Consider the following 140,013-nt stretch of genomic DNA (forward strand, 5'->3'; position numbering starts at 1 on the left):
GGCATATTTCCAAGCCGACAATAGTGACGAAAGGCCTGGCCATACCTTTCAGCTATTTCCACATCATTCCCCTCGCGACTGTAGGTCAGCATGTGCCAAGATTCACTCATGCTGCGCTGAAGCCTGCCGGACCATCGGGACCACTCACTCGGCTCCTCCACTCACAGCCACACTACTGCTCAACCTTAAACACAGCCCGCAAGAAAATACAAGTGAAGGGGTGGGGTAGATAGCACAATGGTGACGCAGAGAGACTCCCCCAGGTTCAACCCCCTGCACCACCATAAACCAGAGCTGAGCAGGGCACTGGTAAAAGGAAGGAAGGAAGGAAGGGGAGTCGGGTGGCGCAAAGCATAAGGACCGGCATCAGGATCCCGATTCGAGCCCCCAGCTCCCCACCCGCAGGGGAGTCGCTTCACAGGCGGTGAAGCAGGTCTGCAGGTGTCTGTCTTTCTCTCCCCTTCTCTGTCTTCCCCTCCCCTCTTCATTTCTCTCTGTCCTATCCAACAACGACGACATCAGTAACAACAACAATAACTACAACAACAACAACAACAAAAAACAAGGCAACAAAAGGGAAAATAAATAAATAAAACTTTAAAAAAAATTTAAAAAAGAAAGGAAGGGAGGGAGAGGAGGAGGAAGGAAGGAAGGAAGGAAGGAAGGAAGGAAGGAAGGAAACCGTAAGTGAAGGGGTCAGGACAGAGCTCACTCAGTGGGACCCATGCCTTTTCACACACAGGCCCTGAGTTCCAGCCCCGATACCACATGGCAGTGCTACAACGTCAGGGAAGGTCCCACGGGAGGTGGGGCAGTGGTGCGGTGCCTCTCTACCACTCCTGGAATCAAAACGGCTTCGAAGAGGCTGGCCTGGGGGTGGTGGGATCGTGCATGTACAGGCTCTCAGGCCTGCAGAAAACCACAAGGGAAAGCAGTCTAGCAGTCACGCAGCGCCAGCAGTACCAGTCAGCACGCGGGATGCCGACGAAATGGAGCACGGGCCCCGGGCCTCCCTTGGGGCCTTTTTATTCCTGGAAAGAAACTGAGACTCAGTAAATTCTTCCATCGTGCACAATACTTACACCAGGGCCGAGGTCTCCTTGCTCTCTGCGTTTGGAGCAGTTTGGGAAGGAGGCTTAACTTCAGCATTTGCGAACATTTGTGGACAGTAACAACTACGCTGGGTTTTCTGCTGAATCAGTGTTTGAATTCCACGTTTTCTGGCTATTCACCAGGATTTTAATGAACAGTCAGGTCTTCTCAGGGACATACTCTGATGAAGCGCTTTAGCTGAAGAGCCCACTCTGGTGCTCTCGGATCTTTCCAGAACAGCTGATCAGGTGCTGGCGTCAGGCTTTTTCTTCATCAGTTTCCGCTTCCGCATGCATACGACACATCCCAGTAACAGGCCCACCAAAAGGCCTCACTCCTCATTGTCTTCGTGGAGTGCTCACTGGCTTGGAAGGCGGCACAGCTCTGCACAGCTGGGTAACAAGACTGATGGCTCCGGCACGTGAGCAGCGGCCCCTGGCACAGAGGGAGCTGGTCGGGGTGTGGGGAGCAGTGTGCTTCCGCGAGTCATGCTCAAAAGTCTCTCGCTGCGAGCACATTTTACTCTACTTTATTTTGTGCCTCCAGGGTTATCGTTGGGGCTTGGTGCCTGCACTATGAGTCCACTGCTCCTGGAGGCCATTTTTCCCCATTGTTGTTGTTGCTGCTGTTATTATTGTCGTTGTTGTTGGATAGGACAGAGAAATGGAGAGAGGAGGGGAAGTCAGAGAGGGGAGAGAAAGACAGACACCTGCAGACCTGCTTCATCACTTCCGAAGCTTCCCCACTGCAGAAGCGGAGTTGGGGCTGGAACCGGGACTCTTACACGGGTCCCTGAGCGTCCCATCATGTGTGTGACCTGGTGCACCACGGCCAGCCTTGCACCAGTACATTTGACACAGGACTTTTCCGGATGCACTGAAAACTATGTCTCAAGACAACTAATTCATACGAACTATCTGATTTGCCTTAGCATGCCACAAAACTGCACTGTCAAAATTAAATTTATTTCTCTCTTTTTTGTTTTTATTTTATTTTATTTTATTTTATTTTGCCTCCAGTGTTACTGCTGAGGCTCAGTACCTGCACTATGAACCCACTGCTCCTGGAGGCCATTTTTCCCATTTTGTTGCCCTTGTTACCCTTGTTGTTGTTATTATTATCGTTGTCATTGCTACTGTTGTTGGATAGGACAGAGAGAAATGGAGAGAGGAGGGGAAGACAGAGAGGGGGAGAGAAAGACAGACACCTGCAGACCTGCTTCACCGCCTGTGAAGCGACTCCCCGGCAGGTGGGGAGCTGGGGGACCGGGATCCTTATGCCGGTCCTTGTGCTTTGCGCCACGTGCGCTTGACCTGCTGTGCTACCGCCCGACCCCCTTCTTTCTTTTTTTAACAAGAGCACTGCTCAGCTCAGCTCTGGATGATGGTGGCTGGTGGGGGATTGAGCAGGGACTTTGGGGCTTCAGGTGTGACAGTCTTGTTTGTTTTTAACTTTTATTTTTTTTAATTACCTTTAGTTATTTATTGGATAGAGAAAGCCAGAAATCAAGAGGGAAGGGGGAGACAGAAAAGAGAGACACATGCAGCCCTGCTTCACTACTTGTGAAGCTTTCCCCCTACAGGTGGGGACTGGGGGCTTGAATCTGGGTCCTTGTGCATTATAACATGTGTGCTTAACCAGGTGTGCCACCACCCAGCCCCAAAAATGTCTTTGCATAACCATTATGCTATCTACCCCCACTTTAAAATTAAATTTAAAAAAATTTTATTTATTAATTTATTTTCCTTTTTGTTGCCCTTGTTTTTTATTGTTGTTGTTATTGATGTCATCATTGTTGGATAGGACAGAGGGAAATGGAGAGAGATGGGAAGACAGAGGGGGAAAGACAGACACCTGCAGACCTTCTTCACCGCCTGTGAAGTGACTCCCCTGCAGGTGGGGAGCGGGGGGGGGGGCTCGAACTGGGATTCTTACACTGGTCCTTGCATTTCAAACCACAAGCGCTTGACCCGCTGTGCTACCGCCCAACTCCCTAAAATTAAATTTCTATGACCCAACAATTCATTTCCTAGGTATAGATAAATATATATACCTGAAAGCGAGGCCAGGTGGTACACCTGGTTGAGAGCACGTTACAGTGCACAAGGACCCAGGTTCCCCCAGTCCTCACCAGCAGGGAGAAAGCTTCACGGGTGGTGAAACAGGACTGCAGGTGTCTCTCTATCTCCCCTACCCTTTTAATTTCTGGCTGTCTCTATCTAATAAATAATAATAATAATAATAATCAACTGAAAGCGAGCCATCAAAGAATTATTCTTAAACATCCACAGTGGTGTTGTAATAATCCAAAGGTGAGAACAGTCCAGGGTCTATCAGCAGATGGAAAAAGTGGAAGAGAAATAAAAAAGAAAAATCCTTTATTTCTAGTGGGTTTTTAAAAAGTATTTTATTTATTTTATTTTTGAGAGAGATGCAGAGAAAGACATAGGACCAGCAGAGCACTGCTCAGCTCTGGCTTATTGTGGTTTGGGGTATTGAACCCGGGACTTCAGAGCCCCAGGCACGCATGTCTCTTTGCATAGCCATTATGCTGTTTACCCCTGCTATTTCTAGTGGGTTTTGATTAGTGGTTGTGAGAATTGACAACAGAATGTTGGCAGATAATTTGGACACTGCTTTGCTTTAAAAAAATCATTTAGTTATTAATTAGAAATATGAGGCGAGGGAGGAAAAAGCCGGCCAGACAGACATCGTGCTGCTGGGACTGAACTTGGGGCCTTGTGCTTGAGTTTCATGCACTTGACTTTCTTCGAATTGAAGTGAGGGATGATGATCTGAAAAAAGTCTCTCCCTGGCATGTCTCCCTCCCCCACATGAAGTCCGAGGTCCCTGCTGTCCGCAGGGGCACGAGGACGCACTAGCGGGCTGGCCACAGAGGTTGGCGGTGCATTTGGCATGGAGACCAAGCACTGCCAGTCTGCTGCTCTTCCCCGGGAGGCTCCTTACACAGTGCCCAGTATCCATGAACAGTGTCTATTTGCCAATATACCAGCAAGTGTGATCTAAGGGACACTGGCTCCAGTGGACAGGCAGCCACCAGAAATGCTCACGTGGCCACGCAGCAGGAAAGGCTCTGTGCTCCGCCGGCCCTGAGAGACTCAGCGTCTGTGTCACGTGAGGGAACACAAGGGTCATCGTAGCAACAACGTGATGAGCTCGGCTCAGTCTCTGATCTCTTGGCAACAGAACCCTTTGCTGTGGAACATCTACTCTGTGGCGATAGGGCCGCTTTGGCTTGGTTCTTGAAGAATCCCATTAGATAAGATCTTAACTTGTCCAGAAAATTGAAGACGAACAGTGTGTGTTAGCTAGAAAGGGAGGGAGTTTGGCCATCTCCTGGCATTGCTCTGGCTTGCCCTTGCCTGGCTGAGTCACCACTCATATTTCATTACAAAATGAACTCGTCAAAATGTTAAACAGTTTTTCTGGTTAAGTGTCTGAGTGATTCTCTGACACTAAAGGATCATTCATAAACATACCAAAAAGGATCTGATTGGATGACTTAGAGAAAATGCAGAGTCCAGAAATCTGGACTAAACTGAAGAGTTGGCTTCTGGACGCTATCTCCTATTCTTCTAACTTTGTTCCTTCTGATTTATTTGGTAATGCCAAAGCAACTTAAAGGCTTCATCAAACAGTTTAGACCACCCAATGGAAAGGCCCCTAACTAGGACTGGTAACTGGCAAATCTAGTTAGACCAGAAACTTCTTGAAACAAAAGGCTCATCAAGCATTCCAGTAACTGTGGGTACTGAGTCATGCTTGTTGCTGCAAGGGGAAACTCTTCTAGACTTCAGTCTCAGAAACGTGTCGTCTTAGCAGATGCTACTCCCTGGTGTACTTCATGCCCTTCCACGCTACCCTGCAATTAACAATGGTCTCAATATATATGATCACCAGTATGTCCAAACGAGAAATTGTTGTTAGGAAGAAAAAACTTTACTGGAGAAATGTATGAAGAATTGAGGAAATTAAAAAATCTGTCTTGTCTTGCATATTTATTTGTTTGACATTATCCCTAAGAATTTGTAAGCATTGTTAAGTGGGTTTACGTGGGTCTCTGAGTCCCCCCCCCCCCCACTACTAGCACAGCACCAACAAAACAAAACAAAACAAAGAGTAAGCCCTGGCTGGGCGTGGGTCAAAGTGCTTTCCGGTTCGCAGCAGCCTCAGGGAGACAGTGACTCAAAGGTAAGAGCCATGAAGATCATTTACTTTTTAATTTCTTTTTGAATAATTATTTATTCACTTTTGTTGCCATTATTGTTTTATTGTTGTAGTTATTATTGTCATTGTTGGATAGGACAGAGAGAAATGGAGAGAGGAGGGGAAGACAGAGAGCCCTGGCAGCGGGGCGTCACAGCGCGCACGGACCCGGGTTCAAGCCCCCAGTCCCCACCTGCCGCGGAGAGCTTCATGAGCCGTGAAGCAGGGCTGCAGGTGTCTGTCTGTCTCTCTGTCTCCCCTCCTCTAGACTTCTGGCTGTCTCTATCCAATAGATAAGTACAGATGATTCGAGACATTTTTACAGACATTCCAGAACGGCTCCATCTCCCTAGAGTCGAGATACTTTTAGTCTCTCTCTTCCTTTCTTCCTTTCTTATTGGACAGAGACAGAGACAGAGACAAGCTGAGGGGTGGCCGTGAAGATGGAGAAGGTGCCCTGCGGGCAAGACGGTGGGAAAGGGTCGGAGGAGGGAGGGAGAGCGGGCGCTGGGGCAGCTTGCTCCCTGCCATGGCGGACTGCAGCTGGCACGGGCTCACACCCACACGCCGCACACACCGTGCACACACCCAGAACTGTGCACACACTCCGCACACACACCCACACGCCGCACACACCCACACGCCGCACACACCGTGCACACACCCAGACACTGTGCACACACTCCGCACACACACCCACACCCAGACACCCAGACACACACCGCGCACACACTCCGCACACACACCCACACCCAGACACACACCGCGCGCACACACACACACGCCGCACACACCGTGCACACACCCAGACACTGTGCACACACTCCGCACACACACCCACACCCAGACACTGTGCACACACTCCGCACACACACCCACACCCAGACACCCACCGCGCACACACTCCGCACACACACCCACACCCAGACACCCACCGCGCACACACTCCGCACACACACCCACACCCAGACGCACACCGCGCGCACACACACACACCGCACACACCCAGACACACACCGCACACACCCAGACACACACCGCACACCCACGCCACACACACTGCACACGCACACACACTCCGCACACACGCCACACACACACCGCACACACACACACACTCCGCACACACACACACACTCCGCACACACCGCACGCACACGCCGCCCACCCGCCCGCCCCACGCGGCTCCGCGCACCTGCGCACCTGCGGGGCGGGGCCGGGGTCACGCTGAGCCCGACCAACCTGCGCGCGGGGCGTGTGCGGCTGCGCGGCGGTGTCGTCACGCTCGGGGCGGGGCCACGGGGCGGGGTCGCCCTCAGGTGGGGGGCGTGCGCGGGGCTGACGCGATGGCGTCATCGCGCTCGGGGCGGGGCCGCGCGGCGGGGCTGGTGCGGCTGCGCGCGCCGGCGCTGACGCGGCGATGTCGTCACGCTCGGGGCGGGGCCGCTTCCGCTTCCGCCGTCACCACCGCCCGCCCGGGCCCGCCGGCTCATGCGCCGTCTCCGCCCGGCGCTGCTCAGGGCCGCTCGCGCCGCTCTGCCGCTGCCGCTGCCGCCCCTTCTCGCGGCCCGGCCCCCGCACGCGCCCCGCAGGCCTCTCAGCGCGCCCGGCCGCGCCCCGACCCGGGTCCCCGCCGCCGCCGCGCCTCGGAACAGCATGGACGGCGCCGGCGTGGAGGAGCTGCTGGCGCCCCTCCGCCTCGCAGTGCGCCAGCAGGTAGCGGCCTCCCCGTCCCTTCTGTCCCTGGGGTGCCGGGTGCCTGGGGTGCCGGGCGCCTGGGGTGCTGGGTGTCTGGGGTGCCGGGTGTCTGGGGTGCCGGGTCTCTGGGGTGCTGCGTCCCTGGGGTGCCGGGTGCCTGGGGTGCCGGGTCTCTGGGGTGCTGCGTCCCTGGGGTGCCGGGTCTCTGGGGTGCTGCGTCCCTGGGGTGCCGGGTGCCTGGGGTGCCGGGTCTCTGGGGTGCTGCGTCCCTGGGGTGCCGGGTCTCTGGGGTGCTGCGTCCCTGGGGTGCCGGGTCTCTGGGGTGCCGGGTGCCTGGGGTGCCGGGCGCCTGGGGTGCCGGGTCTCTGGGGTGCCGGGTGCCTGGGGTGCCGGGCGCCTGGGGTGCCGGGTCTCTGGGGTGCCGGGTCTCTGGGGTGCTGCGTCCCTGGGGTGCCGGGTGCCTGGGGTGCCGGGTCTCTGGGGTGCTGAGTCGTGGTCCCACCCGGCATCCCTTTCCGCACACGCCGGGTCCCCTCTGGTCCCTGGGTGCTGGGTGCTGGGTCCCTGGGTGCTGGGTCACGGTCCCTCCGGGGCGCGGGGTGGAGCGTCCGGGGACTTGGCGCCTGACCCGCGCGCTTCCGAAGGGCCCCGGTGTCTGTCCGTCGGCGCGTCCGTCTTCGCGGGCGCCTGATGCAATCGCGGCCTCGTCGCACCGAGCCCGGCCCCTCCCCTGCCACGTTCGCGCGGCCTGCGGCGCCTGTGCCGGGTGCTCGCGGGGACTCTGCCCGGTGCTCGCGGGGACTCTGCCCGGTGCTCGCGGGGACTCTGCCCGGTGCTCGCGGGGACTGTGCCGGGTGCTCGCGGGGACGCTGCCCGGTGCTCGCGGTGCCTGTGCCCGGTGCTCGCGGGGACTCTGCCCGGTGCTCGCGGGGACTCTGCCCGGTGCTCGCGGGGACTGTGCCCGGTGCTCCGGATGCTCGCGGGGACTCTGCCCGGTGCTCGCGGGGACTCTGCCCGGTGCTCGCGGGGACTCTGCCCGGTGCTCGCGGGGACTCTGCCCGGTGCTCCGGATGCTCGCGGGGACTCTGCCCGGTGCTCGCGGGGACTCTGCCCGGTGCTCCGGATGCTCGCGGCCCAGGCTCTGGCCCCGCGCTGGCAGGCCCTCCCTCCCCGCCTGTTCTTGTTTCCCGCCCCAGCGGCGGGCAGGGGCGCAGGGACCGTCCTCCCCCTCCCCGTCTTAGAGCCGCCTTGGACTTAGTCTCGGCTGTCAGCACTCGCACTTGAGGGCCTGCTCAGCGGGTGGAGTGCACGCCGGCCTCGCCAGGGCCCGGATCGCTGCAGGGCAGCGCTTTGCTCTGCTGAGCTGGAGCGTCTCTGCCTCCCTCTCTCCTGCGGTGCCGAGCAGACGGCCAGCCGGTACCCGGTGCCCCCGTGCGCCTCTCCCCTGTGCCCAGACTGCCGGGCTCTCGCCCCTTAGGATTTATTAATGTGTTGCTGTTATTTTTACCAGAGCACTGCGCCATTCTGGTTTGTGGCGGTGCTGGGGATTGAACCTGGGACCTTACTAAATGAAGCACTATGCTCCGCCCATCAGATGAGAACATTTTAAACACAGTCCAGCTGTCCAGCTAGCTGCTAACTGAGCTGTTCCCCATTCACGTCAATGAAATGCTTTGCACAGGTTGTGATTTAGGGGAAAGCTAAACAGACACAGAAGCAATCTTTCATGGTCTAGTGTCGTCCCTGTTTCTCTCCCTCTTGACTACGTGGGTGGGAATGCCCTGGGATGGCGTCCCACTTGGGAAATGCTGCTCTGGGGTCCTCAGAGTGCCCTGCACACTGACAGCCCCGGGCCGTTTCCATGCCGCCAGCTGGGCTCGCTCGCTCGCTCGCCGGGGTCCTGTGCCGACAGCTGGTGTGGGGCGGACACTGCTTAGACCCGGCCGGCGAGGCCTGCGAGCCCAGCGGTGGTTTCTGTCGCCCGCTAACGGGGCTCCCCCAGGAAGCCTGTGTCCGCCAGCCCCTCGTCCGCTGGGGGAGTCCTGTCGTCGGTGTCCTGCCTCTGATCTTGCTCTTTCTCCGTTTCCCCCAATGCTTTTCTCTTCTGCTGGGCCGCTCCCCCAGTGCACCGTTCACCCTGCGGCCGGCGCTCGGCAGCCCCGCTCGCACACACACCTGCGGGGCTGCCGAGAAGCACGGGCCGGCTCTCTCTCCTCCTGTCCTGACCAGCTGTCTCTGCCGCTAGGGAGACCTGGTGCGGAAGCTGAAGGAAGACCGAGCACCCCAGGCGGATGTGGATAAGGCGGTAGCTGAGCTCAGAGCCCGGAAGAGGACCCTGGAGACCACGGTGAGTCGGGCCGCGCGTGAGCGCAGAGCTGTGCGTCTTCACGGGCGGGCGAAGCCGACCCCAGCCCTGGAGCAGGAGCAGGAGCAAGCGACAGCGGCTGTCTCTGCAGCCCTCTGGGTGCAGGTGTACTCTGCTCCTCTGCGCGAGTGCTCCTCACCCTCTGCAGGTGTACTCTGCTCCTCCGCGCGAGTGCTCCTCACCCTCTGCAGGGTGTACTCTGCTCCTCTGCGCGAGTGCTCCTCACCCTCTGCAGGGTGTACTCTGCTCCTCTGCGCGAGTGCTCCTCACCCTCTGCAGGTGTACTCTGCTCCTCCGCGCGAGTGCTCCTCACCCTCTGCAGGGTGTACTCTGCTCCTCTGCGCGAGTGCTCCTCACCCTCTGCAGGGTGTACTCTGCTCCTCTGTGCGAGTGCTCCTCACCCTCTGCAGGTGTACTCTGCTCCTCTGTGCGAGTGCTCCTCACCCTCTGCAGGGTGTACTCTGCTCCTCTGTGCGAGTGCTCCTCACCCTCTGCAGGTGTACTCTGCTCCTCTGTGCGAGTGCTCCTCACCCTCTGCAGGGGTACTCTGCTCCTCTGCGCGAGTGCTCCTCACCCTCTGCAGGGTGTACTCTGCTCCTCTGTGTGAGTGCTCCTCACCCTCTGCAGGGTGTACTCTGCTCCTCTGTGTGAGTGCTCCTCACCCTCTGCAGGGGTACTCTGCTCCTCTGTGCGAGTGCTCCTCACCCTCTGCAGGGTGTACTCTGCTCCTCTGCGTGAGTGCTCCTCACCCTCTGCAGGGTGTACTCTGCTCCTCTGCGCGAGTGCTCCTCACCCTCTGCAGGTGTACTCTGCTCCTCTGCGCGAGTGCTCCTCACCCTCTGCAGGTGTACTCTGCTCCTCTGTGCGAGTGCTCCTCACCCTCTGCAGGTGTACTCTGCTCCTCTGCGTGAGTGCTCCTCACCCTCTGCAGGTGTACTCTGCTCCTCTGCGTGAGTGCTCCTCACCCTCTGCAGGGTGTACTCTGCTCCTCTGTGCGAGTGCTCCTCACCCTCTGCAGGGTGTACTCTGCTCCTCTGCGTGAGTGCTCCTCACCCTCTGCAGGGTGTACTCTGCTCCTCTGCGTGAGTGCTCCTCACCCTCTGCAGGGTGTACTCTGCTCCTCTGTGTGAGTGCTCCTCACCCTCTGCAGGGTGTACTCTGCTCCTCTGCGCGAGTGCTCCTCACCCTCTGCAGGGTGTACTCTGCTCCTCTGTGTGAGTGCTCCTCACCCTCTGCAGGGTGTACTCTGCTCCTCTGTGCGAGTGCTCCTCACCCTCTGCAGGTGTACTCTGCTCCTCTGCGCGAGTGCTCCTCACCCTCTGCAGGTGTACTCTGCTCCTCTGTGCGAGTGCTCCTCACCCTCTGCAGGGTGTACTCTGCTCCTCTGCGTGAGTGCTCCTCACCCTCTGCAGGTGTACTCTGCTCCTCTGCGTGAGTGCTCCTCACCCTCTGCAGGGTGTACTCTGCTCCTCTGTGCGAGTGCTCCTCACCCTCTGCAGGGTGTACTCTGCTCCTCTGCGTGAGTGCTCCTCACCCTCTGCAGGGTGTACTCTGCTCCTCTGCGTGAGTGCTCCTCACCCTCTGCAGGGTGTACTCTGCTCCTCTGTGTGAGTGCTCCTCACCCTCTGCAGGGTGTACTCTGCTCCTCTGCGCGAGTGCTCCTCACCCTCTGCAGGTGTACTCTGCTCCTCTGTGTGAGTGCTCCTCACCCTCTGCAGGGTGTACTCTGCTCCTCTGTGCGAGTGCTCCTCACCCTCTGCAGGGTGTACTCTGCTCCTCTGCGTGAGTGCTCCTCACCCTCTGCAGGGTGTACTCTGCTCCTCTGTGCGAGTGCTCCTCACCCTCTGCAGGTGTACTCTGCTCCTCTGTGCGAGTGCTCCTCACCCTCTGCAGGGTGTACTCTGCTCCTCTGTGCGAGTGCTCCTCACCCTCTGCAGGTGTACTCTGCTCCTCTGTGCGAGTGCTCCTCACCCTCTGCAGGTGTACTCTGCTCCTCTGTGCGAGTGCTCCTCACCCTCTGCAGGGGTACTCTGCTCCTCTGCGCGAGTGCTCCTCACCCTCTGCAGGTGTACTCTGCTCCTCTGTGTGAGTGCTCCTCACCCTCTGCAGGGGTACTCTGCTCCTCTGTGCGAGTGCTCCTCACCCTCTGCAGGGTGTACTCTGCTCCTCTGCGTGAGTGCTCCTCACCCTCTGCAGGGTGTACTCTGCTCCTCTGCGCGAGTGCTCCTCACCCTCTGCAGGTGTACTCTGCTCCTCTGCGTGAGTGCTCCTCACCCTCTGCAGGTGTACTCTGCTCCTCTGTGCGAGTGCTCCTCACCCTCTGCAGGTGTACTCTGCTCCTCTGCGTGAGTGCTCCTCACCCTCTGCAGGTGTACTCTGCTCCTCTGCGTGAGTGCTCCTCACCCTCTGCAGGGTGTACTCTGCTCCTCTGTGCGAGTGCTCCTCACCCTCTGCAGGGTGTACTCTGCTCCTCTGCGTGAGTGCTCCTCACCCTCTGCAGGGTGTACTCTGCTCCTCTGCGTGAGTGCTCCTCACCCTCTGCAGGGTGTACTCTGCTCCTCTGTGTGAGTGCTCCTCACCCTCTGCAGGGTGTACTCTGCTCCTCTGCGCGAGTGCTCCTCACCCTCTGCAGGGTGTACTCTGCTCCTCTGTGTGAGTGCTCCTCACCCTCTGCAGGGTGTACTCTGCTCCTCTGCGCGAGTGCTCCTCACCCTCTGCAGGTGTACTCTGCTCCTCTGCGCGAGTGCTCCTCACCCTCTGCAGGTGTACTCTGCTCCTCTGCGCGAGTGCTCCTCACCCTCTGCAGGGTGTACTCTGCTCCTCTGCGTGAGTGCTCCTCACCCTCTGCAGGGTGTACTCTGCTCCTCTGCGTGAGTGCTCCTCACCCTCTGCAGGTGTACTCTGCTCCTCTGCGCGAGTGCTCCTCACCCTCTGCAGGTGTACTCTGCTCCTCTGTGCGAGTGCTCCTCACCCTCTGCAGGGTGTACTCTGCTCCTCTGCGTGAGTGCTCCTCACCCTCTGCAGGTGTACTCTGCTCCTCTGCGTGAGTGCTCCTCACCCTCTGCAGGGTGTACTCTGCTCCTCTGTGCGAGTGCTCCTCACCCTCTGCAGGGTGTACTCTGCTCCTCTGCGTGAGTGCTCCTCACCCTCTGCAGGGTGTACTCTGCTCCTCTGCGTGAGTGCTCCTCACCCTCTGCAGGGTGTACTCTGCTCCTCTGTGTGAGTGCTCCTCACCCTCTGCAGGGTGTACTCTGCTCCTCTGCGCGAGTGCTCCTCACCCTCTGCAGGGTGTACTCTGCTCCTCTGCGCGAGTGCTCCTCACCCTCTGCAGGTGTACTCTGCTCCTCTGTGCGAGTGCTCCTCACCCTCTGCAGGGTGTACTCTGCTCCTCTGCGCGAGTGCTCCTCACCCTCTGCAGGGTGTACTCTGCTCCTCTGCGCGAGTGCTCCTCACCCTCTGCAGGGTGTACTCTGCTCCTCTGTGTGTGTGCTCCTCACCCTCTGCAGGGTGTACTCTGCTCCTCTGCGTGAGTGCTCCTCACCCTCTGCAGGGTGTACTCTGCTCCTCTGTGCGAGTGCTCCTCACCCTCTGCAGGTGTACTCTGCTCCTCTGCGTGAGTGCTCCTCACCCTCTGCAGGGTGTACTCTGCTCCTCTGTGTGTGTGCTCCTCACCCTCTGCAGGGGTACTCTGCTCCTCTGTGCGAGTGCTTCTCACCCTCTGCAGGGTATACTCTGCTCCTCTGTGTGAGTGCTCCTCACCCTCTGCAGGTGTACTCTGCTCCTCTGCGTGAGTGCTCCTCACCCTCTGCAGGGTGTACTCTGCTCCTCTGTGCGAGTGCTCCTCACCCTCTGCAGGGGTACTCTGCTCCTCTGCGTGAGTGCTCCTCACCCTCTGCAGGGTGTACTCTGCTCCTCTGTGTGTGTGCTCCTCACCCTCTGCAGGGGTACTCTGCTCCTCTGTGCGAGTGCTTCTCACCCTCTGCAGGGTATACTCTGCTCCTCTGTGTGAGTGCTCCTCACCCTCTGCAGGTGTACTCTGCTCCTCTGCGTGAGTGCTCCTCACCCTCTGCAGGGTGTACTCTGCTCCTCTGTGCGAGTGCTCCTCACCCTCTGCAGGGGTACTCTGCTCCTCTGCGTGAGTGCTCCTCACCCTCTGCAGGGGTACTCTGCTCCTCTGTGCGAGTGCTTCTCACCCTCTGCAGGGTGTACTCTGCTCCTCTGTGTGAGTGCTCCTCACCCTCTGCAGGGTGTACTCTGCTCCTCTGTGTGTGTGCTCCTCACCCTCTGCAGGGTGTACTCTGCTCCTCTGCGCGAGTGCGCTCCTCTCCCTCTGCAGGGCCGACACCAAGGCGCCCCCTTCGGTGCCCCCCTCTGTGTCTCCCTCTGCCCCCCCACCCCTCCTCAGGCTCGTGGCGCCCGGGCATTTCCCCAGGACGCGTCGGTCATCTTGGTGAATCCTGTGCCTGGAAGTAGTGGCTTGGCTTTGTGGTTTTAAAGGATCTTTTACTTTTCTGCAGAAGGGAAAGCTCTACCAGGCTGCTAGGTGCCCCGAGCCTTTCAGAGAGCGGCCCCGTCAGTAACAGCATCGTCGGGGAGCTTTGCGCCCCTGTATGTGCAGCGGCCTCTGAAACCTCGACGCAGCCGTCTGTTTCCTTGGCTGAGCATCGGCCCCTTGCTCGTAATGCCAGGGGCAGGGGAGCCCTCAGCCTTGTCTGTATTGTTGACGCGCCTTACATACGATTGCTGATGACTGAACTGAACTCGGATTCTCACATGGCCCTCTGCTCACCCCTTCTCGCCACGACCCCGCACAGGAGCTGTCGTTACAGCCCAAAGATGACATCGTGGACAGAGCAAAAATGGAAGATACCCTGAAGAGGAGATTTTTCTACGACCAGGCTTTTGCTATTTATGGAGGTAGGGTCAGTGGTAGAGCGTGTGTGGTGTTTGTGACTCTGCCGTCATCTTGCTGAGTGAAACCTAATGCAAAGCAGAGGGGCTATTTGCGCTTTGTTTACGGTAAACCTGCTGGCGCGATTCTTTTTAAATTTTCATCAGTGTCTGTTCTCAGGGACTTCTACTATCGGGATGTAGGAAATCCGGGTGGGGTAGGGTCGGTACTGAATTTTTGGCGTGTCCTGCGCACGTCACATTGGCTCTTGAAATGCAGTGAGCCTCTGGAGCTGTACGCAGCAGACCCTTTCTGAGCACTGGCCGCCGGCTGTCTACACGTGGGCAGTGCTACAGCAGAGCCCTGGGCTGTTCTTCTTGGAAAGACTGACTTATTCATAACTGGATAGAGACAGAGCGAAATTGAGAGGGGAGGGGAGCTAGAGACAGACAGACACCTGCAGCGGTGCTTCACCACTCCTGAAGCTTTCCCCCTGCAGGTGGGGACCAGGGACTTGAACCTGGGTCCTTGTGCACTGTAATGTGAGTGCTTACCCAGGTGTATCCCCACCTGGCCCCCTGCCCTAGACCATTCTTTACGCAACTGCAAGGAAATTTTTTTTCATAGCTACGTAGATAAATTTGTATATATGAAGTTTTGTCAGCAAATATAACTAACTCACTGATGGTCTCTAAAACATTCTGCCCTTTGGATAGTAACAGTGTTTTTCATTGCAACAATACTAAACTTTGCTTTACCACTGAGATCTGAGTGTAGTCTGTCTACTCGTATGCTTTTCTTAATATTTATTTATTCCCTTTGTTTTACTGTTGTAGTTACTAATGTAGTTACTGATGTTGTTGTTGGATAGGACAGAGAGAAATGGAGAGAGGAGGGGAAGACAGAGAGGGGGAGAGAAAGACAGACACCTGCAGACCTGCTGCACCGCCTGTGAAGCGACTCCCCTGCAGGTGGGGAGCCGGGGGCTCGAACCGGGATCCTTTCCCTGGTCCTTGCTCTTTGCGGCCACCTGCACTTAACCCGCTTGCTCCACCCGACTCCTTGTCTACTCGTATTTTTAATTTTTCTTCTGTCCTGACTGGAAGCTAGCTTTCCGTGTGCGGGCTTGGGGTCGCCGCTCTAACACAGTTCTGGCGGGCATGTGAACTGCAGAGGCATCGCTTCCATAGGCCCCCGGCTCTGAAGCGCTTCTTAGAGTAGAAAGGCACAGTGGGCGCCTTCCGCTCAGACTCGTCTCGCTCACGCAGGTGTCAGTGGCCTCTACGACTTTGGGCCCGTCGGCTGTGCTCTGAAGAACAACATCATCCAGCTGTGGAGGCAGCACTTCATCCAAGAAGAGCAGATGCTGGAGATCGACTGCACCGTGCTCACCCCTGCGCCGGTCTTAAAGTAAGACGAGGCTGACAGCAGTCCTCTGAAGGCTTACTCAGTGACCTTTCCTGATCCTGACACGCGCTGTGTTCATTGTAAATACCCCAGACAGAGCTGCGTGGAGCACCGTGCTCACCCCTGAGCCGGTCTTAAAGTAAGAGTAGGCTGAGAACAGCAGTCCTCTGAAGGCTTACTGAATGACCTTTCCTGACCCTGAGAACAGCAGTCCTCTGAAGGCTTACTCAGTGACCTTTCCTGATCCTGACACGCGCTGTGTCCATTGTAAATACTGCAGACAGAGCTGCGTGGAGCATAAGACCACTGCCTGTCGTCGGCCATGTGGAGTTTCTTTCCCAGCAGGGGATTCCTGGGCTGGGTGTTGACACTGTACAAACCCGCCGCTCCCGGTAGCCATTTCTTTCCAATTCCTTCTGTCTTTCTCTCTCAACTTTTCTTTTCTCTGTTTTCTTTCTTATTTTTCTTCCTCTTTATTTTGCTGCAATAGAGAAAGTTGAGGAGAAGGAGACAGGAGAGAGGGAGATAGACAGTAGTAGACGTGCCTGCTTCACCCCTGCAGGTGGGGAGCGGAGCTTGGACCCTGGTGGTTGTGCTTGGTGATGTGAGCTCAGCTGGGTAACTGGGTGTGCCACTGCCTGGCCCCGGCCATGTTACACTCATTGCACTTCTCTTTGCCCTATTCTTCCTTTCTTTTTTTTTTTTTTTTTTTTTTGCCTCCAGGGTTATCACTGGGGCTCGGTGCCTGCACTACAAATCCACTGCTCCTGGAGAACATTTTTCCCCATTTTTGTTTTCCTCATTGTTATTGCTGTTTTTGTTGTTGGATAGGAAAGAGAGAAATGGAGAGGGGAGGGGAAGACAGGGGGAGAGAAAGACAGACACCTGCAGACCTGCTTCACTGCCTGTGAAGCGACTCCCTATTTTTCTAAGTTTTCACGCAACATGTCATTAGATACACGTTTCCAGTGTATTTAAACATTTGTGGGTGATTTTTTTGACAACATGTGGTGTACTGGCTGCTTTATCATCAGGAGAGGAGTGGGGAGGCACACAGGCAGAGAGCCCAGTCCCGGAGCTGCCTTTGGTGCTGTGGCTCTCCACATGGTGCTGGGGTGCAGACCTGGTCTGTGTGCACAGCACGGCGGTGTCCTGCCTGTGAGCCCGTCCTCTGTCCCTGCGGGAATTGTGTTTTTCTAAGTGTGCAGGGTTAAGGCAGTGTCGTAGTCATCACACCGGTATTGATTTGGACTCTCAGCATCTTGATGGGTCGTGTTGGCAAATGTTTCCGATTACTCCCTTGGTACAGCTTGGGGAGAGAGAGAGAGAGAGAGAGCGAGCCGTGCTGGGTCGTGGGAAAGTCACGGCCTGCTTCTCTGTGCTAGTGAGTGACGCATCCTCCTTCAGACAGTCTGGTAGATACAAAGATAGCGAGATTGCTCTTGCCAGCAGGACTGAAAGGATAGAGCTGGTTGAATAGAAAATGGAGAGAGAGGGAGTCGGGCGGTAGCACAGCGGGTTACGCGCACGTGGCGCCAAGCGCACGGACCGGCATAAGGACCCTGGTTCAAGCCCCCGGCTCCCCACCTGCAGGGGAGTCACTTCACAGGCGGTGAAGCAGGTCTGCAGGTGTCCTTCTTTCTCTCCCCCTCTCTGTCTTCCCCTCCTCTCTCCATTTCTCTCTGTCTTTAAATAATAAATAAATAATCTTTAAAAAAAGGAAATAGAAAGGAACCCTCAGCTATGTCTTAATCAGTTCCCTTGTGTGATGCTGCCTGCCAAGGAAGTAGTGTTCACTCTGCGCCCGTCAGGCTCTGCTGTGATGACTCCAGTTAACACAGCGAAGTTCCTGGTAACGGCTTTAGCGTGTCGGGACAGCCTTTGCTGCTGCTGCACTCATCTAATAGGAATGGAGAGAAGGACCAGTGTCTTTCTGTACAACTGTCAGTGGAAGCTGAAACTAGGAATAGTAATTAGTTTCTAATAGCAGTGTTATAGTACTTTCTTTCCTTAATGTTCATGAGTTCTTGGGTAGTCAAATTCTCCATGGTTTGGGCCTTGATGCAGCTGACTCCTGATAATGGAATAGGTCCTGTATATTAACACAGACTTCACGGCAACTTGTGTAAAAGTATATTCCAGTTGGGACCTTTTTTCCCGTGCAGATGTGGAATTTACTGGGGGCGAGGGTCGATTTGAGGAAGACTGTCCTTTGGCACATGTTAGTACCTGCTGTGAATAGGTGATCTAGCACCTTTCCGGTGCCCAGACTTCAGCCGTGGGCAGGGAATACACAGCAGGTAGCTTGTCTTACTCAGTGAAACTTGTTCACTTGTATGGAATGACAGATGTGCTTGACCTTCGTTAACGTAGGACCTCTGGCCACGTGGACAAGTTTGCCGACTTCATGGTGAAAGATGCCAAGAGCGGGGAGTGCTTCCGTGCCGACCACCTGCTGAAGGGTATGTTTCTCCCATCAGTCCTCTGCAAGTCACGCTGTCACAGCAGAGGGCTTCTGGAATTTGGAGCTTTTGTCGGGGCCGGGGTGTTGTGCACGTGCCGCTTTACCACTCGAGCAGCCCGATCACTCAGGTGGAGAGCTTCTCCCAGTGTTACGGCACCTCCCGTGTGGCACTGGGGCTTAAGTCTGGGCCATGTGCGTGGCAAGCCTTGTGCCCTCCCTGCTGAGCCCTCTCTCTCTGGCACAGAACAATGGGGGAGGTCAAAATTTTCTCTCAGAACCTGGGTTACCTTTTCCCTTGGGCGGCCAGGGAGATGGCTCAGTAGGCGGCTAGCCAGACCGGAGTATGTGAGACTCCAGAGTGCTCCAGCGCCAGCGTATCTGTTTCTTCCTGCCTCTCTTGCAGAATAAATCTGTTTTCTTACTACAAAAAGCAGAATGCACAGGTATTAAGTGTGAAGATTATTTCTCTTATTTAAAAATGTTATACAGAGGGAGGCGGGCGGCGGCGCAGCGGGTTAAGCGCACGTGGCACAAAGCACAAGGACCGGCATAAGGATCCCGGTTCGAGCCCCGGATCCCCACCTGCAGGGGGGTCGCTTCACAGGCGGTGAAGCAGGTCTGCAGGTGTCTGTCTTTCTCTCCCCCTCTCTGTCTTCCTTCCTCTCTCCATTTCTCTCTGTCCTCTCCAACAACGACGACAACAGCAATAATAATACAACTGAAAAACAAGGGCAACAAAAGGGGAAGTAAATGAATGTTTAAAAAGCTGTATAGATAATTAGAAGTTCGGGGAAAAGATGAGGCAGTGTGACTGTCCTCGCAAAATAAACTTGAATTCATTTAATAAAACCCACTTTACATTGAAACTCAAAAGCGCTTTGTGCTTTTTCCTGTTGATTGAAATTAACATGTGCCAGCACTTTTCTCGTAGCTCATTTGCAGAAGCTCATGTCTGATAAGAAGTGTTCAGCTGAGAAGAAATCTGAGATGGAGGCTGTCTTGGCCCAGGTGAGTTCTTACAGGCGCTTCCCGGTCCCGCGAGCTGCTCTGGCGGGCGCCGCTCTGCCTGTCTCCCAGCACGTGGCAGCTGTTGAGGGTTCACTGACCCTCATCACAGAGCGAAGGGGCAGCCTTTACCGCCCTTCATAGCGACTCTTTACGGCGCTGTTTTCTCGTCTCGCTGCCTTTTGTGACTCACCCGTTGTTTCAGCCCAAACCAGCAAGACTGAAGATAGGTGTGAAGTTTGTTCTCTCTCCTTGGGAACCGGCTTTCTGAGTTGAGCACAAACTAGAGTGGGACTCACAGTGAGTCCTGCTCAGTGTGAGCGAGAAGATTCGGGGTGTATGTCTCTGAGCACCGTTCCATTAGCTGGTCAGCTTGTTTCTGGTTAACTGTCCGTTTGCAGTTTCTGAGACGCTCGGGAGCCAACCAGTGCCGCACCTGTGCACAGTTTCTTCACAAGGACCCAAGTCAGCTGGCAGATGAGTAAGCGGGTGGAAAGTTCAATTTAAGTGAGAAAGGAGTGGGACCAAGTAGTGGTGCTGCAGGGCACAAGGACCCGGCTTCAAGCCCCCTGGTCCCCACCTGCAGGGGGAAAGCTTCACAAGTGGTGAGGCAGGGCTGCAGGTGTCTCTCTGTTTCTCTCCCTCTCTACCTCCCCCTCTCAATTTCTCTCTGTATCTATCCTAAATAAAGGAGGATAATTATCAGCGACTGCTGGAAAAGTAGATGACACAGAAGAATTAGCATGTTAAAAATCTAACAGTAGTGGAGAAGTAATCTCGAGAAAAAAAGCAGCACTAGAGACAAAAAGGGAGTGGGAAGGGGCGGGGGGGAGAGAGTATGCCAGCCAAAGCTACGGCTGCCCCAGGAGCTTCCCTCAGCGCTGTGGGACCACGCTGGAGCCTGGCGAGCGTGTGGGCAGCAGTAGGCTGCAGGCGAGCTGCCCACCCACTTGCCGAGCCACTTGGCGGCTGTAGCACTGGCTTTGTGTTTCATCTTGGAGCCGTGTTCCCGGGGCAGAGAAGCGTGCACTGTCAGTATCTTCCGAGAGAAACGGGGGCCCACGGGAAATCAGAGAACTGAGTGGGCCCTGGAGGCTCCCTGAAGACTTGCGGCCTGAACTGGCCTGTGTGCCCTGTGCCTCTTGTCGCTTGGCCCTGCCAGTCTCATGAAGTGCGGTGGCTTGTGGAGCGGGCACTGCCCTGCCACTGCTCCAGCAGGCTTGACGTCTGTCATGGGAGTCGCAGTCAGTCAGGGTGGCTGAAGGATACAGATCCTTTAAAGATGGTCCTTTCTGCCGCCTGGTTCACATTCAGAACTGTTTATTCCACATACCTTGTCTGTTCACATTTCCTTACTGCCTTCAATGTTACAGCACGAGGGTTACACAAGACTTCCGTGCCTGCGCTCCGAGGGCCTGCTTCCATCCCCAGCACCTTCCTAAGCCAGAGCTGAGCCGCACTCTGGTCCCTCTGTATCTCTCTGGAGAAAATGAAATAGCCTCAGCCCTTATGACCAGAGGCTGACTCATGAAGCTCTCTTGTTTCCATTTCAGAAGCAGTTCAATGTTTAAAACATTCTCTGCTAGTACATGGCTTGTTAGTCATCTAACATTTTTCAACTGGAGGCCCCTCGTTTTAGAGTGTTTGATCATTGATACGGACTGTTGAACATATAGCAAAGCCCAGACAAGAATGACAGCCGTTTAATGGGAAGAGTGAGACATACGTGCTGTTAGCAGATGGGAAGGTCTGTGGCTCTCGATGAGATTTCCACAGAGGTAAAGCCCAGTCTAAGCATGCCGGCAGTCTGTTCCCCTCAGCCACTACGACTAAACAGAGGCCTCTCCTGTGTGAGCGGTGAGCATGAGACACGCCAGTCTCAGCAAGGCCCCGTCACCGTTAGTTCATGCAGCTGTGCTGACTTGACGTGCCCCGTGGACTCTGACAGCCTGGCCGTGTGGGTCTCAGCAGCAGACGGCTGAAGTGTTTGGGTAACACTTGACTCTTCTCTTGGTGTATTTTATAGCTCGATAACTACGGACAGCAAGAGCTGGGGGATCTTTTTGTGAACTATAACGTGAAGTCTCCCACTACTGGAAATGATCTCTCCCCTCCGGTCCCTTTTAATCTGATGTTCAAGACCTTCATTGGGCCGGGAGCAAACATGCCTGGGTATGTATCGTTCAGCGTTCAGGAAACAAAGTCCGTGAGCTGCTTGTAGCAGCAGGGAAATACGTGTGTGGTTATCCGTGAAGTGTGTGGTTCTCCGTTTCTGAAAAGGAAATCAGAGGAGATAGAAATACGTTGGTAGGGAAAATGAGGCAGTCTTCAGTTCTACGGTTTTCCAGCTTTACTACTGAAAAGGAAATCAGAGGAGATAGAAATACGTTGGTAGGGGAAAATGAGGCAGTCTTCAGTTCTACGGTTTTCCAGCTTTACTACTGAAAAGGAAATCAGAGGAGATAGAAATACGTTGGTAGGGAAAATGAGGCAGTCTTCAGTTCTACGGTTTTCCAGCTTTACTACTGAAAAGGAAATCAGAGGAGATAGAAATACGTTGGTAGGGAAAATGAGGCAGTCTTCAGTTCTACGGTTTTCCAGCTTTACTACTGAAAAGGAAATCAGAGGAGATAGAAATACGTTGGTAGGGAAAATGAGGCAGTCTTCAGTTCTACGGTTTTCCAGCTTTACTACTGAAAAGGAAATCAGAGGAGATAGAAATACGTTGGTAGGGAAAATGAGGCAGTCTTCAGTTCTACGGTTTTCCAGCTTTACTACTGAAAAGGAAATCAGAGGAGATAGAAATACGTTGGTAGGGGAAATGAGGCAGTCTTCAGTTCTACTGTTTTCCAGCTTTACTATTGGTGACTTGCCACGAGATGAGCGCGCGGTCAGCTAGGTCGCCGTGTGGCTGCAGGCAGGCAGGGCTGGTGACGCAGTTGGAATCCTCTGCAGGGCAGGGCCGTGCTGCGCCCGCCGAAGCACGTGGCCCAGTGCAGAGCCAGGTTTGAGCCCCGCTCCCTCCTGTACTGGGGACTTCACGGTGGTGAAGCAGGTCTGTGCGCATCTGTTTTTCTCTTCTCTCTCCCCTCCCTTCTCTATTTCTGTCCAGCCAATTTAAAAAAGGGGGAGCAATGGCCACTGGGACTGGTGGGTTTGTAGTGCTGGTCCTGAGCCCCAGCGACAACCTTGGTGGCAATAAAAAGAAAGAAAGAAAGAAAGAGAAAAAAGAGGTCTGGGGAGACAGAGTAATGGTATGCAAACAGTCTCTCACACTTGAGGCTCCAGAGTCCCGGGTTCAATCCCCCAGCACCACCATAAACCAGAATTGAGCGGTGCTCCGGTAAAAAAACTTCATTTCATTTCATTTGCTAGGCACTGAAGTTACTGTTGCAGCCAGGCCAGTGTGGCTGACCCACAGTCGTGCTTGAATATGTGTCTAGTGCACCCTTTTCCCTTTTTAAACTGGAGCCCTGCTGAGCTCTGGCTGATGGTGGCGCTGGGGACTGAACCTGGGAGCTGAGCCTCACACACGCACAGTTGTGATGCTGTCTCTCCAGCCCCGTGCGTGTTTAACGTGTTGAAAGTTCTGCTTTTACACAGCTGTGCTTCAGTGTGTATATTGTTTTAGAAACATCTAAACCTGTCGTCTGCCGCCACGGGGTGGTGGGTCGGGAGAGCGTCAGCCTGCGGGGACACAGCAGAGTGGCGCTGACTCGCCGGCTCGTCCCTGGGTCGCCAGGGTCCTGACGGCAGCAGATAGGCCGTCCCCATCAGTTCCTGAGGCTTCAAGCAGTGACAGCTGAGGACAGGAACCCAGCTTGACTTTGCTTTAGGCTCCATCCAGTTCTGTGTGAGAAGAGCATGTTTAAGATAGCTTGTGATTCCTCCCAGCTTCCGGCTTGTTGTCAAACGTGACTTCTTTATTTAAATCCGTAGGTACTTGAGACCCGAAACTGCACAGGGGATCTTCCTGAATTTTAAGCGGCTTTTGGAATTCAACCAGGGGAAGTTGCCTTTTGCTGCTGCTCAGATTGGAAATTCTTTTAGGAATGAGATATCGCCTAGGTCTGGACTCATCAGAGTCAGGTACTGTGTCTTGTTGTTATTCTGGCAGAGTTAGTGAATCTTTGTTGCTTTCATTACAAATGCGAATGTGCAAAGATACCACAAAACAAAAGCAAAGCTTGTTACTTTGAAACAGTCCTGCTTTTTTTAAACCAGATTATTCTTGTACGTTTTATATCCTTCACAGTAACCTTCACAGTCATCGCTAGGGTGATTGGCAGTGCCGAGCAGCCTTGAGAGAAGGGAATCAGGTGGCAGGCAGCTTAAGCTTCTCCCCCTCTCAGTGGTTTTGAGACAGGCCTTTTCTGGCAGTGATGAGGCCACACGCACAGTGTGGCAGAGATGGGCCAGCGTTGGGGCAAAAGGTTGCTCTGTGTCCAGGGAAACAGCGTTGGAGAATGGGCCGGCGATATCCAGTGTGTGGGGGTCCACATGCCCAGACTGCTCTTGTCTTCTCTCCTTACACACGCATTTAAGGCCATTATTACATTTGCTGGGACACAGGCTGAGTGGGGAGAGGGAGACAGAGTGAGAGACACCGCACTCCTGCGCTGATCCGAGGCTTTCCCCTGCAGGTGGGAATGGGGGACTTGAGCTCTGTCCCTGTGCATGTGCCCACCTGGCTGTGCCGCCCTGTCCACCCACTGCTTGTTTAGCACCGTCGTCGGGACGTGTTCTGAACGGTGACAGCTGGCTCGGAAAGTCAGTGTCAGCTTTGATGCTCTGTCTCCAAACGAGGGCTGCCGAGCGAGCAGGTAGAAAGTCTGGCAGCAGGGGACCCTGGGTTCTGGCAGGACCCTCCTCCTGTCTGGCCTTCGTTGTAGATGCTCTGTGAGTCTGGGTCTCGCAGGCTGAGGAGGACAGGTGAATGCTTCTCTGCCATGCTTGTTTTCTGTGCGCACAGAAGGTGCTTGAAAGGATACCGTTGGTGCAGGGCCAGATAAGAGGTACTGTTAAAAAATAAAATGACAAAAATCGAAGCTCTTTGCAGTGACGTTTCATGTTATTGTAGGGCCCATTTAAGCAATTTGCATCAGAAGCATCTGAGATAATCATAGGAGTGCAGTAGTGAGTGTGTGTGAAGAGAGATTTGCCTCTGACCCATCCTACCCCCAGCGGCTACTCAGTGGCTGTTCAGAGCTCTTCGGGGAGTGTTGCCATGTGCGTGCTTGTTGAATCTCCACCTTGGCCCTCTGTCTAGAATAGCATGTTCATTAAAGCAGCTCTTTGAAGAAACCAGCTGTGTGGCGCTATTACTTGGCATTTCCTGTTCAGAAAGAATAAATCAAACTGCTTTAGAAGCTAAGAGCAGTCCCATCTCATTTTTTTTTTAATTTTATTTATTTATTCCCTTTTGTTGCCCTTGTTGTTTTATTGTTGTAGTTATTATTGTTGTTGTCGTTGTTGGATAGGACAGAGAGAAATGGAGAGAGGAGGGGAAGACAGAGAGGGGGAGAGAAAGACAGACACCTGCAGACCTGCTTCACCGCTTGTGAAGCGACTCCCCTGCAGGCGGGGAGCCGGGGTTCGAACCAGGATCCTTATGCCGGTCCTTGTGCTTTGCGCCACCTGCACTTAACCCGCTGCGCTACAGCCCGACTCCCCCATCTCATTTTTAATGTCTCTTTCTTTACAGAGTAAACATCAGGGGCTTCATTTTGCATATATTGAGAAGACCACTTTGTGGGAAAGCTTCTGCCCAGTGTCCCATTCCTTCTCCTCCTCCTCCTCCTCTAATTATCTCTATTGGATGGAGACAGCCAGAAATTGAGAGGGAGAGAGACAGACACCTGCAGGCCTGCTCCATCACTTGCAAAGCTTTCCCCCTGCAGGTGGGGACCGGGGCCTCGAACCTGGGTCCTTGTGCACTGTGACGTGCGCTCAGCCAGGGGCACCACCACCCGGCCTCCTCCTTCCTCCCTCCTCCCGCCTCCTTCTCCTTCTCCTCCTCCTTTTGCTCTGCCATTGTATAAGTTTTCCAGATTTTAAAAACATTATTAATCTGTACTTTAAAAATTATTTTTCATTAAGAATAACAATATTTTGTGGTTGTAGTTAGTTTCAAGGGAAAAACAGAGATGAATAGTAGTCAAGACCAGGTTTTTAGGACATTTTCAGTAGGGGAAAGAGGTTACTGTAGGATCAGATTCAATTTTGAATGCAACATATGTGAGCCCACTGTATCTTTTGTAACCCAGACACAGGTGGTCAAAGGCGACTGACTGAGAGACATCAGAGGGCGGAGAATGCTGGCCTCCTCACTGAAACAGGCCGGCTTTATCACCTGGGGGTGGCGGGAATGCTGGCCAGGCCGACTGAACAGACTCCTTGCTGAAACAGGCTGGTGGAGGGTGGGAGTCCCGACAGCACATGAAGGGGATCAGTCAGGGGCATCGGGCAAACTGCTCTAACAGCATTCTTGCTGAAACAGCACTTTACAGGACAGTGTGCGGATGAATAACAACCACTCAGAGAACCTGATTCCATTTTCTTTTTAACTTTTCCCCTGGGAAACCATTTTCTGTTTAGTGGTAAAGATTGTAGTGGGAGAGAACGTCTCTCACTAGGCAGCGAAGTCGCAGATAAGGCGCTTGGGCTTGGGAAGTGCCTGTGTGACCACGTGTGGGAACCGGGGTTCAGGCTTCACCTGTCAGAGCACTGAGTGCCTTACACAGGGGGGTCTAGCTGTGCTGTGGTGTCTGCCTTTCACTCTCTCTGGGGGTGAAGGGGCACTGTAGGCATGAAGTCCTGGTGGCGGGGAAAATCTTTAAGGAAATAAATAAGGACCTGCTTTTATAGCTAAGCGTACAAGCAACCTTCATCCTAAATTTTTGTTTTCAGAGAATTCACAATGGCAGAAATTGAACACTTTGTAGATCCCAGTGAGAAAGAGCACCCCAAGTTCCAGAACGTGGCGGACCTGCACCTTTGTCTGTACTCAGCGAAAGCCCAGGTCAGCGGGCAGTCTGCTCGGAAAATGCGCCTCGGAGATGCAGTCGAGCAGGTGAGCGTCCACAGGCAGCCTGCCAGACCACCGCCACTTGGAGGGCTCCCTGCTCCCGACGAGAAGTTGTCTGTCTGTTCAGCCAGCTCCTTCCTATGCGGTGTTTGCGGTTTTCTAGGGCTTGCTTGAGGAAATACAGATTTACAGAAGTGCTGCCTCACATGGATACAGTACTTTTATACGGTATTCAATACAGATCAGTATAGAGTGGGCTGGGGACTGCTTGCCATCCCAGCTTGAAGGTCATAGTGGCAGACACGCAAGGGTTATTCAGAACATTTGGGAAAAAGATCTTGGGAGTTGGGCGGTAGCGTAGCGGGTTAAGCACACGTGGCGCAAAGCTCAAGGACCGGCGTGAGGATCCCAGTTCGAGCCCCCAGCTCCCCACCTGCAGGGGAGTCGCTTCACAGGCGGTGAAGCAGGTCTGCAGGTGTCTGTCTTTCTCTCCCCCTCTCTGTCTTCCCCCCCTCTCCATTTCTCTCTGTCCTATCCAACAACGACTACATCAATAATAACTACAACAATAAAAACAAGGGCAACAGAAAGGAACTAAATAAATATTTTTTTAAAAAAAGATCATGACATTGGTGTTAGTTCTACTCCACTTTATCTTTTTTTTTTTTTTTCAAAAACACAATCTTTTTATTTAGTGGATAGAGACAGAACTGAGAGGGGCAGGGGCGACAGAGGAGAGACAAGAGACACCTGCAGCACTGCTTCACCACTCATGAAGCTTCCCTCCTGCAGGCGGGGTCCACTTTATCTTTTAGTAATACCTGCCTTTGGGGGAGAAACATTTTGAGTCAAATTTTGCCTTTTGGATTTTAAACTCTTCCATTTTACCCATAGAAATTAGGATAAAGTTTTGCTTATAATTGAGTTTTTCTAAACTTTTCCTGGGGAAATAAGTGGAAACTTTCCAACAGTAGTTGCTAGGTAGTAGTGAAGTGGATCACCCTGGGGAACGATGGCCTTCTGGCCCCGCCAGTGTTCACATGGAGGTGGGGTACCTGGGAAGCCACTTTCAGGGAAGACTCCCATTACAGACGGAAGCTGGGGGCTAGGAGGTCTCCAGGTTTGCAGTGTTCCATCTGTACGGTTACGCTTACTGAGTTGGGGTCACACGTTTCCCTGGGTAAGGACGCTTTGGAATCACCTCAGCTTGAGGCCGTCCGCCATTCCTCGGCGTCACTGAATGCCGTGGTAGTGATACAGATTTGCAAGGCCTGAGGTGTTGGGCTGGCTTTTTGCCAACCCGGTGGCATGAAGATCATTTAGGTTTTGAATGACCCCATTATGACTACTTTCTGCATTTGAGATTACCCCTTTTGAAAAACGACCCCGATCGTGGTCTGGGTGTTTCAGATTGTTGTGGGGCGGGATCATCGTGTTGCCTTGTGTCTTGGGACCTCTGTGGAAAGCAGTGCCTTCATCCGCCTTCAGAGTGCCCATCTGCTGTCTCCTCCTCGGAGCTTCACTCACTCGTAGGGTGTCTGCTTACCTACGACTCGCTCTTTCATCTGCTTTAGGGTGTGATCAACAACTCAGTATTAGGTTACTTCATCGGCCGCATCTACCTCTACCTCACGAAGGTCGGAGTATCTCCAGACAAACTCCGCTTCAGACAACACATGGACAACGAGATGGCCCATTATGCGTGTGACTGTTGGGATGCCGAGTCCAAGACCTCCTACGTAAGTCCTGCGGTGCACGGAGCGGCCCGGCACCGTGCCGTTCATGGCGGACGCTCAGAGACCCATTGCGGAGTTCTGTTTGCTTTTGTGTGGAGAGTGCAGCAGACAAACGGGTCTTTTCTTCTCTGAGCAAAGCAGAAAGGTGTGCTTGTCTCTGTTTTCCTATCTGGAGGACGCTGCTCTAACGACCCCAGATGGTCTGTAAGTATAGACGAGGAAGGGAAGGCTGAAGAGGGCGCGCGTGAGCTAGCTCCCCGGGCGAGCAGTGTTGGGTGTCAGCCCTCGGCGCACTCAGACAAGGGCATCTTCCCGGCCAGGATTCTAGCACGGGTTGAAAACAGGTGGGGCTGAGCACAGAAAGTCATGTGCTTTTGGAGGGGCAGACTAGCAATGCAGTTCTGGTCTCGTTAAGGAACCACTGCGTTTACTTTCTCAAGTTGTTAGCGATCCCAAGATGCTCAGGCTAGCTGTGTGCTGAACCTTCTATTCCTGTCAGCAAGCATGGCGCATTAGTAGTGCGGTCTCAGACTGAGAAGGCGCTTTCTGCGTGGCTGACAGCAGAAGCAGTGGGGCACAAATGGAAGCCCAGAGCCTTCTGGCATTCCCCCGCTGGGTCGGGAGCAGGGCTGGATGGTTTGGGCTCCTGGCAGGGACTGGGCAGGGACGTAGACTGTCCGATGGCAGGCTCATGCTCCCAGCTCCGGTCCTGCACTGCGGAAGTAGCCCCCGAATTTCTGCTCAGCTTTATCGCGTTGTTAGTTGAGGGTCCCAATTCCTTAAGGGCTGGGGAGCAGGATTATGGGTCTATGTTGAAATAAGACTTCATTTTGTGAAAGGTCATTGGAAGAGAGGATTTAACAAGGATAGAAACCTCAAGGTAACAGAAGCTTTGAAGAAGAGAGGAGAACATCTGTACTTCTTGTGTGGTAGTAAAAAAGTAACAGACTAGGAGGCGGGCGGCAGCGCAGCGGGTTAAGCACACGCGACGCAAAGCGCAGGGACCGGTGTAAGGATCCCGGTTCAAGCCCCCGGCTCCCCACCTGCAGGGGAGTCGCTTCCCAGGCGGTGAAGCAGGTCTGCAGGTGTCTGCCTTTCTCTCCCCTTCTCTGTCTTCCCCTCCTCTCTCCATTTCTCTGTCCTATCCAACAACGAATTGCGTCAACAAGGGCAATAATAATAACCACAACGAAGCTACAACAAGGGCAACAAAAGGGGGAAAAAATGGCCTCCAGGAGCGGTGGATTCATGGTGCAGGCACTGAGCCCAGCAATAACCCTGGAGGGGGAAAAAAAAAATGAAACAAAAAAGATTAGATAATGAATAGAGCTGAGCATGGCTCAGGTGGTGGTGCACCTGGTGGAGTGCACATGTTACAGTGCACAAAGACCCAGGTTCAAACCCCCAGTCCCCATCTGCAGAGGGAAAGCCTTGCAAGTGGTGAAGCAGAGCTACAGGTGTCTCTCTGTCTCTTTGCCTCCCTATCACCTCTTTCCCCCTCAATTTCTGGCTGTCTCTGTCCAATAAATAAATAAATATTTAAAAAAATAAATAAGTAAAAATAACTACAACAACAATAAAAAAAAACAAGCGTAACAAAAGGGAAAACAAATTAAAAAAAAAACCTGAGCAGAAGACTTGTGATTGCATTGCCCTGATGAGTGCGGTGAGTCTGGTCTGAGCCCTGAGCGCTCCCAGTGTGATTGCATTGCCCTGATGAGTGCGGTGAGTCTGGTCTGAGCCCTGAGCGCTCCCAGTGTGATTGCATTGCCCTGATGAGTGCGGTGAGTCTGGTCTGAGCCCTGAGCGCTCCCAGTGTGATTGCATTGCCCTGATGAGTGCGGTGAGTCTGGTCTGAGCCCTGAGCGCTGCCAGTGTGATTGCATTGCCCTGATGAGTGCGGTGAGTCTGGTCTGAGCCCTGAGCGCTCCCAGTGTGATTGCATTGCCCTGATGAGTGCGGTGAGTCTGGTCTGAGCCTTGAGCGCTCCCAGTGTGAGTGCATTGCCCTGATGAGTGCGGTGAGTCTGGTCTGAGCCCTGAGCGCTGCCAGTGTGATTGCATTGCCCTGATGAGTGCGGTGAGTCTGGTCTGAGCCCTGAGCGCTCCCAGTGTGATTGCATTGCCCTGATGAGTGCGGTGAGTCTGGTCTGAGCCCTGAGCGCTGCCAGTGTGATTGCATTGCCCTGATGAGTGCGGTGAGTCTGGTCTGAGCCCTGAGCGCTCCCAGTGTGATTGCATTGCCCTGATGAGTGCGGTGAGTCTGGTCTGAGCCCTGAGCGCTGCCAGTGTGATTGCATTGCCCTGATGAGTGCGGTGAGTCTGGTCTGAGCCCTGAGCGCTGCCAGTGTGATTGCATTGCCCTGATGAGTGCGGTGAGTCTGGTCTGAGCCCTGAGCGCTCCCAGTGTGATTGCATTGCCCTGATGAGTGCGGTGAGTCTGGTCTGAGCCCTGAGCGCTCCCAGTGTGATTGCATTGCCCTGATGAGTGTGGTGAGTCTGGTCTGAGCCCTGAGCGCTGCCAGTGTGATTGCATTGCCCTGATGAGTGCGGTGAGTCTGGTCTGAGCCCTGAGCGCTCCCAGTGTGATTGCATTGCCCTGATGAGTGCGGTGAGTCTGGTCTGAGCCCTGAGCGCTCCCAGTGTGATTGCATTGCCCTGATGAGTGCGGTGAGTCTGGTCTGAGCCCTGAGCGCTCCCAGTGTGATTGCATTGCCCCTGATGAGTGCGGTGAGTCTGGTCTGAGCCCTGAGTGCTCCCAGTGTGATTGCATTGCCCTGATGAGTGCGGTGAGTCTGGTCTGAGCCCTGAGCGCTCCCAGTGTGATTGCATTGCCCTGATGAGTGCGGTGAGTCTGGTCTGAGCCAGTGTGATTGCATTGCCCTGATGAGTGCGGTGAGTCTGGTCTGAGCCCTGAGCGCTCCCAGTGTGATTGCATTGCCCTGATGAGTGCGGTGAGTCTGGTCTGAGCCCTGAGCGCTCCCAGTGTGAGTGCATTGCCCTGATGAGTGCGGTGAGTCTGGTCTGAGCCCTGAGCGCTGCCAGTGTGATTGCATTGCCCTGATGAGTGCGGTGAGTCTGGTCTGAGCCCTGAGCGCTCCCAGTGTGATTGCATTGCCCTGATGAGTGCGGTGAGTCTGGTCTGAGCCCTGAGCGCTGCCAGTGTGATTGCATTGCCCTGATGAGTGCGGTGAGTCTGGTCTGAGCCCTGAGCGCTCCCAGTGTGATTGCATTGCCCTGATGAGTGCGGTGAGTCTGGTCTGAGCCCTGAGCGCTCCCAGTGTGATTGCATTGCCCTGATGAGTGCGGTGAGTCTGGTCTGAGCCCTGAGCGCTGCCAGTGTGAGTGCATTGCCCTGATGAGTGCGGTGAGTCTGGTCTGAGCCCTGAGCGCTCCCAGTGTGATTGCATTGCCCTGATGAGTGCGGTGAGTCTGGTCTGAGCCCTGAGCGCTCCCAGTGTGATTGCATTGCCCTGATGAGTGCGGTGAGTCTGGTCTGAGCCCTGAGCGCTCCCAGTGTGATTGCATTGCCCCTGATGAGTGCGGTGAGTCTGGTCTGAGCCCTGAGTGCTCCCAGTGTGATTGCATTGCCCTGATGAGTGCGGTGAGTCTGGTCTGAGCCCTGAGCGCTCCCAGTGTGATTGCATTGCCCTGATGAGTGCGGTGAGTCTGGTCTGAGCCCTGAGCGCTGCCAGTGTGATTGCATTGCCCTGATGAGTGCGGTGAGTCTGGTCTGAGCCCTGAGCGCTCCCAGTGTGATTGCATTGCCCTGATGAGTGCGGTGAGTCTGGTCTGAGCCCTGAGCGCTCCCAGTGTGATTGCATTGCCCTGATGAGTGCGGTGAGTCTGGTCTGAGCCCTGAGCGCTGCCAGTGTGATTGCATTGCCCTGATGAGTGCGGTGAGTCTGGTCTGAGCCCTGAGCGCTCCCAGTGTGATTGCATTGCCCTGATGAGTGCGGTGAGTCTGGTCTGAGCCCTGAGCGCTCCCAGTGTGATTGCATTGCCCTGATGAGTGCGGTGAGTCTGGTCTGAGCCCTGAGTGCTCCCAGTGTGAGTGACAGACACTCCCAGTGTGAGTGACAGACGCTGCCAGTGTGAGTGACAGACGCTGCCAGTGTGAGTGACAGACGCTGCCAGTGTGAGTGACAGACGCTGCCAGTGTGAGTGACAGACGCTCCCAGTGTGAGTGACAGACGCTGCCAGTGTGAGTGACAGACGCTGCCAGTGTGAGTGACAGAGGCTCCCAGTGTGAGTGACAGACGCTGCCAGTGTGAGTGACAGACGCTCCCAGTGTGAGTGACAGACGCTGCCAGTGTGAGTGACAGAGGCTCCCAGTGTGAGTGACAGACGCTGCCAGTGTGAGTGACAGACGCTCCCAGTGTGAGTGACAGACGCTGCCAGTGTGAGTGACAGAGGCTCCCAGTGTGAGTGACAGACGCTGCCAGTGTGAGTGACAGACGCTCCCAGTGTGAGTGACAGACGCTGCCAGTGTGAGTGACAGAGGCTCCCAGTGTGAGTGACAGAGGCTGCCAGTGTGAGTGACAGACGCTCCCAGTGTGAGTGACAGACGCTGCCAGTGTGAGTGACAGAGGCTCCCAGTGTGAGTGACAGAGGCTCCCAGTGTGAGTGACAGACGCTGCCAGTGTGAGTGACAGACGCTGCCAGTGTGAGTGACAGAGGCTCCCAGTGTGAGTGACAGAGGCTCCCAGTGTGAGTGACAGACGCTCCCAGTGTGAGTGACAGACGCTCCCAGTGTGAGTGACAGACGCTGCCAGTGTGAGTGACAGACGCTCCCAGTGAGTGACAGACGCTGCCAGTGTGAGTGACAGACGCTCCCAGTGTGAGTGACAGACGCTCCCAGTGTCAGTGACAGACGCTCCGTATGACTTCTCCGTAGGGTTGGATTGAGATTGTCGGCTGTGCTGATCGTTCCTGCTACGACCTTTCTTGTCATGCGAGAGCCACCAAAGTCCCACTTGCAGCTGAGAAGCTTCTGAAAGAACCCATATCCTTTCCACAAACTCAGTACTGACACGTAAGGATCTTAGAAGTCGACGGTTCAAGCCTGCACCTGACTCCGGGTGGTTAGAACATCATGTTAACACTTGCTAAGAGCCGCTGCTCTGCCTGACTGGTCCTTTATTCTCTTTACTTACAATCTGACATGTGGCCACGCATCCCTAACAGGATCACATGTGGGAAAACACTGTTTGTATTTCAGGGTGTCGACTAGTGGTTCTCTGCTGTTTCCAGAATGGGTGTCTTCACAGCTGTGCTGAGTCATACGCTCTTTGAATAAAAGTAGCTAGGGAATGTCTTCCACATTACCAAGTGCGTGTCACTGCAGATGAAGTTGTTATCTGGTTCTCCCACTCGAAGTCTGCTGTGTGGACTGTGCAGTGAAGTCGCAAGTCAGTTAGGACCAGTAGCAGGAAGCCGCAAGGTAGTGGAAGCCTCGAGTAAGTGCTGGGCATTTTAGATGTGAGCATCGTGTCCCATTGCTGATTCGATAGCGCCCCTTTGCTCTGCTTTCACGAGAAGCCGTGTCTGTTTCCGCTGAGTCTGCTGAGTGACTTTGCAGACGGCTGCTCGTCTTGGCTCGGCCTGTCGTGCTGCCTGCCAGTAGGGAGCGTGTGGTGCTGCTTGTCTTCAGGGTGGTCCCGCGACTCGAGGCGGCTTTGTGTCCGTGGCTTCCTTGACTGCTTCCTACAGGACTGTCGGCGTTGTTCAGTTTGATCCCAACAAGGGTGCCATCGGGAAGGCGTACAAGAAGGACGCCAGGCTGCTGATGGAGTACCTTGCCGCGTGCGAGGAGCACTACGTTACCGAGATGGAGGAGCTGCTCCGCGAGAAAGGGTGAGGCTTACCACTTGCTTCTTGCTTCCTGTGACCTCAGCCGTGGTGTTGAGGGCCGGGGTGAGTGACGTGGCTTCCTTAGAGAGCCCTTGGCTACCTGGGAAGGGCTGTGTTTGCAGAGACGTTGGCATTAGGACCTGAGCGTAGATTTGAGATGGCTAGGAGAGAGGTCACTATTTCCAGTAAAGTCAGTCTTGCCTTCCTTCCTTCTTGCATTGTTTCATGTTTGTTTATTTGAGTTTTGGTCTGATTCTTGAGAAGTATGGCAGTCCTAGAGAAGTCTAAGGAATGCAGTGCAGTGGAATCCGTTACTGACATTGTGAAGCTGCTTTGTCTATAAGGCCAGGAATTATCATAGCAGTAAAGAAACACCAAAAGAAACCCAGAAATCACAGGTTTGATGGGCTAGAAGTGTAACGATAGTGATACAGTTAATAAGAGTTTACATCATAGGATGGCGTAGCACAAAGGCTATGCAAATAGACTCATGCCTGAGGCTCCCAAATCCCAGGTTCAGTCCCCACCACCACCACAAGCCAGAACTTAGTAGCGGTTACAGACAGACTGACCCACATAGTCAACGACTGCCACCTCTCCAGATTCAAAGGAGGTCTCGAAACTTGACATCAGGCTCAACCTGACGCTGTCGACTGGCTACGGAAGAAGGGCAAACGCTAGAAGAAGAAGAAATGCTCTGGTAAAAAAACAAAGTTCACCCTGTATGCTCGGGCAGAAGGAAGCATATGTACATATGCAGAGGCGGGAGTGCGTAGCTCCAGGGAGTGACTGGTTAGGACCTCTAGCAGGACTACCAGAAATGTTACTCACTGAGATGACATGCGGAGTAGACACTCCCGAAGACGTGACATTCGAGACTCTCCAGAGGATGTTCCCCATTCTCCCTGTGCCTGAGTATGGCTAGTTAAAAACAACTATTTTGAATAGAGACAGAAATTGCGAAGGAAAGGAAGATAGATAGGGAGGAGGGAAGAAAGAGAGACAGACACCTGCAGCCCTGCTTCACCACTTGTGAAGCTTTTCCCCTGCCGGTGGGACCTGGGGGCTTGAACCCAGATCCTTGTGCGCCGCTGTGATGTGTGAGCTCAACCAGCTGTGTTGATGTGTGAGCCACTGCCCAGCTCCGAATACGGTTTTACTAGTTACAGTTCTCCGACTTTTATATGCTCCCCTCCCCATTTAGTTACTTTTGAGTTTACTATGCTCACTTAAAAATAAAAACAGCTTTCTGTCATCTGCCTTCAGCTAACACACCACTTTACAGCAGCAGAGTCTTGGGCCTTTTGCACCATTCAGAAAATAAGTGAACGGCTTTAAATTAAAAGGAAAAAAATTGGGAATGGTGGTTGCATGTGTAAATGCCTTTTTTCAAGAGTTTTATTAAGCCGGTCTCTTGTGGAGGTGGAACTGAGCTGTCCATTCCCAGTGGAAGCTGGTAAAAGCATTTCTGGGCTCCCGGAATGAACACCTAGCACTTCGTGTTGAAGTGTCAGACCTCACTAAAGTAGACTGACCACTAGATGGAGCTCTGCACAGGCAGGATGCTGTCCTCTGTAACCTCAAATAGTGACCGTCTCCCCGCTGACTCCAGATGGCTGTGCTCTTCTCTGTGGACAGCTACACTGTGCTCAGCGTGAGCGCAGGTGTGCGGCTTCCAGCCTACGTGCCGCCACACGCACACACAGGCTGCAGACGAGGAAAAGCAGACAGCACTTAGTGATCACTGGACACCAGCAAGCGTGTGTGCCAGGGGCGGCAGCAAAGACAGCCACGTGAGGGCGTGCGCCTCAGAACTGAGCTGCTCGGAGACAAGGGAATGCAGTGCGTCTTGAGTGAGAACTGAAATGCAGGTGTTAATGGAGGCTTTTATAGCAGCATGTTTGTGTGTGTGTGTGTGTGTGTATGATTCAGTACTAATTCAGAAAATCATGAAATAATGGGTCTAATTCCACACCATTCCCACCACCAGAGTTCTCTGTTCCCTCCACTGGATATTACAGCATTTCTCCCAAAATCACAGATGTGGGTTGACTATTATTTTTACAACTATCTATTTATATATATTTTTTCCCATCTTTTCTGTGATTCTGCCTTCCTTTCTAAGTTACTTCCAGGTGTCCTTCCTTTTTCCTCTACTCTCACCGGGTCCTGATGGAGTTGGATTTCAGAACCTCTGGTCATCTTCCCTAACATTTCACCCCCTCTGGGGATATGAGCCAAAATTTGTTAATGGGAGCAGAAGGTGGAAGTCTGGCTTCTGTAATTGCTTCTCTGCTGAACATGGGCGTTGGCAGGTGGATCCAACCCCCACACCCAGCCTTTCTCTCTCTCCCTAGTTAGGGGTGCAGGGCTCTGGGGAGGTGGGCTTCCAGGACATGTTGGTGAGGTCATCTGCCCAGAGAAGTCAGGATGAAATCCTAGAAGCATATTCAACTTGGTGGCTGAAAGGCATTAGGGTATAGACAAATTGTTTAATACATAGGAACCAAAAAGTAGGAATAGAGCGTGTGACAATAGGAATCTTAGGGTAGGGAGAAGCTAGGAAGTCTATTTTAGGTGTTTTCCATGTAGCCCATGACTTTAATTTTTGCCTGAGCCTGGCAGCTGACATGTGGGTGGGCTAGAAATACTGTCTGGGAAGGATTGAGAAAAGGGCCAGAAAACTGGGTCAGGGCAGAGAGTAGCTCCCGTGTCTGTCCCCATCCAGCACGGGAGCCTGTGTGACTCCGAGTCCCTGTCAGGCTGAGCTCACAGTCCATGGGCACAGCTGGGATATTCCAGGCTGCTCTCATGTCAGGACCCGTCTTCCTCGAGGGGCAGAGCAGGCTGACTTCAGAGAGCGGGGCGTCCCCACCATGGCTGCTCTGCAGTGAGGGCAGGTCCTGCGGAGGCCCCAGGAGGGCTGTGCTGACTGATGTTCCTGATGGGAGTGACCAGTGATGGTGGAGAGCGGGGTCTGTGAGAGGTCTAGGCCCACCGTATCTTTGGGGGAATCTCAGGGCCCCCTGACTAGAGTCCCGGATCATGGGGTGGCCTGGTAGTGACATTAAAGTGAGCTAGTCTCTTGTCCTTATCCAGCTTTTGTAGTCCTTTGATTATCTGAGGAACTGACTTGGTTAAAGCAAGGTCACTTGTTGTACCCAAGATGGTATTAGGTTTGTGGTGTCTGGTAGAGGTGTGTCCTTAACTTTAAATGGAGCGAGTTTCTCTTAGGATAGGAGCGCTGTGTAGCAGTGACTTGGGGAGCTGTTTTATATTGGCATATCAGAGTCATTTATCATCTTTTAACCAGTCTTCATCAGCGTAAGTATCCAAGGTTATTTTGGGAAGAGTGTGGGGTTGTAAAGTAGCTTTATGTAAGATAACTGACTATCTTGTTGTTTTTACACTTGTTGGGACAGTAATGTAAACAGTCTTTCATCAGCACGGCTGCTTCTGACAAATCTCGTGCGATTCTGAAACTGAACTTTGCAAAACCTGTTCATGGTTTGCCTTCATCTTCAAACCAAAGAAGCCAGTCAACAACAAGTTATTTGTAGAGTTTAATGAACACACTTGTCACACTGCTGCTCGAGTCAGCTGCTTGGAGGTGTGATTGATGGGAAGTGGGCCTTTGTCCTCAGGCCTGCAGGGCATGTATCCTGTCACTTAACCCTTGTCTCCAGCGCCTCGGGCATGAGTGGCTATCCTCTGGCTCGGGGAGTGGCTCCAGATATATTTAAAAGAACAACTACTTAGCCACCTGTAAAACCTGTCAGTTATGGTACAGGGATGCATGTCTTAACTACCATAAATGTGTCTTGTCTCTTTATAGAGAATTCACTGTTGAGACTGAGGGGAAGACATTTCAGTTGACGAAAGACATGGTCAATGTGAAGAGATTCTCCAAGACTTTGCACGGTGAGCTTGTATAAGTAATCAAGAGAAACATTTTCCCCCGTTTTATAACTGTTTCAAAGGATATTTGAAGGGGAAATTAATCCTTAATGCCACAACTCAAAAGTTGGTGGTGACATGCTTTACTATTATCTTTGGTGTGTGTGTGTGTGTGTGTGTGTGTGTGTGTGTGCGCGCGCGTGTGTGTGCGTGTGCGTGCGCGTGCGCGTGTGTGTCGGGGTTAAATGCAAGATCCCACACATAGGAAGTTTGCATTCTGCCATAGTCTACATCCCTGCCTACTTGGGACTTGAAGAAAAAATTCTCATTCTGCAGAATAATGTGATTGGCCTTTATATTTCCCATCACCCAAAAGTACATATGGGAACGGTCTTCTTGACTGAAAACATCTTTTCTTTTCTTTCATTTTAAGTAGAAGGCATTCGCTTCTCAAGCGGAAAGCGGAGCTCCCGTTGTACTTTTAGCAAACTGACTTATTAGAGCTATTCAGGGAGCAGGAGAGAGCTCCTGCCTGCGGCTGATGTACCTTGCCACGTTAGCCACTCAGCCGAGTCCCACACGGAAGGGCGGTGCGGTGCTCCGTGGGCAGAGGGCGGCGCTGTGGTTTCTCTCTCTCTCTCTCTCTCTCAGTGGTTGAGTCCTTGAGTTTGTTCTGTGGTATTTATTGCAGAGCGAGGGGGCGATAGCTGCCCTTTAAATAGTAACCTCTTCTCTTGATTAGCTAAAGACGTGGCTTTATTTTCTGCTAGGGCAGATACTGTGGACTGAGACACAGGCATCTGTCTGTTTGTCACTGTTATGCCTAAGTGAGAGACCCTGGAAACAGCAGGCAGACCCTGTTCACTTGCTTTTCCCGAGTGGGCTGAGTCAGCAGTGGTAGGAGTGGCTCCTTCTAGTTGCTTTGAAACTTTGTAGCAGCTGCTTCAATGCTCTGTTGCACTGTGGCGGTAACCAGGTTTCTAATTGGAAGTCTTATTAGGGATAGGGAGGGAGAGGGAGAGCGCGAACATGAGCCAGAGCATTGCTGTGGTGCTGGGAATCAAAGCTGCCTCACGGTCAGAGCGGCAGGACTTGGGCCGAGCTCCACCTGCCAGGCGGCAGGACTTCAGGACAGACAGAAACTGCGGCCTCTTCTGTCCTAACACCTATACTAGTTTTGGCTTCTACTTGCCTTATTTCTCTTGAACTCTCCAAGGTGAAAGCCAGTTACTTTAGACCTGGATAGTGCTTGTCTGAATAATTAATCATCTTAGGGGGCTGGACGGTAGCGTAGTGGGTTAAGCGCACATGGTGTGAAGCGCAGGGACCGGCATAAGGATCCCGGTTCGAGCCCCCAGCTCCCCACCTGCAGGGGAGTCGGTTCACAGGCGGTGAAGCAGGTCTGCAGGTGTCTGTCTTTCTCTCCCTCTCTCTGTCTTCCCCTCCTCTCTCCATTTCTCTCTGTCCTATCCAACAACAGTGACGTTAATAACAACAATAATAATAGCCACAACAACAGTAAAACAACAAGGGCAACAAAAGGGAAAAAAACAGTCTCCGCGAGCAGTGGATTCGTGCCCCAGCAATAACTCTGGAGGCAAAACAACAACAACAACAATAATCTTAAATAGCATTCCCTTTGCATACCATGACCTCACTTGCAGTTCTGAATACCTAACCCCAGACCCTTGTGAGTAAAATGGAGTGACTCGACTATTTTCTTCCTTCTTCTTTCATTTTGTTTATTTCATGAGGGGCAGAGGGAGAGGTCAGAGGGTCACTCGCGCAGATGCGGCTCCCCTGGAAGGGCCTACACATTACCACATGTGAGGGCCTGACTTCAGGCGGGTGTCTGTCTTCCTTGTCTGTCTTTTACTCCTGGGTTATTGCTTGGCATTGGCGCCTGCACTACGAATCCACTGCTCCTAGTGCCTGCTTTTCCCATTTTGTTGCCATTGTTGTGGTTGTTATTACTATTGTTGTTGTTATAGCTGTTGTTGTTGGATAGGACAGAGAGAAATGGAGAGAGGAGGGGAGAGAAAGACAGACACCTGCAGACCTGCTTCACCGCCTATGAAGCGACTCCCCTGCAGGTGGGGAGCCGGGGGCTCGAACCGGGATCCTTGCACTTTGCGCCACGTGTGCTTAACCCGCTGCGCTACTGCCTGTCCCTCTCTCTCTCTTTCTGTTTATCATCCTCTGTCTGGAAGAAAACACCAGAGATGTTGGAGTCCTGCAGGCAGTAAACCCCAGTGATAACCCAGACAGGTGACAGAAAATAAGCAAAGGAAATAATTGCTCGTAAGAACTTTTTAAAGAGGACCTGATGTGAAGCTGGGAAGAAGGTTACTGAATTTCTCTCTCGCAGTGGAAGAAGTTGTTCCCAACGTGATTGAACCCTCCTTTGGCCTGGGCAGAATCTTGTATACGGTGTTGGAACACACATTCCAAGTCCGAGAGGGAGATGAACAGCGGACGGTGAGTTGTACAACCCGGGCTGCGTCCAGGTTTCAGCTTCTATAGATTGTGCTGCTGTGAACACAGGTGATCACCAGGTAAACATTTCAGACGTACATATTGAAGAAGAAGAAGAGAATCCCTGTTATTTGTTGAGGGGCGGGTTCTCAGTGAGCTCAGCAGAAAGCAGTGAGGCTCTTTACTTGACGCCAAAGTGTCGGCAGCCTGACGTGACCTTGCTCACCGTCTCGCCTCCACAGCAGACTGGTGGCGCAAGACGGGGTCGAGGCGCCTCACGGCTGTGGGGTCCGACCTGATAGATGTTCGTTCAGCTGTGCAAACCTGACCTTCCTGCCTCTGCTTCTTGCCATCCTGCTCTCTCTCTCTCTCCTGTGAGCTCTTTAGCATGCTGTCTGGTATGTTGATGACGCAACAGAGACGCTCGTGAGCTGATGGGGTATCTCTTTAAACCCTCCAGTTCTTCAGCTTCCCCGCTACGGTAGCCCCGTTCAAATGCTCCGTCCTGCCGCTGAGCCAGAACCAGGAGTTCGTGCCGTTCGTCAAGGAGCTATGTAAGCAGACCCGGCTGGGTGGCTGTGGAAAGTTGCCCTTTTTCCTCCTCCTCCTTCTCTTCCTTCTTTTTCATCAAGAAATCACCTGTCGGTTAAAGAAATTGAAGTGGATTTTAGCCTCTGCTCTTATCTCTAAGAGAATTTTGCAGAGGGTGTTTTCTCCTAGCACGTCTGTGAGTGAGGTGGGACCCCGGAGTGGGATGTAAAACGCCCACCACTCACGTTAAGGAAGTCTCTCTCTCTGTGTGTGTCAGAGGAAGACGCCGCTAGAGAGGAGGGGCTGGGAGGGAAGGTAAGGCAGCCGCGGGCACAGCACCTGGATGGAGAGGCTGGGGAGCTCTGGGATGGTCAGAGCCTCCACTTGGACAGTGGATCTCGCTGCTGGGCTGACCGAGTGAAGGTGCAGCGTCAGGACCCACCCGCCCTCGGCCCTCCTCGCAGCTGTCTCAGAAGCGGGGCTGCGCAGTGGGCGGTGCTCCAGCAAGGGCCTTGACAGACCTTTTCTGTTTGCTTTTCTTTGGCACCTGTGACTCGATTCACTGTCTCTGTTCCTTTTACGCTCCCTGAGTTTGCAAGGCGGCAGTGAAGCGGCACCGGACGGTTTCTCTTTAGCTTACTCGTTTTTTGGCAGCTGCAGCCCTGACCAGGAACGGCGTCTCTCACAAGGTGGACGACTCCTCCGGGTCCATCGGAAGGCGCTACGCCAGGACGGATGAGATCGGCGTGGCTTTCGGCATCACCATCGACTTCGACACGGTGAACAAGACCCCTCACACTGCCACCCTGCGGGACCGAGACTCCATGCGGCAGATCCGAGCAGAGGTGCCTCTCTCTCTCTCTCTCTCTCTCCCCCTCTCCCTTTCCCTCTCCCTCTCCCTCCCTTCCTCTCTTCCTCCCTCTCTCCCTTCTCTCCCTCTCTCTCCCTCTCTCTCCCTCTTCCTCCCTCTTCCTCTTCCTCCCTCTCTCCCTCTCTCCCTCTTTCTCTCTTTCTCCCTCCCCCTCTCTCCCTCTTTCTCCCTCCCTCTCTCCCTCTCTCCCTCTCTCTCTCCCTCCCTCCCTCCCTCCCTCTTTCTCTGCCTCCTCTCTCTCTCTGCCCCCCTCTCCCTCTCTCGCTCTCTCTGACGCCTGTGTCTCCTTTGAGCTGGGCTGCGGTGTGTCTGCGCTCACCTCTCCTTCCCCCAGATCTCTTGGTTGAATCATGACTTCCGCATGAACACCTCTAATGTTGTGTAGCATTTGGAACACTGGCCTGGTTTCCAGCATTTGCCTTTATAGTTTATTGGTTTTCCCCGGGGGTGGGGGTGGGGGTGGGGGTGGGGGTGCTGGTGAACATGGTCTCAAGTGATTGTTGTCACAGTCCCCCGCCACCACCACCAAGGTTACGGCTGGGTGCCCGCACTGCGGCTCCACAGCTCCTGGTGCTCCTTGCCCCCGCACACACACTCTATTATTTGATAGCACAGAGAGAAACTGAAAGGGCAGTGGTCCGGGAGGTGGTGCAGTGGACAAAGCACTGAGTCCCGAGTTCAGTCCCCGGCAGCACATGTACCAGAGTGATGTCTGGTTCTTTCTCTCCTATCTTTCTCATGGATAAATAAATAAAAATCTGAAGAAAGAAAAAGAAAAAAAAAGTGAGGGGAGGGGGAGGGAGAAAGAGACACTTGCGGTCCTGTTTCACCATTTGTGAAGCTTTCCCCCAGCAGGTGGGGACCAGGGGCTTGAACCCGGGTCCTTGTGCCCTGTAGTGTCGAGCGCTCACCTGGGTGTGTGGCTGTCCCACACACTTTACTGTCAGGCATTATTTCTGTGTAGGTGCAGAGACGAGCATGTGAATGCATTTGGTGTGTCAGTGAGCTCAGAGTAGTATCTGTCTTCCCCATCTCTCTCCATTTCTCTCTGTCCTATCCAGCAACAAAAAGAATAAGGGCGACCAAAAAAAAAGGGGGGAAATGGCCTCCAGGAGCATTGGATTCGTAGTGCAAGCAAGGATCCCCAGGCATAACCCTAGCGGCAAAAGACAAAGAAACGGGCTGGGTGGCGGCACACCTGGTTGAGTGCTCAAGGACCTGGGTTCGAGCCCCGGTCAGAGGTGTATTTGACACATGAAGCAGCAAGATGACAGAAGCTTAGAGCCTTCAGATTTTGGGGGGGGTTGCATTGGGGGGTGACAGAGGCTGGCTGGCAGCGCGGCCTGGGAGAGGACGGGCCAGACTGAGTAGAGACTCAAAGGAAGAGACTGGACGCGTGTGGGGCCGCGCTGGAGAAAGGCCTGAGTCTGCGCTCTGCAGGCTCTCGAGTCGGGGTGACGGTCTGACCTGCTGGGCTGACTGTTGGGCCTCTCTTCTCTCCACAGATCTCTGAGCTGCCTTCTGTGGTCCGGGACCTGGCCAGCGGCAACCTCTCATGGGCTGATGTGGAGGCCAGGTACCCCGTCTTTGAAGGCCAAGAGACTGGCAAAAAAGGCACCATCGAGGAGTGAAGGCCACGCGGGCTGATGAGAGCTCCCGCCATGTCCGCTTGACAAGCAGACAGCATGGCCGCTGCTCGGGGCCTGCCTGCCGAGCTCACCCTCAATTAAAGCCGCAGGGTTGGGAACAGACTCGTGGTCCAGTTGTTTCTGTCTCGGACACGCTCCTAGCTTAGCGCCACGTGCCTGGTACAGCTTGCCACTGTGAACTCCACTCGGTCAGGGTCTGCGGTGCCGGCTGTGGGCTGTGCAGACACCCTCGGTGTCCAGTGCCAGAGCGCGGCAGTGGCTTCAAGGCTGGCAGGTGCGTTTAGTCCTGCCTTGTCCTTCATCGCAGCCGGCCCTGTCCCAGGAGGTTCTCGCACATTCACGCGCACCCATGCAGGCACGCACACGTGCACGCACGCACACCCAGCGCATCACTGACACGTGCAGTGTGGGCACTGAGCTCAGACCTCCCTCAGTGGCTTACCTGCTGAACCACCTCCTGGACCTCAGTCCTTAGTACCTCTGCAGACCTGTCTCCCCTTCTTCCTCTTTCTGAACGCTAGCTCCCCACCTGCACACACACACACACACACACACACACACACACACACTATATATGGGCAGAGTGAGGACCACTGCACGCACATACACACACACACACACACACACTCACACACACACTATATGAGGGCAGAGTGAGGACCACTGTGCACACACACAAACACACACACACACTATATGAGGGCAGAGTGAGGTCCACTGTGCGCGTGCGTGCGCACACACACACAATATGAGGGTAGAGTGAGGACCACTGTGCACACACACACACACACACTATATGAGGGCAGAGTGAGGTCCACTGCACGTGCACGCACACACACTATATGAGGGCAGAGTGAGGACCACTGTGCACACACACAAACACACACACAAACACACACTATATGAGGGCAGAGTGAGGTCCACTGCACGCGCGTGCGCACACACACACACGCACACACAATATGAGGGTAGAGTGAGGACCACTGCGCGCGCGCGCGCGCACACACACACACACACACACACACACTATATGAGGGCAGAGTGAGGACCACTGCGCGCGCGCGCACACACACACACACTATATGAGGGCAGAGTGAGGTCCACTGCGCGCGTGCGCGCGCGCACACACACACACAATATGAGGGTAGAGTGAGGACCACTGCGCGCGCACACACACACACACACACTATATGAGGGCAGAGTGAGGTCCACTGCACGTGCACGCACACACACTATATGAGGGCAGAGTGAGGACCACTGCACACACACAAACACACACACAAACACACACTATATGAGGGCAGAGTGAGGTCCACTGCACGCGCGCGCGCACACACACGCACACACAATATGAGGGTAGAGTGAGGACCACTGCACACACACACACACACACTATATGAGGGCAGAGTGAGGACCACTGCGCGCGCGCACACACACTATGAGGGCAGAGTGAGGTCCACTGCGCGCGCACACACACACTATATGAGGGCAGAGTGAGGACCATTGCGCACACACACGCACACACACTCACTATATGAGGGCAGAGTGAGGACCACTGCATACACACACACACACTCTATGAGGGCAGAGTGAGGACCACTGCACATACACACTCCCACTATATTCGGGCAGAGTGAGGACCACCCTGCATGGAGCCCCGGGCCCGAGTCAGCTCGCCATGCGAGTCTGTCTGTTTTGTCATCTTGAGCTGCTGCCCGAGTGAAGCCCTCAGCCGGCGCTGTGCTCTCACCGGACTCCCCGAGTCATTCTTGGGAAAGCTGTCAAATCACTGAGTCTCCTGTTCTGTCTGACTTGGTCGTTCTCGGCTGTCACGGTGTCTGACGGCAGCTCTTTGCTCAGCTCTGGCTTCCGGGGTTGGGGGGGGGGGGGCGGGAATGGGACCTGGGAGCCTCAGGCACGAGACCATGCATGACCATGATGCCGTCTCCCCCACCCTGGCAGCTTCCTAGTTTGGAATCAGTTATATTTTAAAATGGATCGGTCAGAGCACAGGCTTATTTGTTGAGGAAGAATTCGAGACGTGGGGGTTTAAATAGCTGTTTGCAGCTATGACACTCTTTGGTTTTTTCATGTTTATTGGGAGGTTGATGGCTTACGGCGCATTGTTGACACCATAGGCTTGTTCTCCTAGTGCCTCTCACACGGTATCAGAGAGAGGTCGTCTCAGAATGTTTTCTTCTTGCTGTTGTGTGACGAACAGTCGCGTCTCTCACTTGACAGCTTCTGCAGTGCCGACCACCATTATTCTGTACAGAACAGGCACTCGGCACACCAGCCCTGGATAAGCCCGTCTGGGAAGAAAACCTTGCGCTGTGGCTTCTGCCTCCTCAAACGCTCGCTGTTAAATCAGGGTGTAGAGTACAAACAAGCTTCCCTCTCGCTCCAACTCCATAGCTCGACGGAGCCCTCCAGTCGACCTGTTCTGCAGTCTTGTGGCAGCGAGTGGCACTCACTGTGTTTGCTTCCCTCTGCGGAGGGACGGCCTTCGGAGTCGGGCCCTCCACTGCGCTGAGCACATAGCGGGATTCGCCTGCTTGGCTCGTGCGGACTTGAGATCAGAGCGTCTTCACTTTTCCTTGGCGAATGCATTTGTCGTGACTTAATTCTGCAGCCCTTCCCTCTGCTCCTCTTACTAGGTGTAATGCGTCACTGAGAGAGGGGGAGGGAGGGCCCGGTGTCTAAAGCGACCGTTCCCTGGGGGAAGGATGTCAGCCGTAGACTCACTCTTTGTGTGCCATATTTGCTCGGTTCTAAGCAAAAGCAGACGAAGAGCTAAATAGCTTGTGTTTTCCCGTGAAGAGCTTCTTGCCATGTGAGTGGTGTGTATGCACATGCACACACAGTTTCTACAGATCAGAACAGGCTGAGAGATGGGTAAATAGTTCTGTCTCCCAGAGAGGTCACTTCTCATTACTTCCCCAAAATCATGCTCGGGCAGGACCAGATTCTAATTGAGTTCCGTGGAATGTACCTAAAGACACAGTGATTAGATTCATCGAGACCTAAGTTGGGATTTAGGCCATTTGTCACCTGAAGCAGAGCTGTGTCTAGAAAGTGGCCTGTGTCTGCTTTCAGGAGGAACCTGGGGTCTTGCTGACGCTTGGGGGCTTAAAAGCTGAAATGCGGGTGTCCCTCAGCAGGAGTGCACTGGGGAGTCTAAATACAGAGAGTCTTACTGATTGTGTGAGATGTCAGGTTTACCTGTCGGAAGATATCAGAAGGTTACTTGAGATGTCAAATGCCCAAAGTCCATTTTGACAACAGAAATGATTTCCTCCTGTAATTCACCTGACACGGATTCATTCTAGACTTTACAGTTCTTAGTCTGAATTGGGCAGGGGTAATGACCAACCAAATCTATTCATGAGAGAGAACTAGAGGCCTTAGAAGGAGATCCAGATTGTCTCTGCAGATAGTCGCTGTTAACCTGAGCCCTGTCACCAGGGAGCCTCAGTCCGTTCCTGCTGGCTACGTCGAGGCTGGAGGCGCCTGGGTAGCTCTGCGTGGAGGAGAGAACGTGGCCTCAGCATCTGCCATGGTCTGTTGACGACGGGTTTTGTTTTGGCACCTGGCCAGCACCAAAATGAGATTTAGTTGGAGACTCATTCGGTAAGAGAATGGATGAATGATCTTGCCGTACCTCGAGATTCACCTCTTATTGCCTCTCCAATAATTCTTGGCCGTTGGGCCGCCTCTGAGCAGTAATTGTGTTCAGTCCACGTGGGTGGAATGAGCTGTGCTCAGGGAACGGGCATGTGATGGGGGATGTGATGGGAGCCTCGCCAGGAGCTGCCTAACAGCTGCCTGGGGCCTGGGGCCTGGGGCCTGGTGGGGCCCTGGTGGGGCCCTGGCTCTGCTGGCGACTTGCTGTCTCAGCTCCTACCAGAGGGTGTGGCTGGCTCGTGTGTCACAGGACTTAGTGCCAGCAGGTGCTGAGGACTTAGTGCCAGCAGGTGATGAGGCAGTGGTTCTCCAGCCTGGCTACACATCAGCAGCACTCAGCTTCAAAGATGCCTATCAGTCTGAGCCTCTTGCAAACAAGCCAGTGTAAGAGTTTGTGAGAGCAGGGCTTGGGTGCGAGTGGTTTCACTTTAGGAGAACCACTGCTGCAGCGTGTGTGTATGTGTGCGTCTGTCTGTCTGTCTTAGCCAGGCAGAGGTGTGTGAGTGTGAGTGTGTGTGTGTGTGTGTGTGTGTGTGTCCCCGTCCCACCCTCTCCCTGCCCGGCGTTAGTGTGGCTTCATGCCTGCTGGCGTGCTCCATGCCGGGCAGCATCTTGTGCAGAGGAGAGGGAAGCTCTACCCGTCCGGGTGCCAGGGCTGCCTCGGGGCCTCGCTCCTGCAGGTCTGTGCTGGTGTTGACACCGCCGGCTCGGCCCCTTGAGCCCGCCCAGAAACGGAAGCCCCATCTTCCGATGCGTATGGAAGCTGAAGCCTTTCGGGCCCTCTTGGTACCAGTGCGCAGCGATACCAGTGCTGTCAGCTGTATCCTGCCAGCCTCCGCTGTTCCTGAGGACGGATGGCGACTCGGCGCCCTGCGGGGCCCAGGCAGTGTGTCCTTCAGAGCGGGAAGTGCCCCAGGACGGCCTCGGTGGCTGAGCGGGAGTGGGGGCAGCCGGGCTGCTGCAGTCCACTCGGCCGGCTGGGCGAGACCAGCTGCGTAGCCCACCCCGAGCTCTGCGGGCTCGCTGGCTGGCAGGCCGCACTCCCTCCCCGGGGCTGTAAGGAACCGGCTCCAGGGGAAGTCCTGCACCCTGCCGGTCTCCGCCACTGTCCTAGCTGCCCCCGAACCACAGTCGCTTGTCACAGACTTTGAAAGAGATCGTTGCTCTTCTCAGTAGAATGTCCTCCATTCAAGACTGAGCCCTCGTGGTCCGGGAGGTGGCACGGTGGATAAAGCACTGACTCTCAAGCGTGAGGTCCCGAGTTCAAGCCCCGGCAGCACATGCACCAGAGTGATGTCGGGTTCTTTCTCTCTCTCCTGTCTTTCTCATCAATCAATAAGTAAAGTCTTCTTCAGAGACACTGAGCCCTCTTGTATGACCGCCTTGGCACAGCGCACGTGCACGCGTTTCACTTAGTGCTGAGAGAGAGCGGTGTTGAACCTGGGTCCTTGCCCCCTGTCACACGTGTGCTCGGCCAGGTGCGGCCCACCCGGCCCCACGAGCAGTTCTGAGAGTAGAGCTGCCTCCTCCCCTCCCTCCCCAAGCCCAGGACAGGTCCAGTCTGCCGCCCCCCGTCTCCGTGCGACTCCCCGCCCAGAACCCTGCCCGCTCCCCCCCACACACACACACACACTCCTGGATGCTCTTCCAGCCACAGGGCCTGTGGGGAGCTTGCCTCACGCAGGCAGGCCCCGGCTGACAAGCACGTCGGCATGTGAAACTTGGTCCGGGCCTCACGCGATTCTGACACGCCAGGCCGCAACATAAAAGTAGAGCTGTAAGAAGAGGCTGTGACCGGGGCGGGGGTGGGGGAGAGCATGGTGGCTATGCCTGAGGCTCCAAAGGCCCGGGCTCAATCTTCCTGATCTACGAACTGAGGAAAACAAATCTTGGGACTGTAAGGCTGAACCATGAGTCAGAACTACATAAAAATAGGTGGTTAGAGTGGGTGTCGTTTCTCTTTTCCTTTCTGTTTGATTATCTTTGTCACTGGGTAGACAGACGGGAGTGGTGGAAACATCAGCAAGCTGGAGGATGAGGCAGTGGTCAAACAGGCCCCGCGAGACACCCGACACATGCACTCGGCCGTGCGGGGCAGCCCGCTCACACCTGAGGCAATGCCGGCCCCCTGGGCCCCGTCCGTGGCGCTGCCTGACTGCTGCCTGTGGCGGCCAGGGCTTGCTGAGGCCCCGTCTTCTCGCGGCTGCGGCTGCGGTTGTGGCCAGGCCGGTCGGGAGGCGTGGTGCCTGCTGCCAGTGCGCTTCGTCTTCCTCACGCGCTCCGCTCTCCGCTCTCCGTGCTGGCACTCGCCAACCCTCGGCCTGCCCCCAGGCCGTGTCTGCAAGAGGCTAGGAGTCTGTCTTCATGTGTGTTCATTCTTACTCTCTGGGGGTTGGTTTTGGCTCATTTTTGTTACTCGTTTTTTTTTTTTCAGAGGTTTGCTTTCCCAGTTTTTGCTAAGGCTGAGTCTGACAGAGTGAAGCTTTTATGTGAACCTTCTTAGTCTTGAATTCCAAAAGTGAATTTTTTCTTCCATTTGTTTCAGTTTCTCCAGAACAGTGCTAAGCTGTGGCTTATGGGAGGGTGAGCGGGGGTTGTGAGCCTGGTACCTCAGAACCTCGGGCGTTAGAGCCTGTTATGGAACCCTCTCCCCTCTCCCCTCTCCCCTCTCCCCAGGAGTCACTTCTCATACTTTCTCAGTCTGCAGACCACACATTTGTCCCTGCCAGGCTGTCCTTCAGACCAGCTCCTGACCCAGACACGGCCTGTGGCCTGGACTGATGCTCTCTCTGCCTGAGGGCCCTGTCCCCCAGACCTCCCACTTGATGGGGAGACCGCCACCCCACCACACTGGAGAAGTGTTGGTGCTGTAAACCCTCCCCCACCCCTCGGTATTTTGTTTCCTGGGTTGAGACTGAGAGAAACAGGAGTAGGAGAGACAGACACCTGCAGCCCTGCTTCACCACTCATGAAACTTTCCCCCTGCAGGTGGGGACTGGGGACTTGAACCTGGGTCCTTGCACATTCTAACGTGCTTGAGCAGGTACAGGTTCTGACAAAGCCCCAGCAACAACTGCGAAGATGAAAGGAGAGAGAGGATGACTGCCGGGAGACTTTCTGTTAGAGCACGTGCACCCTGGTTTCGGTCACCCGCTAGCGTTCGCCTTGTCCAGCCAGTCCGCCCGCCCCCAGCCCGTGCTCAGCCTTCCTCCCGTGCTCGGCGTCAGCCCCGGCTGTGGCGCTTTATGCTTTAGGTGTTTATTTTTTTAAAAAAATAAATAAATAAATTTATTTTAAACCTTTTTATGCTTTAGGTGTTTATTTTTTACCAGAGTCCTGCTCAGCTCTGGCTGATGGTGGTGCGGTGGGATTGAACCTGGACACGGGAGCCTCAGGCTCTTTGTAGAACCACTGTGCTATCTACCCCCACCCTGAGTTTTATTATTTTCATATCTATGTTGCTTTAATTCATTGTATATTACATTTTACATAAAACTACTTGCAATAACTTAACCAGAAGCCTTTCTTGTAGAACCTTTAGAATCTCTGGCCTCAGGAAATTCAGTCACGAAGACACTGAGTCCACATCGAATTCTGTGGGAAGGACAAAGGGACAAGCCCCAGGGAGGAGGCCCAAGGTGCCGTCCCAGCCGCTGAGGACGGCAGGTTGTGAGCGTGTGTGTGTTTCAACAGGTGACGACGGTGGCTTTAAGTCACTGCTGTGTCTGGGTTCTGCACGATGGATTTTAAACTGTTGTGGCCGTTTTATTTGAAAATGTGTTTGTCCAGCTCCAGAAATGACATCTTGCACAGAGAGGAGGGGGGTGCGTGCCTGTGTGTGAATGGAGACGCTGACCGCGGCGCTGGCTGGCTGCCCTGGACCCTGCTGTGGTCTCCCCGGCCCTCCTCCCACCCTCTCTAGAGGAAAGCAGGGAAGGAAGCTGTACCCTCCTGTCTGTCACTCGGAGGGAGAGGCAGCCCCAGGCCAGGGCCAGCGTGGGTGCCAACAGCTGTGCGGCCCCTGGCCCTACACCCCTTGGGATACCTGGTGGACGTGACCCCAGAGCAGGACCTTGTCACAGATGCAGTTTCTTTCACACAGCACAGGGAGGCTGAAGCCCAGCCTCAGGTGGGCAGGGGCAGGGGCAGGGGCTAGTTCAGTCACCGCAGGCCCACTCTGCTTCCCGCTACTCCAGACCCTACTCCCCCTCCCCGCCCCATCCTTCCTTCTTCCCCCTGCGATTCTCACTGTTCATCTTGTGTCCCGAAGGCTGTTGGCTGCAGGGGCGGATTGCCTCTTTCTCCCTGCTCGCCACCCCCAGCCATGAGTCTGTGGACGCGGTGGGAAGGGAAGGGCGCCCCCTTCATGGTGCCGCGGGCAGGAGGAGACTGGGAAGGGGTGGAGAGACTGCTCTGGCCAAGGGTGTGGGGTGAGGTGTGGGAGCCCCAGGATGCTTTCTGGCCAGTCCTCACTCTGGCCGACTGCAGGGGCGCCCCCAAGCATGGAGGCAGAAGGCAGGGAGCAGGGCCCCTGGCCGCCCGCTGTCTCTGGTGAGACAGCAGAGTCCCGGGTGAGCTCCGTCAGCCACCGCTGGGCCCCTGCACCCGGCCGGCTCTCCCTGGGGCGCCCCAGACTCCTCTGCTCCGTCCTGTGCTGAGCCCTGGGCCCGGGTGGTCCCGCTTCCTGGAGACCCCGTCCCCCCAAGATGGCGAAAGGTGGCGGTGGGGAGGATGGCTCTCCTGATGCCGGGGCTCACACGGCGGCCGTCTGCTTGATGCTGTGGAAGCTGATCCGGGTGGGCGAGGTGGGGATGGACATGGCCCGGGCCACGGGCACACGCAGCGCGTGATGGTCCTGCCAGCGGTGCCAGCGCTTCCTCAGGGCCAAGCGCACCTGTGGGGACGGGCGGAGGGGACAGTGCTGCAGAGGCCTTGTCCCGTGGGCTGACAGCCACCCACTCCCAGGCACTGGCTGGTTCCACCGTTTCTAGTTTTCTTTTTTCTTTCCTTTTTTCCCTCCAGGGTTATTGCTGGGGCTTGGTGCCGACACTACGAATCCACTGCTCCTGGTGGCCATTTCATCCATTATATTGGATAGGACAGGGAGAAATTGAGAGAGGAGTGGGAGACAGAGAGGGAGAGACAGACAGACACCTGCAGACCTGCTTCACCACTTGTGAAGTGTCCCCCTGCAGGTGGGGAGCCGGGGGTTCGAACCTGGGTCCTTGCGTCTTGAGTTTTGCTTTTTTTCTCTTTTGCTTTTTTTTTTTTTTATTTATTCCCTTTTGTTGCCCTTGTTGTTTCATTATTGTGGTTATTATTGTTGTTATTATTGATGTCATCGTTGTTGGATAGGACAGAGGGAAATGGAGAGAGGAGGGGAAGACAGAGGGGGGAGAGAAAGACAGACACCTGCAGACCTGCAGACACAGGTGGTGAAGCGACTCCCCTGCCAGAGGCTCGAACTGGGATCCTTATGCCAGTCCTTGCACTTCACACCACGTGCGCTTAACCCGCTGCGCTACCGCCCGACTCCCCCTCAGAGCCCTGCTCAGCTCTGGCTATGCCGTCTCCCCGCCCTCCTGATTCCACAGACTAGAAACTCAGCCCGTCTCCTGGCAGGCGCTGGGGTGAGGGCGCCTCTCTCCACGGTCCCCTGAATTCACAGCTTATCCATAGGAAACAGGAGCATCGCTCAGGCACCTGCGCCGCCAGGGACTGAGCTCGGCCTCGTGCTGCTCTGTGCCGGCTCCCGCTCTCATCCCTGAGGCTGTTGCCACTGCGCGGCTGGCCCTCACGGAAAGGGCTGGCCGTCCAGGGACCGGACCCCACAGGCTGGCTTAATGCCCCACGAACACTCCCTGTCTGCCTCGGGGCCGGCCCCGGCCCACCTGCCATCCCTGCCCATCTCGTCTGGGCCCGTTACAGGCAGGCGAGGGGCTCAGGTGGGGCTGGTTCCTCCGGGCTCAGGCAGCGCTCAGGCGGGGCAGCAGCTGCTGGGAATCCGCACTCAGTGCGGCCTCAACCTCCACTCGCACCGAGCTGCCCGCCCCACCCTCACCTCCGCGCTGCCCCCACCCCACCCCACCCTACCCGGAGCTGGCCCGGAGGCCTGAGGCCTTGTGTGTGGGTGGGGGTGTGCCAGCCCGCTTTCTGTCTCTGCCTCCCCTTCCCCCTTGCAGGCCAGGTGTCTCGTCAGCGCCTCCCCACCCTCTTCCAGTACTTAGGGAAGGCGGGCGGGGGTCTCTGGGCGGCACAGCTGAGCTACAGGTCAGGAGCCGCTGGGGCCTGGGCCGGGGCTTCCTGTGCTCCTAAGGCGGAGTAGTGACCCAGCCTCCCCACCCTCCTCGGGGGCAGTGCCAGGGCTAGACGGCCCTACTAGGACTGCCCTGGCACGGGTCCCGGGACCCCCAAGCCCAGCTCTCCACAGGCCCCATACCTCTCCGTTGAAGAAGCAGTAGAAGACAGACACGAAGAAGCCCTGGAAAGGAAGGGGTGTGCTGTGGCCTGCTGGAGTTGTGCAGGGGTGGGCTGAGGTGAGGGGCCAGGGGCTCAGAGCTGGGCGGCCTCCCCGCCTGCTGGCATCACGCGTGCCGGGCCGGTGGCAGTGCGGGCAGGGAGACCAGACACAGCTGGTGCCCGGGGCCACAGGGCAGTGGGCAGGGCTCGGCCCCGGGCGTCCCCGGCGGCGGCCCAGAGGAGGCTCAGTTGGCACCGGTGTCTGGGCACATGGCCGCGCCCCACCCACCGCTCACCCACCTGGAAGGACTGCAGCAAAGAGTTGAAGTAGACGAACACGATCTGTGACAGGTCGTCTTCCCCGGGGTTGACGAGGAACAGCATGTAGGTGACGCCCAGGAGGGGCAGGAGAACCAGGGTGGCCTTCACCGCCTTCCTGCAGGGCGACGGGACCTCGTGGCTGCTCTCCCCTCCCCCCCAGGGCCGAGGGCCCCGGGCGGCTCCCAGGGAGGAGACAACGTGACCTGCCTGCTTCCTTCCCGCCGGGGGCCAGGAGGGGCCGGGACACCCACCTGTACTGGATGGTCTCGGACGTGGTGGAGGCTCGCAGTTTTGTCATTAGGATCCTGACGATGTTGAAGAGAAAGACAAAATTGATCTGGAGAGAGGGAGAGAGGGACAGGTAAAACTCAAAACAAAACAGAAAAGCCAGGCTTGGGGACTCAGCTGGCCTGTCTGCCCAGCTCCCTGCCACCTGCTGCTTTCAGGGCGGGTCACTGGCCCCCCCGGCAGGAAGGCAGTCACATGGGCAGAGACAGGGGTGAAGGGACTGTGCTGAGGCCTGACCCCCTACCCTCACGGGATGAACTTCTCTCGCTGAGACAGCCGGGTGGGGACGTGTTGGGGACAAGCAGACCCCTCCCCATGACACAGGAAGAATCAGTCCGTCTCCTGCCAGCACCCGACAATCCCACCAGAAATGGTCGTAAATCCCAAGACACCACTGGCCTCCGTGACAGAAATAAAGGAGCCCAAGACCCTACAAAAAGCTCGGCCTACCACCTCCGGCAGGGAGCTGCCACCCTCCCTGGCCTGATCACACTCTGCCTTGTCTGCACTCCACACCGCTGGCCTCATTTAGTGTCTCCTGTTTCTAGCCCTGGTGCCAGATGCAGGAGGGGCTCTGGAGTTAGCTCGCTCGTTTCTCGCTCAGGAGCACGCACGGCACCGCTCCCCTGGCCCCTGGGGCTGGGGGCCCTGCAGGGACTGGGCAGGGTCCCTCACTCCTCTCTTGCGGCTGAGGGGCTGCAGACAGAGGACAGCCCTCTGCGGTGCCGTGGAGACAGGCGGGCAGACAGAGGCCCAGCAGCCATCTCGCTCTCTCACAAGCAGCCAGGGGAACTCCAGAACCTTCAGACCCGGAGGCAATGAAGACGAGTGGGCTGCCCAGCCGCCTCCCAGGCTCCTGGAAGGGCCTCCTTCATCTTCATTCCAGCCGCCTCCGTCCGGGAGCCCAGCACAGCCAGCCCCTCCCCGGCTGGACTCCTCTTCCTCTCTGGCTGAGAGGCCGGCCGTGACGGGGGCGTGCGCCCCAAGGTGGAGGGGAGGCCGGGGCAGAGGAGGGGCCCGGGTGTGGGTCGCCCAAGCGCAAATGCACCAAAGTCCAGGACTCTGGGTGGCGGGGGAAGGGTTCAGGTCCTGGAACAGGATGGCAGAGGAGGACCTAGTGGGGGCTGGATGGAAACGTGGAGAACTGAGAAATGCTACACAAGGACAAACTGTTGTGTCTCACTGTCGACTACAAACCATGAGTCCCCAATAAAGAAGCTTTAAAGAGGTCACCTAGGAGACCACGGCCAGCTGCAAGCACCTGGTTCACCCCACCTGAGCTGGGTCGCTGGGAGACTAGCGAGAGGGGCCCCACACTGGAGGTTTCCAGAGCTCAGGGCAGAGCCCTTCTCCGCCGGCCGGCCGCCCGCCCTGGCCCGGGGAATCCTTGCTCTTAATCTCACCCCTTTCCTCCTCTATTTGTTTAATTTGTTAATCCTGCTTCTGCACTGCAGATGGAGTTTGGATCTTAAAATCCTTTTTAAGTTTTTATTAGGTTTCCTAATGATAACAAGATTGTACAACAACAGGGAAACAATTCCACACAGTTCCCACCACCAGAGTTCCGTGCCCCATCCCCTCCATTGGAAGCTTCCGTAGTCTTTTTTTTTTTTTTTTTTTTTTTAAGATTTTATTTATTTACTAACGAGAAAGAACCAGACATCAGTCTGGTACATGTGCTGCTGGGGATTGAACTCAGGACTTAATGCTTGAGAGCCCAGTGCTTTATCCACTGGACTCTCCCGGACCACAGCTTCCCTGTTCTTTATCCCTCTGGGAGCAGGGACCCAAATTCTCTATGGGGAGCAGAAGGTGGGAGTTCTGGCTTCTGTCATTGCTTCTCCACTGGACATGGGTGTTGGCTGGTGGATCCACACCCCCAGCCTGTGTGTCTGTCTGTCCCTAGTGGGGCAGGGCTCTGGGGAGGGGAAGCTCCAGGACACATGGGTGGGGGTGTCTGTCCAGGGAAGTCAGGATGGTGTTGGGCAGCGTCTGCAGCCTGGTGGCACTCAGCTCTCCTTGGTCCTTTGTAGCTCCCACCTGCCAGTTTATAGGGGCCTAACGCCCCACTGGGTCCCTCCAGTCCCCTCCCCTCGAGTTCCTCTCCTGCTGGCCTGAAAATCCGACTCCCTGTAGAATTCCAGGATCTGCAGCTGGGTGCTGTCTCCATGCACCCTTCTTGACTCGCCCCCCCCCCCCCCCCCGCCATCCTTCTTTTCAGTGTAAGCAAGAAGTGAGCCGGCTTTTTGAGGTCCAAGTCCCTGGCACTCTGGGACTCTTTCCCCAGAAAACTCCATGGGTCAGTGGGTGAAGTGTATTACCCACACACACACACACCCCTTAATATCCTGCACTCTTCTGCTCCGTCGTCACCAGAGACTCACTGTTCTGCGTCAGTTTTTTCATACCCACCCCGGAGCAGGCAGGGCGTCAGCATGACAAGGACCCGGGACAGAGCAGCCGCCCTCCCAGGAGAGCAACTTGCTGGGCCTTCCTAGGTCCTGGGTTTCAGGCTAGGAGTGGGGGACACAGGCGGTGGCGCAGCGGGTTAAGCGCATGTGGTGCAAAGCACAGGGACCGGCTTAAGGATCCCGGTTGGAGCCCCCGGCTCCCCACCTGCAGGGGAGTCGCTTCACAGGCGGTGAAGCAGGTCTGCAGGTGTCTGTCTTTCTCTCCCCCTCTCTGTCTTCCCCTCCTCTCTCCATTTCTCTCTGTCCTATCCAACAACAATGACATCATTCATAACTACAACAATAAAACAACAAGAGCAATAAAAGGGAATAAATAAATATTAAAAAAAAGAAATTAAGAGAGAAGAGAGAGATAGAAAGGTGAAATAGAGAGAGGCACCTGCAGCACTGCTTCACTACTCATGAAGCTTCCCCCCTGCAGGTGGGGACTGGGGATTTGAACCTGGGTTCTGGTGCACTGTGACGTGTGCGCTCAACCAGGTGCGCCACTGCCAGGCCCCTCTGGCCCCTTCCAGCTCCTGGTCTGACGGCATATATATTTCTTTGGGTCCCAGGGCCATCTTAACACATAAGCTAACCCTAGACTCCTTACACCAGAGAGACAAGAATCTTAGCCTTCTCTGACTCTTCCTGCCGCCCCCAAGAAGAAAGTGCTGGAATGGAAATGTCTCCTCGTTCCTGTTCCTGACACACTGAGTATTCACCTACCACCTAACAATCCACTTCCCCCAATTACCCACCCACTCGGCTCCTGACAGCCACCCACACCCTCCGTCCGCCCGCTCCAATGCCTGCTCCACCCCCCATTCATCAAGGCGTCTTCCTGCCCACCCAGCCGCCCACACACCCGTCCTTCCCCCAGTACATATCAGTCAGCGGCTCCTGGGTGGGCCCCGCTCCACCTGCTGACAGGTCCATCCCGCAGGGCCTGGGAGATGGGTCTGGTCCGCACTCCTCGCATTAGCTGCACAGGGTGCGGCTGCCTTCCTGCGGGTGACTGGCTCAGCAGAGCACACGGGAGGGTCTGGGTTTGAAGCCCAGCGCCCTGTGGGATGGCTCGTGAGTGGCAGAGCAGGGCTGCGGTGTCTCTCCTCCTCTGTCCTCTCTGGCTGGCTGGCAGAGGAAGGGTGGAGAGGCAGAGTCCACCAGGAGAAGTGGAAGCAGAGCTACAGAGGCCCTGGGGTGGTCGGGGAGATGGCGCCGTGCATGAAGCCCCGGACTGACTCTCGAGGGAGGTCAGTGGGCCTCTCGAGTGCGTGGCTTAGAAAGCCTCGGCCCTTGCTGGCTCCCTCCCACTCTGAGCCTTGCTGTCTGCCTTCCCGGGGCCCCGGGGTGCTCTGGGCAGCACGCCTGTCCTCCTGCCTCTGCGCCTGTCTGTCCTCTGGGGAGAACCAGCCCATCTCGGAAGGTCGGCCCAGAACACATCCCTCATGGAGATCGCAGAGCCTCCTGCCTGCTCCAGGGAGGACTCAGTCAGTGCTACGTGCTGGGGCTGGAGACACAGCTCACTGTCCAGGGCACCTGCATTCCTGTGTGTGCGACCCGGTTCGAGCCCCAGCACAGTCTGGGAGGTGCTGTGGCAACGCAGGATGGTCTAGTGCCGTGGTGTCTCTCCCTCTCTCTGTCTCTCTCTCTCAAGAGCAGACAAAGAAACAAACAGCCATTGTGCAGAGTGGCAAGACTGTGCACACGCTAGGCTCTGGGTTCACCGCACCCAGAAGTAAGCATGGTCTCTCAGCAGTGGAAACCCAGCTATGACCCACTGGGAAGGGGGTGTGGAAGGTGACGGGCATGGCGCACGTGTCCCAGGGAGGTCTCGGGCCAGTTAGCAATTGCAAAGGGCCTTCGTGTGGTTTCTCTGCCTGTGGAATGGCAGCCCAGTCCCCGTTCTTTCAAGCAGCAACGGTGTGATGGCTGGAAGCCAGGAGGATGGTATTCCTGGAAGGGTGCCCTTCAGAACCTGGAAGCCCAGTTGGTGCAAGTAGCCGGAGGGGCTGGGCCCACAGGGAAAGGTAAAGGCCTTGGGGCCATAGGCGAGGGTGAGCCGGAAAAGGGATCAGGAACTCTCCAAGCCTCCCCCCAACCCCCACCTGCCAACATCCAGGCAGTGAGGTGTCCACCCCTGGGCCCTCCCCAAGTCAGCTTTCCTTGGCAAGCTTCCAGAATCAATGAAATGCTCAGTCCTCAAGAATGGGCTTTGGGAGCTGTCTGGGAGGGCAGGAGTGTGGGGTGGTGGGCGTGTCATTTCACTCATCACAGCCAGGAGGCCAAGGACAGTCCATCCCCCCACCAACAAGGACTGGCCTCTGCCTCTGGAACCAGCGCCGAAGCCCAGTGATGGCATTCAGGCACTGAGGAGGAAACTCTGCAAGTCATCAAGGACACTTGAAAGACGGTCAAATAGCCTCCTCCAGAAGGAGGTAAGTGAGGAAACAAGACAGGCAGCATGCACTGATCCAGCTGAGCTCAGCAGAGGCAACGTCACATGGCAGGGGACCAAGAGGAAATCGTGGAGGAATACAAGCAAAGTCCCAGAGGTTCCACAACTGGGAGAAACACGGATTTTTGCAGGCGACCTCACCAGTGTGACATGACTCCATCCTGACCTCCCTGGACAGACGCCCTCACCCATGTGTCCTGGGACCTCCCCTCCCCAGAGCCCTGCCCCACTAGGGAAAGACAGACAGAGGCTGGGGGTGTGGATCCACCTCCAACACCCATGTCCAGCGGAGAAGCAATGACAGAAGCCAGAGCTCCCACCTTCTGCTCCCCGTAAAGGATTTGAGTCCAGACACCCAGAAGGATAAAGAACAGGGAAGCTTCCAATGGAGGGGATGGGACAGGGACTCTGGGGGTGGGGACTGTGTGGAGTTGTGCCCCTGTGATCTTACAGTCTGGTTCATCACTGTTAAATCACAGGTATTAAAGAGAGAAGCAGAGGGTCTGGCGTGGGTGCAGGAGGAGCGCCTGGCACCAGCTGTACAGGGGAGGCGGCCACTCATACCCAGACTCCCTGGGAGTGAGCAGCTGGCGGCCCTTTAAGGAAGCTGTATGGGCCCAGAATTACCGAGCCTGAAATAAATCTTGTGTAAATGCCAGTTTCTTACGGGTTTTTCTATATGTCTCGATCTTTTATGTGATGTATAATGTTTTTTTTATTTTTCTGGGCGCAGGATGCAGCCTCGCAAACTCTGCCTTAATTAAAGTGAGCTGTAGATTAAAGGCACAGCAGCAATTACACCTCAGATGCAAACCCATCTGGTGAGGGTGCAGGCGGGCTGGGAACAATTGCTCATTAGGCTTCATTCTGGCTACAGGGCGCCCGGCTGGGGGCGGTGGGCTGGGCCACGCGGGGGCTCACTGCAGGCGGAGCTGAACCCGGAGCCCCACGAGCCCCTTCTGTGCCACCCGCTGTCCCTCTGCATGGCTTTCTGGGCACTGCACAGGTAAGGGGCCTAGGAGGTAGGAGGCCACCAGAAACCTGCCGTCGGACCCTTGGGCTGGAGGTGGTGAAGGCGGGTGGGGGAGCGGTAGCTCCAGCAGCTGGGCCCCTGCTGTCCCCAGGTTCCTCAGCCCATGCCAGTCCCCACCGGGGACCTACCAGGAGTACCAGGATGATGGGGCCTTGGTATATGTAGTCCACCAGGTCGCCAGGCTCCTTGCCAAACCAGCACCTGCAAAGACAGTGAGTGTAAGAGGCCTGGAGCTGCAGTCTGGGGCCTGTGGAAAGGGGCTCAGGGTCCCGACCTGGCCCGCCACCCAGGCTCACCTGCAGCTGCCTTTGCCCTATTCAGAGGGTCTGCAGTCCCCAGCTGGACCGAGGGCAGGTCTGGGTGCCTTCCTCCTCCTCTTGCCCCACTCCCCTTCCCCGTTTGCCCTGAGGCTGGGCCTGCAAGAGGCTCCTGAAGGCTGGCAGACCCAGAGCACGCACCAGGCAACAGGTGCAGAGTGAGGGGCGGAGGCCTTCCTGGGTGCTGGGCCTCATCTACCTACTCAGCCCAGGAAGCGCCGTGGCCAGAGGCTGGCGTTCTTCAGGACAGGCTGCTGAGAAGAGCCCCGGGGCTGGGGGCAGGGAGGGGGAACAGGGCTGGGCTGGGACTCAGTGCCGCTGACTTCAGCTGGACCTGGGGAAAGGCTGCGTGAACTGAGCTGCAGGAGCCGTCTGTCTGCTGCAACGTCACGTTCATCCGGTTAAATGGCCTTGGGCGGAGCCCTCTCCCCCTCGGCACCTCTCAGCGCCAGGCTGTGGTCTCTGCTCGTCTCCCCCACGGCAGAAGCCTCGTGGCCTCCCAAGACGGCCGTCTTCCCTGCAGGCAGCACCTGTCTTTAGAGGTGCTTTCTGATGTCAAGCTTCCTGGACCCCCGTCCCCACCCCTGGCCCAGCTGCTCTCTCTAGCCTGAGACCCCCTTGCAGAGTGCAGACCACTGTCCCCAGTTCTCCTCCCAGCTGCTGGCGTCTCACTGCCGGGCACAGTAGCCGTGGTCCAGGCTCTGGTGCAGGGGGTGCTGGGGTTGCACACTGCACCCCAGGCAGAGGCTGGGACTCAGAATGAAGTCGGCTCCACTGCCCTGGCCCAGGGTACTCGGAGGGAATCGCTGACACAGCCTGGTCTTCACCAGGTGAGACAGCCCTGAGGTCAAGGCGCCCTTCACCTTGCGGCTTAGAGGTGCCAGTGTTCTGGGCCTGGGGGCAGCTCACCTGGGCTATGCTCTCAGTCTGCCGGCTGCGTGGCCCTGGCTCAGGTTCTAGCCTGACCCTCACGGCACCGGAGGAGGTCTCAGTGCTGTGACATCTCTCCCTCTCTCCTTCTGTCTGTCTCCCTCTCTTCAGTCTGGAGCAGTGAAATCCGAATGAGGACACAAGGGCAAGGAGGAGGGGCGCCCAATTCTTTGATTCAGTTCCGTTAGCAAGTCGCTGCATTTGAGGCATGAGAGTGAGCGCCTCTGGGTCCTGGGGAGCTTTTTCTTCTCAATCCAAGAACAGTGAGACAGAAAACTTGGCTTAAAATACTTAAAGATATATTTTATTTGTAATACTTTTTGATGAGTGAGAGGTACAGAGAGAAAGATGGTTAGATTGATATTAAATAAATAAATAGACGGACAGATAGGTGGAAATATGGACAGATAGATGAATGGATAGACGGATGGACAGATGGATGGATGGATGGATGGGTAGATAGAATGGATGCATGGATGGACAGACAGACAGATGGATAGATAGGTGGATAGATAAGATGGATGGATAGATAGGTGGGTAGGTAGATATATAAGATAAAATAGAAGGATGGATAGGTGGATACATAGACAGACAGACAGACAGACAGACAGACACAGAGAGGCCAGAGCACTGCTCAGCTCTGGTTTACAGTGGTGCTGGGGTTGAGCCTGGGACTTTGGAGCTTCTGGTATGGAAATGTGTTTACGTGATCACTAGGGTAGCTCCCCAGCCCAGCCAGGCTGTGCTGAGGGCTGGACCCCGAGGCTGCCCTGCCCTCCCCTCCTCTCCCCTCCCCTGCCCTCCCCTCCCCTGCCTTCCCCTCCCCTGCCCTGCCCTACCCTGCCCTCCCCTTCCCTTCCCTCCCCTGCCCTGCCCTCCCCTGCTCTGCCCTCCCCTCCTCTCCCCTCCCCTGCCCTCCCCTGCTCTGCCCTCCCCTCCTCTCCCCTCCCCTGCTCTCCCCTCCCCTGCTCTGCCCTCCTCTCCTCTCCCCTCCCCAGCCCTCCCCTGCTCTGCCCTCCCCTCCACTGCCCTCCCCTCCCACAAGCCCTGTGACTGGCCGCTGTCACTTACTGCTCATTCTCATAGTAGAATTTGCCCACGGCCCAGGCGGTGACGATGGGGCAGGGCACGCCTGAAAGAGCGACAGACATGGCCTGCAGTGGGCCTGGGGCCTTGCACGGAGCAGGCCTGGGATCACGCTCTCGTCTTCTGCAAGCCAGGGACCCCCCACGCCTAAACCCCTATCCTGGTTTTCCCGTGTCCCCCCAGCCTGGCTCCCACTGCATGCAGACATGGTATAACTGTGGGGGGATTTTGATAGAGAGGTGGAGCTGGCTGGCTTCTCCTTCAAAGCCAGAGTCGGATGCCTTCGGATTAACCATTCCCAGCAGCGGGGGGAGAATGGGGGCATGTGGAGCCTGTGGGGCTGTGTGAGAGCCTGGTGGAGCTTCGGGGAGTCTCCCATCCCTGGATGGCGGTCTGGAGAGACACCCCACTTGGTAGCCTCTCTCCTTACAGAGATGAGCCAAGAGGGAAGGTCTCCCAGACTCAGTTTCTCCTTGTCAGCCTCTCAAGCTCACAGAAAGCCTACAGGCCTCTCACACTTAGTTCATTCTCCTGCTAGCAGACTAAGTGGCTGCTGGCTTCAGAGTTCACACATTTGCTATAACTTCACCTTTGATCAAATAGGAGAACACCGTCTATCACACACCCCTGCCAGTACCCGGCAGTGAGACCCCACATTCTGTTTCCTTGTTCCCTTGATATCTGTGATTTACATCAAGCTTTGTTTTTCTTCTTCTCTCCCTCACCTTACTGGTGTAACCCCTATGCTTCTCTCAAATGCCTTTGGATAATTAACCTGCCTGCATCATGGAGACTAACTGTCTTGACCTTTATGTATCTCATCAATTCTTGTCATCCCAGCCCCTACCATAGGGGCAAGCTGACCTTTAAGAAACCTGTCATTTCTGACACATGTGAAAAACGTTCTTTGTTTAACTCAGTATAAAGGCCTGTACCCATCTCCAAATAAACGGATGTTCGTACCAGAACATCTCCCGACGCCTCTTTCTGATTCACGCAGCCACTGGAGCTGGTGAGGGAGGGTCGGAGGCTCACCCCCGGTTGGAGCCACCTCACGTGAGTGCCAGCATGGAGTGTTCATGGGCGGGGAGTGGCCTCATGCAGCGTCTGCAGCCCACATGCAAGGAAGCGACTTTGTCAGTGCCACCCCCAGCCCTGCGGCCCCTGGGACCCTCACACCAGCCGATGAAGAGGAAGGGCCATGTGCGCAGGCGCTCGGTGGAGTAAGTCATGACAACGGCTGTGTGCAGGTAGCAGCCCTCCACAAACATCCAGAAGAAGTTGGTGACCACGAAGTAGTTGAAGACGGTGGTGATGCCTCGGCACCAGGCCTGCGGGGGCGGGCAGGGTCAGGGCCTGCTGACGGCACAGCACTGCGCCCTCGGGACGCCAAGGCCGGTCATTTCCATCGGCTCACGGGCACGGCAGGAACCTTCCTGAACCTGCGGTGGAAACCTCCATTTCCCTCAACCCCCTTTCCCTGCTGGAGATGAATTTCGGGCTACAGTCTCTGCTGGAACCAGAGTGTCTGTCTGCTCATCAAGATGTTCCAATTTCCCTTTCGAGTGGAGAGCGCGAGAGAGAGATAGAGGGACTCGGGCTCCAAGCTTCTGCCAGGCAGAAGCGAGAACAAAACAGCCCTGGTGTGTTGTCACTGTTGTTATTTTGCAGTTCACCTTCAGTCCTCAGCCACTCAGGCTGGTTTTCCATTTAGGAATGGAATATGAAATTGTGTGTGTGGGGGGGGGAGTGAGCCAATTATAAGAAAACTGTTAGGGGCCAGGTGGTGGCACACCAGGTTAAGCGCACACAGTACTAAGCTCAGGGACCCACGAGAGGGCCCTTGTTTGAGCCCCAGCACCCCACCTGCAGGGGGAACCCTTCACAAGCAGTGACGCAGGTCTGCAGGTGTCTCTCTTTCTCTCTCTCCCTCCTCTCTCAATTTCTCTCTGTCCAGTAAATGGGAGAAATGGCTGCCAGGAGCAGTGGACTCGTAGTGCTTGCACTGAGCCCCAGTGATAACCCCGGAGGCAAAAAAAGAAAAAAGAAAATTGTCATATAATAATGGTCCAGGGTCTGCGAAGGTGGGCTGTAGTCGTCGAGATGACTGTCGAGGGGCTCGGGGCTCGGGGCTCGGGGCTCGGGGTGTGAATGCTGGGGCTGACCAGCCAGCAGAGCAGACTTTGTCCATGCCCTCTGACAGGGCTCTTCTGCCAAGCAGCAGGGAGAGCAGCCACCTGGGCACCGCCACCCGGGCACTGGGCGGGGTCAGAGCCAGACAGGTACAGCGGCTTCTGGCCGGGCTCTTTGCTTTTTCTTTATTAGTGATTAAATGCTGGTTTACAGAACTACAACATAACAGGGTACAACTCCACACCGTCCCCAACACCAGAGCTCTGTGTCCCCACTCCTTCCCTCCACTGGAAGCTCCAGCAACTCTCCTAAGGTTGCAGACATGGGCTGGCTATTATTTCTACAACCATCTGTCTGTATTTGTACACATTTGCCCTTTTTTTTTGTTAAGGTCCCATCTTCTCTTCCTTTCCAAGCGACACATCCAGCCGAATGTCCCTCCCTTTTCCCTCCCCTCTCTCCGGGTCCTGATGGAGCTGGAGTTCAGAGCCCTCTGGTCACCTTCCCCTGACATTTCTCCCCCTCTGGGAGCCTGGACCCAAATTCTCTATGGGAAGCAGAAGGCGGGAGTTCTGGCTTCCATCACTGCTTCTCCGCTGGACATGGGTGTGGGCAGGTGGGTCCGTGCCCCCAGCACCAGCCCCAGCCAGGCTCTTTCAACAGCCCTTCCAGGCCAGCTGCCCCACAGGCTCACCCTCTGCTGCCCACAGAGAGGCCATGCTGTGGGGAGTGGCACTCAGAGAAATGCTGTGAAGGGCGGCCCTTTCCCCTCTGCCCAGCGGAGCTGAGTGGAGCTGGTTGTCACATAAGCCTCCTGCCGCTGCCCAGGGTCCCAGCCCTGAGCTCCACCCCGCACAGCTGCATTCTGGGTTCTGAAAAATCTGCAGAGCTAAGGAACTGAAGGAGCCTGGCTCCCAGCCCTGCGGTCAGGTTGCTCTGAGCTCGGTGGCGTGTCATCAGCAGGTACCCACACTGGAGGGACACTGGTTCCTGCTGGCCAAGACCACGTGGGGCCAAACACTGGGTCAGGTCTGGTTGGGTGCCCGCACAGACCCAGTGGGTCCAAGCAGATGAAATGCAAAGTTGCAGGAGTCGGGCGGTGGCGCAGCGGGTTAAGCGCACGTGGCGCAAAGCGCAAGGACCAGCGTAACGATCCCAGTTCGAGCCCCCGGCTCCCCACCTGCAGGGGAGTTGCTTCACAGGCGGTGAAGCAGGTCTGCAGGTGTCTGTCTTTCTCTCCTCCTCTCTGTCTTCCCTTCCTCTCTCCATTTCCCTCTGTCCTATCCAACAACGACAACATCAACAATGGCAATAACTACAACAACAATAAAAAACAAGGGCAACAAAAGGGAAAATAAACAAATATAAAAAATAAAAAGAAACGCAAAGTCGCCTGCTAAGTGTGAGCCCCAGGACTTGGCACTGGGCCCCGCTCTAGACTCCGGTCTGACGACAGCCGTGATGTGGCCAGCAGCACTTGGCACAGGTCCAGGGTGGGTGACTGACACCTGTGATGGGCTGTCCGAACCCTGCCGGCCCGCGGGGGCTGCCTGGCCTGGCTGAGCCCGTCTCCACATCTGTGCCATGGAGTGACCCATAGCCCTCACCATCCCACTCGAGGCCTCAGTGAGGTGATGCACAATCTCTTCCTCTCCCTCTCTCTCTCCCTCTCTCTCTCCCTCTCTCTCTTCCTCCCTCTCCCTCTCTCCCTCCCTCTCTCTCCCTTCTCCCTCACCCTCTCCCTTCTACCTCTCCCTCTCCCTCTCTCTCTAACTCTCCCTTCTCCCTCTTCCTCTCCCTCTCCCTCTCCCTTTTCCCTCTCCCTCTCTCCCTTCTCCCTCTCCCTCTCCCTCTCTCTCCCTTCTCCCTCTCCCTCTCCCTCTCTCTCTGCTTCTCCCCTCTCCCTCTCTCTCTCTGCTTCTCCCTCTCCCTTCCCCTCCCTCTCTCCCTCTCCCTCTCCCTTCCCCTCTCCCTCTCTCTCTATTTTTGCCCCCAGGGTTATAGCTGGGGCTCAGTGTGGCACTAAGAATCCACTGCTCCTGGTGGCCATTTTTTCCCCACTTTATTGGCCGGGACAGAGATTCATTGAGAGAGGAGAGAGATAAGGAGAGAGAGACAGACACCTGCAGACCTGCTCCACCACTAGTGGAGGTTTCACCCTGCAGGTGGGGAGCTGGGGCTCAAACCTGGGTCCTTGCACTTTGCACTGTGTGTACTTAGCCAGGTGCACCGCCACCCAGCCCCTGTATCTAATCTTATTTATTTTTTTATTGGATAGAGGCAGAAGTTGAGGGGAGCAGGAGAGATAGAGAGGGAGAGTCAGAGAGACACCTGCAGCCCTGCTGCACCACTCGTGAAGCCTCGCCCCTGCAGGTGGGGACCAGGGGCTTGAACCCGGGTCCTTGCGCACCGTGACACGTGCGCTCCACCAGCTGTGTCACTCCCTGGGTCTGGTTCCAGTCTCCTCTAGGGGCGTTTAAGGAGTGGGGTGGGGTGGGTGAACGGCCGACATGAGGACTGGGACGGACTGGGACGGACTGGGACGGACTGGGACGGGGAAGAGCCGAGCCAGGCCCCAAGCTGGAGCTGTGCCCGGGGGCAGAGAGGTGGGCGAGCGGCCCGCAGCGGGCAGAGCAGGGGGAGCACAGACCTCATTGCGTTGGTGCACCTCGTGGTCGACAAGCTGCAGCAGGAACCACACTGCGTTGCGCAGGATGAAGGTGCTCACCAGGTTCCAGTGGATCACGTTCCGCAGGCAGCGGATGCTCCTGGGGGAGGCGGGGGAGGGGGGGCGTCAGCCGGCACAGGGGCTCCCCTAGGCCGGGAGAGACTCAGCCCCCCCACCCCTACCCACCGCGCGGTGGCCGAGGCCCCTCAGCGCCAGCGCCTCGGTCTCCGGTCCAGCCCCGGCTCCCTCTGTCCATGAGGCGAGACCCCTCCCCGCCCGCCCTCAGCAGGGCAGGAGTGTTTTGGAACCTCTGGGACAGACTCACCGCAGGGTCAGGAACAGCAGGAAGGCGGCCACCAGGGCTGCCATGGAGACACAGTGGCCCAGGTAGTTGACAATGAGGGCGACTCGGTAGTGCAGCTCATACCTCCTCTGCTGGACAGACAGATGGACACACGGGCAGATGGAGGCTCGAGGCATGTGGAGGCTGGGGATGGGGACGCTAGCAAGGGCCACCCTGTGAGTCTCTTTGCAGAACCACTATGCTGTCTTCCTCACCCCCTTATTCCGTTTTTATTTTTAAATATATTATTACTTTGTCTCTAGGGTTATTTCTGGGGCTTGGTGCCAGCACTATGAATCCACCACTCTTGGGGGCCATTGTTTTCTTTCTATTTTATCTGGTAGGACAGAGACAACTGAGAGAGGAAGCAAGATAGAGAGAGAGAGAAAGGGGATCCCCACTGCAGGTGGGGAGTGGAAGCTCGAACCCGGATGCTTGTGCCTAGTACTGTGTGCACTTAACCAGGTGCATCAGCACCCTGCCTCCTGAATCTAGTATTTATTTATTTATTTATCTATTTATTTTTTGACACTAGGATCATCACTGGGGCTCAGTGCCTGCATGACAAATCTGTCATTCCTGCTAACCTTTTTTTTCCTCATTATTATTTTCTTTTGTGGTCCAGGAGTGGCACAGTATGGGAAGTACTGGACTGTCAAGCATGAGGTCCCAAGTTCAATTCCTGGAAGCACATGAGCCAAACTGCTGCGCTAGTTCTCTCTCTTTCTCTCTCTCTCCTCCTGTCTCATGAACACATACATGGAATGTTTAAAAATCTCTTTTATTTGACAGGACAAAGTCAGACGAGAGGAGGAGACAGAGAGGGAGAGAGACAGAGAGACACCTGCAGCCCTGCTTCACCACTCGTGAAGTTGCAAGCTTTCCCCACTTGCAACTGGGGTCTGGAGGCTTGAATCCTAGCCCTCGCACAGGGCGACATGTGCTCTCAGCCAGATGTGTTCACCATATCTCCACCCCACTCTTGTATCTCTGGCTACCTAGGCCTCTTCCGTTCCTCTCAAAGATGGGGCTCCGTGTCTGCCTTTCTCTCCCCTGCCAGAGTCACTGCCAACAGGGACAGACATGGGGACGAGAGGAAGTACAGACAGGAGTGGCTGGGCGACAGAGTCACAGGCTCAGCTCTGCCCTCGGGGCACGTGGGCCACTCACCTTGTCATGGAAAATCGGCTTACAGTGAGAGTAGTCGATCCTCAAGGCCCACGTCCCATTCTCCAGACACTCCCGGTAGGCACTTCCTACAACAGATGCCAGCCATCACCAAGCGGGCCTCCTCTCCTCAGGAACATGTGCTCCGTGCCCCACCCCAGTCCCCAAACGCAAACTTATGAACAGTCCTTAAGCAAACAAAAATGGAATCACCGTATGACCCAGCGATAGACGCCATGCGTAGCGTTTATCCAGTGGACAAACATTAGAAGGGAGACATGCAGCCCTGTCCGCAGCTGCATTATTCACAACAGCCAAGGAATGGACGCAGCCTAAATGCCCATCCAAGATGACTGGATAGAGAAGGGATATATACTGCATGGAATACTACTCTGCCACCAAAAAGATGATATTGTGTCCTCTGGGACAAAATGGATGGAACTGGAGGTGACTATGCTTAGTGAAGTAGAGATGAAAGGCAGCTGCTACGTGACGGCTTGGCTCCTGTGTGGAATCTAGAGAGCTGATTCACATGAGCTTGCCAAAGAAAAAACCCAAAGAAAACAGAAGCTGGCAAACTGTTGTAAGGCTTGTGAGAGCTCTGGTGGTCATGGGAGGGGTGGACACACAGCTCTGGTGGTCATGGGAGGGGTGGACACATAGCTCTGGTGCTGGTCATGGGAGGGGTGGACACACAGCTCTGGTGCTGGTCATGGGAGGGGTAGACACCCAGCTCTGGTTCTGGTCATGGAAGGGGTGGACACAGAGCTCTGGTGCTGGTCATGGGAGGGGTGGACACAGAGCTCTGGTTCTGGTCATGGGAGGGGTGGACACATAGCTCTGGTGCTGGTCATGGGAGGGGTGGACACAGAGCTCTGGTGCTGGTCATGGGAGGGGTGGACACCCAGCTCTGGTGCTGGTCATGGGAGGGGTGGACACAGAGCTCTGGTTCTGGTCATGAGAGGGATGGACACACAGCTCTGGTGCTGGTCATGGGAGGGGTGGACACCCAGCTCTGGTGCTGGTCATGGGAGGGGTGGACACCCAGCTCTGGTGCTGGTCATGGGAGGGGTGGACACCCAGCTCTGGTGCTGGTCATGGGAGGGGTGGACACACAGCTCTGGTGGTCATGGGAGGGGTGGACACCCAGCTCTGGTGCTGGTCATGGGAGGGGTGGACACACAGCTCTGGTGGTCATGGGAGGGGTGGACACACAGCTCTGGTGCTGGTCATGGGAGGGGTGGACACACAGCTCTGGTGCTGGTCATGGGAGGGGTGGACACACAGCTCTGGTGCTGGTCATGGGAGGGGTGGACACACAGCTCTGGTGCTGGTCATGGGAGGGGTGGACACACAGCTCTGGTGCTGGTCATGGGAGGGGTGGACACACAGCTCTGGTGGTCATGGGAGGGGTGGACACACAGCTCTGGTGCTGGTCATGGGAGGGGTGGACACACAGCTCTGGTGCTGGTCATGGGAGGGGTGGACACACAGCTCTGGTGCTTGTCATGGGAGGGGTGGACACACAGCTTTGGTGCTGGTCATGGGAGGGGTGGACACACAGCTCTGGTGCTGGTCATGGGAGCGGTAGACACACAGCTCTGGCGGTGGGTGTGGTGTGGACTATGCACTGTGTCTTACAATCTACTATTAATCACACATTAAAAATTAAATAAATTTTAAAACCAGCAACAACAGGAAGAGAACACCCGCCCCGTGGCTCCCGGCGCCCAGAGGACAGAGCCCACACTTTACCTGGCAAGCGCACTGCAGGCCAGGATGCTCATGTCAGTCAGTAAAGTCAGACTGGCACTGGCAGCGGACTGGAGTCACCATCTGTCACTGTCCCCAGGCCTCCACCATTCTGGACTTTTTCAGAGAGACAGACAGATCCCGATGCAGACGGGGGGTGGGGGGAGAAGACGGCACACCAGCGGGGCTTCCTCCACCGTGTGGATTTGAAGGAGGGTTTTGCGAGTGGCAAAGCAGACGCCCTCGCCGAATGGCCTACAGGCACAGGCTCTAGCCAGCGTTGTGTGTGCTGCGAGTCTGATCAGAACCGGGCCCAGTGCTAAGCTCTGCACTGGCCTCAAGACTCCCTGTTCTCAGCGCACACAGTGACTCCCACTCTTATTTCAAACGGCCGTTGTCTTTCTGCCTCCGGAGCTGGGGTCCTGTGCACGCGACACAGAGAGAGGCAGCTTGGGGTGGTGGAGGGGTCACACGATGGTATGGGGGCACCAACACCCACTGTGTGGGGCTGCGTATGAACCTGCGCTTTGCACTTGGGGAGCCACTGACCTCCCCAGCCAGATAGCCCTCCCACACCTTCTTAAGTTTTAATTCTATTTATTTGCTGGATAGAGACAATCAGAAATTGAGTGCGGAGGGTAGAAGGTGAGAGGGACAGACACCCGCAGCCCTGCCTCACCATGCGCAAAGCTTTGCCCTGCAGGTGGGGTGGGGACTTGAACTCGGGTCCTTGCGTGCTGTGACATGTGTGAGCGCTCGCGTCCACTAACAGCAGCACCGACACGGCAGGCGTTTGTCCTGCACGGCGTCCTCTCCGAAGCCCTAAACACACCTGCGGTCACTCACGCCTCACGGCGGCCCCGCGCCGCAGCGATAATCGACCCACTTCACAGAGACACAGGATGCGGCACAGGGAGTCTGGCTGCGCGTGGACACGCAGGCGAAAAGGAGGATCAGCCCCCGGAAGGCACGGTTCCGGGTTTGGGCCCCCAGGCTGCCAACCGTGGTCCACAGGACCGAGGAAGCTCCGGGAAACGAGGCCACGCTCCGGGAAGCTGCTCTGTGCCGTGTCTGCGAGCTTGTGAACACTAAAGCTGAAGTGAGCTGCGTGAAGACGTTCCAAGCCTCAGCGCCCAACGTACGGAAGCACAGGGGAGACACAAGGGGACGAGATGAAGGTCCAGGAACACTCATCAGTGCCTTCCACTCGAGGCGCCAGGTGGAGGCGCACCTGGCTGAGTGCACGTTGCTGTGTGCAAGGACCCAGGTTCAAGCCCCCAGTCCCCACCTGCAGGGGGGATGCTCTGACAGCGGGGAAGCAGGGCTGCAGGGGTCGCCGTCTCTCTCTCTCTCTGTTTCCCCTACCCTCTCCATTTCTGGCTGCCTGTATCCAATAAATAGATGAAGATAATTTTTTAAAAATTTAAAATCTTCACTGGATTGCGGAGGCCCAGCTTCTGCGGTGCCTGCCCCTCCTGGGCCCCCATCAGGAGGGTCCCTCCAGCCCTCTGCTAGTCTCTGCCTCTGCCGTGAGCCACTAGTGTGTATCTTACCTGCCCACTTTGACTAGAGTCACACTCGGGGGCACTGGTGTCGAGGTTCTGCTCTCTGCTAATAGGCAGCCATCGCGGAGTTCCCGTTCGTGCCCACGTCAGCTGCACCACGTAAAGCTAATGAGAACAGATCGCTCTCGGAGCAGAGAGCCAGAGCTGGGAGGGGAGCTCAGATTGTTTTTGGAAGCAGAGAGTTCTGAAATAATTGAGTTACTTAAAAAGCCCACTTCCGTTGAGCTGACAGTGAGTTAGAAGCGATGCGATTATTAAGGAGCATTTGTTTGAGCAAAAACAATGGGGGGGGGGAATTCTATTAACTTAATTGTTTTTTAATTTGGAGCTCTAAGCTCAGGGTTTTTTTCAAATTTAGAGTTGTGACTGGCCTGTTCCTGTCTCCCAGGCCTGAGGCAGGCAGGACCCTGGTCCCCAGGAGAGTCAGCCAGGCTGGGGCTGGCCAGCCACTGGTGCTGCCTCAGTGTGAGCACAGGACTCCGCACGTCTGCCCATGGCATCTCACCCCCTGTGCTGTCTCTCCATTCGCGGTTGTCTCTCTGGTGGGAAGGCTGTGTGCTCAGAGGACTTGCTTCTCCCAGTTTGAGATTGGCTACCACCACACTGACGGGAGCTTCAGTGTCCTGGTATCTCTGTATCTCTTTATCTAAAAAGTCATCTCGGAGCGGTAAAGTCCAAATGATGACAAAAAAGAAAGAAAGAGAAAGAAAGGGAGGAGGGAGGGAGGAAGAAGGAAGGATGCAGGGCAGGCAGTGGCGCACCTGGTTGAGCACTCACATTACAGTGTGCAAAGACCTGGGCTCAAACCCTTGGTCCCCACTTGCAGGGGGGAAGCTTCCTGAGTGGGCTGCAGGTGTCTCTTTGTCTCTCTCCCTAATTCCCCCTCACCTCTCAATTTCTCTCTGTCTCTATCCAATAATAAATAAAAATTAAAATAAAAAAATAAAACCCATCATTTCCTTTCTCTCTCTTTAGATTTCTTAGTCTCTAATTATCTATTGGATAGACAGCCAGAAATCGAGAAGGAAGGGGTAGTCAGAGAGGGAGGGAGACAGAGAGGCACCTGCAGGCCTGCTTCACCACGTGCAAAGCTTCCCTCTTGCAGGTCCCACCCCCGGTCTCCCGTTTCTCCCTCTGAACACTACCCGCACGTCTGTCCATCTCTCGAGAAAAGGTTTGCTCTGCTGAGCCGCAGAAACACAGCCATGTCGCAGCTGCAGATGGTGAGGTCTCTCTCGGCCGGGCCGGGCTTTCTTGCTAATCTGATAGTGCATCTGCTTTATACACACGTGCTGCTGTGACCCGCTACTGTGCTACATTCCAGCATTTGAAAACATCAAGCATCTCTTTTGAATCTTTTCTGTAGTTCACGGTGGATTTCCTCTGTTTAGACCTGATCCTCGTGTATTGATTATTGGTTTTAACTAGAGCACCGCACAGCTCTGGCTTATGTGAGAGCTGGGACCTGGGGCTTCAGAGCCTCAGTCATGAGTCTCTTTGCAGAAGCGTGATGCTGTCTCCCCTGCCCGTGATCCTTATTTGCAGCTGGACTAAGCTGCATGGGGACAGACTAGGAGACAGCGACCGTGCTGCAGCTGCAGAAGCCATCGAGTCATTTTCTTTTATATATGTCTCCTCCAGGGCTATTGCTGGGGCTCGGTGCCTGCACCACGAATCCACTGCTCCTGGAGGCCATTTTTTCTATTTTATTGGATAGGAAAGAGAGACACTGAGAGTGGAGGGGAGATAGAGAGGGAGAGAGAGAGACACTTGCAGACCTGCTTCACCTCTAGTGATGTTTTTGCCCTCCAGCTGGGGACTGGGCGCTCGAGCCTGGATCTGTGCTCTGTGTTCTGTGCTCTGTGCATTTGCCCAGCTGTGCCCCACCCACACCCCTGCGTTTCCTTATCTGCTGGAGATCTCGGTTCAGGTGTCACCAGAGTGGCCCCAAAGTCTCGGTCAGAGAAAATGTGACCCTGTATCCCCACTTGGCTTTGTTTGTGGCTGGCTGAGTGGCCTTGATGAGGTTCCTTATTTCTTGCTCTCAGATTTCACTCTCAGAAAAGGAGTGTAAATCTTTTTTAATTTAATTTTTTTGTTTTTAAAAATATTTATTATTGGACAGAGATAGAGAGAAATTGAGAGGGGAGGGGGGGATAGAAAGGGAGAAAGAGAGATACCTGCTTCACCACTCATGTCTGTCCCCCTTAGGTGGAGAGCAGAGGGCTCGAACCCAGATCTTTGTGTGGGTCCTTGCGCTTAGTACTACGTGCACTTAACCAGGGGTGCCACCGCCCCGCCCTGGACATTCCTCTCAGGGCCCTGCCTGTTCACGTCGGGTCTCCTAAAGCACTCTGCTCACTGTTCACAGAGGGCCTTCCACTCTGTGTCCTCGTGTTGCTTTTAGACGCCACAGGAGGCCCACGTTCATGCAGACAACGGAGAAACTGAGTCACGGCGGCGCAGGACAGCAGAGTGAGATCACGCCGGGCCAGCAGAGAGGCAGGGCTGCCAGCATGGCTTCTCGGGAGAGGAAGTGGGAGCCGGTGCCCACCCCAGGAGCTTCCTCCCTGCCCTCCTTAGCAACAGCTCCATGGGCCCGTCGCCATGACGCCAGCCCACAGCAGCAGGCAGGAAGGAGACAGAGAGTGAGGCCCCTGAGCTGCAGGCCACTATGGAAAGAAGGGACGGAAACTCACCAGGCTCCTTCCCTACAGAGAAACTGAGGCCCAAAGGGGAGAAAAGCTCCCAGAGCAGGAGGGAGCAACGCCAGGGTCAGAACCGGATCTCAGATCATTTATTTTGATTTTTAAAAATTACCTATATTTATTTATTGGATAGAGACAGCCAGAAACCAAGAGGGGGGATAAAGAGGGAGAGAGGGAGAGAGAGAGGGAGGGAGAGGGACCCCTGCAGTCCTGCTCCACCACTCACAAAGCTTTCCCCCTGCAGGTGGAGACCAGGGGCTCACTGTAACATGTGCGCTCAACCAGGCGCGCCACCGCCCACCCCCAGAGTACTCCTGTACCGTGGGGCTCTGAAGACAGTGGCATCCAAGACACCCGCAGGCAGCTGGCTCCCTGCACCTGCCTCTCCTTCACTCTGGCCCCATACTACCTCCTAGCTGGCCCGTCACTGGCCTCCTTTGTTTCTTGAACTGCTATTAATGATTCAATGATGGTTTATGAGATTATTAGGTTAAGGCCTGGGTGATGAGTGCACACGTTACAATGTGCAAGAACCAGGTTCAAGCCCCCTGCTCCCCACCTGCAGGGGCAAAATCCCCACGAGTGATGGAGCAGGGCTGCAGGTGTCTCTCTGTCTCTCTGTGTGTCTCTCTGTCCCTGTCTCTCTCTCCCTATTTCCCCTCCGGCTCTTGATTTCTGGCTGTCTCTATTCAACAAATAAATGAAAACATTTAAACGAAGATGATCAGCTCACAGGGAACAGTCCCACACCGCACCCACAAGCACAGTCCTGTGCCCCACCCACCCAAGCACAGCCGCCAGAGTCCCACAGTGTCTCGGCAGCAGCCTGCTCGGAGCTTGCCTTCAGGGTCCTGTTCCACAGGACTTCTTCCGTGGGACCGTCCCCACTCGCTCTACTCCCCTTTGGGGTCAGTGCCCTCCATGCGCTCACATAGCCTGGGCTGTTCTTTCACTTAAGAGCAAATACTAACAAGTTCTTTTAAGAGTCTGGCCGTCTGGGACAGGAGCTCCCGGGCAGGCGGACTCAAGTCTTGTGCAGCTTGGAAGCTCTTGTGTTGAGTTGGGCAGAGAGGAATGCAGCCAGAAACCCAGGATGAGATGCCACAAGATGGGGGAGGACTCATGGAGGGGAGAGGAAGGGAGAGAAGGGAGGGAAGGGGAAGAGAGAGGAGAGAAGGCAGGAGAGAGGGGACAGGAGTGTGGGGGAGAGGGATCAGGGTGCTGTACACCTGACCCTCCCCGAGATGAAGTGCTCTCAGGCAGAGCAGCTGAAACTTCTATTGTGCTGTCCGTACCATCCTAACACACGAGGCAGGAAAATGCCAGATCAAAGGCCAAGAGCCCCAAGCCGCCCGGGCCCTGGCTCGCTGTGAGTCCCCACACGTGTCTTTTCCTCGCTGGCGCAGTCGTTTGCTGGGGAGCAGGCGCGGAGGGCCCTGCAGTGGGAGCACGGCGCCCGCTCTTCTCCCAGCACCCTTTCCTCTGGACTCTCCAGGCTGGCCACGAGCATCGGGCTCTGTCCTCAGACGTCAGGGCGCCCCCAGCCTCACTGAGGACCGGGAGCCGAGACCTCAGCTTTCAGATCCGGACATCCACTTACTCAACTCAACACAGGGCTCGTCTGGTCCTGCCTGTGCTTGTACCCTTCTCCAGCCCCGTCTCAACAAGCACGGCATTTCCACTTCTCTTAGACATTCACCACCTCAACCTCCTCCAGGAAGCCTTCCTAGCATGCTCCAGAGCCCATGGCGTCCTCTTTTCTAGAGGTGCATGTTCTTTCTGTAGGCTGGGGTCCCTGAGGGGCTGCACATGGACAGGGAGACCCAATGAACAGACTGCTTCTGCTGGGGACTGTCCATTTACATGCTTTCACTGAAAACACAACTATAGCTTCTGTGTGTTTCTGATCCTGTCAGGAGCCTCAGTAGAGAGAAGACCAATTATTCCCAGCAGGACATGGTGGGGTCGGAGGCAGGGGAACGTGGACTGGCGCCTCTTCTGCAGCCATGAGGTTCGCTGTGCGCAGTGTGGGAAGGTCCCAGAGCAGGCAGAGAGCAGAAGGACGGGAGGAGAGGGAGCCCAGGGCCTTGGGGGAAAGGCAGGCGATGGAGGGGAAGGCAGGGAGGGCAAAGAGGGGAAGAGAGTTGGAAGAAAGAGAAGCATAAAGCAGAACATCAGAAGTGGAGAGAGACACAGAGATAGGAACATAGAGGCAGAGACGGTGAGAGACACGCACATGGACAGACGGCCTCGGCCAAACCCCTGTGGGGCTGCAGCCGCGGGGAGGGACGGCCAGGAGGTGCGGAGGACGCGCCCGTGCGGGGGCCCATGTGGGTGCTCACTGACGGTCGGGGTGGTGGCCCAGGGTGCGAATCTGCTTCCCAGAGGGACCTGGGAGGACTGGGGGCTGCGGAGTTGATGTCCCCTCTTGCCAGGGGTTTATCTTTCTCTCCCCCTCTCTGTCTTCCCCTCCTCCTTCCGTTTCTCTCTGTCCTGTCCAACAACGACGACATCAATAACGACAACAATAATAATTACAACAATAAAAAACAAGGGCAACAAAAGGGAAAATAAAATAAATTAATACAAAATAAAAAGATGGTTAATGAACAGGAGCCAGGTATTAATGAAATACCAGGTCCTCACCTTCCAGGCTCCCCTCCGCCCACCCTCCCCATACGCTCAGAAGCCCCCCAGCCCTGGGGGCATTACCGGAGACACGGAAAAGGTCTCAGGAGGGGTCTCTGGAGGAGACATGAGAGCCCATGGCAGACGATGTCAGCAGAGCTCACTCAGAGAATGGGGGTTCCCTCTGGGGCCTCCTCTGCCCTGAGCTCTAGACGCGGAGGAAGGCTCTTCAGCCTGGACAGTATTTCCTCAGGCACCACAGGGTCCTCCGAAAACTTGCTCCTTTTTTTTTGCCTCCGGGGCTACGGCTGGGCTCCGTGCCTGCACTATGAATCCACTGCTCCTGGAGGCCATTTCCCCCATTTTGCTGCCCTTGTTGACATTATTGTTCTTGTCATTATTGCTGTGGTTGTTGTTGGAGAGGACAGAGAGAAGTGGAGAGAGGAGGGGAAGACAGAGAGGGGGAGAGAAAGACAGACACCTGCAGACCTGCTTCACCGCCTGGGAAGCGACTCCCCTGCAGGTGGGGAGCCGGGGGCTCGAACCGGGATCCTTACACCGGTCCTTGCGCTTTGCGCCACCTGCGCTTAACCCGCTGCGCTACCACCCGGTCCCCTTTCTTGTGGTTTTTAAACTTTGCTTTTATTTTATCTGATAGAACAGATAATTGAGAGGGAGGGGGAGGTAGAGAGCCAGAGAGCCAGAGAGCCAGAGAGCCAGAGACACCTGCAGACCTGCTTCACTACTCATGAAGCTTTTCCCCTGTAAGTGGAGACCAGGGGCTTGAACCTGGGTCCTTGGGCATGGTAATACACGCACTTACCCAGAATACCTTTTCTCTCTCTCTCTCTTTAAAGATTGTGTTTATTTATTTGTGGGACTGATAGGAGGAGAAACGGAACCAGACATCACTCTGTTACGTGCTGCTGGGGATTGAATTCAGGACCTCATGTCTGAGAGTCCAATGCTTAGCCCACTGTTCCACCTTCCGGACCACCCCAGAATATTCTCTTTGTAGGCCACTAGCACTGCTACTAGCAGACCTGGTTTGAGGCCTTGTTCTGCTATGAGCTGTTGACTTTGGGAAAGCCACTAGCAGCTCTGTGTCCTGGCTTTCTTGCAGACAACATGGACATGTGGCTCCATCTCTCCGTGACTGATGAGTGAGCCTACAGGGAGCCTGCACACGCACACACACGTGCACACATGCACACTCTCACACACACACACACACGTGCGCACACACACGTGCACACACTCATGCACACACATGCACACACACTCACACATACACACGCGCGCACACACACACGGAACCTGGTTCCTGAAACAGCAGTACAGACGGTGGGGACAACCATGGAGTGGACTCAGACACATGGGTTCTCAACTTGGTTCTCCAGCTGACCAGAGTGTGTCACCTTGACCAAGTCCCTTCCTCTCTCTTGACCTTACTGCTTCATTTCAGCCCCTGGGTGATACAAATCAAGACTGATCTGGGCTGGGGAGACAGCATGATGGTTCTGCACACAGACTCTCCTGCCCGAAGCTCTGAGGTCCCAGGTTCCATCTCCAGCATCACCACCAGCCAGAGCTCAGCAGTTCATTTTCACATCCACATCTCTCTCTCTCTCTCTTTCCCTCAGAAATCAAATATTTTTATTTTTCTATTTTTTATTTTTAAAAATATTTATTTATTTCCTTTTTGTTGGCCTTATTTTTTTATTGTTGTTATTGCTGTTGCTGTTGTTGGATAGGACAGAGAGAAATGGAGAGAGGAGGGGAAGACAGAGGGGGAGAGAAAGACAGACACCTGCAGACCTGCTTCACTGCCTGTGAAGTGACTCCCCTGCAGGTGGGGAGCCGGGGCCTCGAACCGGGATCCTTATGCTGGTCCTTGCGCTTTGTGCCACGTGCACTTAACCCACTGCACTACCGCCCGACTCCCTAGAAATCAAATATTCTTAAACAGACCCTGACCCAATCTCACAAACCTGCTGCCTGCTGCTTTCAGTCCACCAGGCAGGCACTCCTCCCTTGAGAGCGCACCCCAGATGTCTGATCTCCAGCCTGGGAGGCTCTCTGGGTGCACGTGTCCTGGTGCCTCTGCTCAGAGTCCTCCTGGCTCCTGGGCTAAAGTCCTGAAAGCTGACACGTCTCCGGCCATGCTCAGTCTGGTGTCAGCTCTGACTCCTGCCTCCCTGGACTTGATTCCAAGTCTCCTTGGTTCCAGCATCTCTGACAGCAGCCCCCACTCCAACTAGGGAGCCAGCTCCCAGCCATACTGTCTCCAGGGACTGTGCCCAGAGACACACTTCTCACACTTCTCTGCAAGGCCTGCCACCGTTTGGCCTCCACCCGGCACTGGTTCTGCTGCTTCTTCCCCTCTCTGTGTGCTCCACGCACCATCACCCAGTCCCAGTGGGCAGAGCCCAGCCCCAGCTCCTCTCCAAGGCCAGTTTCGCATTCAGACTCTGCCAATTACAGGCTGAATCCTACCTGTCCTCTGACATGCAGTTCAGAGGGCTGGGTCCTCTCAGACCGTCCAGAGTGTGGGCGTGAGTCTCTGGTCCACTATCTGCACACAGTGAATGTCTGCATGGAGGCGGCACTGGCCCACAGTTAAGAACGAGGGCTGCCAACACCCACGGCCAGCGGAGAAGCAGTTACAGTAGCCAGACCTCCCACCTTCTGCTCCCCATAAGGAATTTTGGTCCAGACTCCTAGAGGGATAAAGAACAGGGAAGCGGGGGTAGGGCGGTGGTGCAGCAGGTTAAGCACATGTGGCGCAAAGCGCAAGGACTGGCTTAAGGATCCCGGTTCGAACCCCAGCTCCCCACCTGCAGGGGAGGCGCTTCACAGGTGGTGAAGCAGGTCTGCAGGTGTCTGTCTTTCTCTCCTCCTCTCTGTCTTCCCCTCCTCTCTCCATTTCTCTCTGTCCTATCCAACAATGACGACATCAATAACAACAACAACAATAACCACAACAATGATAAAACAACAAGGGCAACAAAAGGGAAAAATGGCCTCCAGGAGCAGTGGATTCATGGTGCAGGCACCAAGCCCAGCAATAACCCTGGAGGCAAGAAAGAAAAAAGGAAAAAGAAAGAAAAGAATAGGGAAGCTTCCAATTGAGGGGATGGGACACAGACGAAACTCTGGTGGTGGGGACTGTGTGGAGTTGTACCCCTGATATCTTACAATCTTGTTATCATTACTAAATCACTGATTTTTTTTAAACAAAGACCAAGGGCTATGCAGTCCAATGCCTGCACTGTGCACGGGGTGGGTGGGTGGTGGATAACAGTGACTTTTTGTCTCTGAACCTGTCTTCTTTTACTTTCATATAAGTTTTATTTATGTATTTATGTGTTTTGATTTTTTTATTGGAGGATTACTGTTCTGCAGCTGACAGTAAATGCAATAGTCTATACGTGCACAACATTTCCCAGTTTCCCACAGAACGACTCAACCCCACTGGGTCCTCCTCTGCCATCCTGGCCCAGGGCCTGACCCCCACCCCAGCACGTATCTATTTTAATCAAACACACACACACACACTCACACACACACACACACACACACACACACACACACACACCAGAGCCCTGCTCAGCTCCGGCCTATGCTGGTGCTGGGGACTGAACCTGGCACCTCGGAGTCTCAGGCCACAACTCTGTCTGCACAGCCATTATGTTGTCTCCCAGCCCGGGCAGCCGTTTGTCCGTCTGCTCCAGGAGTCAGCACAGGGTGTGTCTCAGGAAGCCGGGTGGGAGAGGAGGAGCAGAGCACAGCCAGCAGGCCGAGGTGGCGGTGACTGAGGTGACCAGTGTGAGTGTGTGAGTGAGTGAGAGTGTGAGTGTGTGTGTGAGTGTGTTAGTGTGGGTGTGTTAGTGAGTGTGAGTGTGTGAGTATGTGTGAGTGTGAGTGTGTTAGTGTGAATGTGTTAGTGAGTGAGAGTGTGAGTGTGTGTGTGAGTGTGAGTGTGTTAGTGTGAGTGTGTTAGTGAGTGAGAGTGTGAGTGTGTGTGAGTGTGTGTTAGTGAGTGTGAGTGTGTTAGTGAGTGTGAGTGTGAGTGTGTGTGAGTGTGAGTGTGTGTGAGTGTGTTAGTGAGTGTGAGTGTGTGTGAGTGTGTGTTAGTGAGAGTGTGAGTGTGTGTGTTAGTAAGTGTGTGTGTTAGTGAGTGTGTGTTAGTGAGTGAGAGTGTGAGTGTGTGTGTGAGTGTGAGTGTGTTAGTGTGAGTGTGTTAGTGAGTGTGAGTGTGTTAGAGTGTGTGAGTGTGAGTGTGTGTGTTAGTGTGTGTGTGTGTGAGTGTGTGTGAGTGTGTGAGTGTGTGTGAGTGTGTGAGTGTGAGTGTGTGTGTGAGTATGTGTGAGTGTGTGAGTGTGTGTGTGTGTGAGTGTGTGTGTGTGTGAGTGTGTGTGTGTGAGTGTGTGTGAGTGTGAGTGTGTGAGTGTGTGTGTGAGTGTGTGAGTGTGTGTGTGAGAGTGTGTGTGTGAGTGTGAGTGTGTATGAGTGTGTGTGAGTGTGTGAATGTGTGTGTGTGAGTGTGTGTGTTAGTGAGTGTGCCAGTGGTGTGTGAGTGTGCCAGTGGTGTGAGAGTGTGCGTGTGCAGCACCACAAGTCTATGGCCGTCCTACTCTGAGCACGGCTGGTCTCTGCAACACAAGGTGGCAGGAAAGGGGCACTTCCATCTTTCCCCTCTGGCTTCTCATTCTCCTCCCTGGATTCTCCTCCCCAAAGGAAGGGTCCCAATGAAAAGGCGCAGAGGGGCAGTGAGGGTCTGAGGGTGTAGGGGTGAGGAGGCCGGCCCTGAGGGTGTAGGGGTGAGGAGGCCGGCCCTGAGGGTGTAGGGGTGAGGAGGCGGGGGTCTGACGGTATAGGGGTGATGAGGCAGGCCCTGAGGGTGTAGGGGTGAGGAGGCAGGGGTCTGAGGGTGTAGGGGTGAGGAGGCAGGGGTCTGAGGGTGTAGGGGTGAGGAGGCAGGGGTCTGAGGGTGTAGGGGTGAGGAGGCATGCCCTGAGGGTGTAGGGGTGAGAGGCAGGCCCTGAGGGTGTAGGGGTGAGGAGGCAGGCCCTGAGGTTGTAGGGGTGAGGAGGCAGGGGTCTGAGTGTGTAGGGGTGAGGAGGCAGGGGTCTAAGGGTGTAGGGGTGAGGAGGCAGGCCCTGAGGGTGTAGGGGTGAGGAGGCAGGGGTCTGAGGGTGTAGGGGTGAGGAGGCAGGGGTCTGAGGGTTTTGGGGTGAGGAGGCAGTGGTCTGAGGGTGTAGGGGTGAGGAGGCAGGGGTCTGAGGGTGTAGGGGTGAGGAGGCAGGGGTCTGAGTGTGTAGAGGTGAGGAGGCAGGGGTCAGAGGGTGTAGGGGTGAGGAGGCAGGGGTCTGAGGGTGTAGGGGTGAGGAGGCAGGCCCTGAGTGTGTAGGGGTGAGGAGGCCGGCCCTGAGGGTGTAGGGGTGAGGAGGCGGGGGTCTGACGGTATAGGGGTGATGAGGCAGGCCCTGAGGGTGTAGGGGTGAGGAGGCAGGGGTCTGAGGGTGTAGGGGTGAGGAGGCAGGGGTCTGAGGGTGTAGGGGTGAGGAGGCAGGGGTCTGAGGGTGTAGGGGTGAGGAGGCATGCCCTGAGGGTGTAGGGGTGAGAGGCAGGCCCTGAGGGTGTAGGGGTGAGGAGGCAGGCCCTGAGGTTGTAGGGGTGAGGAGGCAGGCGTCTGAGTGTGTAGGGGTGAGGAGGCAGGGGTCTAAGGGTGTAGGGGTGAGGAGGCAGGCCCTGAGGGTGTAGGGGTGAGGAGGATGGGGTCTGAGGGTGTAGGGGTGAGGAGGCAGGGGTCTGAGGGTTTTGGGGTGAGGAGGCAGTGGTCTGAGGGTGTAGGGGTGAGGAGGCAGGGGTCTGAGGGTGTAGGGGTGAGGAGGCAGGGGTCTGATTGTGTAGGGGTGAGGAGGCAGGGGTCAGAGGGTGTAGGGGTGAGGAGGCAGGGGTCTGAGGGTGTAGGGGCGAGGAGGAAGGGGTCTGAGTGTGTAGGGCTGTGGCGGCCGGCCCTGAGGGTGTAGGGGTGAGGATGCAGGGGTCTGAGTGTGTAGGGGTGTGGCGGCAGGCCCTGAGGGTGTAGGGGTGAGGAGGCAGGGGTCTGAGTGTGTAGGGGTGAGGAGGCAGGGGTCTGAGGGTGTATGGTGAGGAGGCAGGCCCTGAGGGTGTAGGGGTGAGGAGGCAGGGGTCTGAGTGTGTAGGGGTGAGGAGGCAGGGGTCTGAGGGTGTAGGGGTGAGGAGGCAGTGGTCTGAGGGTATAGGGGTGAGGAGGCAGGGGTCTGAGGGTGTAGGGGTGAGGAGGCAGGGGTCTGAGTGTGTAGGGGTGAGGAGGCAGGGGTCTGAGGGTGTAGGGGTGAGGAGGAAGGGATCTGAGGGTGTAGGGGTGAGGAGGCAGGGGTCTGAGGGTGTAGGGGTGAGGAGGAAGGGGTCTGAGTGTGTAGGGCTGTGGCGGCCGGCCCTGAGGGTGTAGGGGTGAGGAGGCAGGGGTCTGAGTGTGTAGGGGTGAGGAGGCAGGCCCTGAGTGTGTAGGGGTGAGGAGGCAGGGGTCTGAGTGTGTAGGGGTGAGGAGGCAGGGGTCTGAGGGTGTAGGGGTGAGGAGGCAGTGGTCTGAGGGTGTAGGGGTGAGGAGGCAGGGGTCTGAGGGTGTAGGGGTGAGGAGGCAGGGGTCTGAGTGTGTAGGGGTGAGGAGGCAGGGGTCTGAGGGTGTAGGGGTGAGGAGGCAGGGGTCTGAGTGTGTAGTGGTGAGGAGGCAGGTGTCTGAGGGTGTAGTGTTGAGGAGGCAGTGGTCTGAGTGTGTAGGGGTGAGGAGGCAGGGGTCTGAGGGTGTAGGGGTGAGGAGGCAGGGGTCTGAGGGTGTAGGGGTGAGGAGGCAGGGGTCTGAGTGTGTAGGGGTGAGGAGGCAGGGGTCTGAGGGAGTAGGGGTGAGATGCCCTGTCTGCTGGCTTCCCACTGGACAGCGTGAGGCGAGCCCATGTCCTCCCGTCTGTCCCGCAGCTGTCTTGCTCCCAGCCTTGCCTGTCACTCTGCAGGTCCTTCTGCGTGCTCGCCGGCACTCGGGCATCTAAGAGTCGGGTCGCGGAGCCCGTCTCTGTGAGGAAGAGACACAGCCACCACTGCCACCGCTCGGGCCAGAACGGGGCTCGCAGACACGGGACAGGCACCAGACCACAGCCCCCCGGGCCGCGGGCCACGGAACCAGGTCACCCACTGGGTCTCCGGACCCGGCAGAAGCGGCAACCCCGGTCTCTGATCCCTGCTCGAGACAGCTCCCGGCACCGCACGAGGCCGCTTTGTGACGTGGGCACCGGGAGGCCCATGGAGGCCACCGTCCTCTGTCACTCCTCCTGCTGTAGGCACCTCACTCCGGTCAGAGAGGACCCTCTCGGCAGTGGACAGAAAGCAGGTCCCTAGGCAGTGCAGAAACCTGAGGGGCCCCGGGACCCGGACCACTCCCTTCCTGGAGCGCCTCGGTCAGAGAAGAGGGGCTTCGTGTCGGCCGCAGGTGCCCTGGCCTAGCCCTCCGAACACCGTTCACAACACAAGTGTCAGCTCCTGGGAGCGCAGACGGGCGCATGGGCGAACGTGCCTGCGTGCAGGCATGTGGGGGGCGAGACGGGGAGCTGCGCCCCTGTTCACGTGCAGACATTCAGAGAGGCTGCTGCAAGCTTCTAGGATGGGGGCTTTGCATAATAGCATCTCTCCCCTCCCCGAGGCCTCAGGAGCCTCTCTGCTTGTGGGGTGGGTTTGGAGCTAGAAGGGCTTGAGAGAAGGCCAGAGATGACGGCCACAGACAAACAGATGCTTGGGCAGGCTGCCGGGGCCTGGAGACCCCCTGGACTGACTCCCAGGGCATGGAGACACTTGGACTGGCTTCCCAGGGCATGGAGACCCCGTGGACTGACTCCCAGGGCATGGCGACCCCCTTGACTGCCTTCCAGGCCTGGAGACCCTTGGACTGGCTTCCCAGGACATGGAGACCCCTGGACTGGCTTCCCAGGGCATGGAGACCCCTGGACTGGCTTCCCAGGGCACGGAGACCCCTTGGACAGGTCATGGATAACCTCTTGCCCGGGCTTCCCCGGACATGGAGACCCCTTCCCTGTCACCACTAGCACCACAGCACCAGCATCTGATCAGTCCCAGTCACACCTGGACGTGGGGTCACTGCAGCAGCCTCTGCTGGCCTCCTGCCCAGAGCACCCAGGCAGCCTGCGACTTGCTGGGAGGAAGGTGGGTGCCCACTGCTCCCCTGGGAGCTGGGAGGATCCTATCTCCTGTGCCACCACACATGACTTGGGGTGTGTGTGGGGGTGATGGCTGCCCACTGCTCTTGACTCTGAGCCCAGGGGCCAAGCCTAGGCAACTGGCCCGGGAACAGGGGCAGCCCCACACTCTCACGGCTGGGCCAGCTCCCTCTCATTCCCACCTCCACCCTCCTCCCCCTCTTGGTATTAAGAGCCAGATGAAGGATCTCACTCCCCGGGAGGGAGGACTAGCATGGGTCCCGGTGGTGGAGGTGGGTGGGGCGCCTGCGAAGCAGAAGCTGCTGGAGGGAGAGGGCACCCTGGCAATGTGGGGAGCCCTCGACCAGGATGAGGGCCACCTCCTCTTTTTTCGCTGGGCTCTCCTGACTTGGGGCGTGGGACGGAGGGTAAATCGTTGCCTGAGCAGGTCTGCAGCTGCAGGGGTGCGGGAGAGGGGCACGGACGCGTCCAGGGGTCTCGGTGGCCCCCACCCCGGCAGAGGCTCCCCAGGTCCCGGCCACTCACCGGTCGTGTTGTACTGGACGCCGTTGAAGTACTCGGGGCACGGCCTGTCCACCAGGTCCCCGGCCAGGCTCTGGGGCCAGCACGTCCCGATCGGGTCCAGGGTCGCGTTGCAGTAGGAGAGACCTGGCGGCGGGAGAGCGGCTCAGGGCGCGGGCGCGGGGCCCGGAGGCCGGAGCCCGCCCGCCGCCAGGGCCGCAGCCCTCCTACCCTCGCGGGCGGGGGGCAGCCCCCAGCCGCCCAGGACCAGCTCCTCGGCCGGCGCCAGGCTGCAGTTCGCGTCCAGCAGCGCCGGGTCCATCGCCCGGGCGGGAGCGCGCCGCCGCCTGGGTGCGGGGTGCGGGGTGCGCGGTGCGGGGTGCTGGGTGCACAGTGAGCGCGGGTCCCGCCAGCCCCCGAGCGCCCCGGCTCAGGCGGGGACTCCCACCCGGGCGGGAGCCGCGCAGCACACTGAGCCGCCCGTCCACCCAAGGGCGGCGCCAGGGGCGGGGCCGGGGCTCCTCTCCACCAGCCGCAACCTGCGCCCCCTGCTCCCCCAGCCCCTGCCCGCCCGCACCTCGTCCTCTCAGGGCGTGGTCGCGGGGGCTGCGGGGGCTGCGGGGCTGTGGGGTGCGCCCAGCCGGGGTCCGGGAGGATGGAGGAAGGCGGGCCCAGGGGCCCCCAGAGCGCGCCGGTAGCCCGAGGCAGCCCCCGAGCCAGGGTCCTGAGTCCTCCTCCCAGACAACGGGCGGGGAGGGGGGCTGTTGCAGACCCAGGGCCCCAAAGTGCGCCAGGACCCCGCTGCAGCCCCCGAGCCAGAGCTGGGCAGCCCCCTCCTGAGTCCTCTTCCTGCCAGAGGACTGGGGGGGGGGGGGCGCACAACCTGGGGCCAGGGTCCCTGTGTAGTTCGCGCTCCAGAGAAGGTCCGGGACTGCTTGGACTCGCGGCATGGGAGGAGGCAGGGAAAGTGAGAAGGGCCATAAGGCACAGGGGGCAAGACCTGCCCAGAGGGGCCCTTGAGAGAGAGGGTAGGTGGGTGACTTCAGGGTGCCGAGGAATAACACTGTAGAGGGGATGGCAGGTCTGGGCGCGCCTGACCAGGGGTGGGTTGGGCAAAGGACTAGGGCGGAAAGCTGGGGAGTGGAGGAGGGAAGTGGAGGGCAGAGACGCCCAGCCTGCAGCTCCCCAGCTCTGCCGCTCGCTCACTCTCTTGTGAGGCCGAGAAATGCAGACACTCGCCTTTGCCTTCTACCTCAGAGGAGGATGCCGAGACAGCCCCAGGGGTAAGCCCAGGGCCTGCCGTGGGTGGATGGGAGCTGCTCAGCCACTTCACCAGACAGGGACGACTGGGGGTGGGGTGGGTGAAATGACCTGGGGGCCTGGAATACCTGGGTCTCCCTGCCCAGGCTTTGGGAGAGAAAAAAAGTGAGAAGTGGAAGTCTCTGTCTTGCTCTTGGCTGGCTTCCCCACTGGCAAGGCAAGAATGGTGTGTATGTGTGTGTGTGTGTGTGTGTGTGTGAGAGAGAGAGAGAGAGAGAGAGAGAGAGAGAGGAAGTGCTCAAATCCTATAGCTAGTGTCGAGAAGCTAAAAATGTGTCAGTTTCCCCATTCCAGCTCAAGGCAGCCAGCTTCACATATGGGGCAACTTCCCCCTGGCAGTGCCCAGGGGAGGCTGGTAGCTGAAGCTGCTTGGGAGCATGCAGAGGGTGGGGAGCTGCACTCAGGGGGTGGAACCTGGACTCTGCTGAGCTCCGGTCTGCTCTCTGTCTCTCCTCTCCCTGTAAGTCCCCCTGGTTCTCTCCTTTTCTGGGGCTGCTTCTCCCTGGGTGAAATGGTCTCTGAGAGGCTGGGGGAAAGTCTGTACATCTGAGTCTGGCCACAGGGCAGGGAGAGCCAGTCCCAGCTGGGGTGGGGGTCCCAGGCAACTAGGAACACGCTTCCAGAGAAGGCTGAGACCACCCCAAACCTGCTCTCTGGCTTGGAGAGGGAGAGGAGCGGAGGCAGGCTGAGCCACCTCTGGACTCCAGTGTCCCCGTGCCCACGTCGGAGCTGCAGAGCCAGAGAACAGGAGACTACCGAGCCCAGGGCTGAGCACTGCACTCTCTCCAGGGCCAGCTGACTACTGAGCCCAGGGCTGAGCACTGCACTCTCTCCAGGGCCAGCTGACTGGCTGGCAGGTGCAGGGAGCAGGCAGTCAGGTCTGGCTTCTGCCTCCCGAGTAGGTAGTCAGAGTCCTCTGTGCAGAGCTGGGCAGCTGTAGAGGCCACGGTCTCTTGGTGGCCATGATAAGTGGGGCTAGAAGCAGGGGGCAGCTCTGGGTCCCAGTTCCAAAGGGGAGCCTTGGTCTGTCCTAGAGTCCTGTCCCCCTGTGGCCTGTGGCATCGTCCCTTGTCGTCACTGGAAAATAGTTTCCTATGTGCACAAAAAAGAGCCCTTTCCCCAGTAGCACCTTGGGGGGGGGGGGCAACTGTCAAGACTTGCTTCTGACCAGGGCAACCTGCCTCACAGGGATGGTAAGCATCCAGACATCGGTGGCCAAAGAATTCTTATCTCACAGGCAGCCTTGTGCAGGGTACAGGCGGCTGGCTGACCTGCTGCTCTCACCTGGGGCTGTGCGTGTAAGGCCCCGCTGTGAGTGGCCGTGTCAGTGCCAGAGTCAAAGGTCATTTCGCATCTCATCTGGACAGTTGGGGCCTGACCGCAGACCCACAGAGCAGAGCTCCCTGGGGCTCTAGGGTGCGCGCTTCTCTGTGCACCCATCTTTCTTTTGCTCTTTCTTTCAATAGAGACAGAGAGAAGTTGAAAGGGGAGGGGAAGGTAGACAGAGAAGACAGAAAGAGAGACAGCTGTAGCACTGCTTCACTGCTCATGAAGCTTCCCTCCTGCAGATGCGGACAGGGGCTTGAACCTGGGTCCTTGAACATGATGGTGTGTGCACTCTATCAGGTATGTCACCCGCCACCTGGCCCCCTGCGTCTTATTATTACAGACACAGCGGCCTGCCTCTTATTACAGGTGCAAGAAACTGAACAAGGTAGCAGCTTTGGAATAAACTGATTTCAAAGTTCACGTTGGTGTTTGCAAGTAGGTAAATGAAAAAGAAATTGGAAAGTGCTAAAACTTCCTTCAATTAGATTAAATCAAGTACAAATAACTCAAACCTGGGACCTTATTGCTCAGTGAGGAAGCAGAGGTACACAAGAGGGCTCTGGGCTGGGATGAGGGAGAGGCTTCTGGGAGACACTCGGTGCCCTAGCCGGGTGGAGACAGGAGACTTTCGCCAGAAGCTGGGACAGTGTGGCAGCTGACAAGGAGGAAGGACTCCTGGGCAGAGGCAGGTGCTTCTGGGCCAGCTGCAGTGACAGTGCGCAGTTGAGGCAAACCGGGACGCATGTCCTGTCACCCGGTGCCCAGCCTAGCACAGGGCATCAGAGAGACACACAGGACACTGCGTCATCCATAGTCACAGCGCTCCACAGAGGCCACAGACATGCTCTCGGCCCCACTCATCTGGGAAGCTGCCTGGGGTCTTTGCATCTTGAGAGACCTGCTCAGTTCAGTGGAATAGACAGGACACACACACACTCTCATACTCACATGATAACACACCCACACACATAGCACACTCACACACTCACATGCTAACACACCCACACACATGCACATAGCACACTCACACCCACACTCCCATATACGCACACAGCACACTCACACTAACACACCCACACACATGCACACAGCACACTCACCCCACACCCCCACACACGCACACAGCACACTCACACTAACACACCCACACACATGCACACAACACACTCACACACTCACACTCACACACCCACACACATGCACAGAGCACACTCACACACTCACACTCACACACCCACACACATGCACACAGCACACTCATACACTCACACACCCACACACATGCACACAGCACACTCATACACTCACACTCACACACCCACACACATGCACACAGCACACTCATATACTCACACTAACACACACCCACACATGCACACAACACATACACTCACACTCACACACCCACACACATGCACACAGCACACTCACACACTCACACTCACACACCCACACACATGCACACAGCACACTCATATACTCACACTAATAGACACCCACACGTGCACACGACACACACACTCACACTAAAACACCCACACACATGCACACAGCACACTCATACACTCACACTCACACACTCACACACATGCACACGACACAATCATACACTCACACTGACACACCCACACCCACACACATGCACACAGCACACTCACACTGACACACACATACATGCACAGAGCACACTCATACACTCACACTAACACACCCACACACATGCACACAGCACACTCATACACTCACACACTCACACACATGCACACGACACACTCATACACTCACACTGACACACCCACACACATGCACACAGCACACTCATATACTCACACTAACACACCCACACACATGCACAGAGCACACTCATACACTCACACTAACACCCCCCACACATGCACACAACATATACTCACATTAACACACCCATACACATACACACGACACACTCACACTCAAAGTAACACACTCACACACATGCACATGACACACACACATAAACTAACACACACACATAGCACACTCATACACTCACACTAACACACACATGCACATGACACACATTAACACACTCACACATGCACATGACACACATTAACACACTCACACATGCACATGACATACATTAACACACACATGCACATGATACACACTAACACACTCACATGTCACACACTAACATACAATACACTCACATACTAACACATGCACACTCACACACATACACACTAACACATGCTCTCACACTAACACAATCACACACATACACACTCACAAACTAACACACACATACTAACACACACGAACACACTCACATGCACACAACACATACTCACATGCTAACATACACACCTTCACACGCTCATACTCACACACTAACACACATTACACACATACTGACACACTAACACACACACCTACACACATACTGACACACTAACACACACACACCTACACACATACTGACACACTAACACACACACACCTACACACATACTGACACACTAACACACACACCTACACACACCTACACACATACTGACACACTAACACACACACACACACACACACACCTACACACATACTGACACTGCTGTTTCCTGTGGGCGTGTGGTTTAGCAAGATGTTATAAGCAACTTGATGTGTCCTTGATACCCACTCCTTTATACCACACACGTGCACACACACTCGCACACACACTCACATAATACACCCACCTCCACACACTTACACACAGTCACACACACATACACACAGAGCTGGGACGTGGCGTGGGCTTGACTGGGGTTCTAGTGGACGGCAGGAGGCCATGGATGCTGGGTGTGGTGGGTGCAGAAGGCGCTTCACTCTTCCCCTGGGCACCTGGACAGTGCCCCCTACCCTGCCCACACTACCCCAGGTCTGGGGAGACGATCCAACTTTTTTTTTTTTTTTTTGCCTCCAGGGTTATCGCTGGGGCTCGGTGCCTGCACCATAATAATCCACTGCTCCTGGAGGCCATTTTTCTCATTTTGTTGCCCTTGTTGTTGCGGCTATTATTATTGTTGTTATAGCTGTTGTTGTTGGGTAGGACAGAGAGAAATGGAGAGAGGAGGGGAAGACCGAGAGGGGGAGAGAAAGACAGACACCTGAAGATCTGCTTCACCACCTGTGAAGCGACTCCCCTGCAGGTAGGGAGCCGGGGGCTTGAACCAGGATCCTTACGCCGGTCCTTGCGCTTTGTGCCACGTGCGCTACCGTTATTCTGTGCTACCGTATTCTGAACCATGGGATCAGGCTGTGGAAACAGGAAGGGCCCCCGGGTAGCCTTCTAACACTCCCTTCAGACGCAAAAGAAGACCCAGAAGAGGGTCCCCCATGCACACCCTCCCTCCCGCATCCTCGGCTCCCCCAGCAGTGCTCTCTGTCTCTCAGGCGAGCAGATTAAGTGGTTTTTCTCCTCTTTAAGATCCTGTCCCATCCTCACCAGAGTGACTCCCTATGGAGCCCGACTAACTGGCCCTGCAGAGAGCACTTAGCTGCAGCGTCTGCCTCCGGCCGGCCTCTCCCTCCTGCTAGTTTGCTCAGTTTGAGCTGCTCTTCGGACTAGCTTGTCAGCCCCTGGAACTCTCCTGTGCCTCTGCCTGGAGCCCCTCCAGGCTCTGCACTCCCTCCAGCCTAGCTGACTCCTTCTCCACATTCGGCTTGGGCATTCAGCCCTTCTTCCTCTGCTCCCACCTGCTGACGGCTCCGTGCTTGCCCTTCTTGCTAGTCTGTGATGTCCCAGTGGCAGTGCTGGCCCTGCTGCTGGCCCCAGCACCCAGCACGCTGCTCCACACCTGTGCTCAGCAGGTCGCCACTGAAGAACAAAATGACTTGGCAGCAGCTCTCTCTCTCCCAGGCCAAGGCGTCCTTCACAGCTGACCAGCCTGTGCGTGCGAGCGTGCCGGACAGGGGGAGCCTCTCAGAGGGTCCTGGGGTCTGCCTAGACCCTCTGCTGCCTATGGACGGAACACACGTTGTCAGAGCCTCTGGGATGGACTAGGCAGAGTGGTCCGGCTAAAGCCGCCTGCAGTCTCCTGTGACTGTGTGCTCTCTTTATGTGACCCTCGGGCACACAACTCAAGTGGTGGAAGCCTTTGATTCATGTCCTCTTGCCATCACTAACCCCTGCACGGGCTGCTTTGTGTTATAGTGTCTCTGTTATGGAATTTTGTGCAATCTGTAAGCAGAATGAACCAGTAACCCTCCCCCAGTCTGAAACTAGACTGTCACTAGAGTTCCTTTATACCTTTACACCTTCCTCAGAGGGAACGTTCTCTTGAATAAGCCATTTATCATTCCCTTGCTCTTAGTGTTATTTTTTAAGATTGTATTTATCATTGGATAGAGACAGAGGGAAGCTGAGAGGGAAGGGAGAGACAGAGAGACACCTGCAGCCCTGCTTCACCACTTGTAAAGCTTTCCCCCTGCAGGTGGGGACCAGGGGCTTGAACCCGTGCACTTAACCAGGTACACCACTGCCTGGCCCCTAGTTGCTTCCCCCCCCCCACATGTATGAGTGTGCTTTACGTTTTTGATTTTACACTTTGTCAGTCATTATGTATCTTCTTGGTGTGTGAGCACTAACAAGGAGACTGCAGACCTTAGAGCTATTCCTAAAGTTCAAGGGGGATCTAAAAGCCAGCGGGAGCTTGGGTGGCCATGGGTGACACACCGCAGGGTGGAAGCAGGTGGCAGCAGCAGCGGAGTGGAGCTAATGGGCTGGGCAGTGTTCACTCTGAGGAGAGCACAGGTTCCAGGCCTGGGCGTGGGACAGCACAGCTTTGTGGACACTCACAAAAGTCAAGCCAGAAAGAGAAGGATGTCTAGGAGATGGTCCCACTCATGGACAGGAGCTGAGAAATAAGAGCGGAAGGGAGCACACAGCAGAACGTGGACTGGAGCCGGTGTCTTGCACCAAAGTCAAGGGCTCGTTCAGGTCCTGGGACATGATGGGGGAGGAGGACCTAGTGGGGGGTCAGAGTGCTCCTGGGACCGGGAGATGTGACACATGGACCAGCTGCTGTGCTTTACTGTCGACTGTGAACCACTAGTCCCCCAATAAAGGAAAACCAGGTCTAAGAGCTGAGAATGCACAAGGTGCTCAGAGAGCTAAGCACTGTGAGAACCACCGAGTTGTGGGATAATGAGTGAGTGAGTGAGTGAGTGAGTGAGTGAGTGAGTGAATGAGTGAATGAGTGAATGAGTGAGTGAGTGAATGAGTGAGTGAGTGAATGAGTGAGTGAGTGAATGAGTGAGTGAATGAGTGAGTGAGTGAATGAGTGAGTGAATGAGTGAATGAGTGAGTGAGTGAATGAGTGAATGAGTGAGTGAGTGAGTGAATGAGTGAATGAGTGAGTGAATGAGAGAGTGAGTGAATGAGTGAGTGAGTGAATGAGTGAATGAGTGAGTGAATGAGTGAATGAGTGAGTGGGTGAATGAGTGAATGAATGAGTGAATGAGTGAGTGAATGAGTGAGTGAATGAGTGAGTGAATGAGTGAATGAGTGAGTGAGTGAATGAGTGAATGAGTGAGTGAGTGAGTGAATGAGTGAATGAGAGAGTGAGTGAATGAGTGAGTGAGTGAATGAGTGAGTGAGTGAGTGAATGAGTGAGTGAATGAGTGAATGAGTGAGTGAATGAGTGAATGAGTGAATGAGTGAGTGAGTGAATGAGTGAATGAATGAGTGAATGAGTGAGTGAGTGAATGAGTGAGTGAGTGAATGAGTGAGTGAGTGAATGAGTGAATAAGTGAGTGAATGAGTGAGTGAGTAAGTGAATGAGTGAATGAGTGAGTGAATGAGTGAGTGAATGAGTGAGTGAGTGAGTGAATGAGTGAGTGAACGAGTGAATGAGTGAGTGAGTGAATGAGTGAATGAGTGAGTGAGTGAATGAGTGAATGAGTGAGTGAATGAGTGAATGAGTGAGTGAGTGAATGAGTGAGTGAGTGAATGAGTGAGTGAATGAGTGAGTGAGTGAATGAGTGAATGAATGAGTGAGTGAATGAGTGAGTGAGTGAATGAATGAGTGAGTGAATGAGTGAATGAGTGAGTGAGTGAATGAGTGAATGAGTGAGTGAGTGAATGAGTGAGTGAGTGAATGAGTGAATAAGTGAGTGAGTGAATGAGTGAATGAATGAGTGAATGAGTGAATGAGTGAGTGAGTGAATGAGTGAATGAGTGAATGAGTGAGTGAATGAGTGAATGAGTGAATGAGTGAGTGAGTGAATGAGTGAGTGAGTGAATGAGTGAGTGAATGAGTGAATGAGTGAATGAGTGAATGAGTGAGTGAGTGAATGAGTAAGTGAGTGAATGAGTGAGTGAATGAGTGAATGAGTGAGTGAATGAGTGAATGAGTGAATGAGTGAGTGAATGAGTGAGTGAATGAGTGAATGAATGAGTGAGTGAGTGAGTGAGTGAATGAGTGAATGAGTGAGTGAGTGAATGAGTGAATGAGTGAGTGAGTGAGTGAATGAGTGAATGAGTGAGTGAATGAGAGAGTGAGTGAATGAGTGAGTGAGTGAATGAGTGAATGAGTGAGTGAGTGAGTGAATGAGTGAGTGAACGAGTGAATGAGTGAGTGAGTGAATGAGTGAGTGAATGAGTGAGTGAGTGAATGAGTGAATGAGTGAATGAGTGAATGAGTGAATGAGTGAGTGAGTGAATGAGTGAATGAATGAGTGAGTGAGTGAATGAATGAGTGAGTGAATGAGTGAATGAATGAGTGAATGAATGAGTGAGTGAATGAGTGAGTGAATGAGTGAGTGAGTGAATGAATGAGTGAGTGAATGAGTGAATGAATGAGTGAGTGAATGAGTGAATGAGTGAGTGAGTGAGTGAGTGAATGAGTGAGTGAGTGAGTGAGTGAATGAGTGAATGAATGAGTGCCTAAGGCCTTCTTGGGTCTTACAGTCCACTTCCCTTGAATTTTGTATGCATAGGAAATATTATATTTCTATGCACCATATAAAATATGCATTTAATTTGAAAACAGATAAAGAATATTACCAGTTAAACAAGGGAGACCCTAGTTTTTTTTTTCTTTTTTAAATTTTTACTGGAGGATTAATGGTTCGAAGTAAGTATGGTTGTTGACACATGTGTAAAATTTCTCATCTCACTAAGCTAAGTGTCAGCCAAACACTCTCGCCCCCGCCTAGGTCTCCCTAGACACCAGGACCTGAACCTGCCCCTCACCCCCACCCCCAAGTCCTTTGGTTTGGTGCAATATGCCAAACCCAGCCCAAGTTCTGCTTTTTTTTTTTTTTGCCTCCAGGGTTATTGCTGGGGCTCGGTGCCTGCACCACAATCCACTGATCCTGTAGGCCATTTTCTCCCCATTTTCTTGCCCTTGTTGTTTTATCATTGTTGTGTTTATTATTGTTGTTGTTATTGATGTCGTTGTTGGATAGGACAGAAAGAAATGGAGAGAGGAGGGGAAGACAGAGAGGGGGAGAGAAAGACAGACACCTGCAGACCTGCTTCACCGCCTGTGAAGCGACCCCCCTGCAGGTGGGGAGCCGGGGCTCGAACTGGGATCCTTACACCGGTTTTTGCACTTTGCGCCATGTGTGCTTAACCCGCTGCGCTACCGCCTGCCCCCCTTTGAGCATAGATGTACAGAGTTTCAGACCCTCCTGTTCACAGAAGCTGGGACTTAGGCAGAGCTCCAAAGTGCTATTCATTGGGGCCAAGAGGCCGTGAGGGTGTGTGTCACATGCTGGTGCGGCAGACAGAAATCAGTGGTCTGCTAACCGGCCAGTGCTGCCTCTGAGAACAGGGGCTCTGTGAGGGAAGGCTGGGCCTCCTGAAAGGGGGCTCCAACTCCTGCATCTTGGATGATGGCATGGTCTGGAGTGGGCATCGTCAAGGTCTCCCGTCGGACATTCACACACAGTAGGTCTGTGATGACTCGGGCCCGTGTCCGGCAGACAGGGAAACCCAGGTAGCACTGCAAGTTCAGCTCTGTCCTCCGAACACACACGTTAGTGTCCTGAACTAGTGCCTGGGGGAGTGGAAGGATTTGCAGGTGGGCAGTTAGACTAAGCTGAGATTGGCATCCGGCGGTGGCCACCCAGCAGAGTACACGTAGCCACTCCAGAGGACCTGGGTTCAAGCCCCTAGTCCCTGTGGGGATGGGGTGCTTCACAAGCGGTGGAACAGTGTTGCAGCTCTCTCTCCCTCTCTCTCCCTCTCTCTCTCTCCCTTTCTTTCTCTCTCTCTCTCTCCCTCCCTCTCTCTCTCTCCCTTTCTTTCTCTCTCTCTCTCTCCCTCCCTCTCTCTCTCCCTTTCTCTCTCTCTCTCTCTCTCTCTCTCCCTTTCTCTCTCTTTCTCTCTTCCTGTCAAATGAAAAGAAACCATAAAGGCTACTGGAGTGGCAGAGTCAGCAGGGAGGCACTGGGCCCCAGCAGTAACCTTGGTAGCAAAGATATTAAGCTAAAGTCATTGGCAGAGTGCACATGCCACCATGCATAGCAAGGTCCTGGGTGCAAGCCCCGGGCTACCACAGGGGCAGCTGCAGAATGTGCGTGTGCGTGCGTGCGTGTGTGTGCGTGTGCGCGTGCGCGTGGGTGTGGGTTCCCAGGCAGTAGAGCAGTGCTATGGTGTCTCTCCTTCTCTCTGCCCACCTCTTTCTAGAGGCAATAAGACAGGACTACTGGGGGGTTCATGCTGTGAGAACGCGTCACACCACCAAAGATGGAGCCTTTATTCTGGGCGGGGCCCTAGTCGCCTGTGACTAGTGAACAGGTGGGGAGAAGGAGGCCGTCTACACGTCGAGGAGACAGACCTCAGAGCCGACCTGCTAACACCCTGAGCTTGAATGTCCAGCCTCTAGTATGGTAGAAAAAAACTGAGCTGCCTGCCTCCATACTTGGCACTGTCCTGCGGCCCCGTAAACCGCAGCTGGCTGGGTTAGATGACGTCTCCTGCTGGTGCCGACCGTCACTGGCCTCTCGGCCCTCCACGGCAAAGCGTGCAGGCCACAGGACCCCTTCTTCATGCTCGGCCTTGGCTGAGCTTTGTCCCTACGGCAGCTCCAGGGCCCAGCTCTGTGCCCCTGCCCCACCCGTTGCCCCCACCCCTTCCTTCACCTGCTGTCTGGGGAATCAGACCAAAGGGGCCCAGGACACTGGGTGGGGCCTGAGAGCTGCCCTGCTGTCCTGAAGGCAGAGCTGCCCTGACTCTGACAGCCCCCTGGACACTGCCGGGCAGAACCCAGGGCCCCGGCACAGGTCCTAGCTGACAGTGACACCTGTAGCCATGGCAACTGGAGGCTGACCTTGCCTGAGTCTGAGAGCAGAGGAGACCTTGGGGGAGTGGCGGGTGGGGGTAGAAAGGCAGCTGCCACGGGCTCCTCAAAGTCAGCCTGGCTGTCTGCTTTTGGAGCTGGGAGCTATGCAGCGGGCTCCACGCCACACCTGTTATCATCAGTGAAGAAATGGAGTCCACCTCTCTCCACCATCACTGGTCACTCCCATCAGGAACGTCAGTCAGCACAGCCCTCCTGGGGCCTCTCCAGGACCTGCCCTCACTGCAGAGCAGCCATGGTGGGGACTCCCCGCTCTCTGAAGGGAGGCCGGTCAGCCTGCTCTGCCCCTCGAGGAAGACGGGTCCTGACGTGAGAGCAGCCTGGAATGTTCCCAGCTGTGACCATGGACTGTGAGCTCAGACTGACAGGGACTCAATGGTCACACAGACTCCTTGCTGAATGTGAACAGACATGGGCCCTGGGTCAGATCAATGGGGTTAACAACTAATCAATGGTGTTTATAGACTTTCCTCATACTTGGGAGCTACTCTCTGCCCTGATCCAGCTTTCTAGTCCTATTCTCAACTCTGACGTCAACTTCCCAGACAAGACTTTTAGCCCACCTGCATGTTAGCTGTCAGGCTCAGGCAAAAATCACTAAAGTCATGGGCCTCTTGAAACAGACCTAAAATAGACTTCTTAGCTTCTTCCCACACAAAGACCCCTAGTTTTACTTGTTCTATTCTTACCTTTGGGTTCCTGTTGATTAAATATTTTGCTTTATATCTTAACATCTTTCAGCCACCAAATTGCAGGCGCTACCATGATGCCAACCTGCCTTCCCTGGGCAGACAACTTCACCCTTGTGTCCTGGAGCCTCCCCTCCCCAGAGCCCTGCCCCACTAGGGACAGACAGACACAGGCTAAGAGTGTGGGTCCACCTGCCAACACCCATGTCCAGCGGAGAAGCAATGACAGAAGCCAGAACTCCCACCTTTTGTTCCCCATAAACATCTTTGGTTTATAGTCCCAGAGGGATAAAGAATACAGAAGCTTCCAATGGAGGGGATGGGACAGGGAACTCTGGTGGTGGGAACCATGTGGAATTATACCCCAGTTATCTTATAGTTTGCTAATCATTATTTAATCACTAATTAAATGAAAGAGACAAATAAAGACACCAATGAGATGCCACGTCACTCCTGTGAGAATGTCAAACATCAGAAAAGGTAACAGCAGCAAATGCTGGAGAGGGTGTGGGGTCAAAGGAACCCTCCTACACTGCTGGTGGGAATGTCAATTGGTCCAACCTCTGTGGAGAACAGTCTGGAGACTCTCAGAAGGCTAGAAGTGGACCTGCCCTATGACCCTGCAATTCCTCTCCGGGGGATATATCCTAAGGAACCCAACACACCCATCCAAAAAGATCTGTGTACACCTGTGTTCATAGCAGCACAATTTGTCATAGCCAAAGCCTGGAAGTAACCCAGGTGTCCAACAACAGATGAGTGGCTGAGCAAGTTGTGGTCTAGATACACAATGGAATACTACTCAGCTATGAAAAATAGTGATTCCATAATTTTCAGTTCATCTTGGAGCTTGAAGACATCATGTGAAGTGAGATCAGCCAGAAACAGAAGGATGAATATGGGATGGTCTCACTCATGGACAGAAGTTGAAAAACAAGATCAGAAGAGAGAACACACAGCAGAGCTTGGACTGGAGCTGGGGTACTGCACCAAAGTAAGAGACTCTGGGGTGGGGGGAGGGCTCAGGTCCTGGGACATGATGGCAGAGGAGGACCTAGTGTATTGTTATGTGGCAATGTTATGCATATACAAACTATTGTATTTTACTGTTGACTGTAAACCACTAATCCCCCAATAAAGAAATAAAAAATAAAAATAATGTTAAATGAAAAAAGAAATGGGTGGTCTGGGAGGTGGCACAGTGATAAAACTTTGGGCTCTCAAGCATGAGGTCCCGAGTTTCATCCCCGGCAGCATATGTGCCAGAGTGATGTCTGGTTCTTTCTCTCTCCTCCTATCTTTCTCATAAATAAATAAAATCTTTAAAAAAATGGAATCCAAACGAGGGTCGGGCTGGGTCCAGGAGGGAAGGCCCAGCACGGCACAGAGAGCCAGTCGGGAGTAGAAGCCAGTCTCTGCTGAGCTGTCGAAGAGGGCCCCGGCCACACTCGCCTTTGGGGGTGGGGGTTAGCATACCTGAGAGGTTGGCGAGGCTTGTGGCCGTGCGGCAGTGTTGCTCCAGCAGTGCCCACAGGGGCTGGTCCCTGGGCACCGGGTGTGGCTGGGCTGCCTAGGGGGTGGAGAGAGAGGTCACTGTCAGAACACAGGACAGCACAGCCAGCCACAAATCGGGCCCCCAGCCCTACTCTGACTCCTCCCGTCTGTTGTACAAGGGAAACGCCCAAGGCCGACAGTCAGACAGTTGCCTGGCCAGGCCTGGAAGGCCGAGAAGGTCTTGTCAGTTGTCCGACACCCTTGGGCCCTGAAGCTGAGGGACCCTCTCAAAAGCTTCCCCGCTATGGGGGCCATGTCCGACTAAAGAGGAATGGGGTGGGGGAGGGCAGGCAGTCCGCACCTGCTTGAGCGCACACATTCCAGTGCGCAAGGACCCGGGTTCAAGCCCCTGGTCCCCACCTGCAGGGGGAGAGCGTCATGAGAGGTGAAGCAGGGCTGCAGGGGTCTCTCTCCCTCACTGTCTCCTCCTTTCCTCTCAGCTTCTCTCTGTCTCTATCCGACCATAAATAAATAACATATTTTATAAAAAGAGGAGCACGCTAGTATCATGGGACAGGCACATGCTTCTGGGCTCTGATGACTGGTGGGGAGTGTCAGGTTGGCGAGGGCAGGGCTAGGAAGAGGAGCCCATGTGTGGAGCTGAGCACTCGCTGAGGAAGAGGCTGGGAAACGTGGTGCCAGGCTGAACAAGAGCCGTGCCCTCTAGAAGTCTCGCCTTGTTCCTCACCCTCCTTCCTGACCTGGTGTGAGTGTGTGTGTGTGTCTGTGTGTGTCTGTGTGTGTGTGCCTGTGTGTGTGTGTGTGCCTGTGTCTGTGTGTGTGTGTGTGCCTGTGTGTGTATGTGTGTCTCTGTGTGTGTGTGTCTGTGTGTGTCTGTGTGTGTGTCTCTGTGTATGTGTGTGTCTGTGTGTGTCTGTGTGTGTGTGTCTGTGTATGTGTGTGTGCCTCTCTGTATGTGTGTGTGTGCCTGTGTCTGTGTGTGTGTGAGTGTGTGTCTGTGTGTGTGTGCCTGTGTCTGTGTGTGTGCTTGTGTGCCTGTGTGTGTGCCTGTGTCTGAGTGTGTGTGCCCCTGTGTGTGTGTGCCTGTGTCTCTGTGTGTGTGCCTGTGTCTGTGTGTCTGTTCCTGTGTGTGTATGTGTGTCTCTCTGTGTGTCTCTGTGTGTGTGTATGTGTGTGTGCCTCTCTGTATTGTGTGTGTGCCTGTGTGTCTGTGTGTGTCTGTGTGTGTTCCTGTGTGCCTGTGTCTGTGTGTGTGCCTGTGTCTGTGTGTGTGTGTGTGTGTGCCTGTGTGTGTGTGTCTGTGTGCCTGTGTGTGCCTGTGTGTGTGTGTGTGCCTGTGTGTGTGCCTGTGTGTGTACTCATGCTTGTATCTCTGTGAGTTCACACACCAAGATGATTCCCAGCTCCCACTGCTGATCCCAGGGCTCCTGCCCCACCCCATCCTGTGCGACGGTCCAGCCCTCAGCTGCGGCCTCAGTGTTTGTCCTCACTCTCAGGCCCCCACGTGGGGTGCAGGCCGTTTCCTGTGCTGGATGCCACACACCCGCCTCACCCTGTGGGCCTGGATCCTGACTAGTGTCCCGGCCAGATGGGGTGGGAAGGCCACTTCCTGACTCCCAAGGGCTGGGGTGGGTGTGGGGGCACCCTCGTCCAAGCCTGCGTGTGGGGTCTGTGTGATCTGCTCCCACTAGTGGGAGGAGGAGGTTCTGGGGAGAGGGTGGAGGGCTGTGTGTGAACCGTGTGACACACATGGGTCTGTGCCATGACTGGGTACACGGGTTTCTATGTAAGTGCTCACGTGTGGTGTTGCAGCGTGCGCTCCCATGTCTGGGGGTAGGATGTGTGGTATGTGTCTGTCCAGTGGGGCACAGACGCAGGTGTATGATGATGACTGTGTACTGTGTGTGTGGCACGTGTCAGTGTGTGTGCACAGCGGGTGTGTATTGCATGTCTGGATGTGTGTTTATGGGTGCCATATGTGTGGTGTGTACCATACACGTGGATCGTATGGATGTGAGAGTGTGGCGTGTGTGAGGCCTCCTGCCCTGGTCTCCTGACTTACAGGACAGACCCTGGACACCATGGTCTCTCTCTTTCTTAAAGATGTGTTTATTCATGACAGTGAGAGAGGGAGGGAGAGAGAGAGGGCGCCAGAGCGTCACACTGGCACATGCAATCCTGGGGGTTACCTTTGGGATCCGATGCTTGAGAATTCCATGTTTTATCTACAGTGTCATCTCCTGGGTTATGTGGGTTTTTTTTTTTTCCTCCAGGGTTATTGCTGGGCTCGGTGCCTGCACCATGAATCCACCGCTCCTGGAGGCCATTTTTCCCCCTTTTTGTTGCCCTAGTTGTTGCAGCCTCGTTTTGGTTATTATTGCCATTGTTGACGTTGCTTTGTTGTTGAATAGGACAGAGAGAAACGGAGAGAGGAGGGGAAGACAGAGAGAGAGAGGAGAGAAAGGCAGACACCTGCGGACCTGCTTCACCGCCCGTGAAGCGATTCCCCTGCAGGTGGGGAGCCGGGGGCTCGAACCGGGATCCTTACGCTGGTCCCTGCGCTTTGTGCCACGTGTGCTTAACCCACTGCGCCACCGCCCGACCCCCGGTTATGTGGGTTTTTAAAAATATTTTATTTCTTTTAAAAGAGCGGGAGAGTTTTACACGAGAGAGAGAGAGAGAGGGAGGTGGGGAGAGAGAGGAAGAGGGAGAGGGAGAGAGAGAGAGACAGGGAGAGGGAGAGGGAGAGGGAGAGGGAGAGGGAGAGGGAGAGGGAGAGAGAGAGAGAGCAAAGGCAGTGCCGTTTGTTACATGTGGCCCTGGGGATTGAGCTGGGAGCTCAGACATGCCAGCCCTGTGTTCCGCCACTTGCTCTGCGCCCACAGTGGCTGGGTGGGATGCGGGGACTCCTCGGTCAGCAGATGGAGCAACAGGAAGTGCCAACCCAGTGACCCCGGTGGGGATGAGCAGAGCTGGGGAGGGGAGGTCAGCGCGGGACCCTGGCTGTCTGAGGCCCCACCGTGGCCTGAGTCGGGTGGGCTGTGGGGCCAGCCCGCTGCTGCTTCCCCAGCTGCTTCGCCCTGTTAGAGGGACAGCTAGCCCCTTATGGAGGCAGTCTGGGGGAGCCTCGGTCTCTGCAGAGCCCCACGGGCAAACCTCCTGCCAGAGGCTGCCAAGTGTTGATGGCGGACCCTCGGGCAGGGTTTCGTGTCTCACTTAGAGCAAGTTCTTCCCCTCCTGTCCCTCAGGACTCCTCAGCACCAGTCTTAGCCTCACGGGTGGCAGGAGGGGACCCGCTGAGGGCATAGCTTGTCGGGCACAGAAGGACTGGAGAGCTGAGAGGCCAGATGGCGGGGGTAGGCAGCATAATGGTTATGCAAAGAGGCTCTCAGGCCTGAGGCTCCCAAGTCCCAGGTTCAATCCTCCAACTCTACAAGCCAGAGCTGAGCAGTGCTCTGGTATCAAAAACAAACAGACAGACAAACAGACCCCTGAGAGGTCAGATGGGCTGTCTACGGGGAGCTCCAGGGGCGAAGTTCTCACACAGCCCAGTCGAGGTGAGCAGGCAGAGGCGGGTCACAGGTGGAAGCTGACTCCACCACCCACCTTGGCAGCTGAGCCCGGCTTCCAGAGTCTCTGAGCTCTGAGGGCTGTGGCTGCCTGCTCCTGGGAGGAGACGCCTCACCTCCCCTCCGACAGACTCTCCTGGGTCCCGCCCCAAAGCTGCCCCTCAGCTCAAGTCCGTCCTGGATCCGAGAGAGAGAACAGGCGGCCAGAGCTCTGACCCACATCCACCGGGTTCACATCTGCGCCCCAGATCTCAGCCCAGAGTGTGGGGACAAGCAGGTGCCTGATTAACGTTTGCTGACGGGCCGGGTAGCCAGGTGGGCGGGTGAGGGCACAGTGCCCTCGGTCAGGTGGTCAGGTGGCCGGGTATAGCTATACCCCCTACCCTGAATGCTGGGCGCTTGGCTTCTGGCCTTTTCCTGCGGGTCAGCTGTCTTTCTTGTTGGATTTTATTCTTTTTTTTCCTTAAATTTTATTTATTGCATTTCCATGAGAGACTGGTACAGAGAGAGACCAGAGCCCTGCTCAGCTCTGGCTGATGGTGGTGCTGGGGATTGAACTTGAGACTTCCAGAGCCTCAGGCAGGAGAGTCCTTTGCACAACCATCATGCCCTCCCCCGGGCCCCTCTCAAGCGGCTCTCGGCCCACCGCTTGCCTGCCTGGACCAGAGACCCTCGCCTCAACGGGCGGGGGCTGGATCACGGCCAGAGAAGGGGGCAGAAGGCCGCGCCACAATGCTCGCGTCTGCTTCGGGTCGGGCCCAGACAAGCCTCAGAGGTGTCCCCTCCCTGGAGCCGGGGGTCTGGCCCAGGCCCACATTCCCTGCTAGCCTGGAGGCCAAGCTGCATCTAAATTTAGCCCCTCGCCTAAGCCTGCGAGATTTACAGAACCACAGGCCCAGAGTCTGGAGCAGAGGGGAACCGGCTGAGCGCCCTCCAGCCTCCTCCCTGTCTGCCCAAGGTCAGCAGGACTCCTGCTAAGGGGGAGGGTTCTTCCTCTCTGCTTCATTCACTGCTTTCACAGAGCCTGATCTTGGGACGGAGGAGGAAGCGCCTGGGGCCTTGCCCTGGGAAGGAAGAGGAGAGGGGAGAAGACAGAGGGAAGGGGCAATGGGAGGGGGAGAGGAGAGAGGAGAGAGGGAAAGAGAGAGAGAGAGAGGCAGAGGGAGAGAGAGGAGGAAAAGGAGGAGAGCAAAGAAGGCAGAGAGGAAGAGGAAGCAGTCCGGACCCTGAGTAGATAGAGCACAGTACTGGAACTAAGACTGGCCATGGACTGGAAGCTGTGTGGTAGAGACGGCCAAGTGTTTGGGAAGGCTTCCTGGAAGAGGAGGCTTTAGGTACTGGGTTCTTACTTATCAAACGTCAGACTTTGGGGGCCAGGTGGTGGTGGCACATGGGGTTCAGCACACACATTATCGAGCACAAGGACCTGGGTTCGAGCCCTGCTACCCACCTGCGGGGCGGGGGGAGTGCTTCACAAGTGGCGGAGCAGGGCTGCAGGCGGCTTTTCTCTCTCCCTCTCTCTGCCTCCTTCCAATTTCTCTTTGTCCTATCCAATAAAAAAGCGATAGAACTAGAAGAAGGAGAGTCTGCGGGGGCGTAGCAGGTTAAGCGCAGGTGGCACAAAGCACAAGGACCCGCGGAAGGATCCCGGTTCAAACCCCGGCTCCCCACCTACAGGGGAGTCGCTTCCCAGGCGGTGAAGCAGGTCTGCAGGTGTCTGTCTTTCTCTCCCCTCTCTGTCTTCCCCTCCTCTATCCACTTCTCTCTGTCCTAACAATGATGACATCAATAACAAGAACAATAATAACTACAACAATAAAACAACAAGGGCAACAAAAGGGAATAAATAAATACATTTAAAAAAAAAAAAAGAACTAGAAAAAAAAGGCCACCAGAGGTGGTGGGTTCATAGTGCCAGTGCTGAGACCCAGCAATAACCCTGTGACAGGAGAAACAAAACCAAAATCAAATGTCAGACCTTGAGTGAGGGCTCCGAGAGCCTGCAGTAGTGTGAAGTGGGCTCACCGTCTCTATTTGGGCTCCAGGACATCTGTCTTCCCCAAAGGGCCTGCCCTCCCCTTTAGTTTGGATACAGCCTCTTAAGTCTCCCAAAGATGCTGCCAGTCCTCTCTTCACTATGGGCTCTGCCATGCCACAAAGCCGGGGCTCCTGCTGGCGCTCACATGGAGTGGCTCCAACCGGGGGGTGAGCCTCCGACCCTCCCTCGCCGGTTCTGGGGACCGCGACTCAGAAAGAGGCATCGGGGAATATTCTGGTACAAACATTCATTTATTGGGAGAAGAGTACAGGTCTTTATAGAGAGCTAAACAAAGAACGTTTTTCACATGTGTCAGAAATGACAGGTTTCTTAAAGGTCAGCTTGCCCCTATGGTAGGGGCTGGGATGACAAGAATTGATGAGATACATAAAGGTCAAGACAGTTAGTCTCCATGATGCAGGCAGGTTAATTATCCAAAGGCATTTGAGAGAAGCATAGGGGTTACACCAGTAAGGTGAGGGAGAGAAGAAGAAAAACAAAGCTTGATGTAAATCACAGATATCAAGGGAACAAGGAAACAGAATGTGGGGTCTCACTGCCGGGTACTGGCAGGGGTGTGTGATAGACGGTGTTCTCCTATTTGATCAAAGGTGAAGTTATAGCAAATGTGTGAACTCTGAAGCCAGCAGCCACTTAATCTGCTAGCAGTAGAATGAACTAAGTGTGAGAGGCCTGTAGGCTTTCTGTGAGCTTGAGAGGCTGACAAGGAGAAACTGAGTCTGGGAGACCTTCCCTCTTGGCTCATCTCTGTAAGGAGAGAGGCTACCAAGTGGGGTGTCTCTCCAGACCGCCATCCAGGGATGGGAGACTCCCCGAAGCTCCACCAGGCTCTCACACAGCCCCACAGGCTCCTACCCCGGTCAGTCCTCTCCCTGGGCCCTGTACGAAGATGTCTGAGGACGGGAGGAGGAGGAGGAGTACACAGGGACAGGAGGTAGGGAGGCCCAGGGGACAGAGGAGTCCCTCGGCTCAGTCACGGAAGGAGGGAGAGCCAGCAGGAGGCCCACACCGGGCGCCACCAGAGGACCTTCCACACTTCAGCCGTCTAGTTTTGGGCTACTCAGCATGTCTCTCCTCAGATTTTGTCTTGGCGCCTCCTTGTCCTAGAAGTCGCTGGACATTAGAACCGGATCGTGTTAGAATTAGACTTTTGCTGGGAAAGAGAAGCTGGGGCCAGGCTGCCTGGAGTGGTGTGCTCCTGCCTGCCTCACCTCAGTTTTCCCGGCCGCACAATGGGGCTGAGGCTTCACCCGCTCGCTGAGAAGCCGGAGTGCCGCCCGGTGGCTGGGGCCCGTGAGCCTGCGCCCTGAGGGTGTGACAGCCTCCTGCAGCCCAAGATGAGCTAGTCTGTCCAGTGGCCCTCCCTCCCTCCATTCCTTCTTTTCTCCCTCACTCCCTCCCTCTCTTCCTTCCTTTCTTCCTCCATTCCTCCCTCCATCCCTCCCTCATCACCTTCCTCATCACCTTCCTCACTCCCTTCCTTCCTCCCTCCCTCCCTCCCTTTTTCCCTTCTCTCCTTTCCTCCCTTCCTCCCCTCCCTCCCTTCCCTTCCTTCCCTTCCCTTCCCTTCCCTTCCCTTCCCTTCCCTTCCCTTCCTTCCTTCCTTCCTTCCTCCCTTCCTCCCTTCCTCCCTTCCTCCCTTCCTCCCTTCCTCCCTTCCTTCCTTCCTCCCTTCCTTCCTCCATCCCTTCCTCCCTTCCTCCCTTCCTTCCTTCCTTCTTCCTTCCTCCATCCCTTCCTCCCTTCCTCCCTTCCTTCCTTCCTCCCTTCCTTCCTATGGACTTGAAAAGGGCATCTTTACAAAATATGATTTTTGAATAAAAATTTCTCCAAACACACTGGCTGAGGGTTCCTGAATATGGAAAATGAGATAAAGCAGAAAGTAGCAGCTAAGAGGATGCAGCTTAGTCTGTCATTCGTAAAGTGCTGCAAATCGGAGACGTATTAGGAGTGCCCGATTAAGCAGGCAGTACCCTCAGACAAACGGCCTTTCTGAAGGGGAAATGCTGAAATATCACCAAAATGGCTGGACCAGAGACTCGATTAGCTGATTAGGTTAGGAAACGCTCAGAAAGTAGCTGCATTTGGGGGAAAAGCCATTAGATGAATGAGCTGCCAGCCAAGGACCTCTGAGTCCCGCCCCCTCCTCCTCCTTCTCCCCACCAAACCCTGGTGAGTCTGCGGGGAAGGGGTTGTGTGGGTCCCTGGCTTTGGTGTGTGTGAGTGTGAGTGTGTGTGTGTGAGTGTGTGTGACTGTGAGTATGTGAATGTGTGTGTGACTGTGTGTGTGTGAGTGTGTGAATGTGTGTGTGAGTGTGAGTATGTGAGTGTGTGAATGTGTGTGTGAGAGTGTGTGTGAGTGTGTGTGTGTGTGAGAGTGTGTGTGAGTGTGTGAGTGTGTGTGAGTGTGTGTGTGTATGTGAGTGTGTGAGTGTGTGTGTGAGTGTGTGTGTGAGTGTGTGAGTGTGTGTGAGTGTGAGTGTGTGTGAGTGTGTGTATGAGTGTGTGAGAGTGTGTGAATGTGTGTGAGTGTGTGAGTGAGTGTGTGTGAGTGTGTGTCAGTGTGTGTGCATTAATGTGTGAGTGTATGTGTGTTCGTAAGCATGTGAGAGCTTGTGTGTGAGAGTGTGTGTGCATGAGAGTGTGTGTGTGCATGAGTGTGTGTGCATGAGAGTGCGGGTGTGCATGAGAGTGTGTGTGTGCATGAGAGTGTGTGTGTGTGCATGAGGGTATCTGCATGAGTGTGTGCATGAGAGTGCGTGTGTGCATGAGAGTGTGTGTGTGCATGAGAGTGTGTGTATGCATGAGAGTGTGTGAGTGAGATTCGGGGCCTGTGGCTGGGTGGGTTCAGGCTGGAGCCTCTGTCTCTGCAGCGTCCTCTCAGATCAGACGGCCCCATCAGAGGCCAGGGGCTGGGGCAGGGGTCACAGGACACTCAGAGCGGCTGAGGGAAAGGCTCTCACAGCCCAGGGGTCTGAGGACCAGACCCAGTGAGGGGAGACGGGTGGGTCCAGGTCCTCCCTGAGTGGGGCGAGGGGCCACCAGGGACTCCAGGAGCCACCTTGTCAGCCTCTGCCAACCTCTGTAGTCTGGGGCTGCTGTCCCCACCTCTCCAAGGCTCCGAGAAGCATCTGGTGCGGCTACGGGAGCTCAGAGCAGGCCGCCTCCCTGAGAGGCAGCTCACAGGCCTCCTGGGCCAGGGCTCTGCTCCTCCGGGCTCCCGGGAGTGGGCTGGGCCAGGGCCAGGTGCACCCCCAACTCAGTCAGGAGCGGCAGCTCCCCCGGTTTTGAATCCCATCTCTGCCCTTGGAATAGAAATCAGACGCACCAGGACCAGGCAATGGCATACCCGGTTAAGCGCACACATCAGCAAGAGCAAGGACCTGGGTTCAAGCCCCCGGCTCCCCTCCTGCAGGGGGGACGCTTTGTGAGCAGCAAAGCAGGTCTGCAAGTGTCTCTCTGTCTCTCTCCCTCTCTCCCTCACCCTCCTCTCTCAATTTCTCTCTGTCCTATCCAATAAAACGAAAGAAATGGAGCCGTGGATTCATAGTGCAGGCACCGAGCCCCAGTGATAACCCTGATCCCCTCCGCCCCTCCCCACACCGGCACCTCAGGCGCAGGCCTCCAGTTGCTCCCCTCCTCTCTTCTCAGGGCTGGAGCCACTCCACCCTCTGCTCGGCACCCTGAGCCCTCCCTGGGTCTCCCCCAACTCCGCCCGCAGCCCCGTCCCTACCCCACTTTCCCTCTGCTGCACGGAGCAGAGTTCCTTTTCTGCCTGCCAGTGCCCCCACTGCTTCTTTCTTTCTCTGGTTTCAGCTCCACAGGGAGCCCTGCTCACCCTCCTTCCTTCCTTGCAAGGACCCTTCCCCTGGAGCGCTGGCTAGAGGGCCCGAGGCCAGGCCTCTGGGTTGTTACTCCCTCTGCTCCCTGCAGCGGTCACAAGTTCTCATTTCCCAGAGAGCAGAAATCCCCAAATAGTTGGAAGGAGACTGAGAAATAAATCACGTCACCACGAAACCCCAGAGCAAACAAGGCTGAGCTTCAGGGCCAGAAATACCAGGGCTTCAGCCTCTGGCTGTGTGCAGAGCAGTTGGGGTGAACCATTACTTTCCAATCCCCGGCTGCAGTGCAGGGAGCAATGGGCAGGACAGAGGCTGCCTCTGAGGACAGGACAGACTGCCTGCTCGCCCTCTCCATCTCTCTCTCTCTCCCTCTCTCTCTCTCTCCATCTCTCTCTCCATCTCTCTCTCCATCTCCCCCTCTCTCCCTCTCTCTCTCCCTCTCTCTCTCTCTCCATCTCTCTCTCCATCTCTCTCTCCATCTCCCCCTCTCTCCATCTCTCTCTCCATCTCCCTCTCTCTCTCTCCATCTCTCTACCTATCTCTCTCCATCTCTCTCTCCATCTCCCTCTCTCTCTCTCTCCATCTCTCTCTCTACCTATCTCTCTCTCTCTCCGTCTCTCTCTCTCTCTCCATACAATGGAGGGAAATTGAGGGTGGGGAAGACAGGGAAAGAGAGAGACACCTGCAGCTCTGCTTCTCCACTCCTGAAGCTCCCGCCCCCGCAGGTGGGGAGTGAGGACTTGACCCCAGGTCCTTGTTCACGGTAACACGTGTCCTCAGCTGGGCGCATGACCACCTGGCCCCACACTGTGTCTCTTGAGGTTCCCTGTGCTGACACCCCCAGAACCCAGCCTAGCTCCTCCTGACTCCCTCTTCTCTCTCTCTGTTTTATTAAATGTTTTTACTTATGTATTATTGGATAGAGATAGAGAGAAACTGAGGGGGAGATAGAGAGACACCTGTCTCACCACTCCTGAAGCTTTACCCCTGCAGGTGGGGACTGGGGGCTCGAACCCAGGTCTCTGAACGTAGCACCATGTGCGTTCAGCCAGGTACGCCATCACCTGGCCCCTTCACCACTTGGGCTTTGTTCCTGCATGGCTTCACTGCCCCTGCTGACTCTTCCTATTTTTCCTTTTAAATTTGAGCTAGAGACAGAGAAGGAGGCACCAAAGCAGTGGCCCATGTTTCTGAAACTTGCCCTGTGTGCTGCCTGGGGCTTGAGTGGGGGCTTGCTCCCAGGAAAATGCGAGCTTCAGCCTTCCCCTGCCCAGCCCCCTCCTGCCCCAGCCCTTTCAGCGTCACTGTCACCGTCACCGTCAAGGACAGACCGCCCTCCCTGGGTGAGCCTGAGTTTTCCCACGTGTAAGGTGGGGAGGGTCAGAGGAGTCTCTCTCTCTGCTAGCTGCACACCCACGACGCCACCTTTCCTCTGTGAGCCCTCCCCACCGCCCCGAGACCTCCGAAGGCCACCTGCAGGCTCCCTCTCTGATCCAGAGGTACAGGGTGGGAGGGTGGGGGTGCTTTTCTGGTGCTGGGTGCTGGGTGCTTGGCTCCAGACTCTAAGAGGCCGGAGGCCACAGAGAAGCAAGAGGCTCCTTGGGAGAGAAGGACCCAAACAGAAGTGGACTTGAGGCACCACTGAGTGAGGGTGGGGGGCTCGTGGAAGGAGGGGAAAAAGGACACAGGACCGAGAATTTCTGAGCACCAAGGCTTCCCCCAGATCCTACTTGCCCCCGGCAGCCTCCCAGTCCCGTGTCACCCCACCCATGCAGGACACGCAGCGACGCCCAGACCCAAGTCCTCAGACCTCCTCTGCCTATCTTTCACCAGGTGACCCGGTCCACGAAGTGGGCACTTCTCCCCCTCGCCCGTGCCCTCACCCCAAGGCCGGCCCCACTCCTGGCACTTACTTGGAGCAGCAGCAGGAGCGGGCAGAGAAGGGAGAGCAGGGGGCGTGGGGCTCGGGGCAGGCGCTGGGGCCCTGCGGGACTCCCCATGCCCGCCGGCTGGCATGGAACGCACCTCCCTCCCTGCCAGGCAGCGCCCCTGCCCGCCCCTCCCCAAACTGGGCGGATCAGTGGCCTCCCTCCCTGCAGAGGGCGAGGCCTAGGTGAGGCCCTGGGCCTGCAGTGGGGTGTGAGTACCGGTCTCCCCTCCCCGCAGGACGGGGCAGGGCAGGGCAGGGCAACACCGCCCGCCCCACAGCCCAGCTCCTCGAAGCTATTTATAGTGTGTGCCCTGGCCGCCAGGGGCTTAGGCTGCCTCCAGCCCGCGGAGAAAGGGTTAATGCCGTCTCTCTGCAGCTGCCAGGTCCAGGCAGGGGTGACCCCTGACGTGGGGGAGAGGAGCTCTGAGCCCCAGGAGGGGCTCTCAGGCTGAGGCTGTGGCCAGAGCACAGAGCCTGTGGGTCTCTTCTGGGCTGGCCCTGCGGCTAACTGATGGCTCTGGGAGCTTCACTTTCTGCAGGGAGCCCGGTGTGGGCACTGGCGTGATGCCCTCAGGCTCAGTTCCCGACTTGGTAACTGCACCCGGGTCGGTAAGAGGATGCTCTTGTTTGCTTGTTTAGAAACACCATTTAGAGTCAAAGGGCACATAAGTCTCTTATTTTCTGGTAGCTGTAACACACACACACACACACACACACGCACACGCACACGCACACGCACCCTGAAGTTGGCACATTGGGTAAAGCATCGAGGTCCTGAGACCCATCTTCCCCACTCACATGATGATTCTGGTTCTTTCTCTTTTAAGTCCTTAAATGTAAATTACTGGGAACCGGGAGGTGGCGCAGCGCACATGGCGCAAAGTGCAGGGACCAGCATCAGGATCCCGGTTCGAGCCCCCGGCTCCCCACCTGCAGGGGGGTCGCTTCCCAGGCGGTGAAGCAGGTCTGCAGGTGTCTGTCTTTCTCTCCCCCTCTCTGTCTTCCCCTCCTCTCTCCATTTCTCTCTGTCCTATCCAACAACAACAACAAAAATAATAACTACAACAATAAACAAGAGCAACAAAAGGGAAAAATAAACAATAAAGTAAATTATTGACCCACCAACACCCATGTCCAGCGGAGAAGCAATTATAGAAGCCAGAACTCCCACCTTCTGCTCCCCAAAAAGAATTTGGGTCCCTGCTCCCAGAGGGATAAAGAACAGGGAAGCTTCCAATGGAGGGGATGGGGCAGGGAGCTCTGGTGGTGGGAACTGTGTGGCATTGTACCCCTGTGATCTTACAATCTTGTTCATCATTATTACATCAGTAGTAAAAATTTTAAAATGTGAAATGTATCTGGGAAAAATGAGTAACTAGATATATTTCAGCTTTTATATATATTTGAAATAAAATGATAAAAAAAGCATCAAAGAACTCAAATAGCAACCACAAACAGCAAGCCCAACCCCATCAGGAAATTCTGCTAGCTAGCTTATTCATTTATTCATCTATTTATTCATTTACCAGAGCACTGTTTAGCACTGGCTTATGGTGGTGCAGGGGATTGAACCTGGGACTTTGGAGCCTTAGGCTTGAGAGTCTGTTTGCATAACCACTGTGCTATCTACCCCTGCACTCTTTTTTTTTAATTTTTATTTATTTCCTTTTTTTTTTTCAGAGCCCTGCTGGGCTGGCTGACAGTGGTGCTGGGGGCTGAATTTGGGACGTTGGAGCCTCAGGCAGGAGAGTCTCTATGCAGAACCGGTCCACTGTCCCCTCTGCTCTGTAGTCTTCATCTTACCGTATTCTATTAGCATTCGTTTTCAGATAGAGACAGAGGGATAGAGAGTGAGAGACCACAGCACTGAGGCTTCCTTCACCGCAGCGCAGGCCAGGCTCAAACGCGGCTCACACATGCGCGTGACCCAGCGGCGCTGACCCAGCTGACCCCCTGCACCGACCCTCCCAGCAGGACAGCCCAGGCACCCATAAGCCTCCAAGACTTGTGAGGGGCCCTGCTGTCCACGCAGGCCCAGCAGCTCTGCTCTCCTGTGGGCTGGGGCTCAGCCTGGGGGTGCGGGCGGGCTCCCGAGGCGAGATCTGGTCTTCCACCACTGAGCGGCCTGGGTCAGGGTCCCAACAGGTGAGCCCACTCCTGAGTTTAAGAGCTGAAGCCGCCCTTTGGTGCCCAAAGGGGAAACATTTGAGGAATGTGATGGGGGAGGCTCCGAAAGCCTTTCCCTGGAGACTGCAGATGAGGTGGGCACAGATCCTGGGAAACCAGCCTGCAGCTGAAAGATGCCTGTTCCCTTTGGCCTCTGTCCCCTCTGTCTCTCAGAGCTACCCCCCCCTTCTTCCAGGCAGCCTTCCCTGCTTGCAGACTCCCTCTCTGCAATGCACCCTCTTCTGAGTCTCCCTGGCCCTTCCTGAAACACGGCTTCCTCCTCCTTCTTCTTTCTCCCTCCTCCTTCTTTCTCCTTCTTCTTCCTCCTCCTCCTGCTTCTCCTTCTTCTCCTCCTCCACCTTTTCCTCCTCCATCTCCCCCTATTCTCCTCCTGCTTCTCCTCCTCCACCACCTCTTCCTCCTCCTCCTCCTCCTCTCCTCCTGCTTCTCCTCCTCCTCCTCCACCTCTCCCTCCTCCTCCTCTCCTCCTGCTTCTCCTCCTCCACCACCTCTCCCTCCTCCTCTCCTCCTGCTTCTCCTCCTCCTCCTCTCCTCCTGCTTCTCCTCCTCCACCTCTCCCTCCTCCTCCTCCTCCTCTCCTCCTGCTTCTCCTCCTCCACCTCTCCCTCCTCCTCCTCCTCTCCTCCTGCTTCTCTTCCTCCTCCTCCACCTCTCCCTCCTCCTCCTCCTCCTCTCCTCCTGCTTCTCCTCCACCACCACCTCTCCCTCCTCCTCTCCTCCTGCTTCTCTTCCTCCTCCACCTCTCCCTCCTCCTCCTCCTCCTCTCCCCCTGCTTCTCCTCCTCCTCCACCTCTCCCTCCTCCTCCTCCTCTTCTCCTGCTTCTCCTCCACCACCACCTCTCCCTCCTCCTCCTCCTCTTCTCCTGCTTCTCCTCCACCACCACCTCTCCCTCCTCCTCCTCCTCTCCTCCTGCTTCTCCTCCTCCTCCACCTCTCCCTCCTCCTCTTCCTCCTCCTCCTCTCCTCCTGCTTCTCCTCCTCCACCTCTCCCTCCTCCTCTTCCTCCTCCTCTCCTCCTGCTTCTCCTCCTCCACCTCTCCCTCCTCCTCTTCCTCCTCCTCTCCTCCTGCTTCTCCTCCTCCACCTCTCCCTCCTCCTCTCCCTCCTCCTCTCCTCCTGCTTCTCCTCCTCCACCTCTCCCTCCTCCTCCTCCTCTCCTCCTGCTTCTCCTCCTCCTCCACCTCTCCCTCCTCCTCCTCCTCTCCTCCTGCTTCTCCTCCTTCTCCACCTCTCCCTCCTCCTCCTCCTCTCCTCCTGCTTCTCCTCCTCCTCCACCTCTCCCTCCTCCTCCTCCTCCTCTCCTCCTGCTTCTCCTCCTCCTCCACCTCTCCCTCCTCCTCCTCCTCCTCTCCTCCTGCTTCTCCTCCTTCTCCACCTCTCCCTCCTCCTCCTCCTCTCCTCCTGCTTCTCCTCCTCCTCCACCTCTCCCTCCTCCTCCTCCTCTCCTCCTGCTTCTCCTCCTCCTCCTCCACCTCTCCCTCCTCCTCCTCCTCCTCTCCCCCTGCTTCTCCTCCTCCTCCTCCTCCTCTCCCTCCTCCTCCTCCTTTTTCTGTTCTTTTCTTTTTGCCTCCAGGGTATCGCTGGGGCTCAGAGCTGCACTACGAATCCACTGCTCTGGGAGGCCATTTTTTCCATTTTATTGGACAGGACAGAGAGAGATTGAGAGAGGGTGAGGTAGAGAGGGAGAGAGAACGACAGACACCTGCAGACCTGCTTCACTGCTCATCCCCCCTGCAGGTGGGGATGGGGGCTCAAACTGCGACCCTTGAGCTCAGTACTCTGTGTGGGTGCACCACGGCCCACCCGGCCCCTCCTTTGACTTCCTACTCACCTCCCTCCTCTCTCCGCAGAGCAGAGTCCCAGCAGTGCCAAGGGATGGGGGCACTGAGGAGTGACCCAGATGTCTCACCCACTTGACCGTGACAGATGGGAGTCCCACCCCAAGCCCTGACACAGGCTGTGGCTTACCTGGGGCTCACTGGGGGGGTGGGTCAGAGGGGGTCTTGGCAGGAGAAGGTCCCTCAGCAGGACTGTAAGGGGGAGTAGAGTCAGGAGAATGGCAGGCAGCGTGAGGCCTGGCTCTCTGTGGGGTGTTAGCAGAGCTCTTTGGGGCCAGTCTCACAGCAGGGATGTTAGCAGAGCAGAGGCTCCCACCCCGGGCCAGTGTCACAGCCATAGGTGACCTGCTTGCAGGGAGAGAGCAGCAGACGTCCCTGAATCTGGGCACAGGGACCGTGATGGGAGAGGATACAGTGTGGGCAGCTGGCATGAGGGCGAGGGCCTTGTGGACAGGTGCTGCGGGAGCTCATTGAAGGATCTTTAAAATTATCTTTATTTGGGTGGGGGTATAGCATAATGGTTATGCTAAGATACTTTCATGCATGAGGCTCTCAAGCCCCAGGTTCAATCCCCCACACCACCATAAGCCAGAGCTGAGCAGTGCTCTGGGGGAAAAATTATATACATATATAATATATATATATAATCCAATATATAATTTATATATATAATTTATATATATAATCCATATATATATTGGATAGAGACAGCCAGAAATCAAGAGAGAAGGGGAAGATAAGGAAGGAGAGAGACAGAGAGACCCCTGCAGCCCTGCTTCACCACTCATAAAGCTTTCCCCCTGCAGGTGGGGACCAGGCTTGAACCTGGGTCCTTGCATGCTGTAACGTGTGAGCTCAACCAGGTGCACCACTGCCTGGGTCCATTGGGATTTTTTTTAAATTGCTACCAAGGTTATCCCTGGACTCAAGGCCTACAGAATGAACCCATCACTCACAGTCTCTCTCTCTTTCTCCCCTTCATAGAGACAGAGAGAAATTGAGAGGGAAAGGGGAAAAATAGAATGGGGAAAGAACACTGCTTCACATTTATGAAGCTCCCCTCAGCCCTGTAGGTGAGAATGGGGGCTTGAACCTGTGTTCTTGCACATGGCAGTGGGTGTTCTTAACCAGGTTCATCACCGCCCGGCCCCTCCTTAACAGATTCAGACAGGGCATGATCCTTACTCTAGTTGGAGGGGACAGGCAGGGTAGCAGCAAGAAAATGGACATGGATGGCTTGGTTGGGGGCCTGGTTGTGGCGGGGTGGTGTTGGCACAGGCTGAAAGGACACTAGATGCTTCTATTGTCACTGTGCACAAGGACATGGGTTCAAGGCCCTGGTCCCCAACTGCAGGGGGAAAACTTTGAGAGTGGTGAAGCAGGGCTGTAGGTGACTCTCTCTCTCTTCCTCTCTATCTCTCCCCCTTGATTTCTGTCTCTAGCCAATAAGTAAATGAAGATAATAAAAAATCAAATAAAAATTTAGAAGGACAAATTAATCATAGTGTAGCTAGAAGCTTACTTTGTTTTCACACCAGGAAGGGAGAGCTCTCCAAGTCCCACCTTATGCCTGAACTATTTGCATGGTGTTTCTGAAACTCACCAGTGGGGAGGGCTCAGGAATGGAACAGAACTCAGAGTGAAAAGGTGACCTGCCAGACTAGCGTGGGGGTGCCTCTTCCCAGGCGCGTGCTCTTTGGGTTGGAGAGAATGCGGCCAGAGCCAGCCTGGGCTGCTACTCACTCAGTGATGCAAGGGAGATGACTCAGGAACAGACTCATGGTGGGGAGACAATGCAATATCTTTATTGATCAGAGAGCCCAGGCTTTTTAAAGGTCTGACCTGGAAGTGGCAAGTCAGAAATGGAAATGGCTAGGAAAGGGGTGGAGAAAGGCAAAAGGGGCTGGGAAGGTAGAAACTTCCTTAGCAACTGTTGTGAGTGTTTTAACTGGTAGGATTAATACTACCCTGCAGGCAGGGAGGGTCTTGAGGGTAGAAAGAAGATCGATCAAAGGAATGGAATGGGTGGGGGTCTTTCAGGCAAAACAATGATTATGTAGATAGTAAGTCTGATAAGACGAGAGGATGGATGTCCCCTCAAGTCAAGCCCTGCTGAGCTCAACCACAATCCTCACAATTTCCTGACATCTCCCCCTTTCTTTTTATCTAATGGCCATAGTATTAGGAACGCAGGGTGCTTTGTGAGGCAGGGAGTCTGATAAGACGGGGCACACCTTTGGGGTTACTCCTGTCCCTTCTTGCTCAACCTCTCGGTAGAAAGAGAGACTTACAGGACAGATGTGCTCCTCAGGTCAGACCCTGCCATGCTCTACCACATCCTCATAATTTCTGGAAAATGGAAGACACCCATGCTCATGTCTGGAGCCAGACTTGTTGGGGACAGCCTAGGCCTTGCATCAGATGACCACACATGACCATGGATGGTCAAGGCCTGTGACTCTGGGGACAGCACAGTGGATGAATCACCAGGCCCTCGAGCACAGGCTCCTGAGCTTGATACACAGCACCACATGCACCAGAGTGATGCTCTGGTTCTCTCCCCCACCACCTCTCTCTTTCAAATAAATACATCTTGGAAAAGGCGATGGTAACTGTAGAACTGAGGTTCCTGAGGACATGTGAATCGACTGTGTCTCTGAGCAGAAGGACAGACAGGTTGGATCTATGTCCTAGAAGGTTTCTGCTTAAACAGCAGGAGGTCTTGGCTTAGAGACACAAGCCTGAAGTTATGGAGGGAGCTGCAGGGGCTTAGGGCATCGTAGACAAGAGTGGGGGTGCTGGTAGGGACAGTGAGAGGTAAAATGCTATCTCAGAGGGGCCAGGTGTTGGCACACGCCAGAGCATACATATCAACTATACATAAGGACCTGGGTTCAAGCCCCCAATCCCCACCTTTGGGGTGAGGGGGAAGCTTCACAAGTGGTGAAGAAGTGCTGGTGTCTCTCTCTCTCTCTCTCTCCCTCTCTATCAATCCCTTCCCTTTCAATTTATTTTTTTAAAGAGGAAAATCAAGGCTGCCTGGAGCAGTGCATTTGTTGCACAGCACCCACTTAGCAATGACCCAACCCAGCTCTCTAGGCCAGTTCTCCACTCTGACACCAGCTTCCCAGACAAGACGTTCAGCCCACGTGCATGTCAGCTGCCCACTCAGGGAAAGTCACTGAAGTCACGGGCCCCTTGGAACACACCGAAAATAGACTCCTTGCTTCTTCCCACACAAAGACCCCTCGTTTGTTCTGCTCTGTCCCTACCTTTGGGTTCCCGTTTATTAAACATTTGTCCTGCTTTATACCTTACTGCCTTTCAGCCACCAAATTGCAGACACCACTAGGATTCCACCCTGACCTCCCTGGGCAGAAGACCTTGCCATGTGTCCTGGAGCCTCCCCTCCCCAGAGTCCTGCCCCACTAGGGAAAGACAGAGACAGGCTGGGGGTCTGGATCCACCTGCCAACACCCATGTCCAGTGGAGAAGCAATGACAGAAGCCATAACTCCCACCTTCTGCTCCCCAAAAAGAATTTGGGTCCATCCTCCCAGAGGATAAAGAACAGGGAAGCTTCCAATGGAGGGGATGGGACACGGAACTCTGGTGGTGGGAAGTGTGTGGCATTGTACCCCTGTGATCTTACAATCTTCTTCATCATTATTAAATCACTAATAATAATTTTTAAGTGAAATGCTTATGTTTAATTTTTATTAATTATTTAATAATGGTGTCCTATAGATTTCAGTGATTTCTTCTTCTTTTTTTTTTAATTTTTTTTTAATTTTTATTTTTTATTTTTTATTAAAGAAAGGATTAATTAACAAAACCATAGGGTAGGCGGGGTACAACTCCACACAATTCCCACCGCCCAATCTCCATATCCCACCCCCTCCCCCGATAGCTTTCCCATTCTCTATCTCTCTGGGAGCATGGACCCAGGGTCATTGAGGGTTGCAGAAGGTAGAAGGTCTGGCTTCTGTAATTGCTTCCTCGCTGAACATGGGCGTTGACTGGTCGGTCCATACTCCCAGTCTGCCTCTCTCTTTCCCTAGTAGGATGGGTCTCTGGGGAAGCTGAGCTCCAGGACACATTGGTGGTGTCTTCAATCCAGGGAAGTCTGGCCGGCATCCTGATGACACCTGGAACCTGGTGACTGAAAAGAGAGTTAACATACAAAGCCAAACAAATTGTTGAGCAATCATGGACCCAAAGTTTGGAAAAGTGGAGAGGAAGTATTAGGGAGGTACTCACTGCAAACTCTAGTATACTTCTGCTTTCTTACTTTGGTGCCATACTCCAAACTCAGTCAATTTCTGCTTTGCGTTTCTACTTCTTTTTTTTTTTTTACATGCATAACATTCCCCAGATTCCCATTTAGCAATACAACCCCCACTATTTCATTCATCATTTTTCATGGACCTGTATTCTCCCCACCGACCCACCCACCCCAGAGTCTTTTACTTTGGTGTAATACTCCAATTCCATTTCAGGTTCGACTTGTGTTTTCTTTTCTAATCTTGTTTTTCAACTTCGGCCTGAGAGTGAGATCATCCCATATTCATCCTTCTGTTTCTGACTTATTTCACTCAACATGATTTTTTCAAGGTCCATCCAAGATCGGCTGAAAACGGTGAAGTCACCATTTTTTACAGCTGAGTAGTATTCCATTGTGCATATATACCACAACTTGCTCAGCCACTCATCTGTTGTTGGACACCTGGGTTGCTTCCAGGTTTTGGCTATTACAAATTGTGCTGCCAAGAACATGTGTGTACACAGATCTTTTTGGATGGATGTGTTGGGTTCCTTAGGAAATATCCCCAGGAGGGGATTTGCAGGGTCATAGGGTAGGTCCATTTCTAGCCTTCTGAGAGTTCTCCAGACTGTTCTCCACAGAGGTTGGACCAATTGACATTCCCACCAGCAGTGCAGGAGGGTTCCTTTGGCCCCACACCCTCTCCAGCATTTGCTGCTGTTACCTTTTCTGATGTGTGACATTCTCACAGGAGTGAAGTGATATCTCATTGTTGTCTTGATTTGCATTTCTCTAACAATCAGAGACTTGGAGCATTTTTTCATGTGTTTCTCAGCCTTTTGGATCTCTTCTGTGGTGAATATTCTGTCCAATTCCTCCCCCCATTTTTGGATGGGGTTATTTGTTGTCTTGTTGTTGAGTCTGGTATGCTCTTTATATATGTTGGTTATTAAACTCTTATCTGATGTATGGCATGTAAAGATCTTCTCCCATTCTGTGAGGGGTCTCTTGATTTGGGTAGTGGTTTCTTTTGCTGTGAAGAAGCTTTTTAATTTGATGTAGTCCCATAGGTTTATACTTGCCTTAGTCTTCCTTGTAATTGGATTCGTTTCATTGAAAATGTCTTTAAAATTTATGCGGAAAAAAGTTCTGCCAATATTTTCCTCTAAGTATCTGATAGTTTCTGGTCTAACATCCAAGTCCTTGATCCACTTGGAATTTACTTTTGTATTTGGTGAAATACAGTGATTCAGTTGCATTCTTCTGCATGTTTCAACCCATTGTTTCCAACACCATTTGTTGAAGAGACTCTGCTTCCCCCATATAATAGTCTGGGCCCCTTTGTCAAAGATTAGATGTCCATAGGTGTGGGGCCTCATTTCTGGGCTCTCAATTCTATTCCACTGGTCAGTGTGTCTGTTCATGTTCCAGTACCAAGCAGTTTTGATGACAATGGCCCTATAATATAGTTTGAGATCTGGCAGTGTGATGCCTCCGGTTCTGTTCTTTTTTCTCAAGATTGTTTTGGCAATTCTAGGTCTTTTCTGGTTCCAGATAAACATTTGTAGCATTTGTTCTATTCTCCTAAAAAATGTGCTTGGGATCTTGATGGGGATAGCATTAAATTTGTAGATGGCTCTGGGTAATATATTCATTTTGATGATGTTAATTCTTCCAACCCATGAGCATGGAATATCTTTCCACTTCTTTGTGTCTTTTTCAATTTCTTTGAGTAGTGACTCATAATTTTCAGTATACAAGTCTTTCACTTCTTTGGTTAGGTTTATTCCTAGATATTTTATTGTTTTTGTTGCTATAGAAAAAGGAACTGATTTCTGGATTTCAATTTCTTCTAACTTAGTGTTTGCATAGAGGAATGCCACTGACTTTTGAATGTTAATTTTATAGCCTGACACATTACTGTATTGCCTGATGATTTCCAAAAGCTTCTTGCTAGATTCCCTAGGTTTTTCCATGTATACTATCATGTCATCTGCAAATAAGGAGATTTTGACTTCTTCTCTTCCAATCTGTATTCCTTTAATTCCTTGCTCCTGCCTGATTGCTATGGCAAGAACTTCCAACACTATGTTGAATAGTAATGGTGATAGTGGGCAGCCCTGTCTAGTACCTGATCTGAGGGGAAATGCTTCCAGTTTTTCACCATTGAGTATGATGTTGGCTGTAGGTTTGCTATATATAGACTCCACTATCTTCAGGAATTTTCCATCTATTCCTATTTTTTGTAGTGTTTTGATCATAAAGGGATGTTGTATTTTGTCAAAGGCTTTCTCTGCATCTATTGATATGACCATGTGGTTTTTGGTCTTGCTTTTGTTGATGTGGTGGATCACATTGATTGATTTACGTATATTAAACCAACCTTGCATGCCTGGGATAAACCCCACTTGGTCATGATGAACAATTTTTTTGATATACTGCTGTATCTGGTTGGCTAGAATTTTGTTCAATATTTTCGCATCTATGTTCATCAGAGATATTGGTCTGTAGTTTTCTTTTTTGGTTGTGTCCCTGTCTGCTTTTGGTATCAGGGTGATGTTGGCTTCATAGAAGCTGGAAGGGAGTATTCCAGTGTCTTCAATCTTCTGGAAGACTTTTAAAAGTAGAGGTATTAGTTCTTCTTTGAAAGTTTTGTAGAATTCATTTGTAAAACCATCTGGTCCAGGACTTTTATTTTTGGGAAGATTTTTGATAACTGTTTCAATTTCATTAGCTGTGATGGGCCTGTTCATGTTATCCACTTCCTCTTTACTTAGTTTTGGAAGTTGGTAGGTATCTAGGAAATCATTAATTTCTTCCAGGTTCTCTAACTTGGTGGCATATAGTTGTTCATAGAAGCCTCGCATGATATGTTGAATTTCTGCAGTGTCTGTTGTGATATCTCCTCTTTCATTTACTATCCGATTTATTTGGGTCTTCTCCCTTTTTTGTTTTGTGAGTCTGGCTAAAGGTTTGTCGATTTTGTTTACTCTTTCGAAGAACCAACATTTACTTTCATTGATCTTTTGTATGGTTTTCCTATTCTCAATGTTATTTATTTCTGCCCTAACTTTAGTAATTTCTGTCCTTCTGGTTGCTTTAGGGTTCCTTTGTTGTTCTTCTTCTAGGTCTTTAAGATGTGCAATCAGGCTGTTTATTTGTGCCTTTTCTTGTTTCCTAATGTGTGCTTGTATAGCTATGAACTTCCCTCTTAGGACTGCTTTAGCTGTGTCCCAAATATTTTGATAGCTTGTGTCTTCATTTTCATTGAACTCTCGAAACATTTTGATTTCTTCCTTGATTTCCTCTTTGACCCAGAAGTTGTTAAGAAGTGTACTGTTGAGCTTCCACATTTTGGCACTGTTACTAATCTTTTGTTGATTGTTAAGTGTTAGTTTAATTCCACTGTGGTCTGAGAAGATGCTTGGGATGATTTCAGTGCTCTTGAATAGGCTGATGCTGTCTTTGTGGCCTAACATATGGTCTATCCTTGAGAATGATCCATGTGGATTTGAGTAAAATGTGTATTCCAGTTTCTTGGGATGAATGACTCTGAAAATGTCCAATAGTTCTAGTTTATCTATCTCTTCATTTAGCTCCCTTATGTCTTTACTGATTTTCTTCCTGGATGATCTGTCAAGTTGAGAGAGTGGGATGTTGAAGTCCCCTACTATGATTGTGTTACTGTTAATATATTGCTGTAGCTCTTTCAGTAGAAGTTTGATGTATTTAGATGGTTTCTCATTGGGTGCATAGATATTAATAATTGTTAAGTCCTCTTGATTGACTGATCCTCTGAGCATTAAGTAGTGTCCATTCCTATCTTTTTTAATCTTATCTATTTTAAAGTCTATCATGTCAGATATGAGAATAGCTGTTCCTGCCCTTTTTTGTGGGCCATTGGCTTGAATGATAGTTTTCCATCCTTTCACTTTAAGTCTGTGTTTGTCTTGTTGAGTTAGGTGGGTTTCCTGTAGACAGAATATTGTTGGGTTGTGTTTTCTGATCCATCTTCCTACTCTGTGTCTTTTAATAGGTGAATTCAGGCCATTCACATTTATTGATATCAAAGATTGAAGATATTTTAACGCCATTCTTGTAGAGTTTTAAAGTGTTTTGATATATTTTCTATTTGTGGTGGTCTGGTTGTTTATAGGAAACCTTTCAGAACTTCTTTCAAGGCAGGCTTGGTGATGGTTGCTTCCTTCAACTGTTGCTTGTCTGAGAAGGTTTTGATGCTTCCATCTAGTCTGAATGACAATCTAGCAGGATGTAGTATTCTTGGCTGAAAGCCTTTCTCATTGAGCACTCGATAGATATCTTGCCATTCTCTCCTGGCCTGTAGTGTTTGTATGGAGAAGTCTGCTGCTAATCTTATGGGTTTTCCTTTGTAGGTGACTCTTTGTTTTTCTCTTGCAGCTTTGAGGATCCTTTCTTTATCCTTATTCCTTTCCAATCTAAGTATGACATGTCTTGGTGTCTTTAGGTCTGGGTTAATTCTGTTTGGGACCCTCTGGGCTTCTTGAATCTTTATGTCTTTGGTGTTGTCTAGACTAGAGAAATTTTCAGCTATTATGGCCTGGAGAACGCTTTCTTCCTCCCCTTCTCTTTCTTCCTCTGGTAAGCCAATAATGCGTATATTGTTTCTTTTGAAGTCATCCCATAGGACTCTGTTGTTGTTTTCAGCATCTCTTAATCTCTTTTTGAGATCTCTTACTTCTTTTTTAGTTGTCTCTAATTCATCCTCAATCTTGCTAATTCTGTCTTCAGCCTCATTGATTCTATTCTCTCTGCCCTCTACTGCTTTCTGGAGTTCATCTATTTTGTTGCCCTGCTCTGATACTGTTTTAGCTTGTTCAGCTAGTTGCCTTCTTAGCTCAGCAATTTCAGCTTTCAGCTCTCTAATAACCATGAGATTATTAGAATTTTCTTCCATATTCTCATTTGTTGTTCCTGCAGTTCTGATTACAATTTTTTCAAATTCTTTACTCACTCCTGTTATTATTTCCTTAGCTAATGTTTGGATGTTGAACTCGTTGTTTTGTGCTTCGCTCTCTGGAGGACTTTTAGCTGGACTCTTGTTCTGGTTCGAGTCTCCATTATTTTTTCTTATTGTTTTAACCATTTTATATAAGTTAACAGTTTTTTCAATCCCTGAGTTGGAGTTCAGTGGTGTAAAAGCCTTTTTTTTTTCCCCCTGTAGGCTATGGTAGCCTGAGGGCTTTTAAACTATCAATAGGCTTATTGGCTTAATCAATGACTCCTGACCAAGAGATAAAGCAGGGTGTGGCAGAGATAATCCAGTGGTTATGCAAAGAGACTTTCACAGCCCTTCAGCTATGCCACCGAGGTATAGGTCTTCTCCTGAGTTTCCCGGTTAGATCTCTGTGCCCTGGTGTCCCTCCCTGTTGCTGCTCCAGATTCTGAGGGTAATAGCAATGGAGACTCAGAGTTGTACTTGGTGAGTCTCTGGGGAGTCCTTTCCTCCCTTCAGCTGTCCCCTTGTTGGTGGAGCAGACTGGAGGTGGTGTCTCCACTGACAAACTGTCGAACTGTTAGCAGTCCCTTAATCTCTCCTTAGGCCCCTCTTTCCTCTCTGTCACCAGCCACGCGTGTTTGTACTCACAGGTGATTTACTGGGTTCCTGTGGTCATTCTAGTCCTGTCTTGTTTCGGTCCAGGTGGTCTCCTTTGGTATTCCTAGTTGATCCGGGAGAGGAGAGGAGAGGAGAGAAAGCGATCTGCTGCTCGTAGCTCCGCCTCCGGAAGTCGAATCCTTTCTTCTTCTTCTAGAGTTTGCCCTTCTTCCGTAGCCAGTCAACAGCGTCAGGTTGAGCCTGATGTAAAGTTTCGAGACCTCCTTTGAATCTGGAGAGGTGGCAGTCGTTGACTATGTGGGTCATAGTCTGTCTGGAGCCGCAGGGGCAGTTCGGGTCGTCTCTGGCTCCCCAGCGATGGAACATAGTGGCGCACCGGCCATGGCCTGTTCGATAGCGATTGAGGAGGGCCCAATCATAACGTGCTAGGCCAAAGCCGGGTTGACGCTCGCAGGGGTCTGTGATGAGGTGTTTGTTCTTTACCTCAGCTGACTGCCAGCTCTGTTTCCAAGAGTCTGGAACAGAGAAGTTCAGTGTAGGCATAGGGGACCAGATTGGGTGACGAGACGTCAAGCGTTGGACAGGGTGGGCGAAGATATCCGCGTATATTGGCAGGTCCGGTCGAGCGTAGACGTGGGAAATGAACTTAGATGATGCTGCATCCCGATGAATATCTGGCGGGGTGATGTTGCTAAGAACTGGCAGCCATGGAACCGGGGTGGAACGGATGGTTCCAGAAATGATCCTCATGGAGGAATATAATTTGGAATCGACCAAGTGGACATGGGGGCTACGGAACCATACTGGGGCACAGTATTCTGCAGTGGAATAGCATAATGCCAGAAATGATGATCGTAATGTGGAAGCGCTCGCGCCCCATGAGGAGCTGGCCAGTCTTGCAATGATGTTATTCCTCGGGCCCACCTTTGTTGCAGTTTTTATGAGATGTTCGTGAAATGACAGAGTGTGATCGAGAGTAACACCAAGATAGACTGGCTGGGCTGCATGCCGGATTCTTGTATTGTCAAGCTGCACATTAAGCTCACGCGAGGCCGAGGCATGGTGTAGATAGAAAACAGATGATACCGTTTTTGCAGTGCTGGGAATTAGTCGCCATTTCTTACAGTAATCAGATATCAGAGACATGTCTTTCGTGAGTGTTTCCTCGATGATGTCAAACTTGGATGCCTGAGTTGCATCCAAGCAGATGTCATCGGCGTAGATAAACTTCCTTGAAGAAGTTTCTGGGAGGTCATTGATGTAAATATTAAATATCGTAGGAGCCAGAACAGAGCCCTGGGGGAGGCCACTTGAGACAAGTCTCCATCTGCTAGACTTGTCACCCAGATGCACCCGGAATCTTCTGTTTTGGAGAAGAAACGATATAGTGTTGGCCACCCATGGAGGCAGGCATCTTGAGATCTTGACTAGGAGACCACGGTGCCAGACCGTGTCATAGTCTGCTGTGAGATCAACAAAGACAGCACCCGTCTTTAAATTCTTCTGGAATCCATTTTCAATGTAAGTTGAGAGGGCCAGGGCTTGTTCGCAGGTAGATCTTCCTGGGCGGAAACCAGCTTGGGCGGGTGATAGGAATTTCTCTGTAAGATGAGAAATACGTGACAGAAGCAGCCTCTCAAGGAGTTTGTAACACACGGAGAGGAGAGAAATTGGTGTATAGCTGGCGGCCAGTGTTGGGTCTTTCTTTGGTTTCAAAACCGCTATAATCTTCGCATGACGCCAAACTTTGGGCATAGACTCAGATTCCAAGATGTGGGACAGGAATGAAGCGAGCCACTTCTTTGCCGCGGGGCCCAAGTTAAGAATGAGTTCTGGGGTGATGTTATCATAGCCAGCAGCTGTTCCCGGTTTAACCCTCTTCAAAGCGTCTTCCAGTTCAGACAGTGTAAAGGGAGAGAGTTTTGGAGATGGACAAGATAAATGGAAGTGGGATGACCACTCATGGGAAATTTCTCTTTTCCAGACTGGGTCGATCTTAGCACGTCCAACTTGAGTTAGGTGACTGGCCACTGAGTTTGGAGATACGGGAGGATGGGAGATGGGAGGGGGTTGGCTACCGGCACCCAGACTATGAAGAGGCTTCCAGGCCTTCCTACTTGAGTGGGTGGAGTTCAGACTTTCCGTGAGTTGTTGCCAGCGGGCTTGGCGTGCTGCATCCAGGGAGGCAATGAGATGGTCAACAACATCTGGGTTGCCCGACTCATCATACTGCTTTAGTAGTTGCTCGCATTCAGCATCAAGACAAGGCATATAGTTAGCACGTCTCCCATGAGGAATGGTTTGGGAAACTGCTTTGAAGATGGCTTGGCGGAAGCGCCTGTAGGAATCTTCAGAGGGGATAGAGTTAATTGGAATTGCAGGAATAGATTTGTTGGGAAGATCACTGAACAGATGCCAGTTTGCTTTCCGAAAGTTCCATCTTAGTTTCTCCGAGCACAGTGATATATTCAGTAATATAATTTCACACCACATTTACCTCTGGAGGTCTGTGTCCCCATTTCCCTGAGAACCATCAGAGTTCTCACAAAGTCTAAGAGTTTTGTTGCCGTTTTTTCTTTAAGTATGTGTGTATTAATTATATTCCACATATGAGTGAAAAAAAAAAAAAAAACAAAGTACCATAGTGTAGACGGGGCCTGGGAGAAAGGCAGGGTACAGGGTGCAGAGAAGAAGCCCTCAGCCAAACTCTGTCTTGCCTCAGAGGCTGACACACTGGCCATGCCCACGCCTCACCTGGTAGAGCAGGTGCCTGGAGTCACACGAGGACTCCTCATTGCCCTCAGGGCCACGCGTGGCCTCTGCACCTTCGCCAGCTAGTTGTCTCTGTGTCTTACCTGTGGTCACACCGGGTGATGCCCGCACTGCTGGTGAAGCTTTTTGCAATGTCCAAACAGGCTTCTGTAGCATCACTGGAGAACTAATGGGCATTGATTTTCCCACTTTTTTTCTCTTGTGGGTTCTTTGGGGTATATATATGATATTAGTGGTTGATTAATGGTGAACAGGGTTGTAAGATCACAGGGGTACAATGCCACACAGCTCCCACCACCAGATTCCCTGCCCCATCCCCTCCACTGGAAGCTTCCCTGTTCTTTATCCCTCTGGGAGCAGGGACCAACATTCTTTATGGGGAGCAGAAGGTAGGAGTTCTGGCTTCTGTCATTGCTTCTCCGCTGGACATGGGTGTTAGCAGGTGGGTCCATATGGGGTATTATTTTTGTCTCTCTTTTTTCCTGGCATAGGGGTGTCAGGTCCAAGTATGAATCATAATCAGTGCTGTTGTCACTTGTCTCTGGAGAAAACCAAGTCATCATGTTTGACTGGTCCAGATTAAGTCGGCTCCGGTAGGAGGAGCCTAGAGAAAGGAGGGTGTCAGTGTAGCGGCCATCCGCTGGCACCCAGCGTGGCTTCTGGGGGGTTTGTCTGCGGTTCCCAGCAGTCCCCTGTCCCCTGTACAGACTCCTCCCCTGCGCTACGGCTGGTCTGGGCAAAAAGCCCTGGAAAGTATTCACAGGTACCTCACTTCTGCCTCTTGGCCTGGGTGGCGGTGGTGATGTGTGGAGACTTGCCGCCTCTTTTCTTTTTAAAATTTTTTATTCTCTTTATTTCTGGATAGAGACAGCCAGAAATTGACAGATAGAGTGAGGGAGAGACAGAGAGACATTACTGGATAGAGACATCCAGAAACTGACAGAGAGAGGGGGAGACAGAGAGACATTACTGGATAGAGACATCCAGAAACTGACTGATGGAGAGAGGGGGAGACAGAGAGACATTACTGGATAGAGACAGCCAGAAACTGACTGATGGAGAGAGGGAGAGACAGAGAGACATTACTGGATAGAGACAGCCAGAAACTGACTGATGGAGAGAGGGGGAGACAGAGAGACATTACTGGATAGAGACAGCCAGAAACTGACTGATGGAGAGAGGGGGAGACAGAGAGACATTACTGGATAGAGACAGCCAGAAACTGACTGATGGAGAGAGGGGGAGACAGAGAGACATTACTGGATAGAGACAGCCAGAAACTGACTGATGGAGAGAGGGGGAGACAGAGAGACATTACTGGATAGAGACAGCCAGAAACTGACTGATGGAGAGAGGGGGAGACAGAGAGACATTACTGGATAGAGACAGCCAGAAACTGACTGATGGAGAGAGGGGGAGACAGAGAGACATTACTGGATAGAGACAGCCAGAAACTGACTGATGGAGAGAGGGGGAGACAGAGAGACATTACTGGATAGAGACAGCCAGAAACTGACTGATGGAGAGAGGGGGAGACAGAGAGACATTACTGGATAGAGACAGCCAGAAACTGACTGATGGAGAGAGGGGGAGACAGAGAGACATTACTGGATAGAGACAGCCAGAAACTGACTGATGGAGAGAGGGGGAGACAGAGAGACATTACTGGATAGAGACAGCCAGAAACTGACTGATGGAGAGAGGGGGAGACAGAGAGACATTACTGGATAGAGACAGCCAGAAACTGACTGATGGAGAGAGGGGGAGACAGAGAGACATTACTGGATAGAGACAGCCAGAAACTGACTGATGGAGAGAGGGGGAGACAGAGAGACATTACTGGATAGAGACAGCCAGAAACTGACAGGTAGAGGGGAGACAGAGAGACACCTGCAGCCTTGCTTCACCACTCCTGAAGCTTTTCTCCTGCTGGTGGTGACTGGGGCTCCAACCCGGTTCTTGTGCCCTGTAGCACGTGCACTCAGCCAGGTGCGCCTGAACGCCTCCATCTCGGTTGAGCAAGGAGACGCTCCCATCTGACGCTCCCAGACCCCAGGTTCGGTCTCCAGCACCACCGTTAGCCAGAGCTGAGCTCTGCTCTGGTGACGAGAAGCAAAGAAGGGCCAGGTGGTGGCACGCTCAGCTGAGCACACACATTGCCGTGCACAGGGACCTGGGCTTGAGTCCCTGCTCCCCACCTGCAGGGGGACGCTTCACAGTGGGGTAGGTCTGCAGATGTCTATCTTTTTCTCTCCCTCTCTATCTCCTCCTCACCCCTCGATTTATCTCTGTCCATCAAACAAAATAGAAACAAAAGGGGGGGTGATGGCCCCTGGAGTGGTGGTTCTGTGGCGTCAGCTCTGAGCCCCAGTCATAGCCTTGGTGGCAACACAAAATTTAAAAATAAATAAATTGAAATATCATGATGATGCTGATGCTGTCTCCTAATCCGCGTCCCCACGTCCAGGGTGTGAAGCCAAGGCCCAGCGAGCCCTCGTGGCTCCTGCCTGCAGGAGGGTCACCCCTGGGCAGGATTCTGCCGGCTGCCCCTTTGCCCTCTGCCTGCTGTGTGAGATGGGCCCAGGGAGCGGCCACCTTCCGCCTGGGGACCAGCCTGCCTCTGCTGCAGAGCAGCTTCTGGGTCCCCCGGAGGATGGGGGCTCGAGACACAGTGGGAAATGAGCTGCCGGCCGGCCTGCGAGGCTGTGGGCACGGGGCCAGCTGTCTGCAGGGCCGAGGTCAGGCCCAGTGTCTGGGGAGCATGGGGCAGAATCCGGGGGTGTGAGCGCGGGTGAGGACACGGCCAAGGCGGAGGCACCAAGCTGGCGAGCGGGGAGGTGGCCTTTCCTGGCAAAGTCCAGAAAAGTCCTTGTGGACTCAGCTGCTGTCTGTCAAGTGGGCCCAGGGATCCTCCCTCCCAGGCTGTGCGGTCTCAGGTCATGGGCACTGCCATGGGAGAGGCCGCAGAAGGTCCCCGGCGTGAGGTTCCCAGGGCTCCGCCCGGCCTCTCCCCGGCTGGGGCAGGGGGTGGGGTGGGAGACAGCAGCCTCTTGGGCAGTTCCCAGAGGCCATCCTGACCCTTCTGTGGGTGGCTCTGCTCTGCTTTGTCCCCTCCACTGAGCTGCACTGTCACCCATGGGAGGGGTCGGACGCCACTTCCTCTTGCTGTGGCAGCCGGGAGCTGCTCCTGGAGCCTTTGAAAGTAGGGTGCACCCAGACTCTTGCCTTCCTAAGATACTAAGAGTCATGAACAGTGCTGGAAGTGAAAAGTAAGCCGGAAACAGGGAGACAGTCAACAGCAAATCAAAGCTCAAAGAAAGGCCTGACGGGCGGGGCCCTGAACCGGCCACAGCGCCTGGGCCCGTGGAGCAGAGCAGAGCTGCTCTCTGACTGCCCACTCCCCCGCTCCCCTGCTCCCGGTTGCTCTCCTCACCCCTGCAAGGACAGCTGTCCTCTGAGGGCTGTAAGCACGCTATCTGGAGTCCCGGGGGAGCCTTCGTGACCTTGCTGGCCATTGTGCAATCCTGGGAGCTTGTGATCTCATGGCCACAGCTGGGCAGAGTCCCGGCTCCCGCTCCCCACTCAGAGCCACTCCTGGACTCACACAGACTCTTCCCAGAGCCTCAGTCATGAAGCAAGGTGCAGTCAATCCTGCCATCCAGAGACCCAGACCCCTAGCAGGGCGCAGTTCTTGTGTCAAGGATCGAGAGGTGCAAACCTTCCCATCTACAGTCTGAAAGCAGCTTATTCATCGAGTGCAAGAGGGCCCCTGGGAGGCTGTGCAGCAGTTACAACATTGCACTGAAAAAAAAAATTATTATTTATTTATTTGATAGAGACAGAAGTCTCTAGGGGAAGAGGAGATAGAGAAGAAGAGAGACAGAGAGACACCTGTAGCCCTGCTTCACCGCTCATGAATCTCACCCCCCCACCAATGGGGGCCAGGGGCTTGAACCTGGGTCCCTCTGCCTTGTAACATGTGTCTAGAACTTTGTATTAAAAAGTATGAAGTCCCAGGTTCACTCCACGGCATCCCACATGCCAGGGTGATGCTCTGTTTCTCTCGTGTTGATAAACAGATGATGTGTGTATTGGCTGCCAGGCTTGCGGCCAGAGCCTGGAACTGCATGACCAATGCACTGACCATGGGCAGCCTTTCCTGCTTTTTTTTTTTTTTTTTCTATTTTTGCCTCCAGGGTCATTGCTGAGGCTCAGTGACTGCACCATGAATCCACTGCTCCTGGAGGCCATTTTTTCCCCTTTATGTTGCCCTTGTTGTAGCCTTGTTGTGGTCATTATTGTTGTTGCTGATGTCTTTGTTGTTGGACAGGACAGAGAGAAATGGAGATAGGAGGGGAAGACAGAGAGAGGGAGAGAAAGACAGACACCTGCAGACCTGCTTCACCGCCTGTGAAGCAGCTCCACTCGTGAAGCTTTCCCACTGCAGGTGGGGACCAGGGGGGGTTGAACCTGGGTCCTTATGCACTTAATGTGTGTGCTTAGCCAGGTGTACCACTGCCTAGCCCTATTTATTTATTTATTTATTTATTTATTTATTTATTTATTTATATTTTTCCTCCAGGGCTTGGAACTGTCCTTGCACACAGTGATAAATACACTCAACCAGACACACCGCCACCTGGCTCCTCTTGAAAAAAAAAAATATATCTATATAAAATTTATTTTTTTGATTTGATAGGACAGACAAAAATAAGCTGAAGTAGAGAGGGCAAAAGAGACAGACACGCACAGCTATGTTCTACCGCTCGTGACACTTTCCTCCTGCAGGTGGGGGCCAGGGGCTTGAACCCAGATCCTTCTGCTCGCGATGTGTCTGCCTGGTGCACCACCAGCCGGCCTCCCTCCTTGCATCTTAGGCTGCACTCACAGGTGGCATCCTCTGGTATCCAGCCTTTGCCTCCAGGCTGATCTCACTGGCCACATGCCCTCAGCTCTCTGAGCCCCAGCTCCCTCAGCAAAGTGGCGTCAGGAAAGAAACTGGGACTCGGGCTGTGTGCTGAGTGAGGCTCCCAGAGGGAGTGGCAGACCCACCACACACATTGCCTCCTGGTCTGTTTCCAGAGGAGGTTTGGAAACCAAAAGTCACTTTTCTTTTTTTACTTAAATTTTTTTATTAGTGATTTATATTGATTTACAAAATTACTAGATAATAGGAGTCCAGCTTTGCACCGTCCTCACCACCAGAGCTCTGTGTCCCCACTTCCTCCACTGAAGCTCCAGCAGTTCTCCTAAGGACGCAGCCATGGGCTGACTATTATTTCTACAACCATCTGTCTGTATTTGTACATATTTGCCCAACCCCCCCCCTTTTTTTTACCAGAGCACTGTTCAGCTCTGGTTTATGGTGGTGCAGGGGACTGAACCTGGGACTTTAGAACCTCAGGCATGGGAGTCTGTTTGCATAACCACTATGCTATCTACCCCTGCCCTGCCCCTTTTTTTAAAGGTTCCATCTTTTTTCCTTTCCAAGTCACACCTACACCTGTTACTACATCCACATGTCCCTCCCTTGTCCCTCTTCTCTCTCTCAGGTCCTGATGGAGCTGGAGTTCAGAGCCCTCTCTCTGGTCATCTTTGCCTGACATTTCTCCCCCTCTGGGAGTCTGGACCAAAACTCTTTACGGGGAGCAGAAGGTGGGAGTTCTGGCTTCTGTGATTGCTTCTCCGCTGGACCTGGACATTGGCAGGTGGATCCACACCCCCAGCCTGTGTCTGCCTTTCCTGAGTGGGGCAGGGCTCTGGGGAGGGGAGGCTCCAGGACACACTGGTGGGGTCACATTGATGAGGATGGACTCAGTAACATGTGCAACCTGGTGCTGAAAGCCGCTTTGTAAGTGAGCCCTCTGTGCTCATGGGGGCCCAGAGCCTCAGACACATGGCTTCCGCCCATGCCACATGCACACTTCTCAAGGGCAGGGGGCGGGGGGGGGGGACACTGGGGACCCGTTTCTAGGTCCGTTCAGGGCAATCGTTGGTGCCCAGCTAGGCTTCTGCTGCGCCTGGCAGGCACAGAAATGGGCAGCTCTTCAAGGCTGGCGGAGGCCATGCTCTGTCTTGACTTGTGAAGAGGGGCAGAGGCCACATCTCAGCCCAGGAGGCCTTCTTAGGCCCACACCCCTTGCGGTCAGCGTGTCATGAGCCAGTCTTCCAACCTGTCTCCTGCAGCCCCGGTGCCGCACCGGCTCTGCGCAGGGCGGGAAGCGGAGGAAGAGTCTGGGCCCCATGCTCAGGGTGCCACCCAGGCTGGGTGCAAGGAGGCTGTGAGCCTGTGGATGAGGGCCTGGAGGTCACTGGAGGAGAAAGACAGAAGTCAGGGAGCTCTGGACAGTGGAGGGCAGAAGAGAGAGCAAAGCCTCCCTGTCACTCTGTTCCCATCGGGTCTCACTGCTTTTACCTTCCGTATACACATGTGGTGGGGGGTGGTCCACTCACATACCCAGGCTCCTGTGTTTTTAACTTTTTTTTATTGCTACTAGGTTATTGCTGGAGCTATCTGCCTTCAAGAAAAACCCACTGCTCCTGCAACCATTTTTTCTTTCTACTTTCTTTGCTAGAACAGAGAGAAAATGAGAGGGGGGGAGAGAGAGAGAGAGATGAATACCCGCAGACCAGCTTCACTGCTCGTGAAGCATCCCCCCTGCACGTGGGGAGCAGGGGCTTGAACCTGGATCCTTGCACAGGGCATCGTGCGTACTCAACAGGGTGTGCCACTGCCTGGCCCCTTCCTGCATCTGTAATCCTGGGTTTGTGTGTGCCCTGAAAGGGCTCCGACAGCTAGTGTATATGGAGCCCTGTTCCCTGCTGGGCGTGGTTCCGAGTCCTCTCCATGTGCTATGCTGACCCGTGCGGGCGTCAGGAACCGCTGCCCAGAGAGGCCAGGTGGAGAGCCAGGTCACAGGGCCGGTTAGCGAGCAGCCCAGCCACAGAGTCCAAGTACTGAGACTTGCGAGGCCATGTTCTCTCTCTCTCTCTCTCTTTTTTTTTTTTTTTGAGGGATTAATGGTCTGCAGGCAGCAGTAAATACAGTCATTGGTATGTGTGTAACATTTCTCAGTCTTCCACATAACTCTGTACCCCCCACTAGGTCCTCCTCCACCATCACGTTCCAGGACCTGAACCTTCCCCCGGCCACCCCCAGAGTCCTTGACTTTGGTGCAGGACACCAGCTCCAGTCCAAGCTCTGCTGTGTGCTTCCCCTTCTGTTCTTAACCACTGTGCTAAGGTGTCTTTCGGATAATGGCCACTTGAGCTCTCTGGGGTCTACAGAAGTGGGGTCCTGATTGTTTCAGGCCTTGCTGAAACACAGACACCAGCTACCCCCAGCCAACCTTTCAGACTGGTCTTATCAGAAGGCTGTTTGTGGGGGAGAGTCAGCATTTCACTCAAAAGCTTTTACTTTCCTTAAGAAAGTAGAAGCATTTTCAAAGGGCACTGAAACCATTGGCTTGGTGGTTTTAGAAGGCGTTTCCCTTTGTTTTGCAAATAACAGCACTTTTGGCACACTCCGCCAATGCTCTCTTGCTGGGTATATAGAATATTGACAAAGGGAATTCAAATTGTCCTGCATTTCCCTTGCTACTCATGAAGAAGAGGAAATTGGTTTTCGAAGACAGTGTGAATGCTACCAGAGGTGCAGCCAAATATTGATTCTGCACGGGGTCAACTAGCCATGAACTTAGTAGGGGCACAGTGCAAGTCAGCTAAGGCCAGTTCACCTGCTTACAGCTCTGCGGCCTGCTACCACTTGACCCTGAGTTACTATGGATATCTATTTCCCTCTCTCTCTCTCTCTAAGTGAGCTATTGGGCTGCTAGAAAAGCCATGATGTATTTTTCTGCATTCTTCCATGCAAAAACGAGTCATGACTTTCCCAACAACCCTGTCTTGCTCTTTCTATCTGAAAAAGTAAGAGAGAGAACAAAAACGAAACCAGCACTGAAGCTTTCTCCGAGAAGTACCTGTGTTAGATGAGACAGTGGTGAGCTCTGGGTCCAGCCACCACACACCCTCAGCCAAAGACCACCTGCACCTGGAGCCCTGACGGCAGGCTCGAGTGTCCAAGAACCACCAGCTCACCTCAGCACGTCTGGCACGGGGTCCTGGGCTCACCGCAGAGGGCCAGCAGCTGTCAGTGTAACAAGCAGGTTAACTGTGGGGAGGGAGGGAGGGAGCCGCACCACTGCTGAGCCTCTGAGGAAATGAGTGTTGCTAGGTGACTGGGTTCACAGTCATGGCTGGTACAGTCCAGAGATGCCTTTCCCGGCTGATGGACTGCCGTGTGAGTGACACACCCAGAGCTGGTATTTGCTTCTTGGCTTGTTATATCTTTAAAACCAGATGCCAGTGTTGCCAGCATCTCAACCAGGAATATAACTGCGAGCAAACAGAATTTCTTTCTTTCTTTTTTTCTTTTTTCCTTCCTTTCTTTCTTTCTTTCCTTTCTCCCTTCCTTCCTTTCTTTCTTTCCTTTCTCCCTTCCTTCCTTCCTTCCTTCCTTCTTTCCTTCCTTCCTTCCTTCCTTCTTTCCATGCTTCCTTTCCTTCTTTTACTAGTGATTTAACATTGATTTACAAAACACGAGATAACGGGCACAACCCCACACCGTCCCCACCAGCAGAGCTCTGTGTCCCCACTCCCTCCCTGGGGCACAGCAGCCCTCCCGAGGTTGCAGATGTGGGCTGGCTAGTATTTCACGACTGTCTGTCTAGATCTCTACACATTTGCCCACTTTTTGAAAGTCCCGTCTTCTCCCCCTTTCCAAGCTACACCTACACTGTTACTCCATCCAAACGTCCGTCCCTTTTTCCTCCTCACTCTCTGGATCCTGATGGAGCTGGAGTCCAGCACCCTCTGGTCACCTGCCTCCTACTCCTCCTCCTTGGCAGTGAATATGGACCAACATCCTCTATGAGGCAAGAAGGTGAGAGTTCTGGCTTTTGTCATTGCTTCTGCGCTGGGTGTGGGTGTTGGCAGGTGGAGCCACACCCCCAGCCTGGCAAACAATTTCTCTCAGCAAGTCTCCTTCCAGTGGCTTTTCTTGTAGCAATGTTGTAAACAAATATCTCAGACACCCCTCAGCTTTGGACCCTGGGATCCTAGAGGCCGGGCAGTTGGCGCAGCTGGCAGAGTGCAGAACGTGGGCTTCCACCTTGAGCCTTGGCACTGAATATCCCTGGTGTGGTGCTCTGGCTCCCTCTCATCAATGTCTCTCAATCTGACATGAAGTAATAAAATTCAAGAGAGTCCACAGGCCCAGGGAGGAGCCACGTGATCACCACGCCTGCTCCTTCAGGTGTGAGTCTGGGCAGGTGCCCAGCCCCATCACACTGGAGGAAACACCAGTGCTGCGCTGGGGTCGCTGTCTGGAAAAGTTAAGTCTGAAGAATGGCGATGAGAAAAAAAAGATGAGTAAATAAAAATGGAAGAAATTTAAAAAAGAAGCTTCTTGGCTAAGAGAACAGCTCAATGGGTTGGACACAAGCTTTGCCGTGTTCAAGGCACAGATTTGAGTCCAGGTGTGTGAGAGGAGAGTGACAGAGGGGACCACGTGGAGGAGAGTGACAGAGGGGACCACGTGGGGGAGAGTGACAGAGGGGACAACGTGGGGGAGAGTGACAGAGGGACAACGTGGAGGACAGTGGCAGAGGGGACCACGTGGGGGAGAGTGACAGAGGGGACCACATGGGGGAGAGTGAAAGAGGGACAACGTGGAGGAGAGTGACAGAGGGGACCACGTGGGGGAGAGTGACAGAGGGGACCACATGGGGGAGAGTGATAGCGGGGACCACGTGGGGGAGAGTGAAAGAGGGACCACGTGGAGGAGAGTGACAGAGGGGACCACGTGGGGGAGAGTGACATAGGGGACCACGTAGAGGAGAGTGGCAGAGGGGACCACGTGGGGGAGAGTGACAGAGGGGACAACGTGGGGGAGAGTGACAGAGGGACAACGTGGAGGACAGTGGCAGAGGGGACCACGTGGGGGAGAGTGACAGAGGGGACCACATGGGGGAGAGTGAAAGAGGGACAACGTGGAGGAGAGTGACAGAGGGGACCACGTAGAGGAGAGTGACAGAGGGGACCACGTGGGGGAGAGTAACAGAGGGGACCACGTAGAGGAGAGTGACAGAGGGGACCACGTGGGGGAGAGTGACAGAGGGGACCATGTAGAGGAGAGTGACAGAGTTGAAGGTCTGCTATCATGGTCTCTCTCTCTCTCTGAAAAACAGGTGCAGGGAGCAGTGTCACTGCATGCCCACACTTTGCTACCTCCAAGGGTTGGGACCCATGGGCTCTGATAGAGAATCTGATGTCACAGGCAGGAGAAACTGTCAGCAGCTCTAACCCCCACCCCCAGAGTCATTGTCTCCTGCGGTCCCGTGGTCTGCTTCAGCCTTGACGCGGAGGAGCGTGGTATTTTAAGCTTAGTTTCCTGAGTTCCTGTCCGACCCTCAAGCTCTTCATTCAACGGGGATGTTTGCGTGTCTATCTTTTATCAGGTTGTTTACAGAGTGCTGATCCTCTTCTGTTTGACCACCTGTTGGAGAGGCAAAGCTCAGTCAGTGCTGTTGTGCTGTGTGTCCTTGACTTATGCAACCTACCTGTGTCATCTAAACTGTGAGCACGTCAGCACTAACCACAGAAGCCCTTGATGGTGGCAGGGCTCTTGTTCTGGGGAAAGGACCCGCTGTTCTCACTAGAGAGACTCAGCACAGGGCCAGAGCTCCCAGGGACACTGTGTCACTAGAGAGACTCAGCACAGGCCTGAGCTCCCCGGGACTTGCTGTGTCACTAGAGAGACTCAGCACAGGGCCAGAGCTCCCCGGGACTCGCTGTGTCACTAGAGAGACTCAGCACAGGCCCTGAGCTCCCCGGGACACACTGTGTCACTAGAGAGACTCAGCACACGCCCAGAGCTCCCCGGGACACTGTGTCACTACCAGAGACTCAGCACAGGGCCAGAGCTCCCCGGGACACTGTGTCACTAGAGAGACTCAGCACAGGGCCAGAGCTCCCCGGGACTCGCTGTGTCACTAGAGAGACTCAGCACACACCCAGAGCTCCCCGGGACACTGTGTCACTAGAGAGACTCAGCACAGGCCCAGAGCTCCCCGGGACACTGTATCACTAGAGAGACTCAGCACAGGCCCAGAGCTCCCCGGGACACTGTGTCACTAGAGAGACTCAGCACAGGGCCAGAGCTCCCCGGGACTCGCTGTGTCACTAGAGAGACTCAGCACACACCCAGAGCTCCCCGGGACACTGTGTCACTAGAGAGACTCAGCACAGGCCCAGAGCTCCCCGGGACACTGTATCACTAGAGAGACTCAGCACAGGCCCAGAGCTCCCCGGGACACTGTGTCACTAGAGAGACTCAGCACACACCCAGTGCTCCCCGGGACTCGCTGTGTCACTACCAGAGACTCAGCACAGGGCCAGAGCTCCCCAGGACTCACTATGTCACTAGAGAGACTCAGCACAGGCCCTGAGCTCCCTGGGACACTATGTCACTAGAGAGACTCAGCACAGGCCCTGAGCTCCCCGGGACACTGTGTCACTAGAGAGACTCAGCACACGCCCTGAGCTCCCCGGGACTCGCTGTGTCACTAGAGAGACTCAGCACAGGGCCAGAGCTCCCCAGGACTCACTATGTCACTAGAGAGACTCAGCACAGGCCCTAAGCTCCCTGGGACACTATGTCACTAGAGAGACTCAGCACAGGCCCTGAGATCCCCGGGACACTGTGTCACTAGAGAGACTCAGCACACACCCAGAGCTCCCTGGGACACTGTGTCACTAGAGAGACTCAGCACACACCCTGAGC

At 54.5% G+C, this 140,013-nt stretch overlaps 2 protein-coding genes and 1 long non-coding RNA gene across 10 annotated transcripts; 2 read left to right on the plus strand and 1 right to left on the minus strand.

Moving 5' to 3' along the window:
- The first annotated feature begins 6,730 nt into the window (after positions 1 to 6,730).
- On the plus strand, positions 6,731 to 43,289 carry GARS1 (glycyl-tRNA synthetase 1). Its single transcript, XM_060195788.1, has 17 exons — positions 6,731 to 7,035; positions 9,263 to 9,364; positions 14,197 to 14,299; positions 15,542 to 15,683; positions 18,054 to 18,142; positions 19,076 to 19,152; positions 21,176 to 21,321; positions 23,089 to 23,238; positions 26,059 to 26,221; positions 27,751 to 27,915; positions 32,809 to 32,921; positions 33,627 to 33,767; positions 37,600 to 37,685; positions 40,030 to 40,139; positions 40,597 to 40,690; positions 41,322 to 41,512; positions 43,044 to 43,289. Exons 1-17 carry the CDS (start codon positions 6,811 to 6,813, stop codon positions 43,167 to 43,169), a joined length of 2,223 nt encoding a protein of 740 aa, XP_060051771.1. The 5' UTR covers positions 6,731 to 6,810; the 3' UTR covers positions 43,170 to 43,289.
- Positions 43,290 to 50,158: 6,869 nt separating this feature from the next.
- On the minus strand, positions 50,159 to 111,729 carry CRHR2 (corticotropin releasing hormone receptor 2). 8 transcript variants are annotated; one of them, XM_060195790.1, is made up of 13 exons: positions 111,499 to 111,727; positions 100,077 to 100,170; positions 85,961 to 86,083; positions 68,531 to 68,616; positions 67,343 to 67,449; positions 67,000 to 67,117; positions 63,394 to 63,547; positions 62,202 to 62,262; positions 60,012 to 60,084; positions 53,903 to 53,988; positions 53,631 to 53,766; positions 53,311 to 53,352; positions 50,159 to 51,765 (listed from the first exon to the last, which is right to left on the minus strand). In XM_060195790.1, the coding sequence occupies exons 1-13, from the start codon at positions 111,583 to 111,585 to the stop codon at positions 51,625 to 51,627; spliced, it is 1,308 nt and encodes a 435-aa protein (XP_060051773.1). In that variant the 5' UTR covers positions 111,586 to 111,727; the 3' UTR covers positions 50,159 to 51,624. The 8 variants fall into 8 exon arrangements, with proteins under 8 accessions (XP_060051773.1, XP_060051772.1, XP_007535452.1 ...); XM_060195789.1 differs by having other exon boundaries at positions 67,343 to 67,452; XM_007535390.3 differs by lacking the exon at positions 111,499 to 111,727 and adding an exon at positions 109,582 to 109,697 and having other exon boundaries at positions 67,343 to 67,452.
- LOC132539846 (uncharacterized) lies at positions 60,648 to 63,300 on the plus strand. The gene is made up of 3 exons (XR_009551112.1): positions 60,648 to 61,030; positions 61,242 to 61,308; positions 63,217 to 63,300. It is a non-coding gene; the product is annotated as an uncharacterized LOC132539846 (long non-coding RNA).
- Positions 111,730 to 140,013: the final 28,284 nt, after the last annotated feature.

Source organism: Erinaceus europaeus, chromosome 8 (genome assembly GCF_950295315.1).
Source record: "Erinaceus europaeus chromosome 8, mEriEur2.1, whole genome shotgun sequence".
Taxonomy (NCBI): Eukaryota; Metazoa; Chordata; class Mammalia; order Eulipotyphla; family Erinaceidae; genus Erinaceus; species Erinaceus europaeus.

Coding starts and splice junctions, on each gene's coding strand:
- GARS1 (XM_060195788.1), top strand. CDS start 6,811: ATGCGCCGTCTCCGCCCGGCGCTGCTCAGGGCCGCTCGCGCCGCTCTG. Junction 15,684..18,053: donor ACCCCTGCGCCGGTCTTAAA/GTAAGACGAGGC, acceptor TCGTTAACGTAG/GACCTCTGGCCACGTGGACA. Junction 27,916..32,808: donor CCGAGTCCAAGACCTCCTAC/GTAAGTCCTGCG, acceptor ACTTCTCCGTAG/GGTTGGATTGAGATTGTCGG.
- CRHR2 (XM_060195789.1), bottom strand. CDS start 111,585: ATGGGGAGTCCCGCAGGGCCCCAGCGCCTGCCCCGAGCCCCACGCCCC. Junction 63,548..66,999: donor AGGTGCACCAACGCAATGAG/GTCTGTGCTCCC, acceptor CCGCCCCCGCAG/GCCTGGTGCCGAGGCATCAC. Junction 62,263..63,393: donor CTTCCTCTTCATCGGCTGGT/GTGAGGGTCCCA, acceptor TCGCTCTTTCAG/GCGTGCCCTGCCCCATCGTC.